The sequence below is a fragment of the Pleurodeles waltl genome, chromosome 4_1 (assembly GCF_031143425.1).
Source record: "Pleurodeles waltl isolate 20211129_DDA chromosome 4_1, aPleWal1.hap1.20221129, whole genome shotgun sequence".
Lineage (NCBI taxonomy): Eukaryota > Metazoa > Chordata > Amphibia > Caudata > Salamandridae > Pleurodeles > Pleurodeles waltl.
In genome coordinates this window covers 712,495,020-712,639,198 of record NC_090442.1, presented here as the reverse complement: position 1 = coordinate 712,639,198, position 144,179 = coordinate 712,495,020, and the positions used below count along the sequence as shown (strand labels likewise).

At 46.1% G+C, this 144,179-nt stretch overlaps 1 long non-coding RNA gene across 1 annotated transcript; it reads left to right on the top strand.

Annotated features, from left to right (window-relative positions):
• Nucleotides 1-48,455: 48,455 nt before the first annotated feature.
• LOC138288567 (uncharacterized) lies at nt 48,456-123,723 on the top strand. The gene is made up of 3 exons (XR_011202462.1): nt 48,456-48,509; nt 53,259-53,359; nt 123,618-123,723. It is a non-coding gene; the product is annotated as an uncharacterized lncRNA (long non-coding RNA).
• The last annotated feature ends 20,456 nt before the right edge of the window (nt 123,724-144,179 follow it).

Genomic DNA, 144,179 nt, shown 5'->3' with positions numbered 1-144,179 from the left:
GGTGACATTCAGGGGAGTCTTATTTCCTGGCGGCGGTCTTGGCAATGTTCTCTGGCTTCTGCCTGGATCGCAGGGACCTTTTGCATGGTGGTTCGCCTTCTCCAGGGGGAGGGGTGCTGGTCGCCTGTTGTTCCTGTGGTGGGGCCTCCTGTCCACTAGCGCCTGCTGAGGTAGAGGGCTGTTCATTGGTGTGGCTAGTGTCAGGGGCCCGTTGGTGTGCCACTGCCTGCCTCATGGTGTTGGCCATCTCTGCCAGCACCCCTGCAATGGTGATCAGGGTGGTGTGGATGTCCCTCAGGTCCTCCCTGATCCCCAGGTACTGTCCCTCCTGCAGCTGCTGGGTCTCCTGCAACTTGGCCAGTATCTGGCCCATTGTCTCCTGGGAATGGTAGTATGCTCCCAGAATGTTGGTGAGTGCCTTGTGGAGATTCGGTTCCCTGGGCCTGTCCTCCCCCTGTTGCACAGCAGTCCTCCCAGCTTCCCTGTTATCCTGTGCCTCTGTCCCCTGAACCGTGTGCCCACTGCCACTGACCCCAGGTCCCTGATCGTCCTGTGTTTGTGGGGTTGCCTAGGGTCCCTGTAGTGGTGGACACACTGCTGGTTGACGTGTCCTGGGGACGGAGGGATGGGCCTGCTGGGTGGGTGCTGTGGTGGTGTTTCCTGAGGGGGGAGGCTCTGTGGTGGTATGGGACTGTGCCTGGGTCACCGACTGTCCAGAGGTCCCTGATGGACCAGGTTGGTCATCCAGATCCAGGCGTGCAGAGCTGCTGTCATCACTGTGGGCCTCTTCTGGGGGGGACTGGATGTTGCTGGCACCCCCTCTCCGGTGACGTTGTGTGGGGGTCCTGTGGGTATGCGAAAGCAGTGTTATAGTTACTGCATGTGACATCTTGTGCATCTGTATGTTTCCCCTTATGGTTGTTATTACCAAGGCAACTTTGGCTTGTGTGAGTTGTTATTTGGTTGACTAAGTGATTGTCACTAGTGTGCATGAGGTGGTGATGGGTGTCCATCCAGGGCTGTGAGTGGTGTCCATGCATTGGTGGTGCATGCAGTGCTGGTTACTGGGATGGATGGGTTGTGATGGTGGGGTATATGTGAGGTGGTAGGGTTATGGGGGTGAGGGTAGGGGTGAGGGTAAGGGATGGCATGCAGGTAGGGGGGTGAAAGTAGTAAAGATTTGACTTACAAGAGTCCAGTCCTCCTGCTACTCCTGCGAGGCCCTCAGGATGCATGATTTACAAGACTTGCTCCTCCCATGTTGTTAGTTGTGTGGGAGGTGGTGAGGGTCCACCGCCAGTCCTCTGTACAGCTATCTGGTGTCTTGCAACCATGGAACGCACCTTCCCCCATAAGTCGTTCCACCTCTTCCTCTTCCTGATGTCATCCCTTGTTCTGGGGTGCTGTCCCACGGTGTTGACCCTGTCCACAACTCTCCGCCATAGCTCCATCTTCCTAGCAATGGATGTCAGCTGCACCTGTGATCCAAACAGCTGTGGCTCTACCCGGATTATTTCCTCCACCATGACCCTTAGCTCCTCCTCTGAGAACCTGGGGTGTCATTGTGGTGCCATGAGTGGTGTGTGTGAAGGTGTGTGGGATGATGTGTTGGGGTGTGTGCTGTGAGGTGCGTGGATAGTGTATGGGTGATGGTGTTCTGTGGCTCTGGTTCTATGGGTGCTCCTGGCATGTCTCTCTCTCTGTTGTAAATTGTTTGTAGTGGTAAAGGGTTGTGGGTAATGTGGGTGTGTGTTTTATAGTGGTTTGTGGGTGTGGTATGTGTGTGTGTGTGTCAGGTGTGTGTAGTTTTAATTGTCCCATGTGGTGTTGTTTTGTTAGTGTGTGTGTATTTTGAGCGTGGCGGTATGTACCACCAATGGTTTACCGCGGTTGAAAGTCCGCCGTGGTGATTCATGGGTCATAATGCTGTGGGCGTATTTATGTTCCCATAACGGTGTGGGTTTTAGTACCGCCAGTTTATCACTGACCTTTGGGCTGGCGGACTGGTGTGTGTGTCTGTATAGTGGCAGATTTCTATGTGTGGGTCATAATAACCGTAGCGGTATACCGCCGCGGTTGCGGTATGTGGGTGGCAGTCAACATGGCGGCAAGCGGCACATACCGCCAATATCATAATGGGGGGCTATATGTTAATCCAAGCACCGCCGCACACGTCCTTCAGCCCTGATTAGGGGGGTGGGCCACAGGGCCTGGCCTGTGGCCGGCCCTGCAGCCAACCCTCACACCACCCAACTCCATGCTGCACACAGGCGGGAACTGGTTGCAGGGCCTATATCTCTGGGTGTAAGAGTAGGTGTGAGAGGGTGTCTCTTGGTGTGAGAGTGGCTGTGAAATTGTCTGGGTGTGAGAGGGTCTATGTGGGTGTGAGAGAGGGTGTGAAAGTGTCTGATTGCACTCCAATAGATGAAAGATGCGTTCACCTTCACAAAGGATTTCAGATCATTTTTCAATATGGAATAGCAGAGTAAACACACTTGCTTTGCCAAGCCCAGGAGTTAGGATCATTTGTCCTTTCAAGAAGTGGAGCTTCAACTGTGGCACCTGCTACGTTTATATTTGTAAGTGCTTCCTGTTTAGGTTTAATTTCTGGGAAATAAGCATCATAGCCAGAACGGAAGCTCACCTGCTTCTTTATCCAACAGGAGTCCACAGTCTGCTCAAAATATCTATCCAACTGGAGCACTTTCTACTGGTTAGTTAGTAAGTGCTACCTCGTTGGGTTAATGGCCCGTGTATGGGAGGGGGGCAGCACAGTCCCCCTCCCCCAGCCAATTTTGACACAGTGGGCCCCATCCCCTAAAGCCCACTACAATTCAATGGGTGGCCGCACGTTCCCCCTCCCCTGGGCGAATTCGACATGGGGACCACATCCCCAGGGCCCAATACAGTTCAATCGTGGGAGCTGTGTGGCCTCCTACCCGGGCAGATCTCGGCACTGGGGAACCCATCTCCTGAATCCCCGCCACCTGTTTTGGGTGCCTTGCAGGGCACGCAGTGTGCAATGGGATCACGAGAGGAGCCCGAAGGCCCATGCGATCCCAGACAGCTCCCTGCCTCCTGCTGGCATTGCTGTCACAGGCGGTTTTATGATAAACATCCAAATCCCTGTCTGTGAGAGAAAATTCTTTCCTCTGTTTCCCTGCCTGCATCTCTGCAGCAGGGAAACAGAGGAAGCCTCCGCTCCTAGCAAACGAGAGGTGTTTCATAGCTCTCGCTTGTTGGAGCCGGAGTGTTTGCTCTGACTTGGCGGGAGCTGTAAAGCTCATGCCAAGTCCGAGCAAACAGCTTTGACCTGGGGTGGGCACCCCAAGACATAGCAGGAGCCCACTCTGGGGGTTGGTGGCCCCCAGAGCAATTATTGGCTCCACAAGGGGGACCACCTGGTCCCCATCCAATGTTTAAACAGTTCCAGGGAGGTGGAGGTCCCTGGGACGGGGATCTGCAACGCACCCCCTTCATTTTTTCAGCTCAGCCCAAGGAGGTGGGGGTCTCTGGGGCTGCGGAGAGGCTGCACGGCCCCTCTTATTTTAAATGAATAGCCCTGGGGGGAGGAGGTTCCTGGGGCTGTTGTGGGGCCGCATTGTTCCCCCCACATTAATTGATTGTTTAGCTGTGGGGAGGTGGCAGTCCCCAGGTCTCCAAGCAGCCCACTGCCGCTTTATTTGATTGTGTGGCCCCAGGGAGGTCGCGGTCCCCTAGGCTGCAGGGAGGGCGCGCATATAACAGAATTACACCCGGGGAAGCACCATCCCCAGGTCATAAATAAGTCCAGGAGGGTGGCTCCCTGTGTCCCCCTCCTTTATTTTTTATAGGCCCCCAGGACCTGGCCCACCCTGGGGGGGCGCATTATGAAAACAAGTGTGGAAGACCTTGCTTGTGTTTTTTAAAAACATTTTTGTCACAGACCCGGTAGCAAATTTGTAGCAACCTTTTTTTTTACGTGTTTTTTTTTACCTGGGGAGGGGCCCTCTGGGACCCCAGCACCAGAGCTAAGTGGTCATGGTGTCCCTACCCTGGCCCCTTTTCTTATTTTTATCTTTTTTTGTGGGACTCAGCTGGAGATGAGTCCAAAATGGCTGCAAACACTTCCTTGTTGAAGTGTTGGCATCCAATCCGAGCCTTTGCTTCTCTATATATACAAATTTGATTTTTTTATATATCTCAACAACTAATTAACAGATTTACACCAATTAACAAAAAGGGCACTTTCTGGAATAAGAGCTATCTTTCTGCCAAATTCAGTCCAGTAGTTCGGGTTGTAGGCCTGTTTAAAAACCTTATGAGAATTAACATGGGAAAAACATGTTTTGGGCCCCCCTCCTTTTTCTCAGAGCCCGCTTGATGGATCACCCTGAAACTTTTCAGATAGCAGCTGACGTGACTGTCAATTTTTTGGGGAAAATTTCCTGAAGATTTATTTACCCGCGCCAAAGATATAGGCTACTAAAAAAAATGGTTTCTATAGAAACTAGGTCCTAACTTTTACTATCTAGAGGTGACTGCCACTAGGTAATGTATATATATATATATATATATATATATATATCCAGGCCACACCCCTAGTCCCCAGTCCATGCCCCTACCCCATTCCTCCTGCCCATGTGATCCAATGTACCATACTTGCCAACACTGTGGACTTGGTAAGAGGGAGAATTTGGAGAAAAAAACCTGGGGAGTTGATTTTCCCCATTGTCTTACATTGTAAAAGAGAAGATATTAGGCAGGAGACAGATAAAATAAACCCCTTTGGGGCTCAAAACATTGGGAGTCTCCTGCTTGAATCGGGTCTGTTGACATGTATGGTTGTATTGCCATTGCCTCTTCCTTTTGCCCTCAATTGTCTGTTATATTGCCAAAGCCTCTCTTGCCTGTCCTGCACGATTGGTTTTGTTGCCCCTGCTTCCATGGTCTGTGGTGCTGCCACTGCCCCTTCCGCCTGCCCAACATGGTCAACTTGTTCCCTCTGCACCTCCTCCCTGCCCTCAGTTTATAAAGTCTTTGCCCATAGGTCTGCCTCCCCACAGTATTCTAATGATTAACTAGATTGCTAACATTCTATATTGATTACAAAACTGTGGCACGACTGGCATCATCTTGATGTAATCAAAGATGTAAAACCTAAAGCATTTCTTTTAGAAATTATAAAAATTAGAGGCTTTATTCCCATAGAAATTATAAAAATTATAAAAAACTAAAATGGGGACATATTTTCTGACTTCTCAAATAGTGACAAAGCTATATAAAACATTTTTTGCTATCTTTATGTTTTTTATCCACTTTTCTATATGTTACACTTAGAAGAGAGGATGTAGCTTTAAGGCCAGAGCTGCAGACTTTGCAACTGTGGAACTAGGTTTGAGTTTTGCTCAATATGCTATGATTCTGGGAAAATCACTTAGGGAGACATGTACTATCGCTACATTTTGTGAGTTCCTAACTGCAACTTTTTGCAACTCGCATTTCGGAACTTGCAAAATACGATGTACAAAAATGTCTCAGACACTGTTTGCGATTCCCTAGGGGGTCATGTTGGAGCTTAAAATTTAATAATGCTTTTAGGGACCCAGACACCAGCAGAAGGTGACAATTTATGTCTCATGTTTAACAGCCTAACAAAGAAAAGCTGCATTGACACAAATTTTAAAAGTGCTTGTGTTTTCATGTTTGGTGGCCACAATAGTGCTTACTGGATTTAGCAATGTGCTAATGAGATTAAATAATGCCTAAGTATATTTTAGACTTCAGACTAATTGCTAGTAGTAAAGTGAATTTGGTTTTCTAATGTTTAATGTGTGATTTATGAGTTTAAAGTTAAGTGCGCATGAGAGTCATGCACTTCTCTGTTATACCTAAGTTGATGCCTTAAAAAAGTTTTACAATTTTTAATGAAATGTTTTACTTATCCTGATGGTATGTTATTAATGTGGAATTTACAAGTTTGCATATTATGTGCGTTTATTAACAAGTATAACAATGCATTTCTATTTCTTCTGTTAGCAAAACTAGGCATGCAGAGCTTGTATTTGCAGTCATATAAAGTGATAAATCGTTTTCTTTCTAATGTGAAATTTTTCTCTAGTTTCTGTTCTCATGAGCAGCAAGAGGTTCTTTGTTCAATTGCACAGAGACTTTTAGTTTAGTAACCTTGAAAAAGGAAGATCCAGGCCTTTGGACATAATGTGAAATAATTTGTTTCAACTGACATACGGATTCACATGGAACTGAGGCAGGCACACAATGGGGGTCATCACAACATTGGCGGTAAAAGTCGCTTACCGCTGTGCAGAAGACCGCCAACACACAGCTGCGGCCGCGGAATTCCGCCACGGTCATTATGACCCACAGCTCGGAATCCGCAAAAATCCAGACACCAACACAAGTCCGCCACACCAAAGGTCAGTGATAAACTGGCGATAACAAAACCGACACCATCACGCCAACAGGAATACGCCCACACTATCACGACCCACGAATCCATGGGGCGGTCTTTCAACCGCGGTATTCCATAGGTGGTACACACTGCCGAGCTCAAAATACACACACACTTACAAAACACTACCACATTGGACAATTTCAAATACACACACCTGATACACATACACACACCACTCCCACACACCCAATACAATATAAAACACACACCCACATCACCCACAAACCCTTACATCAACAATTGCGCCTGAAGGCCAGAGAGAGACACCACCATCTACAAACTAGCATCCACAGGCACTCAACACCATCACTCACACAACATCCAAGCACCTTACACAACACACCTCTAAATATCATCCCACACATCACAACACACACCACCCCACACATCACCCACACCACCCCGTGGCCCCGCAAAGACACCCCAGGTTCTCTGAGGAGGAGCTCAGGGTCATGGTGGAGGAAATCAACCGGGTAGAGCCACAGCTATTCGGATCACAGGTGCAGCACACCACCATAGCTAGGAAGATGGAGCTATGGTGAAGAATCGTGGACAGGGTCAACGCAGTGGGACAGCACCCAAGGACTAGAGATGACATCAGGAAGAGGTGGAACGACCTACGGGGGAAGGTGCGTTCTGTGGTCTCAAGACACCACCTTGCGGTTCAGAGGACTGGCGGCGGACCCCCACCTCCTCCCCCAGAACTCACTACATGGGAGGAGCAGGTCTTGGCTATACTGCATCCTGAGGGCCTCGCAGGAGTAGCTGGAGGAATGGACTCTGGTAAGTCAAATCTTTAACTACTTCATCCCCCACCCTACCTGCATGCTATCACATACCCCCACCCTCGCCCCACCCCCATCACTCCAACTCCTCACAAAGGTCCCAAAATCACAAACCACACATCCTAACACCAAGCCCTGCATGCAACAACAAAGCATGGACACCCATCACCAAAGCATGGCCACTGCACATACCCATACACCCCCCTAAATCACCATCACACAAGGACCCACACAGGAATGCAAGCACTGGGGTACACGGTCACCCACCCATTGCACACCATGGCACACACAGATGTAACAAACATCCTTTTATACCCCTGCAGGACCCCTACCCAACGTCACCAGACAGGAGGGTTCACACATGTCCACACCACCAACAGAAGAGGCCCACAGTGATGACAGCACCTCTGTCCAACTGGATCTAGATGACCAGCCCGGCCCATCGGGGACCTCTGGACAGTCGGTTCTCCTCACACAGTCACAGGCCACCACAGAGCTTCCCCCCTCTGGAAACACCAGCACAGCACCCACCCAGCGGGCCCATACCTCCGTCCCCAGGACACATCAATCAGCAGTGTGTCCACCACTACAGGGAACCCAGGCTAACCCACCACCCCAACAACAACAGGGACCTGGGGGCAGTGGCAGTGGGAACACGGTCCAGGGGACGGAGGCCCAGGAACACAGGGGAACTGGGAGGGCTGCTGTGTGACGGGGGAGGAAAGGCCAAGGGAACCCACTCTCCATGAGGCCCTCTCCAACATCATGGGAGCATACCACCATTCCCAGGAGACGATGGCAACGGTACTGGCCAAGTTTCAGGAGACCCAGCGGCTGCAGGAGGAACAGTATTTGGGCTTCAGGGAGGAACTCAGATCCATCAATTCCACCCTGGGCACCATCGTAGGGGTGCTGACGGAAGTCCTCAACACCAGGAGGGACACTGTGGCACAACAAGGGGCCCGACACTAGCCTGGACGATGAACTGCCCACCACCTCCGCCGGCGCTAGTGGACAGGAGGCACAGCCACAGGACCACCACACCAGCACCCCACCCCCCTGCAGCGGGAGAACCACCCCACAAACGGTCCCTGAGATCCAGGACAAAGACAGAGAACGATGCCAAGACCCCCGCCAAGAAATGAGACCACCCTGAATGTCATCCTTCTGTCCCACTTTCTCACCCTGTCCATCCTGAAACTGCCCCAGCTCCACTTCCTATGCCCATTTGGGCAATGCACCTGTGAGACTAATAGACTGGACTCTGCCATGGACATTCCTCCACCATCACCCCTCACCATTTTACAACCCCCTCCAATATTGAGCACTTAAATAAACACCCTTGAAACACAAAACAATCTGGAGTCAGTCTGTTATTTCGAAATAGTGTATTAGCAATTACAGCGTCAAAATGCTCTTTCAAATGTAATGTCAACATACCTATGTCACACAGCTCTAGTCCACGAGGAAACAAAGCAGATGTCACACAGTGGGACCCACATGTGTGAAATCGTAAGGGAAAGTGACAACTCAGTGACCATACACTGGGTGAAAACAACAGACAGTTGAGAGGTAGTAGTGTTAAAGTACATGTAGTAAGCAGGTTTGTATTCTTACCTGTGTCTCACTGGAAATATTGCAGGATCACCGAGTTCCTGTTGTCGATGTCCTCTTCTTCTGCTTCCTCGTCTTCACTGTCCACAGGCTCCACAGCTGCAACAACACCGCCATCTGGACCATCCTCCTGCAGAAAAGGCACCTGTCGTCGCAAAGCTCAGTTGTGAAGCATACAGCAGGCCACGATGATCTGGCACACCTTCTTTAGTGAGTAGAATTGGGATCCACCTGTCATATGGAGGCACCTGAACCTGGCCTTCAGGAGGCCGAAGGTCCGCTCTATAATCCGCCGAGTTCGCCCATGGGCTTCATTGTAGCGTTCCTCTGCCCTTGTCCTGGGATTTCTCACAGGGGTCAGTAGCCATGACAAGTTAGGGTAACCAGAGTCACCTGCAAATGGCGAGGGACAACTGTTAGACATACACTAACCTGTAGGGATATCCCCAGACCCAGACAACCATTCCCACTGACTTGCTTCCAGGTGCTCACCTAATAGCCACTGCCTCTGGAGTTGACCCATCATATAAGGGATGCTGCTATTCCGCAGGATGTAAGCGTCATGCACTGAGCCAGGGAATTTGGCATTAACATGGGAGATGTACTGGTCTGCCAAACACACCATCTGCACATTCATGGAATGATAACTCTTCCGGTTTCTGTACACCTGTTCACTCCTGGGGGAGGGGGTACCAAAGCCACATGTGTCCCATCAATGGCACCTATGATGTTGGGGATATGTTCCAGGGCATAGAAGTCACCTTTCACTGTAGGCAAATCCTCCACCTGAGGGAAAACGATGTAGCTCTCCATGTGTTTCAGCAGGGCAGACAACACTCTGGACAACACGTTGGAAAACATAGGCTGGGACATCCCTGTTGCTATAGCCACTGTTGTTTGAAATTACCCACTTGCAAGGAAATGGAGTGCTGACAGCACCTGCACTTGAGGGGGGATTCCTGTGGGATGGCGGATAGCTGACATCAGGTCTGGCTCCAGCTGGGCACACAGTTCCAGGATTGTGGCACGATCAAGCCTGTAGGTGATGATCACATGTCTTTCCTCCATTGTCGACAGGGCCACCAGCGGTCTGTATGCTGGAGGATGCCGCCATCTCCTCACATGTCCCAGCGGACGGTGTCTATGAAGGACAGCAGCGAGCACAGAGTCAACCAACTCAGAGGTACGTACACACAGCTTACACAGAACACAAATCATAATCCGAACTTTGGCCTGTATGAGTGTGTGACGCAGTTAAAAATTAAGCCATGTGGGCCCCTGAAATGGCAGCTGCCTGACCTGTAAAGTGGGACAATGGGATGTGAGGTAACTGCGCTGGCGTTGTACACCGTTGCAGTAGGCGGTCGAAGAACGCGGCGCAATTCTGCATTGGTTAACATTGGACCCTATGGGTCCGAGGAGCCAATGACGATGTACGCCGGCGGTGACGGTACGCACCGCCGCGGACGTGACTGCCATTTTCTATCTCTTCAATCACTCGATACCTGATCTTCGACAGGAGAGGACCTACACTGCAAGTGCTGCTGTGACCTCGGTCTGGAAGAGACAATGGCTTGTGTGTCTGGGGAAAGGGCCCCTGCCTTCACATCGGAGGAGTTGGAGAAACTCGTGGATGGGGTCTTCCCCCAGTACACGCTACTCTACGGTCCTCCAGACAGACAGGTAAGTACACTGAGAGCATGCTGTATGGGCTATGCCTGTGTGGAGTGGCGTGGGTGAAAGATGGGGGGGGAGATTGAGGCGTGCATGAAACAATGGTGAGTGCATGTGCCACATGGCAAGGGTAGGGATGGGGGCCAATGACTGTGACGGTGCAGTTGGTAATAACTTTCTTTTCCCCCTGTACAATTCATGTAGGTCAGCGCCCACCAGAAGAAGGATATTTGGCGTGCCATCGCCAAGGACGTCCGGACCCTGGGGGTCTACCACAGACGGAGCACCCACTGCCGTAAGAGATGGGAGGACATTCGCCGCTGAAGCAAGAAGACGGCAGAGGCCCAGCTGGGGATGGCCTCCCAACTTGGGAGGGGTGCCCATCGCACCATGACCCCCCTGATGTTCAGGATCCCGGTGGTGGCGTACCCAGAGCTGGATGGGCGCTTGAGGGCATCACAGCAGCCGCAAGGGGGTGAGTACACTCTCATTCTGCTGATTTTGCACGCAGTGGAGGACTGGGTGGGGGAGGTGGGCTGTGGGATTCCCTAGGCCAGGGCGAGTTGGGTCCCCTTGTTCTGGCAGACCCTGTGGCACCCCACCCCACCTGTGTACAGTGCCAAGTACACCTAGTCAGGCTCCTGTGTCATCCATGTGTGCAGATGTCGGCCATAGCCTTGTAGGCCATGTCACAGGGATTGAACAGTGGAGCCCAAGTGTGCGGCGTAGTGCAGGGGGCTTCTGTGTTTGTTGTGTCCGCCAACGGTCACAGTAATGCATGCACTCAACATGTCTTTCTTATGTCGTCCCCCCCTTTTTGTGGTCTCCCTGTTATTGTGTGCATTAACAACATGAGGCGGAGGAGCAGTGGCACCGGAGCAGGAGGGAGCTGCATCCCACATGGCCGTGAAGGGCAACACAACTGACTCAGAGTTCACCAGTGGGATGGAGGGCGAGGGAAGCTCCACGGCGGGGACAGGAACTGACAGCAGTGATACGGACTCGTCCTCTGATGGGAGCTCTCTTGAGGTGGCGACAACATCTGTGCCCCCCGCATCTACAGGTACAGCCGCTACCCCCCCTACCAGCACCACCCTCCCAGCAGCCCCTCAGCTTTTGCCCCGTGCCCGCTCACCCAGGAGGGTGGGCATCACCTTCGCCCCGGGCACCTCAGGCCCTGCCCCAGTCTCCCCTGCTGCCCTCAGTGAGGTCCCTCACTGTTGCGCAGTCTACCATTTTGAATGCCAACCAGGGTGTAAAAAGGCAGTTGCAACAAACAAATGCATTCCTGGAGGGCATTCATTCTGGTCAGGCGGCCCTTCAGCGAGCTTTTCAGACTCTGGCCTCAGCACAGATGGCAGCCATTGTCCCTGTCTCTAGCCTGTCTCTAGCCTCCCCCCTCCAACTTCCTCCACCCAGACCCAATCCCCTGTACCTCAGCCTATCCCAAGCACACCTTCAGACCAGCATGCACACACGTCAACACACAAGGGAAGCTCAGTCAAACATAAGCACCAAACATCCCACAGGCACTCACGCAAGCATCACACACATGCAGACACACCAACATCCACTGCCTCCACTGTGTCCCCCTCCTCCTCGTCTCCCTCCTCCCTCCCAGTCTCGTCTCCACTCACACCTGCATGCACTACATCTACAGCCACTACTTCCATCACCAGCACACACACCACCACCCACTGCCATTCACACGTCCCCTGTGTCCTCTCACAGTGTGTCTGTGACGCCACCTCCCAAGATACACAAACGCAGGCACACACCCACCCAACAGCCATCCACCTCACGACAGTCTCCAGCGCAGGCACCTTCACCCAAAGTCACCAAACACCTCCTGCAACCACCATCTCTTCCTCTGCTCCCAAACCCCCTCCAGCTACCCGTCCCAGTGTTCCCAAGAAACTTTTCCTGTCCAACCTTGACCTCTTTCCCTCACCTCCCCCACCCCGTCCGTCTCCGTCTCCTAGGGCCCGACTCTCCAGGTCCCAACCTAGCACCTCAGCCACAACATCTCCGGGACCAGTAGTGCCTGTAGTCACCGGAATCTGGAGTGCACCGGCCACCAGGGAAGCCAGTGTGGCACGGAGCCACAGCACGGACAGTCCCCCACCTGTCAAGTATCCAAAGTTGGCCAGTGCCCGGCGGGAGATGGGGAAGACTCCAGCCACCAAAGCTGCTCCCAGGGGTACAGATGGGAGTGTGGAGTCAGCTTTGACACCTTCCAGGTGGGGAAGGGCCACAAGAAAATCAGCAAGTCTGGGAAGAGCAGCATGGCGGAGAAGACCGCCATCATCCCCGCTGCCCAGGAGGCCACCGCCATCATCCCCGCTGCCCAGGAGGCCACCGCCATCATACCCGCTGCCCAGGAGGCCACCGCCAGCACCAGCCCCGCTGCCCAGAAGGCCACCGCCAGCACCAGCCCTGCTGCCCAGGAGGCCACACCAAGCACCAGCCTCCTGCTGCCCAGGAGGCCACCGCCAGCACCAGCCCAGCTGCCCAGGACAGGACCGCCAGCACCAGCCCCGCTGGGCCATGAAGGACCGCCAGCACCAGCCCCGCTGGGCCAGACAGGACCACCAGCAGCTGAGTCACTGCCGAGGACACCGCCGCCACAATCGCCGCAGCCAAGGACACCTCCCGAAACAAGCACCGCTGCCAAAGACACCACCGCCACAAGCACCGCTGCCAAGGACACCGCCGCCACAAGCACCGCTGAACAGGACACCGCCGCCACAATCACCGCTGCCAAGGACACCGCCGCAACAAGCACCGCTGGCCAATGAGCGCCAAGGGCACTGACAGTACTGAGTCCATCATGAGCAGCATGAAGCACTCTGGGCACAAAGCCCCCTCCAGAACCAGTGGAGAAAGGCATCCACTACCTCAGTCCTTGGCAGGACGAAGCACTCTGGGCACAAAGCCCCCTCCAGAACCAGTGGAGAGGTACATCCACTATCTCAGTCCTTGGCAGGATGAAGCACTCTGGGCACAAAGCCCCCTCCAGAACCGGTAGAGAAAGGCATCCACTACCTCAGTCCTTGGCAGGATGAAGCACTCTGGGCACATAGCCCCCTCCAGAAACAGAGGAGAGATACATCCACTACCTCAGTCCTTGGCAGGATGAAGCACTCTGGGCACAAAGCCCGCTCCAGAACCGGTGGAGAAAGGCATCCACTACCTCAGTCCTTGGCAGGATGAAGCAATCTGGGCACAAAGCCCCCTACAGAACCGGTGGAGAAAGGCTTCCACTACCTCAGTCCTTGTCAGGATGAAGCACTCTGGGCACAAAGCCCCCTCCAGAACCAGTGGAGAGATACATCCACTACCTCAGTCCTTGGCAGGATGAAGCACTCTGGGGTCAAAAAGCCCCCTCCAGAACCAGTGGAGAAAGGCATCCACTACCTCAGTCCTTGGCAGGATGAAGCACTCTGGGCACAAAGCCCCCTCCAGAACCGGTGGAGAAAGGCATCCACTACCTCAGTCCTTGGCAGGATGAAGCACTCTGGGCACAAAGCCCCCTCCAGAACCAGTGGGGAGATACATCCACTACCTCAGTCCTTGGCAGGATGAAGTACTCTGGGCACAAAGCCCCCTCCAGAACCAGTGGAGAAAGGCATCCACTACCTCAGTCCTTGGCAGGATGAAGCACCCTGGGCACAAAGCCCCCTCCAGAACCAGTGGAGACTGTTTTCCACTTGAGAGACTGTGGCTTTGCACTCCCCAGGGGAAAGCAGTGGGCAACCCACCCACTGGAAAGACTTGAGAGACTGTGGCTTTGCACTCCCCAGGATAAAGCAGTGGGCAACCCACCCACTGTAGAGACTTGAGAGACTGTGGCTTTGCACTCCCCAGGATTGAACTGTGGGCAACCCACCCACTGTAGAGACTTGAGAGACTGTGGCTTTGCACTTCCCAGGATTGGACAGTGGGCATGTGGCCCCATCGTGGATTTTGCGTTGTGCACTCAACCGGCTGCGGGCCCCCCCTTTCCCTTCCCCCTGAGGTTCCTGTTTTATTGCTATCTGATGCCCCTGCAGTGTTCTCTCCGTCATGTTCGGGGATTAAGTGTGGGCCTCGCCCATGCCGTGTGGGCCCAGTGTTCCACAGACTTCAATGGAGCACTACCTGGACTACTATTCTTGGTGCATATATCTGTTTATAGTGTATATATATTTTTGCATCCTGGATTTTCATATATTACAATGGTTACACTCATTTGCTTTTGCCTTTGCATTCTTCCGAGGTGGTTTGGGGGGTGTAACTGTAATGTGTCATGTTGTATTAGTGTGTGTGTTGTAATAGGTGAGGGTGGGGGTGGGGGTGTTGCGTGTGTGTGTCCCTGTTTCCCCCCCTCCCCTGTGGCGTAGGTGCAGTACTTACCGTTGTCTTCGCCACCGGCGTTCGTGCTCCAAGTAGAGGAGCAAGAAGATGAGGGCTGGCAGGATCTGGAGCTCGGGTTCAATGGCGTCCGGATTCCTTGTGGGGTGTGTAGATGTGAGCGTTTTCCCTTCGGAGTCCTGTTTCCGCCGTGTTTTTGTCTGCGGTGAATTCGCCCCGGAAAAGGTGGCGGATTGGTAGGTTGTGATACTGTGCGTGGTATATTGTCCTCCGCCTGTCTGTTGGCGGTGACCGCCAAGCTGTTTGTTTGTACCGCCGTGGCGGTCGGAGTCTTAAAGTGTCTGTCTTTGTTGGCGGTTTCCGCCACGGTCGTAATTGCAAATATTTTACCACCGGCCTGTTGGCGGTCTTACCGCTGCTTTAACACCGACCGCCAGGGTTGTAATGACCACCTAAATGTTTTACGTTTTACAAGTTTGATTTAATCAAGATGGCTTTAGATGTGGCACACTAGTGTCATAAGTAAGACTGTTAGCGCTCTAGTTGTTCTCTAGAATACTCTGGGAGGCTGCATTAGAACACAGGGGAATCACCTGACAGGCTGCTCCTGTTGGAAGAATATGTTTTAAGGAGAAGGTCAGACTTCATTCTCATATAACTGGGAAAGATACTGTGATCTTACAGAAAATGTACTCGAAATTATACTCCCAATTTAGCTTCTGGAGCACTTTCCATAACGTCTGTGAGAAAATATTAAGAACACAGTTTTCTCTCAAACATGATTTATGAACTCCCAGCAGTGAGAATCTCTTCAAAAACACCACAATTGCTAAAATTAGTATGGTACCATCAACAAATGATTTATATTGTAACTAACATCTGTTATCACCCATTATACATTCTCCTTTTTGTGAGCCTCAAAACCTGCCGTTCACTACAATGTATTTCAATGGGGTTGTTATCATTTATATTGGTCCCAAAACCAACCTTCCTGGTTGAACTGCTGATAGCCAATCGGATCTCAGCATGAGATCTGTGCTTAGGCTCCACCCAGATATACAATGTTATTTTTCCTTCAATAACTCCAAAACTACTGAATGGATTTACACCAAATAATGAAAAGCACGATCTGCGCACCAAGATGTAACTTCCTGCCAAATTTGGTATAATTCCATACAGCGGTTTGGGTTGTAATCATTTCTAAAGACCCTATGGGAAAATGCATGGGAAAAATGTGGTTGGGATTGCCCATTTTTCTTGGCCCCCGCTTGACAGATCACCCCAAAACTTGCAGACCAGCAGCTGAAGTAAGTGGCATACCAATTTGGAAAATTTCATGAAGATTCATCAAACTATGCTAAAGTTACTAGCAAAAAAAACACTTTTCCTATGGAAACTAGGTCCCAACAATAACTACCTACTGCTGATCGGCAGTAGGTAATATATGTATATATATATATATATATATATATATATATATACATATATATATAAATATATATATATATATATATATATATATATGTATATGTATTTTTTTTTACTGCCAGAACGAGCATTTTCTCAATAAATATATGCCAGCAGAGTGACCTTTGAGTGTGGTTTATCTCTTTTCTGGATAAACAAAGATAAGGAAAAAATCGTTGGTTGACATATGTATATGTGCACCACAACATTTTTAAAAACAAATTAGGTACTTTCACCCTAAAGCTTAGTTGTGTGTATTATTTAATAGTATTGAAAACCCACCATCAATCTATCTATTTGTCTATCTATAGAGAAAGAGAGAATTAGAGATTTAGAAATAATACCAACTAAGCTGCAAAGTATGAGTACCATGAGGTAAAATTGTGGGGGGAGAGTATATTTCATTCCACCCATGGAATTGGCAGAATTTTGGTAACTCTACATTATTCTTTAATGCGAAGTTCCAGCCAAATTCTGTTGATGGCTGTGTGGTGGAATTTTTCTCCTGTGAAGCTCCAGAAATGCGAAATGGTGAGCGAGATTTGGTGTCCCCTGGTGTGATTTTCTAATGCAGGCGGTCACAGGCTGTCATGACCAGAAAGCTGCCACTTGAGTAGATTCTCTGCTGTTCAAGTAGATTTTCTACTCGAGCAGCAGCAAAGTCAACTGAAATGGCCACGCACTCATGCACAACGCCTGGTGCGGTTCACACAGCTTTTTCAGCGCTGTTCACACTACTGGCACAAAATTGCAGCTCAAGTTTCATATTTTGTGTCTATTGGCAGACTATGCAGAGTATCGTGAAGCTTTTCTGTAGCTCCACGAGTTTTGCCCACCCGTAGATACAACATTGCAAGGTAAAGGTAAATCACAATGTAGTTGGCGCAATGCAATTAATACTAACTTAATTACATGCAATGTAATAACTGACATTCACAGAACAGATTGCTTTAAATCAGAAGAGATTAAGAAAACTTTGAAGGACCCTTATGACAATTTGTATGGATCCATCTGCACCCAAATTAGAGAGGTTTTTCAAAACGTTAGCAAGGAAATAGCCTTATCACAGAATTCTGCAGAGAGCAGAACATTCTTGGATAAGCCTGTATCATCATAGGAGGATGTACAAGGAATTCAGTTGTGAACTGGACAGGATGGTCACCATCTAGTATTATACAAACTTTCCAGGAAAAATGCCAACCTAGCCTTTCAAAACATGCTAGGAAATGCTAAAGAGGTCCAAATTAATTGACCTGTAATTTGAAACTGAGAGACTAGCACTCTTCTCACTTATCCTGAATAGAGGGATACACTCTTCAGAATAAGGGACTGTTAAAGCTATCATACAAATTATCTACAGAAGGGAGACCACAAAACGGTACCACAACTGGTGAGAGGTTTACAGAAACTAATCCCAGATATTATTCCTTATGAACCAGGAAGAAAACATGTGAAAACTCATTTTTTTACCTGACTGTGGAATAAAAAAAGAAGCAATAGTGTTAACTCTCAATGCAAATAAAGCTTTTGACACCAAAGGGACTGGTTGTTTGAAACTATGAAACAAGTGGGTAAAGGATTTTTTTTTTCTGACGTGGTCTAGTCTATCTATAACATAACCACTACTAATATTATCACCAATACGTGGGCATCAATGACATTTTGTCTCAAAGAGAAAGAAGCTATTGTGATCCCCTATATTAACCTCTTTTCGACATCTACATGAAACCCCTGGAATTTCCATTAGACAGAGAAATACAATCCCTGGCCGAAAATATAGGCAATTGTTTCCAAGATCTGGGGGCTGAATGTACTGTATATTGCTTGCAAAATATTGATCAAAATGTGTGTCCAGTAAATAATTTTCCAAACCAGATTATGTACAAAAAGGTCAGTTCTGAAAATTCAGATTCAGAGTGGGTCACAACTTGACCTACCTTAATAATATACATGAGCTAGGTTGCAATTTGTGACTTACTCCAATTGGAGCCCATCACAGGATGGTGGCCTATTGGGGTCAGATGACCTCAATATCTGTGATTGTCTTTCAATCAAGTAATTTGTTTTCATTTAAATGCAGTCCATTTTCCCTAAGGGAAACAGGGTTTCATTTCAAAAGAAACGTTTACTTTTTTATTTGTTTGAGAATTGACAGTTATTTCCTTGCTTTTTTTCAAATGGATGACCACCCCAACTTGGGGGTCGTCAACTTTCTCTGTTTTTCGGCCAGATTTCTATTGCAAAATATTGATACATATGATACCAATTCAGTACTTGGAAGGGACATCTAGAACAAGACGCTTCCAAATACTAAATCGATATTCATTCATAATCCGCTTTTAGAAGTTGAAAAACCTTTCCTTGCTCCTAAAATGAGATTAGTACATAGCAAAAAGTAATTTAAATTCCACAAATGCAAAATTTTAGAATTTACTACTGTTAAAATGCTTTGTACACCTGTCCCCTTGTTATATGTGGATAACCTCTTTATGTTGCTCACAGACTCATCCCACTTAAGGGCAAAATAAAGATATCTTGTTACAAATCTAAATTTATGCTAATAATGTCCCTTTACATTATGTACCTGCAAAACAAATGGAATTTAAGATTGTGTAGCCAAATATGAAGTACCTCGGATTCTGAAGTTTATCAGATGTCTCAAGTTACTTGTACATTAACTTCAATAAACATGTAGGTACAATTAATTCCAACCTTCATGGGTGGTCTCTACTACACTTCTTCCTGTGAGGTAGTGAATTCAATCAAAGTCAACATTGGTCCGAGAAGCTATCCTTTAAAACCAATACACCACACATCATTGTAACCAATAAAAATATAAGCAATAAAAAACACCATGTAAGCAATACAATATACAAACAGAATAAGCAATTGCATGTGATGACCACCTACCACAAAACGAAAAGAAAACCTCATCTATGAAAGAGAAAAAGCAAGAGCAACACACAATCGATTAAATGATATTGATCTTCAGTCAAGGGCATGGATATGGGGTAAAGCTGGAAAATGGGGTTTCTGAAGACAAGGCAGTAAAAATCAGTATAAGAGAGTTTTTGCAAAGTGAAGTGAAAATGAATTGTACATGAAAGGATACATTGCTAGCTAGTAGCATCACAAGTATCAACCTTGGTCCAGCAGGAGAAACCTCATCTTTCTTTCTTGATGTTTGCCCACAAGGCCTCCAAAGCGCCTGGCAGCAAAGGACAGCACATCCATTAAAAACAATGAGCAGCTTAGCTTGCAATCTATAAATCAGACTTTTACAGGATGCCATGTGCATCATTTTGACCAGCCAGTTTTTTTTTTGTGGGGAGTCATTTCCTTAAAGCACAAAGCTTGACTACTGCTAAGAAGGTGGTAATCCATATTTTCCAGTGACATGCAGCATTTCATGAGCTGTGTACCATAGCCATCTTTTGAAATATAGATTACTTATAGCTGCCCAGATATAAATCCAGTATTCATTAACTATAGGCAGGGCCACTTGAATTATGTGACAGGGTAGGACCAAATTATGCAGCAGGGTTGCTAAATTAAACTTCAGGTAAACGTAAATTATGTAACATGGCACATTTTGTGACAGTATTACGTCATTATTTTGACACGTCAACACTGTGGACAAAGGTTTTAATTAATTACTACCAATTACACACCCAAAAATAGCAGTAAACACCTTCAACCTTTACTAATTACTTTCCACTTTGCAACAACACGTCATTGCATGTAAGTTACTTTTGAACAGTTTGAGCTAGAAACAAAGGGCCTCATTCTGAGGCCGGCGGGCGGCGGTCGCGGCCCGCCTGGCGGGAACCGCCATATGGCCGCTCCGCGGTCGAAAGACCGCGGAGGCCATTCTGGCTTTCCCGCTGGGCTGGCGGGCGACCGCCAGAAGGCCGCCCGCCAGCCCAGCGGGAAACCCCTTCCCACGAGGAAGCCGGCTCCGAATGGAGCCGGCGGAGTGGGAAGGGTGCGACGGGTGCAGTAGCACCCGTCGCGAATTTCAGTGTCTGCTAAGCAGACACTGAAATTCAAAGTGGGGCCCTCTTATGGGGGCCCCTGCAGTGCCCATGCCATTTGCATGGGCACTGCAGAGGCCCCCAGGGGCCCCACAACACCCCTCACCGCCATCCTGTTCCTGGCGGTCGGAACCGCCAGGAACAGGATGGCGGTGAGGGGGTCGGATTCCTCAGGGCAGCGGAAAACCGGCGGGACACGACCGGTTTTCCTGTTCTGACCGCGGCCATACTGTCGCGGTCAGAATGCCCTGCGGAGCACCGCCAGCCTGTTGGCGGTGCTCCCGCGGACCCCGTCGGAATGACCCCCAAAATGTGTTTTTGTTAAGATCTACAAATTATGCAGCAGTTAATGAATTATGTGCCAACTGCAGTAGGCCCATAATAATGTGGAAAATCCCATGCCCACTAAATCGCATAGTTCCAGCGGCCCTGGCTATAGGTCAGGACCCCGCGGGCTGACAAAAAGCCATTTATGGAGGACCCTATAAAAGTTTAATTTCAGGTTGGTAGTGCTGAGTAGTCCTCCTTGTCATAAGGCTTAGATAGCCGTGACTGCCAAGGGGCTTTAAAAGATGTTTGGCATTGTAAATGTTTCTTATAATAAGGTCCGAGTAAATCCCTGAAATGGTGCCTTTGCATTGCTAACTATTTGCTATCCATGCTTGAGCAAATCAAGTGCATGCTTCAAAAAATTCTGTGAAATGGCAACCCACCACAGCCTGCTTTTTTAAAATGGCAGATTCAATTCTCACAAGTCAAAGTCTTAACACATCTAAGTAGTGGACACAGTCGGGTTGCTGGACTGCCAAATGCAATCCTTTATCCACTCAAAGAAATCCTCTATCCCACAGCTCACCTCTAAACTGGAGTGAAGAAGTGTGGCCATATTGACTTCCCTACTCCTGGAATCCAGAATGTAAGAAAAATGAAAAGCTCAATATTCAGGTCCATATTTATACTTTTTCAGCTCCGTATTTGCGCCATTTTTTATGCAAAAGCGGTGTAATCTTACAGAATATAGGCCCATATTTATAATTTTTTACGCAAATCAGCACCTGGGCAGATTTGCGTCAAAAGGTTTACCGCCTGCTAACGCCATTCCAAAGCACCAGCCGGGTGCCTTAATTATGGAATGACGTTAGCCGGCACTGCAGCCTGGTTTGCGTCAAAACAAATGATGGTAACCGGGCAGCGGAGGCGAAGGAAAGACTGGGGGTTGTGCGCCAAAGAATGGTGCAAGTCAGATTAGAGTAAAAAATATTGGCTCTAACTTGACTAGCGCCATTTTTTGACGCATAACCCCAATGGAAATGACTCCTGTCTTAGCAAAGAGAGGAGTCATGGCCCCCTGACCAATGGCCATGCCCAGGGGACTCATGTCCCCTGGGCATGGCCATTGGGCACAGTGGCATGTAGGGGGGGCCAAGTTAGGCCCCCTATGCCATTTAAAAAAAAAATGTATACTTACCTACACATACCTGCACTCACCATGGATTGGTCCCCCATCCATGGGTGTCCTCCAGGGGTGGGATAGGGTGGCAGGGCGTGTCCCTGGGTGCAGGGAAGGGCACCTGTGGACTGCTTCCATGGTCTCCCACCGTGGAAATGAGCCCACAGGTCCCTTAACGCCTACTCTTACCCAGGCGTTAAAAAACGGCAGAAATCCGGCTGGGTGTCTTGTTTTAAGGCCCGCCTCCTCCTGTGCGTCATTTTGACGCCAGAGGATAAATAAGGCACACATGCCTTAGAGTAATTTTTTGCACGGGTACGCCTACCTTGTATGTCATTTGTGCAAGGTAGGTTTTCACGTACAGAAAATGACTCAAACTCCATAACTTTGGCACTGGACGGGTCTAGCGCCAAAGTATAAATATGGAGTTAAGTTTGCGCCGAATTTGCATTAAAAAAATGACGCCAATCCGGTGCAAACAGAGTATAAATATGGGCCATAATTTTATTTTGAACGTTTACGCTGCTTTTGCGTTAAAAAATCACGCAAATACGGCGCTAAAAATTTATAAATACGGGCCTCAGTGTCAGAGTTCTTATCTTGTATATTCAGATTAGCTGCATATCGATACTGATGCACATTAGCCCATGGGTCTGCTTTCCCAGCTGTACCCGTAGGGCTCACTGATTTTGGGGCCCATTCACAAAGGCATTTCAGAATACGTAAAGTGGTACTCCTGTAGTACTGTGTTCCATATTCTTACATATTTATGTGAATTGGCCCTAAAGCCACTGAACTGGGAATATGATGGGATAATTCAGAGGACATTCCTAAACAAATAGTAACAATAGAATGGACTCTATCTTCTTTGCACTTCTACTAACAGTGAGTTGGGCGTTTCGGTTTTGACGCTCAAAGGAATATAGGAGCACATAAAATAGTACTGCTGTAGTACCCGTGCTCATACAAGCTTTTGTGTAACAACCCCTTGTAGGTGTTTGGAAAACCCTGCTCCACTTTTGGCAACAATCACTGTCCCCGCCAAAGATCAAAGTTGTGCCTGCACAGTGGGGCGTGGATTCATGTGAATTAATATCCACAAAGTCCCACTGCACCTTCTAAATAAAAAAACACTTTAATCGCGCAGGTATGTACACTCGTTAAAATGTCACGCCGAATCCTTTGAAGTATATTGAAAAAACAGATACGAAAGTGCAGCTGAAAAGAAAATCCCTTAATTGAATTCTTTTATCTGCTGTCATGTATAATGGGAGTAGAACAGGGAAACAAGTTTGCCACCCATGAAGACAGGGGGGCGAAGCAGCGGCGCGAAGATGAAGTCAAGACACCCCAGCATTTGTGAGTATTTAAATTAACCCTGTCAATTTATGTAGCAAAACTATGTGGTATGAAGGTTGAGACACCCTGCCACGGTTTGAGTCAGTGAGTGATCTGTGTCTTACCTGTATGTTCCTACCTATCTCAGGAACAGCAATTCAGAACATTTAAAGCCATTATTCAAGGTTTGGCTGATGTGGAACAACCGCCAAAAAGCACTTGAGATCCTGACCGTCATTCTTAGAGTACACAGAATCCCTCTACACTCTCAATAGTGAGGATAAGACATTTTTGGTGGGTATCCCACATATTCTTAAAGTTACTGATTTAGTCCAGTTGAAGATGCTAGTCTTCTTGACACACAAAAATGAGGAGGGAAAAAAAAGTACCGAGTCTGAGAACATCTCCCTCATTCTCAACTTGCTGAATGTTGATGCACGGGCCAACTTTACAATACAGAAGACGTAGGAGGTAATATTACTTTTTGCGGCATGGCATCCTTCAAGAATGTGACTAAAGGGGCATACCGCCTCTGTACTCCTATGCAGCTTAATAATCATAGGCTTATGGCAATACCAATTCTGTGTACCATAACGACTAAACCTGCAAATTATTCTCTTGCTTTTCCTCTACTTCAATCAATCAATCAATTTGTAAAGTGCGCTACATAACCGTGAGGGTTTCAAGGCACTGGGGGGGGGGGGGAGGGTCCTGCTACTGCTCGAAGAGCCAAGTCTTGAGGAGTTTTCTAAAGGAAAGAAAGGCCTGGGTCTGTCGTAGATCCGACGGGAGGGTGTTCCAGGTCTTTGCGGCGAGGTACGAGAATGATCTGCCGCCAGAAGATTTGCGCCTGAAGCGGGGGGATGGAGGCGAGGGCGAGGTTTGTGGAGCGGAGATGCCGGGTGGGGGTGTAGAAGCTGAGTCTGTTGTTCAGGTATGTTGGTCCGGTGTTGTGGAGTGCCTTGTGTGCGTGGGTGAGGAGCTTGAAAGTGATCCTCTTGTTGACGGGGAGGCAGTGAAGGTCTCTTAGGTGGGGGGTGATGTGGCAGTGGCGAGGGATGTTGAGGATGAGTCGGGCGGAGGCGTTTTGGATGCATTGGAGGCGTTGTAGGAGTTTGGATGAGATACCTGTGTAGAGGGCGTTGCCGTAGTCGAGTCTGCTGCTGGCGAGGGCCTGGGTTACTGTTTTTCTTGTTTCTGTTGGGATCCATTTGTAAACTCTGCGAAGCATGCAGAGGGTGTTGTAGCAGGAGGAGGAGATGGCGCTGACCTGCTTTGACATGGAGAGTGAGGAGTCGAGGGTGAAGCCGAGGTTTCGTGCGCTGTCGGTGGGTGTCGGTGGGGGACCCAGCGTGGTAGGCCACCATGAGTTGTCCCAGGCGGAGGGGTTGCACCCAAGGACAAGGACCTCTGTTTTGTCTGAGTTCAGTTTTAGCCGTCTGTCTCTCATCCAGTCAGCGATGGCTTTTAGTCCCTCGTGGAGGTTGGTTTTGGCGGTGTGCGGGTCCTTGGTGGGGGAGAGGATGAGTTGGGTGTCGTCGGCGTAGGAGATGATGTTGAGGTTGTGTTGACGGGCCACTTGTGCGAGGGGGGCCATGTAGATGTTGAACAGCGTCGGGCTGAGGGATGAGCTCTGGGGTACGCCGCAGATGATGTTGAAGGCTTTGGATTGGTACGGGGGAGGCAGACTCTTTGGGTTTTGTCAGCGTGGATGGATGCAGTCCATTCGAGGGCCTGGTCCTGGATTCCTGCTGCGTGGAGGCGGGATTTTAGGGTGTGGTGACAGATGGTGTCTTCACGCACAGACTGCTTGGGAAAGGACTAATACTACTGATTGTTAGCGGTTAACAGTGAGTTTTGATTAAAGCCATAGACCTACAAAAGCTGATACTTATCCAGATGAAATATGTCGATGAGCAGGATGCTTGGGTAAATAAAATCCAGTAGTATCCACTTTTTCCTAATTTTTAACCGTACCTGTGACACTCAAGATAAAGGGATGCCAGGATAGCCTAGAGGTTTTTTAAGCATCTTTAGATCACCCTACAACTAAGCTTTATCAATGAGCTCCCTTGCATATCTAACTTCATTCCTTTAGTGGGTAGGTTTGGGATACCTCAGTGTTATATGATCTTGTAGGAAGGCTATGTTCTCTCATCCCCCATTTGATGAACCTCAAGTGCAAATGTAAAAACTCCCAATCCCACTTAAAGAATCCATAGCACTGACTCTTCCTTCCAAAGGCTGAAATCCCATGGTGCAGTAGACATCTGCGGCCAACCTCACAGGCATTAAAAAATCATATTCCAAAAAGATGGTTTCGTGGTACATTGGAAAACTGGTGAAATTAGTTAAGTAAGCAAGGGAAAGGTGAAGTTAGCCTCCCTCTCCACGCACCAAGGGAAACATACAAATTACTGTCTGAAGCCACTTATTATGTCATGGAGACTTTTTCCATTAATGCTCTTTGTACTTAAAATGATTTTGCTCAGTGCTACGAATATTGGACTGAATGCATACATCACTCCAACGAATTTAATTGGTAGCTACATCTAGCATCATTGTGTGTTCAACCCAGCTCTACGCCATTTAGTTAGCTAAGCGTTTGCCACCTAATGAAAGTAGCGAGAGAATGAAGTCCTTCTTCCACTTTCTGCTATCCTGAATAGTACAACAGTAGCAAACTGAGAGATTCCAACCCTAAGTAAGGGGGTTGGGAGGTTCTCCAATCCCAAGGAAATTTTGAAGAAAAAAAAATGGGTTCAAATGTGAATTTTACAACACTATGGGGGTCATTACAACCCTGGCGGTCTTTGACCGCCAGGGCTGTTTTTTCGGAAGCACCACCAACAGGCTGGCGGTGCTTCCTTGGGAATTACGACCGCGGCAGAAGCACCGCGGTCGCACCGCCGGAACCGGCGGTTTCCCGACACTTTAGTCCCGGTGGTTTAAATCCCTCAGGGCAGCGCTGCTTGCAGCGCTGCCCAGGGGATTACGAGTCCCCCTCCCGCCAGCCTTTTCATGGTGGGTTGAACCGCCATGAAAAGGCTGGCGGAAAGGGGAGTCGCGGGGCCCCTGGGGGCCACTGGCATGGGCAGTGCAGGGGCCCCCTGCCACGGTCCCATGCAGCTTTTCACTGTCTGCACAGCAGACAGTGAAAAGCGCGATGGGCACAACTGCTCCCTTCGCACAGCTGCAACACCGCCGGCTCCTGTGTTGCGGCCGAGATCCGAAGTTTCCGCCCGCCGGCCCAGCAGGGATCTCCAAATAGGCCCCGCAGGAGTGCGGCCGCATTGGCGGCCGCCCAGCGGTTTCAGCTTGGCAGGCCGCAGTTGCCGCCTGCCAAGGTTGAAATGAGGGCCTATATTCGAAGAGTTTGGGAAAAAGGTGCATGTTTAGAGGAATTTTCAAAGCATCTCTCATGAAATAATCCAATAAATCAGACTGTCTAGTAAGGCTCATCTTCTCTAAAGGTGTTTCGTAGTGAGAGTTACCCCATGGCAAGTTCTGAAGAGGCATACATGAAATATGTCAGTATATTCCTGGCGTACCAGGCAAAGGCAATTTTCCGAGGCATTTTCGGGAGGTTCAGCACGAAAGAAAACTTGATAAAATGTAGCCAAACAGACCGTATTACAGACAAATTAATCTAACGGTGAACAAGAATGGTACCAAATGAATCGTATCGCCAGAACATGACTTTTCAAGTCCTGGACTTTTCTTTTACAACTCAGTGCTTATATGTGGCATAGGCCAATTGAAGTAGACGAGACGTCCTATAATGCACCGTGGTGGTAAATTAAAACGCAGCTGGAAACTACGTATCTAGGTGACGTTACGTTACAGGGAAAATTATAGATATGGTATAGATTGTGTTTTAATTGGCGATAACGTCAATGCAATAGAATTGAAGGGCGACCAATGGGAATAATCTGAGCGGTCAGCTGTTTGCCATTTGTTAGAACAGCCTGAGATCAGCAGGGTGTCTCCGGGACCCTTGTGCGAGGAACAGCAGGAGCTTGTTCTTCCCTATCGGCCGCGTGCGCAGTTTCAGGCAGCTGCTTCAGAAAGTGAAAGGTCCCAGAGGAGGAACAGGAAACAGCAGGGAGGAGGTTCAGCTGTGACCATTCAGGCCGGGGCACACTGCTGTGTTATCCCCTCGACAAACACACACTGACTGTTATGGAGAGAAAGACTCCATCTCTTTTTGGGTGAAGTTGACCTCACACTTGGTAAAGGACAGCGGGGTCACCGCACTACACTCTCGCATTCACTGTGGCAGGTTTCCATTCCTTAATACCATTCTGACTGCAATTACTCACTCACTGCGCTTCACAGCACCCCTCATGCAGGGCGTGACCTCCCACCGCGCACCCTGGTTTAAGACCTGTAAACTAACTTGCTGGCTTTTTCTCTTGAGAATTTGCTAGCTTTTCACTGCACAGTGTGAACAGTCGTCAATGACAGTGCTTCATTTGTAAAACAATGTGCGCAGGTGCACAAGGCTCTGCTCAGAAAGCCCGCGGCCGGCGCTATTAAATGTCCACGCGCTAAATGCCAAGGCTAAACAGTTTTATATTCCACCTCAAGCCTCTCTAATCCACTAAAAGACGCTCCCTGCCTCAGTATCACCCATGCCGGTCCCTGCTGTCTTCCGTTGTGACTACCTTCCGTGTTATCCTTCTCTCCTCATTGTTTTTCCCTCTCTTGCTCCTAGTAAATATCCGATGAGCCTAAATATGTCCCAAAAAATGAGCGCGAGGGGGCCCACGGCAGCCACAAATTGGAATCAAGCACTGACCGTAGAGCGGTAGCCGGACCCTAATGATCCTCCACCAGTGGGGCTGGCCACACCGTTCCACATTGACTAACCCGCTCGCATCCACTGTTGCCAAGGTCAAGTGAGTGCTTGAATGTGGTTATTATGACAGCCCTCCTTTTCTCAATCATGACTCCCTACCTCCTGTTCATGCTCTCACATAAGCTCTATTGGGGTCTGGTGTCATGTAACACAAAATAGAAATTGTCTATCAAGCTTGTGTGCTACTGTGGCCTTAGTGGTGTATAAGGTGGTGCTAATTGTTGTCACTGTAACCTCTCTTCAGCACTTCTGAAGATATAGGCCCTCATTATGACATTGGCAGTCAGGTGACCGCCACGCCGGTGATGGCGGTAGTACAGCTGCCAGGCCGGCATTAATGACCACCAAATAATGACCATGGCAGTGATCCCTCCCATAGACAGCCAATGTGCCACCCCAACTGCCAGTGCAGTACGACCACTGAATACGGCCGTAGCTATCTCCAGGCAGGCAAAAGACAAGGATCCGCCCACCATATTATGACATAGCACACCACCAGGATTTCCGGGGTGGTAGCAACGCCACTAAAAGCCTGGTAGAAACACATCATATAAAAGGAGACACTCACCTCCAGCGACACAGAGGAGTCAGCGGCCGCCATGGAACCTGAACTGGAAGTCTTCCCGATGCTGTACCACGCCATGGCTGTCCTGGAGCACCAACGCTGACGAAGATGATGACGTGAGTACAGCCACCTAGCACACGAGGGAGGGAGGGAGGAGAGAGTGACACACACACACGCACAACACACACCATACACACACACCACACACCCAGAACCATCTGCAGACCAAATCGACAGTAACAGGTCCCAGGAGCAAAGAAAGCCAGGACACTTACCCCTGTTCCAACCACTGTAATCCAGTAGGATGAAGAGCCCAAATCCAAAAAACTACTGAAATGCATATTTACATGCATGGCCATTGGCCAGTCCAAAGTCTGACAATGCCCCCCACAGGGCAAAGTCCAAGGCCCAACTTGACTCCTGACAACATCGGGACTCCACTGTACAGGGGCATCATGTTGGGAATAGGCAGACACCTCAGGGGGAATGGTGGGTGGGTGAAATTGGGAGGTCTGGGGGGCCTCCTTTTTGGGAGGGGGTCCATGGGTTTGGGAGAGGGCAGGACCTTACCCTACCGTTTTGGGGGTGGAGGAGTGGGCTTGGAGCGGGGAGCCGGAGTTCCACTAATGTGCCCCTTAGTGGCAGCTGAAGTCTTAGGGGGTGGAACAGGGCTAGATTTGGTGCTGGAGGTACTGGGTTCGGGGGTGGGACTTTTCTCTTACGGGCTGGATGGGGAGGGGATGGGAGGGGTAGGGAAGAGGTCAAGGTGGGAAAGGAAAAGCTTCTTAGGAACAGTGGGGCGGACTGTGGGAGGAGGTATGGGAGTGGAGGCAGAGGGAGTAGTTGTAGGAGGAGGAGGTGTGCTGGACTTGGGTGCAGGTGCATGGACAGTGTGCGTGTGTGAGGTGGATGACTGTTGGGGGTCTGAGTGCGAGCGTTTGTGTTTCTTAGGAACAGGGGCAGACAGGGTGGGGGAGGTCAAACATGAGGTGTGGATGGATGTTGTGGTGGTGTCTGCAAGTGAGGTGGGTGTGCTGCATGAGGTGGTGATGGTGGTGGTGGTGACTGGGCATGTGGTGTGTGGGGTGCATGTCTGTGGGTCTGCTGTTGTGGTGACTGTGGGCAAGGCTGTGCAGGAGGCAGGTTCTGGGAATGTTGATGCAGTGAATGCAGGTGTGAGTGCTGATGTGACTGTGAGGGAGAAGGAGGAGGAGGAGACAGTGGAGGCAGTGGATGAAGTTGTGTGTGCATCTGTGTGTTGGCTGTGTGAGTGCCTGTGGATTGAAGTGTGCTGCCTGTGTTTGTCTGTGCGAGTCTTGTTTGTTGTTTTGGGTGCATGCTTGCCAGAATGTGTGCGTGGAATTTGTTTGGGGAGAGGAGACTGGGACTGGGAAGTGGTAGTTGGAGGGGGGACAGAAAAACCAGGGACACTGGCTGCCGTCAGAGAGGAGGCCTGAGCCTGAAACGATCTATGTATGGCCGCCAAGCCACCGTGAATGCCCTCCAAGAAGGCATTGCAGTGCTGCATCTGAGATGCCAGCCCCTGGAAGGCATTCACTATGGTTGACTGTCCTACAGAGATGGAGCTCAGGAGGTCAATAGCCTCCTCACTGAGGGCAGCAAGGCTGGTTGGGGCAGGGCCTGAGGTGCCTGGGGCGAAGGAGATGCCCACCCTCCATGGGTGAGCGGGCACGGACAACTGGGTGGGGGGCTACTGGAAGGGCAGTGCTGGTATGGGGTGGCAGAAGATCCTGTAGCTGCGGTGGTACCGGAGGGGTCTGCCACCACCATGGAGCTCCCATTGGAGGAGGAATCAGTCAGTTGTATCAGCTCCCGTCCCCACTGTGGTGCTCCCCTCACCCTCCGTCCCACTGATCCCTTCAGAGTCAGTGGACTCTGCCTCCTGGGTCCCGTGGACTGCAGCTCCCTCACTCACTGGTGCCCCTGCCCCTTCGCCAGATGATGCTAATGCACACATGGCCAGGATGACAAAAGGAGAGAGGGTGGGGGAGAAAGAAAGGGAGCACAGGGTCAATTACAGCAACAACAGCACAGATGGCATACACATCACTATCACTCACTGAGGCTAAGAATGGGCAGTATGGACTACACTGGCATACCACTGGCTAGGTACTACAGCAGGTAGGAGCCAAACAGTGCCATCTGCCCACCAACTGGGACCAACTAAGCCCTGTCTGACATGGAAAGCCAGCTATCTAGCTATCTAAAATATGCATTACATCCAAAATACTTAAGCTGGACCACATAGCAATGTCTAACCTGGCATATTGGGGCATCCATTTACTAGAACCCTGCACCGAAATCCCATGCCAGGCAACAAATGATGGTTATCACACACACTCTACTCACCCCCTTGTGTCTGCTGTGATGCCCCCACTCGCCCTTCCAGTTCTGGGTAGGCCACCACCAGTATGTGGGCCATTAGGGGGGTCAGGTTCTGATGGGCACCCCTCCCTGGTTGGGAGGCTGTGCCCAGCTGGGCCTCCGCGGTCTTCCGGGCCCAGCATCTCAGATCCTCCCACTGTTTCCTGCAGAGGGTGCTCCGCGGGCTATGGATCCCCAGCGCCCCCACAATCCCTTCTTCTGATGGGCGCTGACCTGCAGAGGAAACACAGACAGAGGGACACCATGAACCAGACAGTCCAGCCTGTCACACATATGGCATACATACTGCATTTGCCCCTCATCAGGCACACACATGACCCGTACTGCTGCATTAACACTGCCACTCGTCATACCCCCCAAAATGACACACTGCCAGCACACACACACATCTACATGCAGCCATGTCACATGCAACGTACCCATCATGCACTCACCTGTTGGTCTGGAGGCCCATAAACTGCCCAAACAGGGGTAGGACCCCATCCACGAGCCTTTCCAACTCTTCCGACATGAAGGCTGGGGCCCTTTCCCCTGTAGCACGAGCCATGGCAGGTATCAGACACAGATCACAGCAGCACATGCAGTGGAGATGTAGTCCTGTGGAAAGTCAGGAATCAAGTGAAGTAATAGGAAGAAAATGGCAGTCACGTCCGCGGCGGTGAACACCGTCACCACCGGCTTTGATCATCATTGGTTCCTGTACTCCATAGTTAGCCAATGAGGAATTGCACGGCGGTGAAGACCACCTCCTGCCATGACGCCTAACGCCGGCGGAGTGAGGTCACTTCCACCTGTCCCTGCATACACGACAGGTGGTTGCCATATTCTACTGCTAGTACATATGTATTGTTTTTAAAGTGCGTTATTGGTGTCAACTGTACACACCTAGACAATTTCAGTTTCCAACATAGAAGCATGCTCTGTGTACATTGATGTTGTGTGTCCATAGTTCCTGTTGTCACACCCTTCTTACTTTTGGGTCACTTAGGTACCAACCACTGCGGAGGAATAGGAGGAGGAGGCAAGCACCCGTGTACAGATCCCTTGTGGACTTGGCTACACTGGAGGACTGGCACATCATACTCACCAATCATGTGGACAGGGCCAAAGTCACAGAGCTGCGTGCACAATTGGAGTCTGATCTGCTACCCGCTATCCATTGTACACAGTAATACCCCCTCTTGTGCAGATACTATCAGTGCTCCATTTCCTGGCAACAGGCTCTTTCCAGGTGACAGTGGGATTGGCTGAAGGAATGTCACAGCCAATGTTCTCTTTTGGGCTTGCAAGGGTTTTGGCTGCCTTGCTCAAACACATGCTGCATCGCATTCCCCAGGTAGATGAATTGCTCACTGTGAAGGCTGGATTCTATGCAATGGGACACATACCACCTGTGATTGGGACCAATATTGCTTTAGTACCCCCCTGGGCCAATGAAAAGGTGTACAGGAATAGGAAGATTTTCCATTCACTCAATGTCCAGATGATGTGCCTTGCTAACCAGTACATCTCCCAGGTCACTTCCAAGTATCCTGGGTCGTTGCATGATGCTTTTGTCCTGAGGAATAGCAGCATCCCACAGCTGATGGCACAACTACAGAGGCACAGAGTGTGGCTTATAGGTGAGCCTGAGTCCCCACCCAATGTATGTCAGTGTATGCCTTCAGGAGTCATACTCCATGCCATTGTGCAAGGCTAGAGTGTGTCCCTCACTTTTTGCAGGTGACTCCGGGCTACCCAAACCTGTCCTGGCTCTTGTCCCCTGTTAGGAATCCGAGAACAGGGGCTAAGAATAGATACAATTATGCTCATGGGTGTACCAGGAGGATTGTTGAAAGAACCTTCTGTCCCCTGAAGGCCAGGTTCAGGTGATTCCATCTGACAGGTGGATCCCTATGCTACTCCCCTGAGAGGGTCTGCAAAATTGTTGTTGTGTGCTGCATGTTGCACAATTTGGCCCTCAGACGCCATGTGCCCTGTCTGCAGGAAGAGTGAGGTGACAATGCACCTGTGGCAACAGTGGACAGTGAGGACAGTGGGGAGGAGGAAGAGGAGGAGGATGTGAACAACAGGACACATATCATACAGCAGTACTTCCAGTGACACTCAGGTAAGACTATTGAACTAAACATTTCTCCATTTAAGTGATGTGCTGTGTGGCTGCAGCATAATGCCAGTCACCTTTGCATCCCAACTGATTGTCACCTATGCCTTCCCCTATTGCAGATGTTGGTGTGGTTACAACAGTGTAATGCTGTGATGTGTACAGACTGCTGAGACACATATGTATGATGGATCAACATATCACAGGACATTTGCACAGGAGCATGCAGTTCAATACAGTTCAATACATTGTACATCACCTTCAGATAAAGCACTATTACTCAAGTTGTGTCCAAGGGTGTTTATTAATGAATCAGGTATACAATGCAAAGTGCAATAGAGTGGGGTGATGGTTGGGAAACGTCCAGTGTAGTGGGCCAGTGTGTTTGTTGCACAGGTCCAGTGTCCAAGGGGCCATAGGAAGGGGAGCAATGGCAGTTCAAAGTGGACATGGTGACACAGTGGAACATCAGGGTGACATTCTAGAGGGGCTCATTTCCTGGCGGTGGTCTTGGTCTTGGCAACTGTCTCTGGTGTCTGTCTGGGTCGCAGGGAACGTTTGTAGGGTGGTTCACCTTCTGCAGGGGGAGTGGTGCTGGTGGCCTGTGGGTCCTGTGGCAGGTCCTCCTGTCCACTAGCTGCAGCAGATGTTGATGGCTGCTGGGTGAATGGCTAGTGGAAGTTGCCCGCTGGTGTGCTCTGTTTTCCCGCATGGTGTTGGCCATGTCACCCAGCACCCCTACAATGGAGGGCATGTTGGCTTTTAGGCCCTGCAACTGCTGCATGACCTCCTGGTGGTGTACCCCCTGCAGCCGCTAGTTCTCCTGCATAATGTTTATCACCTGTCCCATCCTGTCCTGGGATTGTTGGTATGCCCCCAGGACATTTGTAAGTGCCTCCTGGGTAGTCTGTTCCCTGGGCCTGTCCTCCCCCTGGCGCACAGCTGTCCTCAGCGTGTCCCTGGCACCCTGTGCCTGTGTCCCATGAAGGGTGTGCCCACTCCCACTGACACCAGGACCCTCATTATCTTGCCTGTGTGGTGTGGACTCCGGTCCCTGTACAGGTGGGCACATTACTGATTGATGTTTCCTGGGTACAGAGGTCTGGAGGCGTTGGCTTGCTGCTTTGGTGTTAAATTCTGAGGGGGGGACTCTGTGGTGGACTGGCTGTGGGATGGGGTTGCCGACTGACCAGTGGTCCCAGATGGGCAAAGGAGTTCATGCAAATCTAGAGCTCCTGGGTTGCTGTCATCACTCGGGGCATCTTCTGGTGGGGGACTGGGTAGCCATGGCACCTCCTTGCTGCTGACATTGGCAGGTGTACCTGTGGGGATGTAAGTGATGTATTATGGTACATGTCTGTGGCATATTCTGTATTACTAGTTTTCCCAATGTTATTGCTATTGTTCTCCCACCTTTGGTTGTGTATGGTCATGGATTGTGGGATTGTTAGTTCTCCATGCTGTGCATGCATTGGTGGTGGGTGTGCATGCAGAGATGGAAGGGATGTGCATTCAGTGGGTATGGCATGCAGGGATTGGCATTTAGGCTTGTTAATTGGGGTGGGGCACTGTGTGGGATGGAGTGGGGTGATGGGAGCCACGGTGAGGTGTCTAAATGGCATGCAGGTATGGAGGGGTGACAGGTAGTAAATGTTGACTCACCAGTGTCCAGTCCTCCGGCTACTCCAGTGAGTTCCTCAGGATGCAGTATTGCCAAGACTTGCTCTTCCCATGCTGTCAGCTGGTGGGGAGGAGGTGGGGGTCCACCGCCAGTCCTCCCGATGGCGAGCTTGTGCCTTGCTGCAATAGAATGTACCTTTCCCGTAGGTCATTCCACCTCTTCCGAATGTCATCCCTTGTGCGTGGATGTTGTCCCATGGTGTTCACCCTGTCCATGATTCTCAGTCATAGCTCCATCTTCCTTCAATGGAGATCTGCTGTACCTGTGCTCCAAACAGCTGTGGCTCTACCCTGACTCGCAACTCCTCATCAGTGAAGCAGGGGTGCCTTTGTGGGGACATGGGTGTTTGGAGTGTGTTGTGCAGAAGGGTGGTGTGTGAAGTGGTGGGGTGTGTGGTGAATGGTGCGTGACAGATGAATGGGTAGTTGTGATATGTGTATGCAGTTCTCTCTGGGATAGACGTGCAAATTGTAGCGGTCTTCCCGTGTTTGCAACAGATTTTGGGTGATGTGGGGGTGTGTTTTATAGTGCTGTTGGTGGGTGTGTGGGGTGTGTGTATTTGTGTCAGGTATTTTGTTCTGGCCAATGCTGTCTTGTTTTGTTTTTGGGTGGCCATATCCACCTTAGCGGTGTGCACTGCCAATGGTTTACCGCCGTAGAATGTCCGCTGTTGTGATTCGTGGCTCATTATTTGGAGGGCATTGTTTTGGTGGCATAAAGATATGTGTGGTAGTACTGACAATTTATCGCATTCAGTGGGTCTGGCAGATTTGTGGTTATTGCTGTTTTCTGTCGGTTTTGTGTGTATGTGTCATAATCTGGAGGGCAGATGTTTGCCTCCGCGGCGGTATGTTGTCGGCGGTCACCGCGGCGGTATTCGGAGTTTATCGCCAATGTCATAATGAGGGCCATAGTCTCCTCACAAAAGCACCTCACCAATTGGGGATACTTTGGAATTACAGGAGAGAAGTTGAGACCCAAGAATACAGTAATGGTGTCAACACCCAAACCCACATTGAGAGCAAATGTACTGCATGCATCACTTCCAGAACTAGGGTCCAGTGGTCAGTGGGGCAGTGTGTTACAAGTCCTGGTCCCTAATACACAGGAGGTGCCTGATAATTCCATCAGTGGTAGCTGCTGCCATGAAGGTTTGAAGGGGCAGCGTACGGAGCAGGTGGGGAATAATAATTAAAAAAAACATACCTACCACTGCTGGCCCTCCATGTTCCTCTGCTACCACCACCTCGGTTACTCTCTTCTTGCTCCCCTCCCCACCCAATCTAGACGCTTCACTCATGCTGTTATCCAGGGATTGGCCTGAGGGGGATGAAATGCCGGTCAGTTATGGAGTGAGGGTCTGCCCTGGTTCTCCACCTGACCTTGAAACACAGCTCGTGTGGAGGTTCTAAGTTCACATGTTGGTTTGACCGGCCTAAGGTGGCCAGCCAAACCGACAGGCGCACTTAAAGTGCACCGACTACTCCTCCTCCCCTGCTGACACAGAGGATGCTGACCCCACCCCGCCCTAAACTCAGAAGACTGGCAGTGACTAAACAGGAAAATTAAATGATAGTAAAATATCTCTATTATCATTTTATTTTTTGCTTTCTGCTACCTTTCAGCACTGGGGCGACACTCCTCCGCCATAGCCGAGGGGCCACCCCTGGATTCCATCCATATGACATATCCTTCATTTTCCTTGTCCTATCCCTATGAATTTACTCTATCAGCACTCCCATGTCCCAGAACTTTCCAATGAAAACCAAGATTTGAATTGGAAAGTAAATACCACCACACCACTTTTTGCTGGGTTTGCATTACAAAACTAACACAAACCCAACACAAGGAGTTTGTAAATCTAGGCCTGCATCTGTTGCCACCATTGTGCTCCTTTGCTACTGAGAAGGCATTGGCCAAGAATGAATGGTAACCAAAGGCAGAATTGTGTCATCAGATGAAGATATTTACCAGAAGCAGGAAGCAATGAGGAATGAGGAATGAGGAATGGGCGTTTTTTACATTGCATAAGGCATTGAAGACCACTGCCAAACATTTCTGGAACAAAATGACCTGCACAGGGCCAATGACTATGGCCCATATTACAAGTCTCTCAGAATTTTACGACCCCTGCATAAAACCTTTCTTGCACAGGGTTCGGAATTCTGAGTTGAGTGGTATTCACCACATTCAGTAATTACTGGGTGCATTAAATATCTCACCTTTTGTTACATTTCGGCAGGTGAAATTCGTCAGAATTTAACAGAGGAAAAATGTATGCTATGTTCCATACCAGATCAATGGTGGAGCCACAAAAATGACAGATGGATGCTATGACAGTTCAAAACAGCCAGTGACCTAGGAATCATCTGCAGCTATTAGAAAACTTTATTGAAAGGAGGCTGCAGCCTGCAGCAAGACAAAGTACTCCAATCCCTAAGGCATCTGCACCAAACCGACCTGTTTCAGCTAGTGTACACCCTATTCCCCTCCTGCAGTCATCAGGTGAAGAAGGTGCTTCTGCACCCAGCATAACTCAAGGCTAGCGTGAAGAAACCAGAGGCAGGCAAGCCAGGCGACGAGGACAACAGTCCGCAACACAATGAACACACTTTATAAACAGGTGCACTATCTTTGTATAAGAATACTCCATTCATACGCTGAACAGGTCCTGCACATTTCGTATCCATTCATGTCACACAATGAATCACTGCACCTTTAAAAGTTCTTATAAACACTTTTACACTTTAAAAGAGTGACTGGTTTGTAAATCATCGAGGAGCCAGAGTGAAAAATCAATTATGTTTTGGAGCTATATTATGTCACCTTTAGGGGGTCAGTTGACAACAGGAGCATATGACACATAAGCAGCATTAACAGGAGTATGAAATCACTACAAAGTGCACTTGAAGTCACTCCGCATTCACATAGAGCATTAAATAAAGTGATGGAGCTGACCATTGTATTTTAATTTTAGTAATAGGCTAGCATGAGTGAAGGACTAAGTCACAAATTAAAGATTTCCAGAACCCCTTTCACAGAGCCAATGGGGAAGCAGGGGTTACTGGGCCCAGCTGTGGGGGTTGAGGCATTTTACTCCCGGTGCCCCAAGGACGTAACTTACTATAGATTCTGAGCAACTGGGCCAAGTACCCCTTTTGCATTTGACTCAGTACCAACGTGGTCGAGCAGTCCAAGGCTTCCTCGGGAGGAATGTGTGCATACAGGGGAGTGAACATAGGCTCACACCACTCAAAATGTATAAAGCAGCAATAAATCACTGTCCAATCAAATACTAATATGTATGAAAAAAGAGGTGTATTTTATTTCTTCTGAGACTAACATTAGGGTAAAATATGAAATCCACAAGCAACTACACAATCTGCCTGAAGTCAGCGCTCTATTGTTTACTTAGCGGTTCTCTGTCCCACTTCCTCCTCACTCTAGCGATAGTGGTTATTCCCCATTCACTATTGACCTCATCCAGGGTATGCCCTACTAGAAGTTCGAATCTCAAGAGTTCACTATGATTCTGTTCTAATATCTGAAGTGTTCCAGCTTGGACATGCTATTCTACCCAGTGAGTTCCTCCAGCACTGACTGGTCCTAAGTCAGTCTTACCTGCACCTGCAGGCTCAGAGGGCCCAGAGCTCCTGAGCGTTGGAGCAGTGGTGACTGGGCAGAGTGAGTTCACTGCATGTGGCCGAGGCAGGTTGCACTCACTGATCCCAAATCTCCTTCGCACTCAGTTGCACACCTGCGGGGACCAGAGGTTCCTCATGGCTCTATGATGCAGGTAAGGTTTTTTGGTCTGTCCCACAGCAGGGGTTGCGGGGGGTGGTTATGACAAGAAGCTCCTGTTGCTCGTCCCTTATCTTGGGGTAGATGTATAAAGGTGTTCCCATAGTGACCTCACTCCTCTGACAATGCTCTGGGACAGTACACATTTTTTGCTTCATCTGGTGACTCCCTCTGGCATACGGGGTCACCATGTGCCTACTGTACACAAGCAGGGATCTGCTCAGCCTCTCCTGACATACAAGCAAGCTGATCCTCAGCTGCACACAGTCTCCAGCCTGATCGGCACAGTGCTTAACAAAGTTCAAGTGTGGGAACCCTTCCTGGTATACAGGGTTGCCGGTCCCTTGCTGCATCGTCCCTTGATCCCTCTGGACCGATCATCGTTCATCATGGCTCACTCAATGGCAGCCCTCCCCTGGCATATGAAGGGTCGCCAAATTTATCTTGCACACATGTTACGACTTGATCAGTGCAGCAGCCATTTCATCACACCTCCACTAGACAGGATTCCCTACAGGAGCTTGCTTCCACCAACACTCTCCTCTTCCACACAGGCCACACTGGTCTGGCAAATAGGCAGACAATGGTGCTCCAGGCTCCAGGTCAGGTGGTCTTGGATTCCCTAGGTGATGTCCCCTCACACAGCAGGGAGACTAGCAGGCCTTGGCCTCCAGTCTTGGTCATAGGCAGAAGTCATACAGAGCTTTCCTCCTTACACATGCCATCTGGCCGCTTGGCAGATGGCAATTTGTGGGGTCTCAAACTCACCTTCATATAGTCAATTTCCAGACACCATATATGGTTTAGGTCTGATACTTTTATGTTTATTTTGGGGGACTCCTTCTTTTGAAGTGGCCACTCCTCTGTCCTCTTCTTCGCCTTGAAAGCAGTCTCCCATAGCAGGAGTGTCTCCAAAGCTGATAGCCCTACAACACAGCACATGGGAGTGACCAGAGGTTACACCTGGAAGTCGGCCAAAGTGTTATTTGTATCAAAAGGCTAGCCCAGGGCATCAGACGCCCTACTCTTTGTCATTCTTTTATCAGCCCCATCTCCTTCCTGAGATATGCCAGGCCACTGCCTTGTGACCTCTCACAGAATCAAAGATCACCCTTTGAAGTGTGCAGGTAGAATTTGGCTCTCCACTGTGTGTCCCTCCAAGTATTCAGGAATGCAGTAATACACAAATCTGTCTGAGAGGATTTCTCTACCACCACTCCATGTTTCACCATTCAGACTGGATCTCCCAAAAAGGAACCCTGGTCTGCCATGTACCGTACCATGCACCCAGTGCATATATACAGCATACACAAACTGCACTGCACTAAATCCTTCCTGTAGGGTACCACTCATAGGCCCACATACATCCACCACATGCATTTAATATGCACACACTGCGCAGTACTACATCCTTCATGTATTGTATCACTACCAGCACTTATACACCCAGCACACACATCCACCATGCATGCACTGTGCAGTACTGCACTATCCCTATATTGTGCCACACACAGGTACACATGCACCCCGTGCAAATGTGCAGCGCAGCACTACACCCCAAACCAATGTAGGCCAAGGGTGAGTTCAACGCACAGCAGCGGAACTCTAAAATGAGTGACCCTGTAGGCCTCACTCCAGTAATACAGGGTGAAAAGGACCTGTTCACTCTTACAAATCACAGCCCGTTATGCTGCCACCACTGTGCTACTTAAATCCTGGTAAAGGCAATAGCCTTCCACCTCTATGAGGTTACCACTCCCCAATCTGTGAGGCAGGCCTATGTCATGGCACACAAGCATGTTCCGTGTTTGCCTATGACAAGAAAAATCAGCATTAGGGATCCAGACATTAGTACAGTTGGGCACTCAGGGCAAGGGTGCACGTCCATTACCATGCATAGGACTTTTCTGTCCCAACAAAGCTTAAAAATGAAAAAAACATTAATTTGCAATAGAAAATAACAATCTATAACACAATTACAGGACCCAATCCTAACCACTGTAAATTGCATGAACCTATAGACAAAATGTCCAAAAAAATAGTAAAAAAACAAATTATAAACATCACTATGCTTCACCAAAATAAGGAGACAAGGTCAAAGTCAGTAGCATCTGGGGGTTTGACTGTCCTCAAACTTCTCCTGCTCTTGTTTGCCATCATCACCTCTAATGTCCATAACCACCTTTAAGTTATACGTCACACGTATAACAATAGGTAGGTGAACTTGTGCATCTCTTATGTGGTAGGGTGCGTTAGGTGCGTGATGGAGTTGGTAGGGTTGAAGACACTGACTGAAGAAGCGGGTTAAGGGGGCTTAGGTAAGAAAAGGGCTGCAAACTAGGATAATGACAAGTGTGTAAATTCCCAGTTCTGAGCATAAAGATGCTCACAAAGCCCACCAAGGTCCTTAGTAATTCTTGAAGGAAACTCTGGATTGGGCCTTAGGACTGCTTCCCGTCATGCACGTACTTGGCTGTAGGTCCCGGTCATGATTCAAATAGGGAAATTGCAGTGGAGGGACTGAGTCGAGGGAGACAGGTGGTCACTTTGGAAAATCAGTGGGATGGGCAGATGAGTAGTCCCGAGGAGGGGCTGGAGAATGAGTTGTGTGTGGCACAATGAGGCCTCTGATGTTGCTCCCACGCACAGGATCACAGTGCTCAGTTTTACGAGTTTAAAGAGATACTCCCCAATTTTAACTCATTAGTACCTGTTTTCAAGATAGGATTTGGGAATGGCCATGTCGACCACCTCTTGCTTTGTACTAGAGTCCAGGAGGATTAAAAGCCAATCATACTACCAGCACCATACTATTGTCTCCTGGGACAAAGGTCTTCCTTGGTAGATGTGTTGCCTGTTCCCTTGTTTAAATGAATGAATAGATATCAGTAAACAGAACTGTAATAATATGATCAGTAGAACCAAAAATGTTATTTCTTTGACATTTACACAGAACATGGTGCAAGCCCTTTTCCAGAAAAATGGCATTTGTTTCATTCTTATTTTTTCCATAATTCATAATTTCCAGGGCTAAAGATCAGTACTCCAGAAGAAAAAAATGGATGAAATGTTAAGTATTGTAAATTAGAGGTCATCAAACTAACAGTCATGAAATATTATGTCTGATGATTTTATAGATATTTAACTGAAAAACTATTATGACAGGTAAAACCTGGAAAACAGAAACATATGTTTTCATATGGGATGTACATATATTCATTTACCATGGCGCTCCTCCTTGCTTCTATCCCAAAGACATACCTTTAGAACTGAGAGGCATCTTTCTACTGGTTAAAAAGATTCATCCCAAATATGTTTATTCCCCATCAGACTCATGACGTTTTCATCCAATATGTGGGGCTTCAACGGTCTTAATTTCATTTCAAGACTGGAGGCTACCATTATGCATGCATTAACCTTTTAGTTGCCACTCCTGCAGCACCTTTAAAGAACATCAAAACAATAAAACTTAAATCTAGATCTAGAACACTGTAGTTCATAAACAGCCCCACCTTAGAACACTATTCCTCTTTTAAATGCTGCTCCTGGAGAGATAACTACTCTTTTTTATCAGTACTAGTAAATGAGTGTAAGAATACAGAGAATGTTAGTCTTGACAGAATAGTGCATTTTATGACAAATCTTCTAATTTATGTAAGCAAGTGCCGGGTTTAGAGTTGGTTTGGTGGAGTGCAGGCTTTTTTATTTTTTATATATTTTGAGAATAGTTTATTTTTGATAGAATTCAAAGCATTTTGCCTGTTTGTAAGTGGAGAAAGTTTAATGATTACTTCAGCGTGGATCGACTGTTAAGAAGCCAGGAGCAGCTGTGTGTTCAGTACTCTAAATCGTATGAGAGGGCGAGCGCATAGGTAGAGATCCAGCGCACAGAAGCGTTACCTTGAATTGGTGTCAGCAGTCGCGTGCGGCATTTTGGGCTCGAGCGAATCTCTCCGGTTGGAGACACGAGCTGTGAAGCAGTTGGCTCGTGTCTGTGGCTCAGTACAAAAGTAATAAGAAAAGGAAGATGTGCGAGTGATCTCTCATGTTTTGGGGGCCATCTTACATTGGGCCAGTTTGATTTATTGAAAGCGCTGGTGATCGCAGTGGTGCAACGGCATACATTGTTGAATGAAAACAATCGTTATAATAAGTGCAAGCGAGTAAACGACGAGGAGCGCATCTTTATTATTATAAAGAGATTTGAATAGTTTGATTTTCGCAGGGTTTCAGTGCAGTATTTAGTTGTTTGTGAGGAGGTTGTTTTGAAGTATATTGGTTGCCAATAACTTTTAAGAGTAGTGGGATATTTTAGCTAGAATTATGGATTCAAACCAAGGTAGTAATCTAGAGGTTACTGGAACAATGATTACTGAGGAAGTAGTTAGGAGGATGAATCAACATGAAATGAAAACCCAGGTATAGGAGAGATTAGATAATATTTTGAAAAGTAAAAAGAGAAAGGAATTGGAGTCAGGAGTTTAATTGTATTCCTTATCTAAGGAGGAAGAGAAAAGAGGAGAGAAAGGAGGTAAGAAATTAAAAAGACTAAATATTTGGAAGGCATGTCTATGTCTAAAAGAGGAAAGGATGGCTTGAACTCCATTAAGAGGAAAGGAGTAATTAGCAGCATGCAGAGAAAGGTTGTCCTTAGCGACACGCAGAGAAAGGATGTGTTTAGTGGACGATGACTTCTTTGACTTTGAGTTACATATGGGACAGGTTTCCCAGTCAGAGAATAACAAGCAGTATGATGAATTTGTTTGGCATGCAACAGGACAAGTAATTCAATCCCGAATTCGAGAGTACAGAGAGTGCATGTTTTATAGACGCTTAAAAATTCCTTAGGGGAGGAGATGTTCTCTCCGTACAATGTAAGGCACCCAAGGAGAGGTGAGTGGTGGCCTATGGAGCATGTGGGTAAATTCATTAAGGGATGGATTCAGAAACCTCTAGATAAAGAGGTAATAAGAGTGATGAGAGCAGAGGCTGGTCACTGAGAAAAAGTTGTGTAGTATGCCTAATTTGGACACAGAGATGATTCGTTTTTTTTGTTTTGTTTGGGCAGAGACCTGGGGAAAGGACTGGAACGTACCTTAAAGATGCACCAGGATAAAGTATTCGATGTTCTGGGTCCCTTGGCTAGGATTCTGGATATGGCGGAGGAGGCACTTATTAATGAGACACCAGTGGATCTAGAGTTACTCCGGGGATGGAGTCAGACGGCTATTATTATGTTAGGCAATGCAAATTCAGGATTGATGGCAGAGAGAAGGAGGGCCATCTTGATGAAAATCAGTCCCAATCAGTCCCAAAAAGCAAAAAGTTTGTTATTTGGAGAAGGGCTAGTTAAAATCCTAGGAAAGTGTGTGGACTTATTTACTGCATTAGATAAAGCGCAAGTAAATATAAAGAACGTTTTTGTGGGTAGTATTTTTGGAAAGGCCAGTCAAAGGGGACTTTCAACTGGCCGAGGAATACAGAGGTCCCACTACAGTAATCAATACAGAGGTAGAGGCTATCAAGCTTCTTTAGGTTTCTCTCAAATAGAGGGAGAGTTGGATAATCAGGAAAAGAAAGGTTTGCACGTGGTCAAGGACAAAGTTACACAGAATCACAAGGTGAGTACAGGGATTATTTTTGGATCTCCCCTAGGAAGAGGAGGGGGTCGGTTAAGACATTTTGTAGTAGAATGGGAGAAGATAACACAAGACCCCTGGGTTTTAGAAACTGTGCAGAGTGACATAATAGAATTTGTGGATCTTTCACATCAGACGAAAGAGCCAAGGGAGTTGACGGTCACAGATGAGCAAAAGTCAGTTGTGAATTCAGAGATTGAGTCCATGATTCAAAAATGTGCGATAAAATGCATAGAGGAGAGAGCAAAGTGCACTATCTTTTTAGTGCAGAAAACTATGGAGATCAGTGATTAATCTGAGGGATTTGAACACATTTTTGGTATACAGGCATTTCAAGATAGAAGGGATCCACTGTTTGAGGGACTTGTTGTTGAGAAACAATTGGCTAGTAAACTTGGATCTAAAGGATGCATGCTTCACTATTCCAATGGAGAAGGAAAGTCAGAAGTATTTGCGATTCAGATGGTGGAAGCAACTGTATCAGTTTCAATATCTTCCTTTTGGCCTTTCTTGCGGATCACAGTGCTTAATGAAAGTGATGGTAGTGGTGATGGCCTGTTTGCGAGGGAGAGGTGTATGGATGATAGTATACTTAGATGACAATTTGATCATGAACCACGATTTAGAAGAATTAAAGAAGAAGCTAGCATTGGTGTAAAACATGTTGGAGAGTTTAGGACATTTGATCAACAAGGAGAAATTGGTTTTAACGCCTTCACAGAGGATGGAGTTTTTAGGATTCCAGGTAGATACGGTGGAAGTTATGTTGCAACGTCCAGAGAAAAAGGTGACGTTCATAAGGAAAGAAATTTTGCATGTCTTGAGGAAGGAGACGTTGTCATTAAGAGATCTTGCTCGGATAGTAGCACTGTTGTCATCTTTAATTCAGGCAATATTCCCTGGTCCTCTGCATTCTCATTCTTTGCAGAGGATAAAAGGGGATGCTCTGAGGAAAAAGCTATGGTATGGAGACAGAGTACCACTGAATACAGAGAGGAAGGAGGAATCAAATTGATGGTTAAACAATATGGATGCATGGAATGGCAGTGCTATTTTTGGATGTATTCAAGGTTTTGTTCTAGAGACAGATGCAAGCAAGAAAGGCTGGTGGCATGGTTACGAGAACAGTAGACAGGTGGAGTTTGGACAGAGAAGAAGTTGAATCACATAAATTGTCTGAAATTAACAGATGGGTTATATGCTCTGAAAACCTTCAGAGGGATTTAACGAGGACAGTCAGTGTCGATAAAGATGGACAATGTATTAGGTGTAGCTTATATCAACAAATTAGGAGGGAGCAGGTCTTGCAGATTGTCAGAGTTGGCAAAGGAGTTCTGGTATTTTTGTTTGGAACAAAAGTGTAAGCAGAATATTTGCCAGGAGAGATGAATATGATAACAGATTGTAATTCTCGAAACGTGAGAGACTTCAGTGATTGGAGGTTAAAACGGTGGTGTTTTCGCAGCATAGAAGAGATTTGGGGTCCACTGGAGGTGGATCTTTTTGCAAGCAGGCTGACATTCCAGGTAGAGAAGTATTTCAGCTGGATGCCAGATTCAGGGGTGTCTGCAGTGGAAGCGCTTGAACCGGCCTGGAAGGGGATCAGAGCTTACGCATTTCCCACTTTTGCGATGATCCAGAGATGTCTTTTGAAAGTGAGAGTGGAGAAATCTCACTTAGTGTTGGTGACATAATTATATGTGTCACAAGTTTGGTTCCCAACATTGATGGATTCCAGCAAAAGAAGGTGTGCTGAGGAATGGGGACGGATAACAACATCCTTTAATTCAGGACAGGGTAATGAACCTTCTTGTGTAGAAGGTGTCAGGAGATCTGAATGTTCCAAGGGACTTTTGAGCAGGGCTGCAGAATTACTAAAGGAGACCTGGGCATCGAGAACTAAGAGAAGATATAAAGGAATATAGAGAATTTGGGCATGTTGCTGCATGGAGAGGAGACTGTGTTCCGCGAAAGCTCCTATCATATCGGTGATACATTTCTTACATTGGAGGTAAGCAGCAACGTTTATGGTCCACATGGAGTATATTTTGAGATCTGAAATAGGACAAAGAACATGTCAGAGTCTATCTTTCATCTGAAATGCCCTGAGGAGAGGAAATTATGTGTGGTGGAATGTTTGACTGAGTATGAGACCAGGATGATGGAGTATAGAAGACATTGGGAGAATAAGTTGTTAATTTCAGATGTTAAGCCATATGGTACAGTATATACCGCTACGATTGCCAGGTAGGTTCAAGTCATTATGGAGCAAGCAGGTATTGATATGAATAAACTTAAGGTGCATTCTTTAAGAGGTGCTATGGCTAGTAAAGTGTATATGTCTGGGGGACGGTTGGAGGAGATCTGAAAGCAGCTGATTGGTTGAATGCTAGTTTCTTTGCAAAGCATTACTTTAGGCCAATTAGGCATGAATCAATGTGGTGCTGAAGGGCTTTCAACACGTATAATGGTAGCCTCTGGTCTTGAAATGAAATGGCAATTCTCCGATTGAAATGAATAGAGAATCAAGATTTCATTAAAGACACAGAGGCTGACATTATCCTGCCCTCTACTTCCCTCTTTCATTAAAAAAGGTATACATATATATATATATATGATCCGTGAAAAAGTTTACAGGTCACTACAGTTAGGAAATATAATTTTTTTTAAAACATAGAAATTTACCTTAAAAAACAAAGGTTACAGGAAGGTTACACATAGGCTCACATTTTAAACATACGAAACCATAGAAATTCACAAGTTATAGTTAGAGTTACCTCAAGTAACTAAAATGTATGCCCTGAGGGTACTATAACTCGTGCCCCCCAATGCAGAGTTTTTCATCAAAAATGTTATTGCAAATACTACATTGATATTATCAATGATGTTATCAAGGATGTCATGAGTGCTGTAGTTTGTGAGTTAATTAGCGGCTTCCCATAAATAAATAAAACATTTTCACGGGGATGTGGTCCCAGCATTAAGTATATTTATTGCCCCAAGGAAGTGGTGGTCCCGGGGGCAATGGGGGGAACTTGTGGCCCCACCCACATGTATAAGATTTGCCCTTGGGAGGTGGTGGTCCCCAGGGCAGCGAGGAGATATGCGCCCGCTTATAAATCATGAGCCCCAGGGAGGTGGCGGTTCCCAGGGCAGTGGAGGGGCCAGGAGGCCCCTCTGCTTTCTTATATAAAAGCCCCCGGTACTTGACCCATCCAGGGGCATTATAGCTTCACTCTTTTTTATGCCAGATCCGCAGAACCACCCAGACTCCATCTGCAAAATTGTTTAAAAAAATGCTTTTTAGCCCTGGGGGGGTTCTCTTTGGGACCCCACCACGAGAGCTAAGGGGTGAGGGTGTCCCTACCCTGGCCCCTTTTCATTTTTTTCAATTTTTTTCTGGGACTCGGCTGAAGCTGAGTCCCAAGATGGCTGACAACACTTCCTTGCTTGAAGTGTTATCAGCCAAACATATCTCAGCACAAGGTCGAGGGGGGTTGCGAATCCTTTGCGTTCCTATATATACAAATTTGGATTTCCCTAAATTTCTTTAGAACTACTGAACGGATTTTCACCAAATAACAAAAAGGGATCTTCCTTGACCAGCAGCTACCTTTCTGCCAAATTTGGTGTAATTCTGTCCAGTGGTTTTTGCGCTATCGCTATTCAATTTTTCCTATGGGAATTAACGTTGGAAACTCTCTAAATGTAACCCCCTTTTTTCTCGACCCCTGCTTGACAGATCACCCCAAAAGTTTCTAGGCAGCAACTCACAAGACTGTCAAATTTTTTGGGGAAAATTTCATAAAGATTTGTCAAGCGGCGTCAAAGATATAGGCAAGCAAAGAACAGCTTTTTCTATAGAAAGTAGGTCCTAACTATAACTACCTACTGGCGACCACCAGTAGGTTATATTTTATATGTACATATATATATATACTATATACACACACGTATGTATATATATATATATATATATATACATATATATAGATATATATATATATATATACTATATATAGATACATATATATGTGTGTGTGTATATATATATATATATGTATATATAAATTGCATCAGGTTGTTCAAGTGTAAATAATTGTGAAACAAGGTAAAATTACTATTTTGCACTTTATAATACAGGGTTTGTAGTAAATGTATATGTTGATCATTTGTTTTTAGATGCAGAGTAAAAAGAGTAGAAGAAGAAGAATCGGGTAGTGTTGGATAACAGAGAAGAGGGATCTACATGATGAAGATTGATGGTTTGCCGTATTTAAGGAGTAAGAGTGTTCTAAGATGGGACTATTTATGGTTCACGGTGTTCTAGTTCTAAATTTAAGTTTTATTATTTGGATGTTTCTTAAAGGTGCTGCAGAAGCGTCAATTAAAAGGTTAATGCATGCATAATATTAGCCTCTGCATTTTTAAAGAACTCTTGATTCTCTATCCATTTCGATCTGAAAATTGCCATTCTACATGTAGTTTGTTTCACATTTCCTAGGCTAGCATTGTATCAAAAAAGGCACTGTTAGTCATGAAGACCTTCAGTAAGGATGCTATGGCTCACACAACGGGTTAAATAATATTGTTTTACCCTCACAACATGTGATCAATCTCCTGGATTGGTAGCACACAGTGTTCAATAGTTTGGGTTTTAATAGCTAACATCCCTAATAGATTGCATAATAAAAGTCCTGGTATAATGTTGGTAAAGCTAGGGGTAATGTGGTCAGCCATGGTATAATGGTGCTAAGGCATGAATGTAAATAATTTTAAATACATTAAAGTTCAAGTAGGCGTAGAAAAGAGAGGAAGCAGTGTAAGTGAAGAAACATAACATGTATGCTAGAGTACTTGCTTAGATGACTATTCCTCTAAACCTAAGATACATTACTGTCCATAACCCAGATTTGGGGAAGGGGTTGCACAACCGTATTATGGGGGTTATTCTAACTTTGGAGGAGGTGTTAATCCGTCCCAAAAGTGACGGAAAAGTGACGGATTTACCACCAGCCGTATTACGAGTCCATTATATCCTATGGAACTCTTAATACGGCTGGTGGTATATCCGTCACTTTACCGTCACTTTTGGGACGGATTAACACTCCTCCAAAGTTAGAATAACCCCCTATATTTGTAAATGCTTGTTTTGCCTGTTGTGCTGCAAACTTTGTTGACCTATGTGTGGTGTGTGACTTCCTCCAAAACAGTATAGGAATAGCCTTTATCATCCCTGCATTCGTGTGTCTTTTGTGATTCAGCACTTCCGTTAGCTGATTTAGCTGACTTCCCCACTTGAAAGCGCACTGTGCTTTGCATGGCCCTCCTTTTGATGAGTGATCTGCCTCTTTTGATCACACCCATCTGAAACCCCTAATTTTCCCTCACTGGAAGTAGTTTGCCAACCCTGTGATATTATGCATTCAGGTCACCTTTTAGAAGGTGTGCACTTCCAAACTGGTGTTTGTGAACGGGTAATGATGCTGCCTGCCATACACACAAGATTTATACCATGCATAACCCTTGTGTGTTGTTTTTCAGCCTTTGTGAATAGGCCCTAATACACCTACTTTAACAAAGAGTACATTAGTAGCACCACAGACTAACCTTGCTGAGAAGAAAACAGGGGGGATGAGTGGGTATCTGTACAACCAAGGCCATCAGTAAAACAAATCCTTATCTTCTATAACACCCCAATGTACAGGATGATGCTATTTTATTTATTAGTGTTTTAGTTCCCCCTAAACAAAGTTCTGCATGCTCTAAATATCTACTGGACTAAAAAAAGCCAAATAATTGATTCACTAAGCGTTTGTGCATCCACTGCTTTCAAATACACAATGGTTAATGTGACCAAAGTGGATATTTAAAGAAAATTAAACAAGTAGTGATAAAGTGCAATTTAGCAGGGAGTTGGAGATTCTACTGCCATAGGTGATTGTTACTGATGGTGTCTGGCCAGTGGATTTGGAGGAGTTTTCTCACACAGGTGTTGATAAAAGTCTGGACTTTATTGGTGGTGGTCACTTTTGTCCTCCGAGTTTCTGCTCAATACAGAAGGACCGATTTTGCCTTGGTGTTAAAAAGGCTTACCTTAGTTTGCAGCGTTAGGTCGTTGGAGCTCCACATCTTCTTTAGCTGAATGAAGGCAGCACTTGCTTTGCCAATTCTTGCCTTGACGTTGGCTTCTGTGCTGCCCTGCTTGTCTGTGACACTGCCCAGGTAGGTGAAGATCCTCAAACTCTTCCACTGCATTTCTTGCAAGAGTGACTGCAGATGTGCTGGCCATGTCAGCCTTCAGAATCTTGGTTTTTCCCTTGTGGATGTTGAGGTCAAGTTGTACTGGTGTGGCTGCCACATTGTCAGTCTTCTCTTGCATTCACAAATGGGTGTGGAAGAGTAGGGCCAGGTCATCTGCAAAGTTCAGGTCGTTGAGCTGCGTCCAAGGTGTACACTGGATTCATTTTCTTCTTCTTGCTGTGGATGTCTTCATGAGCCAGTCTATGGCCATCAGGAAGAGAAAAGTCAAGAACAAACTACCCTAGCGGACTCCAGTTCTCACTTGGAAGGCTTCCAGGAGTTGTCCCCATGAACTATCTTGCAGATCATTCCCTTGTAAGGGTACCTGATGATTCTTACATGTTTTTCTGGCACCTTAGTGGCAGAGGAGTTAAGCGTCTCTCTGTCCATGCTGTTGAATGCATTCTCATATCCAATGAAGTTGACATAGAGGGGAGAGTTCCATTCAATAGACTGCTCAATGATGATGTGCAGTGTTGCAATCTGGTATATGCAGGATCTATCTATGCAGCTTGCTGGTCTCGCAACTGAGTGTTGACTTGTTCCTTCATTCTTTTCAGGATGACTCTATTGAACACTTTGCCTGGGGTTGATAGAAGAGTTATCCCTCTGTAGTTTGCACAGTTATTCAGGTCACCTTTATGGGGAATCTTGATGAGATGTCACTCCTTCCGGTCTGGTGGCACATTTTCCTCTTCCCAGAATCTTCTAAACATAGGATAGAGCATATCTACAGATGTTTCAATGTCTGCCTTCAGTGTCTCTACAGAAATGTTGTCAGGTCCTGCTGCCTTCCCATTTCTCAGATGTTTGATGACTTGGTTGGTCTGCTGCAGAAGATTAGCAAATCCTTGGTTGTATGTCTGGTGGAGACTGCAGCACAGGCTAGTACAGCAATTCTTCAAAGTGTTTCACCCACCATCATTGTTGGCCTTCATTACCCATGATTGTCTTCCCAGCTTTGTCTTTAACTAGTCTTTCTGGTTTCTGCATCCACTGGAGTGTTTCCTTGTAAAGTCGTAGAGTTATTTCAAGCTTCCATGGCTTGCTGCGCTTCCTGGGTTTCTGTAGCAGCCTTTACTTGTCAGCTCTAAGGCATTTCTTTGTGTCCTTGTTGGTTTTGATGTAGTCACCTTGAGCTTTCATTTTTTTCTGCTCTTGTTCCACTGGTGTTGACTGCACCTTTCTTTCCCCTTCTCTTTTGGATTTTGTGGAGAGTCTCGGTGGGGATCCATTTTTTATGTTGGTGTTTTTGGGGACCCAGTACTTCCTGGCAGGTGAATGTCACTGTTTCTTTGATCTTCTCCCATTGGCTTTCTACCTGGTCTCTGTCATACTCTAGTTCTTGCAGGTCTTGAAACTTGTGACTGAAGGTGACTGAGTATTCACTTAATTTCTGAAGGGCACCAAGATCCGCAAGCCTTTCACTATTCTTGTTCCTGTTGCCATGGTCATGGTTACCCATGACTTCTTCATAACAAGTGCCCTCGCTTCCAGTATTGGCATTGCGGTCCCCCATCAGTATGTGATGTCTCTCTCAATGCACTTCTCCAGGACAGACTGGAGTCTGTTAAAAAACTGTTCTTTTTCAGTTTCTTTGCTGTCATTTGTAGGTGCATAGCACTGGATAATATTCATATTGATCCTCTTTTTCTTTGTGCGGAAGGTCACTATGATAACTTTGGGACCGTGGGCTTCCCATCCAATCAGAGCTCTGTTGCCTGCCAGCGCTAACATTAGTGATACTCCCTGAGTGTGAGAGGTATTCTCTTTCTTGTGTCCAGAATACAGCAGCATTACTCCTAGAGCAAGTCTTTTTTGTCTGGACTGTGTCCTTCTGGTCTCACTGATACCAAGAAGGGCAAGGTTGTATTTTTTCATCTCCACGTGGCACTTGGGCTGTTTTGCATGTCTCATACATTGTCCTCAGGTCCATTTCCTGATGGTGATGGTCTTGGTGGAAAGCAGGTGGATGGGCTTTGTGGCTTCCAGGGATCTCTGGCTTTCACCACAAGGCATCATAGCTCTCCATGAAGGACATTCCTCTCTCGTCAAATCCAGGATGTCTTTTGGTTGATGTTTCTGCGGATAGGATGTTTTTAAATGGTGGTAGCTTATGCATAACCCTCCTTCTTTCATGGCTGAGCTTGAGACCAGCCATGTCTGTATCCTTGGAACACCCCTCATTCCAGTCATAGAACAAAAGTGCACATAGCGGGATTATCTTGTATCATCAGTACAGACTGTATTGTGCAGGAGGATCTTTCTCATCCCCACGCATGGTGTAAATAACAACAAAAACGCTCAATTAATTCTATCTGCTCTAATATTTCTAGAAGCAAAACAATGAGCTTCTAGTTAGTATAGTTTATCTTGCTCCTGCAACAAAAAGGAAAACATGAAAGCACATTTCAAAATCAACATTATGGTACTGGTGAAAGGATTCTGAACATCTGACGCTTCCTCGCAGTTAACATTAGGAGATAATATTTGGTTAAATGTGAATCTACTATAGGTGAACTGATTATACTTCAATCATACAAAGTGTGGCATTGCAAGGGTACGGAATAAGTAGTAAAGGGTCTATGAGGGAAATTTTTTAATGATACAGCTTTTATTGTCCCTTTCTTTCACTGTCTTTCTCAAACAACACAAAAAGAATAACATGAACATAGGAATTTGGCTTAGGAGCGTCTCTCTTAACACGTCTTTTCTTTTCTCTTTTTCAGCTGTCCAGGCAGAGACCCTTTGAAACTCTCCTGGCTTGGTCCTGTTATCAGCCTTCCTCAGGATGTCCCTCGAACAAAATTACAGAAAAGGACAGTATCAGGTAAGTGTCCCCTTAGGGGTATTATTGGCATATTAGTTCAGGGTACCAGGGAGGTGTGGGAGATAAGTGAGAGTTGAACAATATTCTCTCAAATGTGCACACTGTGCTTTTATACTCAGACACTAGTGATAACTTGTTTTGGTTGCATGCAAGGGAGGTAAAGTCTCCCGTTCGTTATTGGGGTTTATTTCCTGTCTCCCCCCTCTGGTTCTGTTATATGCCATTTTGCTGTTGCCCGACCCTTCTTCCAAAAGTCCCGTACCTCTCCTGGAGCATTGCTGGGCTGCTTTGCAAGGTTTTTTCCTTGGAGAGAAGCCGGGTTCCTCGTCTTCTCCTTCCACAACTCCTCCCCGTTCTCCTCCTGAATCTGGGGTCCTTGAGAGGCTTGTCTCGTCCCGTGTCGTCCTTCCCTCCAAGAGCTGCCTGTTTGTCTTCCTCGATGGTTGGGGCCAGCATCCCATCTCCTCAGATCCTCTTCTCTCCCAGTGAGGTCCGCACCATAAGGTCGCGACCCCTGAAGTGCTTCGCGTCCTGCGAGGCGAAATTTCTCTCTAAAGTGTCCCCTGGGCACTTTACGGGGATTCCTTTGTTTGTGTCACGGTCCCACGTGGGTGTCGGCCCATGACAGGCATCTTTCTATGTGTTTATACACACATTAACACACTGATTAGTAAGGATTATAAAGCATTAATATTCTGCTTCTCCAGTAGATTTTGCAGCAGTCTTGCAGTATTTGGTAATCATTTATTGACAACTACAATGCTCAAAGCTCTTATTCCTACCTTGGTTAGTCATTCACATCTGTGACTTGACCAGCTACCCTTGTGGTCTGTGTAGATCCCCTACATGAAGTGTAATCCCCTTACTCTAATCTTAATAGGTTCCTCTAATGTCTCCAGATAAGAAGAAGGGCCTCTTACAACCAATGCAAGGTGAGCCGTGAGGGCCTTGAAAACATGCTTGTGGGACTAAAAACGACCTGACTTTATTGACCCAGGAAGATTGTCCATATTCAGAACTTAGACAATGGCATTAGGGTCAAGGAGACGAGACCTTAGAGGTCCAGCCCGTACAGACCCAAAGAAGATTGCTTTTCTTTCTTATATTATCCATTTATGACCTGCTATCCCTAAGCAGGCCCCAGTGTCTGTTAGGCTTGTATCTCCAGATTGGAGGGTAAAGGAATATTCATAATTTGGGTGCAATTTACTGCAGCTAGACCACATGCATAAGAAATGAGATCCCTTAAGCACTGATCTATATTAACTTGGAAATGATCAAAATCTCTGACATATTTTTAAAGGATAATATGAAAAGCATACAGGTACAGTGGCCCTGGTCAATAGGACCAGTAGATCACATCACTGTTGCAATACTGTAGAAGTACTTCACAATGGTGCTGTAATACTTTTTAAACACATCTCAGATTGGCAGCAATACTGTATCTGTGTCACAACAAGCTTCTCAGCAGTATGTACTTAAATATGGACTGTGAACCTAGCTATAGAGCAATGGAGCGCTGATGATATAATGCTCATTTATGCTCATTTATAAAGTACTCGTTTGGTTGACCTCAGAAGATTGAAAGGCTAAGTGAATTCACAAAGAATTAAACCTGTGCCTGAAATGGATGCATTAATAGATTGAACCATTAGACCCGGGTTTCTTGCCTGATGGATCATTTGCAGTAAGGCAGGTTCCTATTGATTAGGGTGGTAATGCTCTTTTTAGTGATTACTCTTCTATTTTGTCTGCATTGCAAGAGGGTAGAAACAGTTTTGATGTTGATGGTGGTGCTGTTCCAGAACCTGTGTGTGGGGATGGAAAGGTACTCCCGTCTGGACTGAGGCAGTTCATTTTTTTAGTCAGATATCTGAGCTTTTTGTTTTGGATGGCCTTCAAGGAGATGCAGCTGGTTCTGAAGATGATGCAGGCTTGGACGAGGGCTCAGTGCAGTTCCTTCAACATTGAGGTCATGGTTTAGAATGTTTTCAAATATATGATGACCCGAGCAGCAGCTTGTAGAAAGTCTTATATCGGTGTCACCTTGTTGGTGAGACCATTGACCGGGGCACTGCTTCCTTCTAAGTGGGAGAGGATCAGGGCTTTCACTGTTGTTCTTCAGGGGAGATAGCTGGTACCATGTAGCTTTGGTCGTGCATTCTCTGAAGGAGAGGTCTGAGTCATGGGTGAATGAGAGTGATTTTGCATTAGGTGCCAGCTAGGGGATGACATAGGCGGTCATTACAACATTGGCAGTAAAAGCCGCTTACCGCCGTGCAGAAGACCGCCAACACACCGCCGCGGCCACGGAATTCCGCCACAGCTATTATGACCCACATCTCGGAATCCGTCAAAATTCAGACACCCACACAAGTCCGCCACACCAAAGGTCAGTGAAAAACTGGTGAAAAAAAACCTCCACCGTCACGCCAACAGAAATACGGCCACACTATCACAACCCACGAATCCACGCGGCGATCTTTCATCCGCGGTATTCCATTGGCGGTACACACCGCCGCGCTCAAAATACACACACATATACAAAACACCGCCACATTGGACAATTTGAAATACACACACCTGATACACATACACCCACCACTCCCACACACCCAATACAATATAAAACACACACCCACATCACCCACAAACCCCTACGACCACTATTACAGAGAGAAGGCCAGAGAGAGACACCACCATCCACAAACTAGCATCCACAGGCACACAACACCATCACCCACACAACTTCCACACACAAAACACCACACACCACTACATATCACCACACTTATCACCACACACACCACCCCACACATCACCTACACCACCCCATGGCACGGCAAAGACACCCCAGGTTCTCTGAGGAGGAGCTCAGGGTCATGGTGGAGGAAATCGTCCGGGTAGAGCCACAGCTATTTGGATCACAGGTTTAGCACACCTCAATTGCAAGGAAGATGGAGCTATGGCGAAGAATAGTCGACAGGGTCAATGCAGTGGGACAGCACCCAAGAAATCGGGACGACATCAGGAAGAGGTGGAACGACCTACGGGGGAAGGTGCGTTCCGTGGTCTCAAGACACCACCAGGCGGTTCAGCAGACTGGCGGCGGACCCCCACCTCCTCACCCACAACTAGCAACATGGGAGGAGCAGGTCTTGCCGATTCTGCATCCTGAGGGCCTCGCAGGAGTCGGTGGAGGAATGGACTCTGGTAAGTCAAACCTTTAACTACCATGTCCCCCACCCTACCTGCATGCTATCATATACCCCTAGCCTCGCCCCCACCCCTATCACTCCAACTCCTCACAAATGTACCAATATCACAAACCACCCATCCCAACACCAAGCCCTGCATGCAACACCAACTTATGGACACCCATCACTAAAGCATGCCAACTGCACATACCCATACACCCCCCTAAACCAACATCACACAAGCCCCCACACAGGAATGCCAGCACTGGGGTACACGGTCACCCACCCATTGCACACCATGACACACACAGATGCAATAATCATGCCTTTCCACCCCTGCAGGACCACTACCCAACGTCACCAGACAGGAGGGTCCAAACATCTCCACTCCACCCACAGAAGAGGCCCACAGTGATGACAGCACCTCTGTCCACCTGGGTCTAGATGACCAGCCCGGACCATCGTGGGCCTCGGGACAGTCGGTTCCCCTCACACAGGCACAGGCCACCACAGACTTTCCCCCCTCTGGAAACACCAGCACAGCACCCACCCAGCGGGCCCATACCTCTGTCCCCAGGACACGTCAATCAGCTGTGTGTCCACCACTACAGGGAACCCAGGATAACCCACCACCCCAACAACAACAGGGACCTGGGGGCAGTGGCAGTGGGCACACGGTCCAGGGGACGGAGGCCCAGGAACACAGGGGAACTGGGAGGGCTGCTGTGCGACAGGGGGCGGACAAGCCAAGGGAACCCACTCTCCACAAAGCCCTCTCCTCCATCATGGGAGCATACCACCACTCCCAGGAGACGATGGCAACGGTCCTGGCCAAGTTTCAGGAGACCCAGCGCATGCAGGAGGAACAGTATTTGGGGTTCAGGGAGGAACTCAGAACCATCAGCTCCGCCCTAGGCACCATCGTGGGGGTGCTGAAGGAAGTACTCAACACCAGGAGGGACACTGTGGCACTACAAGGGGCCCCTGACACTAGCATGGACGATGAACTGCCCACCACCTCCGCCGGCGCTAGTGGACAGGAGGCACCGCCACAGGACCACCACACCAGCACCCCACCCCCTGCAGACAGAGAACCACCCCGCAAACGGTCCCTGAGATCCAGGAACAAGACAGAGCACGATGCCAAGACCCCCGCCAAGAAATGAGTCCACCCTGATTGTCATCCCACTGTCCAACTTTGTCACCCTGTCCATATTGAAACTGCCCCAGCTCCACTTCCTATGCCCATATGGGCAATGCCCCTGTGAGACTAATAGACTGGACTCTGCCATGGACATTCCTCCGCCATCACCCCTCACCATTTCACTACCCCCTCCAATATTGAGCATTTAAATAAACACACCTAAAGCACAAAATGATCTGGAGTCTGTCTGTGATTTCGAAATAGTGTATTAGCAATTACAGTGACAAAATGTTCAGGAAATAGTAATGTCAACATACCTATGTCACACAGCTCTAGTCCCTGAGGAATTTAAGCAGATGACACACGTTGGGACCCACACTTGTGAAACCGTAAGGGAAAGTGACAACTCAGTGACCATACACTGGGTAAAATCGACAGACAGGATAGAGGTAGAAGTGTAAAAGTACATGTAGTAGGCAGGAATGTATTCTCACCTGTGTTTCACTGGAAATATTGCTGGATGACTGAGTCCCTGTTGTTCATGTCTTCTTCCTCTGCTTTCTCCTCATCACTGTCCACAGGCTCCACAGCTGCCACAACACCGCCATCTGGACCATCCTCCTGCAGAAAAGGCACCTTTCGTTGCAAAGCCAAGTTATGAAGCATACAGCAGGCCACGATGATCTGGCACACCTTCTTTGGTGAGTAGAATAGGGATCCACCTGTCATATGGAGGTACCTGAACCTAGCCTTCAGGAGGCCGAAGGTCCGCTCGATCACCCTCCTAGTTCGCCCATGGGCCTCATTGTAGCGTTCCTCTGCCCTTGTCCTGGGATTTCTCACTGGGGTCAGTAGCCATGGCAGGTTGGGGTAACCAGAGTCACCTAATAGCCACACACGGTGCCTCTGGAGTTGACCCATCACATAAGGGATGCTGCTATTCCGCATGATGTAGGCGTCATGCACTGAGCCAGGGAACATGGCATTCACATGGGAGATGTACTGGTCTGCCAAACATACCATCTGTACATTCATCGAGTGATAACTCTTCCGGTTCCTGTACACATGTTCACTCCTGTGGGGGGGGACCAAAGCCACATGGGTCCCATCAATGGCACCTATGATGTTGGGGATATGTCCAAGGGCATAGAAGTCACCTTTCACTGTAGGCAAATCCTCCACCTGAGGTAAAACGATGTAGCTCCGCATGTGTTTCAGCAGGACAGACAACACTCTGGACAATATGTTGGAAAACATAGGCTGGGACATCCCTGATGCCATGGCCACAGTTGTTTGAAAAGACCCACTTGCATGGAAATGGAGCACTGATAGCACCTGCACTTGAAGGGGGATTCCTGTGGGATGGCGGATTGCTGACATCAGGTCAGGCTCCAACTGTGTACACAGTTCCTGGATTGTGGCACGGTCAAACCTGTAGGTGATAATCAAATTTCTTTCCTCCATTGTCGACAGGTCCACCAGCGGTCGGTGGTCCCCTGAAATGGCGGCTGCCTGACCTGTAAAGTGGGACAATGGGATGTGAGGTAACTGCGCTGGCGTTGTACACCGTCGCGGTAGGCGGTCAAAGACCGCAGCGCAATGGTGCATTGGTTAACATTGGACCCTATGGGTCCCAGGAGCCAATGACGATGTACGCCGGCGGTGATGGTACGCACCGCCGCAGACGTGACCGCCGCGGACGTGACCGCCATTTTCTATCTGTTGAATCACTCAATACCTGATCTTCGACAGGAGAGGACCTACACTGCAAGTGCTGCTGTGACCTCGGTCTGGAAGAGACAATGGCTCGTGCGTCTGGGGAAAGGGCCCCTGCCTTCACATCGGAGGAGTTGGAGAAGCTCGTCAATGGGGTCCTCCCCCAGTACACGCTACTCTACGGTCCTCCAGACCAACAGGTATGTACACAGGGAGCATGTTGTATGGGCTATGCCTGTGTGGAGAGTGCTGGTTGTAAGAAGGAAGGGGGCAGAGTCCTGTGTGCATGAAAGATGGTGGGTGCATGTGCCACATGGCAAGGGTAGGGATGGGGGCCACTCACTTTGACGGCGCACTTGGTAATGACTTCTCTTCTTCCCCTGTACATTTCATGTAGGTCAGCGCCCACCAGAAGAAGGATATTTGGCGTGCCATCGCCAAGGACGTGCGGACCCTGGGGGTCCACCACAGACGGAGCACCCACTGCCAGAAAAGATGGGAGGACATTCGCCGCTGGAGCAAGAAGACGGCAGAGGCTCAGCTGGGGATGGCCTCCCAACGTGGGAGGGATGCCCGTCGAACCATGACCCCCCTGATGTTCAGGATCCTGGCGGTGGCCTACCCGGAGTTGGATGGGCGCTTGAGGGCATCACAGCAGACACAAGGGGGTGAGTACACTCTCATTCAGCTGACTTTGCGCGCAGTGGAGGGGTCTGGGTGGGGGAGGAGGGCTGTGGGTTTCCTTAGGCCAGGGCGAGTTCCGTAGGCTAGGCCCCTTCGTAAGGCATGGCACTGTGGCCCCCCACCCCACCTCCGTAGAGTGCCAAGTACAGCTATTCATGCACCTGTGTCATCTATGTGTGCATATGTCATCCATAGCCTGGTAGGCCATTTCCCACGAATTGCACTGTAGAGCCCAACAGCGCGACGTAGTGCAGGGGGCTTCTGTGTCTGTCTTGTCCGCCAACGGTAGCGGTAAGCCATGCACTCAACATGTCTTTCTTCTGTTTCCCCCCACCTTTTCTGCGGTCTCCCTGTTCTTGTGTGCATTAGCATCATCAGGCGGAGGAGCAGTGGCACCGGAGCACGAGGGAGCTGCATCCCACATGGCCATGGAGGGACACACTGCGGACTCTGAATACACCAGTGGGACGGAGGGCGAGGGGAGCACCACGGCGGTGACAGGAGCTGAAACCAGCGACACGGACTCATCCTCCGATGGGAGCTCCCTTGTGGTGGCGGCAAAATCTGTGCCCCCACTTCTACAGGTACAGCCGCCACCCCCCTTACCAGCACCACCCTCCCAGCAGCCCCTCAGCCTTCGCCCCGTGCCCGCTCACCCAGGAGGGTGGGCATCTCCTTCGCCCCAGGCAGCTCAGCCCCTGCCCCTGTCACCTCTGCTGCCCATCACTGTTGGGAAGTCTACCATTTTGAATGCCATCCAGGGTGTAGAAAGGGAGTTGCAACAAACCAATGCATTCCTGGAGGGCATTCATTCTGGTCAGGCGGCCCTTCACCGAACCTTTCAAACTCTGGCCTCAGCACTGATGGCAGCCATTGTCCCTGTGTCTAGCCTCCCCCCTCCAACTTCCTCCACCCAGACCCAATCCCCCGTACCTCTGCCTATCCCAAGCACACTATCAGACCAGCCTGTACACACCTCACCACACAAGGGAAGCTCAGGCAAACATAAGCACCACACATCCCACAGGCACTCACACAAGCATCACACACATACAGACACAACAACATCCACTGCCTCCACTGTGTCCCCCGCCTCGTCGTCTCCCTCCTCCCTCCCAGTCTCGTCTACACTCACACCTGCATGCACTACCTCTACAGCCACTACGTACCGTACCAGCACACCAACCACCACACCCCGCTCACGTGCAGTCACCACCCCCCCTACCATTCAGACATCCCCTGTGTCCTCTCCCAGTGTGTCTGTGATCCCCCCTCCGAAGATACACAAACGCAGGCACACACCCACCCAACATACATCCACCTCACAACAGCCTCCAGCGCATGCACCTGCATCCAAAGCCACAAAACTTACACCTCCTACAACCACCACCTCTTCCTCCACTCCCAAACCCCCTCCAGCTACCCGTCCCAGTGTCTCCAAACAACTTTTCCTGTCCACCCTTAACCTATTTCCCAACACCCAACCCCCCCGTCCAACTCATAGGTCCCGAACTAGCACCTCAGCCACAAATTCTCCGGGACCAGTGGTGCCTGTTGTCACAGGTATGTGGAGTGCACCGGCCACAGCACAGCCAGCCCCCCCCCCTCTCCCCCCCTGTGAAGCACCAGAAGTTGGCCAGTGCCCGGCGGGAGAGGGGGAAGACTCCAGCCACCCAAGCCGCTCACAGGGGTCCCGGGGGGAGTGTGGACTCGGCTGTGACTCCTCCCAAGGTGGGCAAGGGCCAGAAGAAACCCGGCAAGTCTGGGAGGAGCAGCACGGCAGAGAAGACCACCATCATCCCCGCTGGCCAGGAGGGTCCAGGAGGACCAGGAGGCCACCGCTAGCCCCATTGTTGCTGCCCAGGAGGACACCGCCAGCCACAGCCCAGCTGCCCAGGAGGGCCCCGCCAGCCACAGCCCAGCTGCCCAGGAGGGCCCCGCCAGCCACAGCCCAGCTGCCCAGGAGGGCCCCACCAGCCACAGCCCAGCTGCCGAGGAGGTCCCCGCCAGCCACAGCCCAGCTGCCCAGGAGGGCCCCGCCAGCCACAGCCCAACTGCCCAGGAGGGCCCCGCCAGCCACAGCCCAGCTGACCAATGAAGGACCGCCAGCCCCAGCCCAGCTGGGCAATGAAGGACCGCCAAGTCAAGTGCCGCTGAACAGGGCAAGCACCGCTGAACAGGGCAAGGACCGCCAACTCAAGCACCGCTGAACAGGGCAAGCACTGATGAACAGGGCAAGGACCGCCAACTCAAGCACCGCTGAACAGGGCAAGGACTGCCAACTCAAGCACCGCTGAACAGGGCAAGGACCGCCAAGTCAAGCACCGCTGAACAGGGCAAGCACCGCCAAGTCAAGCACCGCTGAAAAGGGCAAGCACCGCCAAGTCAAGCACCGCTGAAAAGGGCAAGGACCGCCAACTCAAGCACCGCTGAACAGGGCAAGAACCACCAACTCAAGCACCACTGAACAGGGCAAGGACCGCCAAGTCAAGCACCGCTGAACAGGGCAAGCACCGCCAAGTCAAGCACTGCTGAACAGGGCAAGCACCGCTGAACAGGGCAAGGACTGCCAACTCAAGCACCGCTAGCCCATGAGTGGCAGGGGCACTGACGCAACAGGGACCGTCACGGGGTGTGTGATGCACTCTGGGCACCAGTCCCCCACCAGAACCAGTGGAGACATGCATCCACTACGTCTGTCCTTGGCAGGATGAAGCACTCTGGGCACCAGTCCCCCTCCAGAACCAGTGGAGATATGCATCCACTACATCTGTCCTTGGCAGGATGAAGCACTCTGGGCACCAGTCCCCCTCCAGAACCAGTGGAGACATGCATCCACTACCTCTGTCCTTGGCAGGATGAAGCACTCTGGGCACCAAGCCCCCTCCAGAACCAGTGGAGACATGCATCCACTACGTCTGTCCTTGGCAGGATGAAGCACTCTGGGCACAAGGCCCCCTCCAGAACCAGTGGAAAAAGGCATCCACTTGAGAGACTGTGGCTTTGCACTCCCCAGGATGGCACAGTGGGCAACCCACCCACTGTAGAGACTTGAGAGACTGTGGCTTTGCACTCCCCAGGATACATCAATGGGCATGGAGGCCCCTCGTGGATTGGCGTCGTGCACTCATCCGGCTGAGGTGCCCCCCCCCTTCCCTTCCCCCTGAGGTGCCTGTTGTATTTCTGTCTGATGCCCCAGCAGTGTTCTCTCTGTTTTGATCTGGTATTGTGTGTGGGCCTCGCCCATGCATTTTGGGCCCAGTGGTCCATGGACTATAAATGGTGCAATACCTGGACTACTAATCATGGTGTATATTTTGTTAATAGTGTATATATGTATATTTTTGCTTACTGAATTTTGATATATTACAATGGTTACACTCATTTCCTTTTGTCTTTGCATTCTTCCGGGGGGGTTGGGGGGTGTAACTGTAATGTATAGATATGCATTGGTGTGTGTGTTGTAGTGGGTGTGGGTGGGGGGGTGGGGGTGTTGCGTGCTTGTGTCCCTGTTTTTTGCCTTCCCCCTCCCCTGTGTCGTAGGTACAGTACTCACTGTGGTCTTCGCTGCCGGCATTGGTGCTCCTGGTACAGGAGCAGGAAGACTATCGCAGGAAGAATATGGAGTTCCGGCTCCATGGTGTCCTCCTTCCTCGTGGAGTGTGTAGAGGTGAGCGTTTTTCCTTCGAAATGCCTGTTTCCGCCATGTTTTTATCCGCGGTGAATCCGCCCCGGAAAAGGTGGCGGATTGGCCTGTCATAATAGTGTGGGCAGTACATTGTCCTCCGCCTGTCTGTTGGCGGTGACCGCCGAGCTGTTTGTTTGTTCCGCCGTGGCGGTCGGAGTGTTAAAGTGGCTGTCTTTGTTGGCAGTTTCCACCACAGTCGTAATTGCAAAAGTTTTACCGACGGCCTGTTGGCGGTCTTACCGCCGCTTTAACACCGTCCACCAGGGTTGTAATGACCCCCATAGTCTTGGTTCCCATCAGAGAGCCATGTTGGTTGATCAGTGGTGTTGGCCAGTAGGAAGAAGTTAGCTGTTGGGCAGGTTGAGCTTTAAATAGGTGCTTGACATCCAGTTCAGGATTACTTTGTGGTAGATTGTGAGCCACCGAATCTCATGCACTGAAGAGATTTTGAAATGGAGGTGTGTATCATCATAATGGATCTTGATGATGTTGTGAGTGAATGGGACCGAGGGCTTCCTGGTATAGGCTGAAGATAATGGAGTAGTGGATTGGACCTGCGGAACGCCACTGGCAGAAGGAATTTTCTGTGATCCTAAGGATCCCATCTGTTCAAGCTGGGGGTTAACTAGTGTATGGCTGTGGCTGAGAAATTCATGCTCTTTTGTAGAATGTTGATTAGTGCTACAACTAGAAAACATAGAGGGCCCCTGAAAAAACGATCCTACATAGGCAGCAGCCAGGGAAATCAGAGGAATACTGTAAGCAGCTGCCTATGAATATCAACGAGAGGGAAAAGTCCACAGTATATTTCATAAAAGTGCACTCATTGGAGCATGAAAAATTCAAAAGAGGCAAAAATACAACTACGAATATATTATTTTATTAAAATCAAAATGAATAATAAACTAAATATACAAAAAGAAAACGTTTTTCTCCTATATATTCAATTAAATATTACATCTTACATATGGTTAGGCCACAGGCCAATCTACTTAAAAATACACTCAACATACAAACATTCATACTCCCACTACATGCTTAATAGCACTCTCAATCATACAACTCGCCTACCTTATAAAAATAAACAAACCAAGACGAAAAAATGGTAAGTTCACTTATATAATAATTATCTCAATAGAAGATATCTAATTCAGTACATAAGCGATAAATTTAAATAGACAAAAATTATTCAATTAAAAAGTTTTAACAGTACAACTCCTAACACATCCTTAGATTGATGATCTTCTATCACCATAAATTATGCAAAATCAGTGGCAGCCGGCAGTTTTAGGAGGGAGGGGGGGCGGGCAGGAAGCACACTCACACTTTCACACACACGCACGCACATCCATTAACAACACTTATCAACATTCAAACAGACATGCACGCACCAAACATTCATTAAAAAATATCTCACACACACAGTTACCTTCAGACTCGGGCCTCGGAGGTCCCAGGAGGGTGGGGACTGCTGCCTTCCCTCACTGGCTGATGTTAGGTCAGCCAATGAGGGAAGGCAGCAGTCCCAGCCTCGTCACAGAGTGGGATGGGATCAGTGAGACTGCTGACCCCACCACACTCTGTGACGCAGTGTCACTCATTGACACTTGCCCTGGGCTCTTCAGGGCTTAAACCTGAAGCGCCCCGGTCGAAGTCAATAGGTGACGCTTTCCTTGTCACCCAGGGGAGGGCCTCGAGGCACCTTTGCTGAGCCGAGGAGGTCACGCCCATAGGAGCTGTGACCTCTTCAGCCCAGCAAAGTTCAGCTCAGGCAGCCAGGAGTCTGCACAAATCGCGCATGTCTGCTCCTGGCTGTCTGACCTGAACATGAAGAGTGTCTGTCAGGCTGACCTTTGCTCAGCCTGACAGACACTCTTCAGGAGGGGCAAGAGGTGAGGGGGCGAGGCCCCTCCGCCCTAAAGGACGGGCTGCGCCTGTGCAAAATGATTGCATAGAGAGAAGTCCATTCATCCCTACGTTGCGCCAATGCACGTTTCGTTGGAGCCACACAGCGGGGTCAACCTTCTTCATGATGTGGAATTAAAACGTGCAGTGATATCTGAAAAAAGCTGTCACCCAGCACTGTCTAATATACACAAAATCATCATTAAATAAAAAGACCATTTAATTAACATTTCACTGTTGATTAGTGCACATTGGTCAGCTGTTACAAAGGATGCAGAGAGGTCCAGCTACCTCAGTATGAAGGGATCTGCTTCATGGTTGATGATGAGTGAAGCCTCGACGATTTGACAAGTGGCTGTCACTATACTGCCTTGTTTTCTGAAGACAGACTGGTAGTGCAGTAGAACGTTAAAATTGTTGATCTGAACCTATAGTTAGGCTATGACTGCTTCCTCAATGGTTGCTCAGATGACAGCCAGGCGGGTCATAGGGATGTTTTTTCGACAAGGTCATCTGGAAGCAGAGTGTATTTCTTCAGCAGTTTCAGCATCTGACTATTTTGTGAAAATCTGGGATGGTTCCTTGACTGTCTAAGGCAAAGACAATGTTGATGGGTGTTGTGAGGGCTTCATTCTGTACAGATTTCAATACAGATGAAGTTAAAATGATGTTCACATAGAAGATGGCCTCGATTGTGTTGACAATGTTACTGAGCTTAGTGCGCAATAGGAGATTGAAAGATGCGTATTTATGGTTATTTAGTATAGTGTCTGTTTTGTAATGTTGGTGTGGAACCCCATACTTTGTTTATCTTCTCATTGAAGAAATAATTTAAGGCATTGGACGAGTTGACAGATTGAAGTGTTGCAATCCTTGTGACTGGAGTGATGCAGTGATAGGTTTCTGATCATTACTTCATTGATGGTGGTCTTGAAGAAAGCTATAGTTGTGCGGATCAGGAATCTAAGCCAAGTGGAGTACTTTGAGTTGAGTGAGGTTTTGAGGGCACTGGACCGCCTCCACTTTTTTTCTTGCCTGCATATGGCAAGTTTATACTCTTAAGGGTCTAATTATTAAGATTTGACTCCTCCTTTGAGTCTTAAAAGTGACACACAATCTTTTTTTACCTATTTACTTTGTAGCACAAAATTTGTTTTGCGCTGGAAAGTGCCTTAAAAATAACACAAAGCAGCACGAAGCACTGCTTTGCGTTGCTTAGCGCCTTGGGGGGGGAGAAACATGGATGGTACATGGGCATTCCCATGCAACTACCCATGCTTTTTGACACTAAACCCTATTTATTAACATTAGTAGACAGTGTTTAGTGCCAAAAATGACACCACTGAAAAGCATGCGTTAAAAGAAGAAATGTTTTCATTTCTCCTTTCTTTTCTGACTTTGCATGTGTGCAGCACACATACAACATAGGAAAGGTATTAAGGTTTGGCTACACACAGTATTTTGCACTGGAAGGGTCCCCTTCCAGTACAAAACCTATGCTAGACTCACACACACCCTGGCGCTAAAGTGTGTGCGTTGCGCTCAGCAGCTAAAATCAGCACCTGCGCTAGGGAGAGGGGGAGAGAGAGACGTATTTCTGTAGATATGGCTCGCTCCTGCTCCCTCCTTCTCACGCAGTGCAGCACAGTTTTTTGGCTGCTGCAATGCGCTGCATGGTAATCATGTAAATCTGGGCCTTAGGGTTCTTGGATGTACCAGAGCACTGTCCGTATTGACATGCAGGAACTCAAATTCAAATGTGTGTTTTTTTTTCCCATTATTTTTCAAGGCAAAGTTGTGTACATCCAGAAGTTTATTCATTTGCTATGTGGGCTGGTGGGAGTCTGAGAGATTGATGACTTCACCTTGGAGGGTATCCAAGGGGACACCTTTAAAGGAGAGTTTTCTTTTCTTTTTTTTTGTTGACCCTGACATATAGTTGTGCACTAAAGGAAGGCAAACTAGATGGTTTAATGGTCTATCCGGGCACGCATTATTAAGGGCCTGATTATGACTTAGGCGGTCTTACTGCCAGCCCACCACAGTTCAGAAAATGCCACCAAGTGGGCAGCATACTGCCAGCCGTATAAGGAGTGTCCCTCGGGGCTGGCGGTGTGTGGGCAGCGTAGTCATGGCGGAGGCACTCTTCGCCTCTGGAAATGAGCCAGACCCTATGCCGGCAATGCTACATTGCCTCCAGCCAGTCAGATGCATTGCTTCCTCGCATTACGTTGTGCAAGAGAAACCATGTGCGCACCCAACCTGAAGGCATTGGAGGGCAAAACATTAGCACCAGTTACATTACACAAGGGCACAATCACCCTCAAGCCTTTAGTTAGGCTTATTACCTGCCTTTCTGCCAACTCTTGCATGGCTTAGTCCCCGCCAGGAACAGGTCGACTGGAAGCCAGGTCCTGACTGGGCCAGTGGTGAGCTGCACAAGACCCTGTCCATGGGCCGCCTCTGCTGCCGCGGGAGCAGAAATATTGGCAGAGGGGGGCGGTCCTGAGGCAGTGTTCCCACTCACTTCCTGATTGGGCGTTCAGATCGCTAGGGAAGAGGGTAGGAGGTCCACCGAAAATGCTACTTCCAGACTCTTGCTGCCATCATCGTAAGGAGGCCCTAAGTCTTTGCAGTCAATAAGCAGTGAAGCTGTCATAATGAGACCAAGGGTGTTGCCTTTGGCCTGGTTTGTTGCCATGATGAACTGGTTGATTTCCCAAGTATTGAGGAATTTTAGGAGGGATTTTTTCATTGTCGAACTGTTTGAGTCACGGGGGAGGTTGAAGTCATTGAGGAATGGCTGGTAGCGGTGCAGAACGGAGGAAGGGCTGATATCTGCGGTTCCATCAGTGAAGTTATTATTGGGTCTTTTCAGTCTGTAGATCTGATTGAAGAAGGTTGTCTGAAGTGGTGCTAGTGTGAAGTGGCAGGTGAGGAGCTAGAACGATGCAGGTACCTCTGGGTCACTCAAAGTGCAAGGCAAGATAGATTTGTGGATGCTGACAAGCCCTCCTCTGACGTCTGTCTGAAGTCTGTGCATCAGATGATGTATTCCTCAGGGCTGAGGATGTAAATGGTGTGTGGGGGTGGGCATGAGCAATGTTTCTCCGATGACTCTTTCAGAATATTGGGGGAAAAAACCTCTCCCCTGGAATGCACGCAATCAGATGCTACATAAAACCTACATATTGATATTCGTGAATAATTATCTTCACTGCCTCTGAACTGAGCAATTGCTCACTTCCCTACTTCTATGCAAATACAGAAAGTGGACTGGTCGGTGCTCATAATTGTGCAGGTCTCTGCTTTGCCAGTTAACAAATATAAATATTCATGTCTACGACCATGCAGCATGTGGGACATCCCAGCAAGAATCCTATTTCGAAAATTCTTACCTGTGTTTTGTTTACATGTTCAAGCTGGGGCTTCAGGACAAACCTGTTCTGATCGGCTGGCTTCCCACACAAATTCAATGGGTGAGAAGCGTCGCCATGTTTCAAATTACAGCAGCAGCGAAGAAAGGGCAAAGGTGTAAATATTGTGGGTTTCGTTTTTTGTGATAAAGAGGAGAACGAGACATGCCTCGTTAAGTCTTGGGATACAATATCCGCCTTTGAGCAAAGTGTGTTTTTTGTGCACAATGCTGACAAGTAAAACAGAGAAACTCGACATTAAGAGGTTACTGAGTCCGCAGCAAATGCAGTGTAACCAGCCTGGCTCAGGGCAAGACCTTTAAAAGAAAAGCGTCGTGCTTGTTGCCGGTGAAAGGGATATTTGGGATAGGATTAGGCCTCATGACAAGGGAAATGAGGCCTGCAGAAGTGCATGTTGGGTCCTGCGAGGATTCCTTTCTTTTACTCCGCTGTCTACTCATGAAACCCTATATGCAGCGTGCCTGCAGACAATGTTTATGCAGAATAAACATATTTACTAAACTAATTCCATTCCTTGGGGCACATGTTCTTTCAATTTCTGAACAAGAATTATTTTTCCAGAATCAGGTGAGAGGGCAGAGCTGTACTGTATTAACGTTTTCTTACATTGTGCTATCTTAAGTTTATATCTTAAACAGTGTTTTTTTCCACTCTAAACCGTGGCTTGCTGCTCGGCATCTGGTTTCAGCAGGGATGCCCGATGACTGCGTGTCAGCACTGTGGGCACCAGGCTTCCTGTCCTTGGCTTTTCTTTTCACAAACCCTTGCTTTCAGGACTGGTTCCCCTTAGTTCAGGTGAAGTAAACCAGGACTGCACCAATCAAATGAAAGCTCGGAACCGGAAACGGAGTTGCAACCAAAGTCTTGACTTCTGAGCAAGATGTGGTTCCTGTTCAAGGCCTGTTTCTTTCCCAAGAGCTCATTACCGAGTGCTGTCTACTTCCTACTCGAGGTCTGGTTCTTGTTCAACGTCTACGTGCTGCTCAAGACCTGGCTTCATCTGGAGGACTTTGTTCTTTGCTCAAAATCGTTTTTATGCTTGTGGTTTGACTCCAGCACAGGCCTCGTCCCACCTATACATCTGGGTCCTGCACAAGGCTGTTCTTGCTTAAGTTATTGTCGTCCTCCAGGTGTGGCTCTTGCTCAACGTCTGTTTCCATTTTGTTTTTCTATCTGCTCACGTTCTGATACTTTTTTGTATGATGTCTGGTTATTGCCTGAGGTAGGATATCTGTTCTTTTAATAATTGAAGTCTCATTTGTTCGTGCTATTTTGTGCTCAATTTATTGCTTAATGCTTGACTCAGTTTTGAAGTTTGATACCCACTTCAGGAATGGTTCATACTCACGGTGAGGTTCACATGAGGGCTGGAACCAGCATGCATCATAATTTCTTCTTGCATTAAGTTATCTGGCTTCACTACTAGTTGCTTTTCCTACTCAAATTTTGATAACTGTCTGAGGAGTGATTGTCTTGGCCCTACTCAATGTCAAGTTCCTGTTTGCTTTGCATCCTACTTGAGGCCTGGCTCCATCTTGCCTCTTGGCTTTGCATGTATATCTAGTTATGATGAACTCCTCCCTTAATTTTGAGGTATGGTACGTCATTGAGATGTGGTTCTAGACTGACGCTAAGGGCCTTATTTGGATTTCAGCGGAGGGGTTACTCCATCACAACAATGGCGGACATCCCATCTGCCAAAACCTAAATCACATAGGAAACAATGGGATTTAGATGTTGGTGGACTCCATCACTGATGTGACGGAGTAACCTCTAGGCCGCGATCTAAATCAGGCCCTAAGTCTTTTTTTTCTCACTGTGCGTACATCTAGCCCGGAGAAAGCCACAGCAACGATTGATGTGGTCCCAAGGACATTTAGACAGTACACCAGATGTTGACCTAGAGAATGTTTGAACCAACACGCCTGTCATGACCATATGTGCGCTCTATAACTTGTTAAATGGGCTTCTGAATTCGACTGAAATGACTTAGAAGGTTCCACTAGAAATTGCAGCTTTCAGTTATGTCCACCTGAATAAAACATCAGTGTTACAAAACATTGTGCAGGTTACATTATACACGACTAACACTGCCGTATTGACTAAAACTGTGCATCATTCAACTGCATGAGGTTTGGTGTAGTAGGTGCTACCTTATCAGGTATGATGGGAGCACATTCACAATTAGAAGGTTTTTGGAACAGCGTCTGTCAACAGTAGAGGTGCATTATAGTTATTAATATGAAATCTATTGCTTTTACCATACTCTGAAAAAGTAATGGTGGTGATAAATTGACATATAGCTCAATACCCACAGTTGGATTTACCATTGCAAGAATACTAATCACAAAGAGGCTGATTGGACAGCTTCCAAAAATGTGCAACTCACCGATCTATCATTCTCGCATTCTCTGCCGCATTTAGGGTGCAGTGGATGGTCCTTTTTCTGAACAGAGAACGGTTTGTCTGACCTACTGGTCAGGTAAGCCCTCTCAGTGGCCAATCCACCACACTATAAATGATCCTGCAAAGTGTTTAGAGACACATAAACCAACATTTGAGATTTTGTATCGAACAAAGAATCCCTATGAAATATGGAGACCGTAATTTTTTTTAGAGAATCTGGAAAGTACCAAATTAACGACTTGGAAAATGATGTTATTGGCCTATCCTATTATGTAATTTGGTGGTATTTTCGTTTATGTCATCTTTTCTTTTTCCTTTCTTTTATTTCTCACTGTGACGCACATGTATGATTTTATAGTCACAATTAATTATTTATTGTTTGGATATTTCTTTATTTAAACTTTGTTTCATTGTAGCCACGAGTTGCCGTAACCTCACGGAATAAAAGCAGTGTCTCTTATTAAACCCTGTGACCTTTGTTCTGTAATTAGGACGAAACCAAGACCTATGCCAGGCTGAAAATGGATCTGGGAACAACATCAACAGAAACGTCAAGAGGGAAATGGTTAGCAATGGATGCTCAGAAACCTAAACATTTGTGTTTGTGGCCCAAGTACTTTAGAGCCTTTTTCAATGAAAGATCAACCAATGCCCAACCTGGTTGTACTAGTTACATTGGCCTCCCATTTAGTCTGTAAGTCATTGTAATCCAAAGAATAAATAAATATATATATGTATATATATATATATACATATATATATATATACATATATATATATTTATATATATAATTCACTAAAAAAGCAAAGGTTACAGGGACATTATAGTTCGGTTCAGATTTTACACACACAAAACCAAAGAAATTCAGCAGTTATAGTTATTTTAATAATCTGTAACTCATGTCCTAAGGTAACTATAACTCTCCCCCCGCCATGCAGTTTTCTAATCAATAATTTTATTGCATATGTTGCAGTGATGTTATCACTGACGTCATAAAAGGTGTCATGACTGATGTAATATGTGGGGTAACTAGCAGTGTATGGCGAGGGTGCAAGTTATAGTACCTTAAGACATGAGTTATAGTTTCTTTAGCTAAGTATATCTATAACTTCTGAATTTCTATGGTTGTGTGTGTGTAAAATCTGAACCTAATTATAACAGCCTTGTCACCTTTTGTTTTTAAGTGACTTTCTAAGGTTTTATACTTCTATCTCCTAACTATAACATCTCTGTAACCTTTGTGTTTTTTCAGTAAATTTCTAATATTTAAATACCATATGTTAATCCAGCCGCTGCCATGCATGGCCTGACCCTCTACCCCCGCATGCAGCCAACCCCACGCTGTGGGTGTGTGAGTGGCTGTTTTTATGTTTGACTTAGTGTGTATGGGAGTGTGGGTGTTTAAGTAGGTGTGTGAGTGTATGAGTGCCTGTGTGAGAGGCTGGGTGGGTTTATGACTGGGTATGGTAGTGGTTTTGTGAGTCTGTGAGTGGGGGTGCGAGTGTATGAATGGGTCTGTGAGTGAGTCTTTGAGCGGGTATATTTGTTTAATTGGGATCTGGATCCGCTGATCTGTTGTGGATTCACATGAGGGACCGCGCTGAGCACCACAGAGGACACGCGGATCCTGGCGCGCCCCCCAAAAAAACATTTGTGGACAATTTCTTCTATTAAATTTATTCCCCACCACCCGGGACCAAGTCTGAATACACAAAAGGCTGCTGCAACTTTTCTCCTAGGTTGCTGCTGGCCAATCATAGCATTGGTGTTGTTGCGTGCATCCACAAATCCGCTGTAGTGGATCTACGTCTCTAGATATACATAAATCATTTTACTTTTATAATTCCTAAACTGCTGAACAGATTTACAGCAAATTTCAAAAAGCACTCTTTCTTGTTTGTTTGTGCGTGAATCCATCTGTGTGTTTGTGAGGCTCTTATTTTTTTATACCCTCAAGTGCAGATATGAATCCACTATTTACCATACATACATTCAAATTTTGTTATTGTACGTTCTGTAAAAGAATCATGGTTTACATTAGAAAAGGTGTAGTGAATGAAGTGTTGGTTTTATATGGAGTTTGATGGATATATGGCACCTGCCAAAAAATGGCGAAAGTCCTGTCATCATTATTAAGAGTGTGTTGATGTCAATGGCACCCTAAATACGGCGGACTGGACATCTGCCTCTTGCTGGTGGGTGTGCTGTGAAGTTAGCGTTTCTGTACCTGAGGTATGTGAAGTGACGTTACATCTCGTTATGTTAGTTCCCTTATAGAGTACACGTAATGAATTGAATCGCACTTTTTGTGTGGACACCATATTATAGATTTATTCCTTTGTGTGTGGCGATTTTTATTTATTTTACTTTATTGATAACGATTATGGAGTGGTGGACATCATTATCACATTGTTATATTAACATTTTGCGTAGCAGTGCGGGGATCCAGCATAAACATGTCCAGAGACTTTATCACACCCATCCAGCCACATCGGAAAGAACTCATGTCACTAAAAGCTGCGGTTCAAACTATTAGTAGAAATTCCTCTCTACCAGTTCCACCTTTGATTGACAGTTTCTGTTTACCTGGGACCATTGCCACAGACTGGAGAAGGTGGGCTCCTCCAAGACATTACTTATATAACCTCTGAATAAAAGAGGCCAGTGAAGGGTGCGGTGACAGTGAACCTACAACCTGTGCCCGCTAGTGTACCCTGCACGGAATGTTCAGGTCATTTGCACGGGAATGCTAAGATCACGAAATGGTATTAGCAGACACATGTTAACTCATATCCAATAACTGCACCAGCAACCTTTGACCTCCTATAGGCTGGCCAGTGAGTGTCGTCATATGAGTTGAGGTAATCATTTCCCAGGGCTCCAAGCTCTGCCGCCAGGGTGGGCGCTACCAGTCAGAAATAACTGAATGCTGAATAAGCACTCTAAAGTAGAAGCTAAGATGTGAGGCGTTGTCCAAAAATAGTTGGCTGTTTAATGAATGGATAGAGTTCAACCATGTGTGCAGAGGACGCCCGAGTAATAGTCCTCCAAACTACTGCACTCATGCTCACATGTGCAACAATGGTGCCTAATTACATTACAATTTTTTTCACTCGCCAGAACATTACGTGCCCCAGTTTAACTGTTTTAATACATGCCTCATAGCTACCAATACCTAATTTAATTCCAATTTTACACATGTGACCATCTAACTTTGCACTGTTATCCTGTCCTCAGTTTTTATTGTTGTTGTTTTTTTTTAAAATTTGGCTGTAATTAGACAATACACAAAATTAGGCGAGGAGTTAGAATGCATCTTGCTTGGCTGTGAGTTCCAAAGACCAGCAGTATTGCACACAAGAGACGCACACTGTTTAGCCTAGTAGATGTTCACAAATGCACCTCCCGTGCATTGACACCAGGGGCCAGAGATGGTTTCTCGCGCAGGCTGGCAGTAACACTAACTCTAGGGGGTAAGACCACTTGCAGAGCTTCACTTGTAGCTGTCACTCTTTCCTTGCATTATCTTTCGTTCCATTGGCCACAGTGTTCAACAAAGCATGCTTCAGGCACTACCCAGAGGAATCAGAGGTACAAGAAATAATTAAATAAACAGGCATTGGGAAAGTCTGTAGATCTCGTCTATGTGAGAGCTATTGGCTTTGACAATGTCCTTTAGTCATGTAGTACTGTAGCTTGGCTGCTGCTCAGCATGCATGGCTAAAGGTCAGTAGCATGGCATAGAAGAGTCAGTAGCGTGGCACAGAAGAGAGTGGCGTAGAGTAGCATAGAGTGGAGTGCCATAAAGTAGCCTGGAGTAGAGTGGAGTGAGGTAGAGCGGAGTTGTCTAGAATAGAGTGGTGTGGAGTAGAGTGGAGTGGTATACAGTAGAGTAGCATACAAAAGAGTGCATAGAGTACAGCGGCGCAGAGTAGAGTGGCACAGAGTGGAATGGAGTGGCATAGAGTGGTGTAGAGTAGAGTGAAGTGGCGCAGAGAGGCTTAGAGTGCCACAGAGGGGTATAGGCTGGTGTGGAGTGGCGTAGAGTTGCATAGGGGAGAGTGGCATAACGTAGAGTGGCAGAGAGTGGAGTGGCATATAGTGGCATAGAATGGTGTAGAGCATGGGTATTCACAAACATTTTCTCTGGTTGAACAAAGTATGCTCTAAAGTGTGCGCGAGGGCCGCATTGATGTCAGCAGCACAGTGGGAGTGGGGTTTTGTTGGTTTGGGGATGGAAGGAGTTTAGGTGGTTATAGGAGAAGCAAATCATATTATGGTCAATGAGTGTTAGACCTGGAAACTTTAGGATGGTCTTAGCCCAGGCGTTTTGCCTTTACCTCCTGTTTTCTTGCTGTAACTTTTTGTTGGCCTTAGGTTTCTGAGCACTTGACCACTGCTAACCAGTGCTAAAGTGCATGTGCTTCTCCTCTAAAACATGGTAACATGGTATCCACAACTGGCATATTTAATTTACATGTAAATCCCTTGTAAAGTGGGATATCACATACCCAGAGCTTGTAAACTAAATGCTACTAGTGGGCCTGCAGCACCGGTTGTGCCACCCACTTAGGTAGCCCTGTTAACATGTTTCAGGCCTGCAACTGCAGAGCCTGTTTTTGCAGTCTCACTGCCACCCTGAAGTGCCATTCAAAATCTCTCACCAGGCCGTACACTCCCATTTTCTTGCATATAAGTCACCCCTAAGGTTGGCCCCTTAGGACAAGGAGCCATGTAAGTAAAAGGCAGGACATGTACTTTTACAAAGTCGTTTTCATTACTGTGAGGCCTGCCCCTCTCATAGACCAGGATTGGAAATGCCTTATAATACTTTTAAGTTGTATTTACTGATGTGAGAGGAGTAGCTGCATTATGTTTAGTATCATTGGTATGGTCATGATAAATCCTCTTTACTGGTAAAGTCGGGTTTATCATTACTATTATTGAAATGTCACTTTTAAAAAGTGGGCATTTCTCTGCTCTCACTGCCCTGTATGTCTTCAGCCTATCTCCAATATACGCCTGGCCTGGGTTAAGGTGACAGCTACACATGTACATTCCCTTCAGACACCTACAGCACAGGATACTCAACTGCATCTGTTTACTGATGGGTCTTCCTGGGGAGGAGATTGGGAAGGGCTCCCACTTACGTCTCAAAGGTAGTGTCGAGAACCCTCACAATTGGGCTGATTACCCCCCATTGAAATTCTGGAGCTGGGGCTGAGCTGAAATAATGTGCACTTCACAGAAACATTTTGAAGTCACCTCCACATCAAAGGCACTTTTTAGTATAAGAACTGGGCCTCTGATCCACTTAATCACTACACTTCCGGACTCAATGAAACATTGGTAGAGTAAAGACTGCTGTGCCGGAGGATTGCCACTTTGCTGTGTCTGACAGTTTCCAGGTACTGATGTCCTGCCTTGCTAAGCTGCCCTGCTGCCTGCTGATCTCTGCCCTATAACCCAAGATTTCACCATCACCCCCAGAGTGACTCCAAGGTCTTGTCGACTTGCCCTCAGTTCTACGCAGGTCTCCGGGACATCAAATACCCCAACAGTGGCTTCCTTGCAGCTTACCGCTCATCTAACCAAGATTTCTGTGCACCTTCGGTGCAGCCCTATGCTCAGCTAACCAAGTTTTCAGCTCTGCTTCATTGCCTCCCCTTCCGCTCAGCATTGTTCTTGCTGTCCTGTTGTTGTTGCCCAGTCATTGCTGCCCAGTTGTTTTTGCCCCACTGTTTCTTACCCCGTTGTTATTGTTCCATTGTTGTTGCTTTCCCATCTTTTTTACTCGTTGTTGCCCCATGGTTGTTTGCCCCATCGTTGCTTGTGCTGTCGTTACTTGCCCTGTTGTTGCTTGCCCCGTTGTTTACCACGCAGTAAACACTTTTAAAAGCGTAAGTGTTAACCTTTTTTATCTGAGTCAGCTATAGTTTACAGGTTCTAACGCTGGCATGGCTTTCATTCTCCTGATGTCGATATATTCCGCACCACTGTGCAGTACAAAAATGGGCTATGTTGTGGATCTGACACTGTGGTGGTAAACTCTGCACATCGCCTGGGCAGCCACACAAGGGATGATATCTTTTGTTTTATGCTGTTGGTGTCCTCCCTATAGAAATAAGTATATTTCTCCTCAATATGCCTCCCCTGGGGAGGTGTAGCATTCTGACGCATTGACAGGTCCACCACTAATGGTAAATCTGGGAATGCGCCACAATCCATTGGTGGATGCGTGGAAACACCCATGCTCCACCCATGGAATGCCTCCTTGGGGTAGAATAACGCAAGACAGCAACTTGCGCTGCCTTGCGTTCAGTCGTGGCTCACAACACCAGGAAGGGGCAGGGCAGCACGCGGGGGTGGGGGTTGTAAATAAAAATTAAAGAAAAAATAAAAATAAAAACACTTACCTCCTCTGCCGCGCGCCATGCACTGCTCCTTTGTCCCTCGTCACTGCTCCAGGCACAGTCTCCGAGTCAGGGCACTCCCAGGCAGACTGTGAGGGCCCACTGCACATGTGTGTTTGGCCGGCCCAAGACGGCCAGCCAAACATACATGCTCAGTGACGGGGAGCACTGTGGCCCGCCCCCTTAAAAGAAAAGGATATTATCCTTTTCTCTTAAAGGTTTTGCAGCTGTCACTGCTGGCGGGAGGGCAACGCTCCTCTGCCCTAATGGAGGAGCCGGCCTTGCTTGCGTTACTCTACATCTACCAAGCCAGCCATGGCCACCCTGCATGGCTTGATAAATGTCATTCTAGGTCACCATGGCGCAAGGGGAATGCAAATCCATGATAAATATGCCCCCAGAAGTCTTTGTCAAGTAGCTAGAACTCAATTATTTTGAGCATGCTTAACTTAAATTACACTTGTAATTTAAATATTTGTACACATTTTTTCAATCAACAGCTTATTCTGTAAGAAAAGGCTCTTGCTCCAAACTCTGCAGTAAACAAGCACTGGCAAAGTCAATAGGTATATTTTAGCCATCAGCCATAGTGGAGTGCGACTCAGATACAGCAGCAGGCTGTCACCTCAAACTACAACCAGAACTCGTTCATCAGTGGCTCCATTGAGGTTTGGAGTTACCTTTATACAGAAATATGTCTTAGTCACTACTGGGGTCCTTATGACCCCGGCGGTCGGTGATAATGTGGCAGTACTACTGCCAACAGGCTGGCAGTACATACCGCTACATTATGACATTGGCGAGTTGGCTGCAGCCAACCCGCCAATTTACCATACCGACCGCCACGGCGGTAGCAGCCGCCAGGCTGGAGATAAGAATCTCCAGCCCGGTGGCCGCTATTGTTCCGCTGGCGGCATCATGACCCCACCTACCGCAATGGTTTTTGTGGCATTCACAACTCTATGAAAACCATGGTGGTAGGCCTCCTTCCCTGTCACTGGTAGGAGGACCACCCACCCCCCAAACACTCCCCAGATGCTCCCAAACCCCCCTCCATCCATGCCCCCATTCAATCCCCACACTTTCAGACGCACACCACGCATACACACACTCACACAGGCATACATGCATTCATTCACGCATGCATCCGTTCATTCCCGCATACATCCATACACACATTCACACTGACACACAGACACGCATTCACATGTCCATTCATACACGCATTCTCACACATGCATACACACTCACAAATAACACTACACACACATTTGCATTCACACACACACTCACACATTCATGCATACACACCCACACACACAAACAACACCCCCATCCCTCCTCCCCTGTTGGAAACCCAACTTACCTGCATACAGGGGGTCTTCTGGCAGGGAATGGGACTGGGCGCTGCTACCGCCAGCAGCACCCCCCAGCAGAACACCACCAGGCGGTATTATTTTTCATAATGCGGCTGGCGGCAGTCTGCTGGCATGGCGCTGCTGGTGGTAGCAGCGCCACCTTAACACCATCCACCAGTATGGCCACAGCCGGATTTCCGCCCTCCTTGTGGCAGAAATCTGGCTGTGGTCATAATTTGGCAGACGGCTGTTAGCCGTGGTGACGGGCTTTTGGCGGCCGTCGCCACAGCGGTAGGTGGCATTTACCGCCATTGTCTTGATTAGGGCCTATGTAAGTTTGGTCTGAATAGTTTTGTTTTGGGTTTATGTGTTTGGATCAGAGGGAGCAAAGGCACCATAGCATCCAGTGTTGAGTTTGAGTCTAGAAAAGTCCCTGTTTCAATCAGATAAATAATTTCTCTTATCTCAACCTTTCAAGTCTGGGGGTCTGGATGAAGCCCACTATAACATTCTTCAGGCATGACTTCAACACAGAGGGCCAGATTTACAAGGCCATTGCACCTCCTTGTGCCACACTAGCGTCATTTTTTTTTAATGCTAATGTGACTCAAGGAGACAATTTTCGCTACACCAATGCATGCATTGCACCACTTTGGGACCACATGTGCACATCATGCATAATGCATGCAAGGGGGCATTCCAGTGTTAGGAGGCCTGGAAAAATGGCACAGTGAAATCTGCAAGATTTCACTGTGCCATTTGTTACAGCAAAGTGACACACCCATTTAATCAATAAGCCTCCTTGCACTTTGCTGCACTAGCGTCAAACTTTTTTATGCTATTGGCCTAACGTGTGCAAGGGCGTGCCTAATTATAAATACGGCGCACTTATGGTGTCGCTAGATGGAGCAGGGCCGACGCAAGTAAAAAAACTGGCGCATCAGCACTGATGCACCAGTTTCTTGTACATATGCCCCAGAGTGTTAAAACAAGGTGGCGACTTTATCCAGTATTCATGGAAGGAATATTACTACATGCCCTAAAGAGGAAAGGAACTTAAAATGGGAGAGCATAATGGACCATCAAGCTAGAGTTTGGTCAGATCTTAGGGCAGTAGACTAGGAAGACGAAGTCAGAGTGTGGGTGCAGCTTCCCCCTACGGGTATGAGAAAAGAACCTGACCTAAGGGGATAACATGCCCTTTATTGTGGGGAAGGCTCACATAATGAGCATGGTGAACATTTAAGGACAGGTTGCTAGAGATACAGAGGACCATTGCTTGAAAGGAACTCTGACATAAATGGAAGAAGATGTCAGCATACTCAAAGGAGCTTAATATACATAGGAGATATTAACAGGGGTGAAACCTTCTGGCATAAAGTTAAAAGAGTCCTCTCATATGGCAGGTAGTCTGATATCATGGGGATGGTGTGTGGTAAATCCTGCTCCATGGGGCAGCAGATCTTCACATTATAACAGACTCTGATATAAAGATCAGAGGTGTCAAGTTTACACACAGAGCCTGGTCTAGATGGAAGAAGGTGCCACCAACAAGTTAAACCTGACAAAAGGGTAAGAGGCTCCTAAGATATGCCCAATATAAGAGGAAACATGCCCTTCCATGTAAACAGCTATGTCATGTGAGAAGTAGAGGGCATTGACTTCAGAGACTAAGAGAATTCAAGGGACAGAAAGATGTAACATGAGGACAGAGACCCTTTATATATGGGGCAGGTGCCTCTAATCTGGGGGTGAACCATAGTCTTAGAGGGAGAAGTTCATAACCCAAAGGTAGATAATGATCTTAGAGGAAGAAGTTCATTACATGGAGATATACCCAGCTCTAAGGGACAGCAGATTCTTACACAACAAGAGAGCCTCTTCTGAAGTATAAATACATCGAACCTATGGACAGAGATTTTAATTTAAAAGGCAAGCCATGCACTTTAGTATGCATGCCCTGTAAACAACTTTGTTTAATGAAATACAAGGGCCTGATATTTTTGTTAAAACAACAACCACTGCTGATCAATGAATCATTGTCCAGCCATCCTTGTTTCCGACTGGAATGTCTGACTTTTTTGTTTATACAGTGTCTGCTCACATATTATACGCTGCTGAGCTCTTAAAAACCTCGTTCCATGCTACCCTAATTTGAAGCAAGAGGACCTGGTATTTTGTTTTTGTGTGTAAAATGACTGCTGACTAACTAAAGTACGTTGTTTCCTGTCCCCATTTCCTGCGAGAGACTGTGTTCTGATTGCAGACAGCACTCTCCACATACATGATGGGCTACAAATACCATGTTCAAAGTGTGACTGCCTGCTTGGGTTTGTCAATCCATCTATCCGCCTTTAACAAGAGCAACCCAGACAATGCAGCCTGGAAGCTGGGGGCTTGCAACTTATCTTGGAATCCCGTCTCTTCGAGACATCTTTCTACAACCGCGAACCCTGGAACCTGGTTGTTCAGCCGGCACAACCGTACTTCCCTTGCCTTGACTACGACTATCATTCTCTCTCTTCTGCTGAATGCTCTAGCCACTTCAGCCTATTACATGGACTTCAGATGAGTGCACTAGCCTGGTGATTTTCGTTTTTCTTCAATGACATACTTACAAGTTGAATTTAAATGAGGAAGGTTTAGCAGAAGAAACAGAAAAAGGACCCCAAAGTGGACTCAGATATCTTCCTATAATTTTTGTTAGATATTTTTCCCAGGACTTGCGTCCAAAAAACTCTCTAAATGAACCTATTTTGAAAACAAGAAAATATTCACCTAAACCCAATTTTATCTCAAAGAGAGTAGAAGGATAAACTTGATGGTGGTCTCTGCAGGTGGAGTCAGGAATTGTGGAGGTAAACTAAAAAAAACTGAACAGGGAAAGAACAAGAAAAGCATGTTCAAGCTGATTGGAAACCATTCATGTATGGTTGCCGAAAGTGATTGTGTTCTTTTGTCACTGAGTACTTCTCCTGGCAGAAGAAGTGTGCCTTACCACTAGAACTTGAAGAGTCCTCCTCAAAGGGATCAACACACATCACAACAGCCGTTCTTACCACTGGACACCAGAACTATCACTCTCTCGCTTTCTCACTCCACCTTCCCCCCTCAAGGTCAGTCACTGGTGTCAGTTGCCTCTTCGGGTACTAACGATTAACCGCAAGAGGAAGTCATGGAAGATTTTCACCTCCACAGAAATCTGGGGAATTCAAATGAGTGACCCTTGGTGTGACACCGTAATGTCTGTAGTAAAAAATTGAAATTTTCCAAAATGTTTGAAATTCTAACAAAGGCACAGGATGAAAGGACTAGAAGGTAAATTGTTATGGGGACTGGAGCGCCTTCTCTTGCTGTTCTCCATACTGTGAATTCTTCATGGTCCCTAACATGGTTATATGTCAGAATATTGCAAAAATATTGTCTGGAAGAAATATTGTGTGCTAAATGCCATTTGAAAAAATATCTCCATTGAGTGTAGATTTTCAATAACTAAATCCAATGATGTAATATTTTTGTAAGCGATAAATGGTACAAAATATGACTGTCAGATGGTATTTTAGTTACAAAATTCTGGTTCTGTACCCTATCCCATACCTGTGGCTCTTCTCGCTGCAAAGTTCAAATCTGACATTCATGCATATTTATTTGTACAGTGCTCTGTTAGGCCTGGGTTATGTTCGCACTGTAGAAAACACTCTAAATAAAATAAAACTAATACCATGATTTGCTTACTTAACTTGATTCATTGGCTGAGTTGTTGAAACCAAAACCAGATGAATAGAGTTTGAATCCTGGCTTCCCAATCTTGACCACACCCTGTGATTCCAGCATAACCATTATGGGGTTCCAGCATAAAATCAATCTGATGGACAAACGTGACTTCGGGAATCACCATAGTGCTTCATTTTCTCATTGGCCTGCTGGTCTCTCCTGGGTATCTGCACTTAAACTGACTCCAAAGTAGCGACTTCCAAAATTTTAATGTCACTTCGGTCACCATGGAATGGTTCATTCTGAAGAAGGTCTTCAGCGGTTCTTCATTTATTCAGCAAATTCCAAATTCCAGGTTCTGACTGGTGTATCTTGAGCCTGGATCTGTCTTTTTTGCAGTAACCAAACACCCTCCTTTATGTCTGAGGGGCAAACATGACTTCGGGAATCACGATAGTGCTTCATTTTCTCATTGGCCTGCTGGTCTCTCCTGGGTATCTCCAGTTCTTCAGCAGATCTCAGTCTTTGGTACATCCAGGGGCTCTACCTCGGTATTCTCATCCAGACTTCATGACAAAGAATGAATCTGGCGAAACTTTGGCAAGCGGGGCTGTTCAGTATATTTCAATATGTGAGTAGAATCATTTCCAATACTTGTTATACTTGTTTGTGTTCCAGCTCTTTTTGAGTGTGTACCTGAATCGGTCAATCATGCCATATAACTGAGGCCATAGCAGCGTGATCTTTCAATGTTTGAAGTTTAGATGTGTGGCAAACTCAGGAAACTCATGAATGTTGGAATGGGGGATGATTGATTACTAGTTTTCATGAGATCCAGGATTCCCCATTCTGCAAAGACGTTTTCAAATACTGGAATTACTGATTTCGCACTGATTGAAGAGAGCTGCTTTGCTAATGGAAATTCCGGGTATTTGTCCAGCATTACCAAGATATATTTTCCTGACTTGTGCATTCCAAAGAAGTCAATGGCGATGTTGTGCCTTGCTCCTACTAGAAGAGCAGCCATCTGCAGAGGCGGGGCTTTGTCTTCTTGTCTGACAATCTGGTAATAATGGCATGTTCCAAGCATGTCTTTCAGTCTGTGAAACCATATTCAGGCTTTCAGGGCTCTCTTGATCACTATAATTCATCTGGGCTCTTTACGTGCCAGTACGGTGGTTTGTCATTTGAGTGTTGTAGGGATGACAAGTCTTGTATCTTGAAGCAGAATGCCACACATAGTTCTTACTAGCTTGTCTTTTATGCGTTGGCAGGTGGATAGTTCTTTGGGGTCTACCCTGACTCGGAGAGATTTATTGTCAATGTGTTGTTATCTACCATTGCTTATCTTTTACTTCACTTCACTCATGGTTCAGTCAGTTTGAGTGGCTTCATTATTGATTTGGAGGGGTGGGCAGGGATTGTGGAGCTACATGAGCCATGATGAAATTGGTGTATTCCTCAGTAACCACATTTGTCACCCTCTTTGACACCAGTGGGTGTGGGGATACTTGTGTATTCTTGTAGGCAAATCCCCAGTTGTTCAATCTGATGTGTCATCTTGGGCCTCAGGTTTCCAAATCTTGCAAGATGTGCTTGATGATGCATGACAGTGGTGAGCTGCTTTCCATAGATGAACATGTATAGTGTTCACACACCCATACTATGGCAACGCTCTGCTTTTTAAGTTGGAAACAGGCAAGCAAGCCATAAAATTTGTAGGCAGTGATGACCTTTGTGATGCTGCACCAACCTGGCTCGCAGGATTGCTGGACTGTGATTTCAGTGCATAGTGATGGGTTGAAATATGCCATGTTGGTGGCACTATGGGGTAGTAAATACAGTTATTATCAGGCTTCAGTGGGCCCCTCAGGGCTCTGGTCCCAGGTGTATCTACGCCTGCTTCACCAATGGTAGCTACACCCCTGGCATGTTGACTTTCCTCTTGCTCTCTTGAAAGGCATGCTCACACTTCCTAATCCACCCTACTGCACACCCTTGCTTGATCAGTTCTCCAAGGGCTCTACAGATTGTGGCACCTACTTCAGGTATTTGAGCAGAGCTTACCATTCCTGAGAAGGACCATTTGTCAGGAATGTCACTGGGGTCTAATGTTTTGTTCAGATCCTTAACTTTGTCTGGATGAATTCCTTAGTCTGAAATATGTCTGTACATTTTTAGATGGTCTTTGTGGGACTCACACCCCACAGAGTTCAGCACATAGATCTTCATTGTGTTATTCCCTGCTGGGTCCAAATACTAGAATATCAGTTTAGTACATTAACATTGGGCTTGATCACTCTTCTGATAGATGCTTGGGATATCTCTAATGAGAAATCATGCAATGATATCATGAGATGGCATGCCAAAGCTCGGTGTTTTGAATCTGATTAGTCCAAAATGCATTGAGAATGCTGTGATATGCCTAGAGACTTTAAGTAGCTAAAGTTGATGATAAACTTTGTTGAGGTCTAATTTAGACAATATCTTGGACCCATTATGCAGTCTGATTATGTTGTTTATATGAGGCCCTCTGTTGTTCTCATTCTGTGATAGTTCTGGGTGTCCTCATGTCGACACACAGGCATGTTTTGCCTCCGTTTTGTGCTCTGGCACCACCATTAGTGGGCACACCCAAGAGGTTGGCCCTTGTGATTTTGTAGTGGTGCTAGTTGCCAGCAGCTCATGCAATTCCCCATCAGTGCTTTATGCAAGTGAAAGGGAACTTTTATGCTGTGCTGAGCCACCAGTTTACTCGCCTACTTTATGTGCCACTCTACCTCAACGACTTCCATTTTCCTAGTCCAGTGAATTGATCTGTGTATTGTTATGTAAAGGATGGGTCACCATCCATCATTTAGAGAATGTCAGCTAACTAGAGTTGTTCAGCCATGGGTAGGAAGATATTCAAATCAGATGGGTGCATCCACTAAGTGTATGTCAGATTCTACTATCTGATTTTTGTAGGAAAGTGTCAGTATGAATTTGCCCAAGTATGACAGGTGTTCTTTGGTCATCAATGTGTACACTCACACATCTGCCTATTTCAGTTTTGGTTTGTGGGTTCATTATCTTGTATTCTTTACATTAAATAAAACAAACAAGATGAGGGATGTTACTTTTTTGTGTTCTGTTCAACAGGCACAATAAATCAATATGTATGACTTCCTTGAGAGTAGAACGATAGTCAACTTCCCTGTGAGTCTCATGGTTGTGAACTCTTCGATTGTGACATCATGCATGATACCATGCACAATGTGCTACTGCTTTTGCTTATCACTGTGCTGGCATCACAACAATTGTTCTGCTGGATCCTCTGCGAATATTCTCAAAATGATTGTCCTTGCCATATGCACAAATTTCCTGTCCGATGACTGGACATGTGCCATCATGAAGGTATGGTCGTCCTTACTGATAGCACTTTTTCTTCTTGTCTTGAACGTTGTTCTTTCTTTTGTTTACGTGGTGGCCTGTTTATGTGGACCACTGGGCCTGGAATTTCTGATATTACATGGTTGTTCGATTTTATAACCAAAATGCTCGTTTTTGTTGTCTGCTTTGGCAGATTTGGGCCCATATTTATACTTTTTGACGCAAAACTGCGCCAACGCAGTTTTGCGTAAAAAAATTACCACCAGCTAACGCCATTTCTTTGCACTGTGCGGGCGTCAAATTTGTACTTTGACGCACGGCGGCGCAAACCACAGGTGTGAGTCTTTTTTTTTTTTTTTTACGCATACCACTGCGTCACGTCGTAAAGGAAAACAACGTTAATGCGGAGGAAATGACTGTGAGCCGGTTTACGACACCACAAACTGGATATGCGGCTTTTTCTGATGCAATTGCGTAAAAAATCGCCACAAACACAGCAAATTGTGCAGAGGAGAGCCAAAACGGATCCCAGATGCTTGGACAGACCCCAGGAAGATGACAACGGATCAGGAACAAGCCAGGAGGACCCGCACAAGACTCAGGACAGGGAGAAGAAGAAAAGACAGTGTCGCTTCAGTGCAGAGGAGCAGGACATTCTGGTGAAAGAGGTGACAGAACACCAGCACCAACTGTTTGTCACCTCAAAGTTGCCAATCAGTAGGAGATAGGAAATATGGCAACAAACTGTTGACAAGATCAACAGTGTGGCAGAAGTACACAGAACAGTCATCGAGTGCAAGAAACACTGGCATGACTGCAAGCGCACAAATTAGAGGGTTCAGGATGACAACATTATCAATCCCCTGAAATCAAGACAAATGTTCCAATCCTGCCAAATGTGATTGCCAAAAGTTGCCCCAAACTTCACCCATTGTCATTGACATTAGGAGGTACACAGCACTAATGTCATACCCATGCTGCATATGTGAGGGTCCACCCTGTGCCTGGGTCACTATAGCTCCTATGACACCATGCAACATCCCAAATGTCATACTGCTCAGAAAACAGCATTGAGGGGGAGGACACATGTAACTGGTCACAGAAATACACCTGCACAGTCAGAGGAGGAAATAGGACACTGCTATGACTATCAGTGCAATCCAATGTACCACACATTCCCCAACATCAGCAGAACACATTACCAATGCTGACATCCATATCGTGCCATAACAATGCTATACATAGTATATGCTACATCTCAACTACATATAGGTGGATGTGAAAGATCTGAGACTGGGGCAGGTCCAGATTGTTAAGTGTGGTGCTAGAGCCATCAGAGCACCCACAGCCAGTGAAAGGCCTCACCATGAGAATGGAAGTAGACGGAGGGTTGAGTAGGACAAGAAGGTGGCAATTCACAATTTGGCCAGAACCAACACCTAGAGGATATGATGCTGACAAGTCCACAAACTGACCACAATACATGTGACATGCAGGTGGGGCATAGGCCTGGGAGAATGCCAATCTGAAAGACAAGAACAATGAACAGGACCCAAGATCACAATGTGAAAATAATCGGAAGGCAGGCATGTCACATTACAAAGCCCACAACACAGACACACTAATTGTACCGTATTTCATTGCAGAGGACGATGGATCTCCTGCGGATATGCCTGTCCAGGACTACCCTGATGACATGGATGACGAGCTGACAAACATCAGCCAGCAGACCCTCCAAGAGGTCCTTGGAACCCTCCAGACCCCACCTTCAGTCACAAGGAGGAGCACAGAACTAGCAGCCATCACAGAGGACCCACACACAACACCAATTGTAGGACCTGCCAGCTCCAACACAGCTGAGGACTCTGACGACAATGGCACCAGCTTTGAGCGAACTGTAGTTGGAGTACAGCGGAGGCTGGCCAAGGAGGTGCGGGTGGGGATGGAAAATATGGCAGCCAGCCTAGAGGGGGTGCATTTGTGCATGATGTCAACTGAAGAAAAGGCAGCAGCTATGCAAGGGTGAACAACTATCTTGCAGGAAGTCGAAAAAAGGTTGAAGGAAATCAGCACAGCCGTAATACAGTTGACCCAACACCTACAACAGCAATCCTGTCAACGCATGCACGAATGCAACATTGAACCCCTCAGGGCTGACCTGGCTGCCTACCACCGTGATGTGGCTGCTATTCTTAAGAACCAACAGATCTTCCTTGCTGCAGTACTGCCCTTAAGACCCCCACAGTTAGCAGCTACTGGGATGTCTGACTCCACGTCTTCAAACACTGAGGTGTGTGTTGCCCCTTCACAACCACCATCACCAAGGGCAGAGGAGACTACACACACATCAGAAGATGAAGACATGGAACAGATCACCTTCACACATAAGAGTACCCGGTAGCACTAGTCCAGCCACATGGCCACCTATTACCAAGGTCCTGAGCTTTGTAACATGCCAGTCTTGCAACAACTGTACTCAAGCACACTGTTCTGCAACCCACTGTTTATCTTGTCAGCCTGCCCTGTGATTGTCTCTCACTAACTCATTAGCAAATCCTGTCCCTCTGCACTGTCTGACACTTCACCCCAGCATGTCCAATGGCATGTTCTTTTGCACTTGTGTAGGATCACAATGGAAGATGTCACACTAATGGACTTACAATCATGGACCATGTACATATAGCACTACAGCACTTTTAAAATAAATAGCACTTACACAACCACTTTGTCTCTGTGTAATGTGACACATCAACTGTGCGGTAGATCAGTGATGTTTGCCTCCTGTCAATGATTATAGATTGTCAATACAACTGCCCTAAAATAATGTGGGCTGATAACTATGCACAGTGGCCTGGATTGTACCATCATCTGCCCTTCCCGAAGGTTAATTCTGAGGGAAATAGAAACTATACAGTATAATGCTGTGTTGGACAGAATAACACTTCCTCAAGGAATGTCTAAGCCAGAAAATACTGCCTTCAATTGTTGCTGAAAGTGAAAACTTTCATATTTGACATTTGCCCTAAATTTAACCTAACACACACCAAACTGCATGAAGGGATGTGTATGAGTTTCCATACAAATAAGTAACCATGCTGAACATTGTAACAAATTTATATGTGTGAGTTATGTACACTATACTACAAGAGAGCATACTACCACTCACCTTATAAGGATTTGCTTGGACATCAGGCAGCAGGCAGAATTAACACAGTGTCCCCAATACCAAATCTGGTAGCACAGTATTTGACATTGAAAACATATATCACAAAATAACCACACTTTGGGATCCATAGTAACCGTGAGTGGTGGGTGCAATGAATGGCCGAATCTTAGCTAAGTAGCTTTGGGGTAGCTGCCAATGTAATAGCTCAGTTGGGATATGGTTGCAGCATGGGACACAAAAGATAATACAAAAGAGACACTGTTCACTCATGGCAAGGCCCTGATCTACAAGCATTTGACACATACTGTAAAGGGTTACCTAGATATTTATTAAACAGTAAAAACAGAAGTTAAAACTAGGGGAAACACCTTACCTAAGCTAATCTACTCTAACTACACATTACTCACAACTGTCCCTAACTAACCTAAGCTAAACTTACTTATCACATTTAACAAAACTATCTAAACATCAATCCCCCATCCCCCTTATAAGACGGGACACATGGAGGACAACAGATACTAACCTAAACACATACTATCCTATACTAAACAAATATATATTTCTTTGTAAATTTTCTTTTGTATTTTGTTTTTTTAAACACCAAAACCCCAACATTGCCACCCACCCACACACATAATATAAAACTGTAGAAATATTCTGAAACCCCCACCCTCCACCCACTACTACTAACTAAACTAACAGCCTATACTAACCTAACACTAAGCCCCCTAAAACCACAAAGTTTAAGAACCAGAAAAGAGGAGGGAGGGAATCATGTCCGCGTTGATGCCTACAGGTTGGCCCTCCTCAGGGTCTTTTTAATGGCACGCACCGACCGGTTGACCTGTGCTACCTCCTGCTGCAGTCTGGTCATCTTTCGTAGGATACGGTCCAAGTTCCTTTGCATCTCTGCAAAAGCTGCAGGGTCTATGGCTGCAGCAGGGGTGGTCTGGGTGCCAGCCGAGGAAGTATGGGCCCTTTTCGGTGCAATGTCTGTAGGGTGCGGGGCAGCTGGTGCTGTGACTGCTCCGGGAGCTGTTGCAGTTGATGGTCCCGCAAAGTTCCCAGCTGCTGTTGGTGCCACCTGGGTGGTAGTGGTGGTGCTGGTGGTGGTGGCTGTGGTAGACACGGAAGGGCAGCCTTGTGCAAAGCCCTCCACTCTCCGGAGACTCTTTAATGACGATATCTTCTTGCCATGTTGCTGTACCCAGACTCAACATCAAGAATGTGGCGGTATCGCATTGCCCGGTGTTGAAACTCCCGAATCTGGATGGGAGTCATATTTGCAGCTGTGAAGACAAATAGAAAACCAAACATTAGGTACTGCATTGTGTGAAATGGCTCAAGAAGTAAATCAGACATTACATCTAATGTATCTGTAACAGCCCATATCATCATACAGATCACTGATAGTCCCTGAGGAAGTACATGGCAAGCCAGCCTACAAATGTCATATCATCAAATAGCACAGCCAAACCCTACAAGATGGGTAACAACTGGAAAGAGTTTGGCATCATAGTTCTGCCAGTTGTCAGGTAAAAATCATTCTGCATATCCTCCACCACTGCCAGGTCAACAGATTTCTATGTACTGGATGGCAATCTAGGGCCACAAGATCTGCGAGTTGTAAATGGACTTGCCAGTATAGAAAGCATGTGCTAATCATGAGTGGGTATCCTAGGTCTGGACAAGCGATTTACTGATTTACATGTCTGTGTACCAAACTTGGATCATCAGTCCTAGGTACACTATTAACAACCCTATGCCTGTGTCTGAAGGGGGGGTGGACAATCAACTAATAATTTCTAACAACAAGGACACCCAGGAAGCTTTGGAAAGCTGGACATGGGTTTGGCCAGCACACCACAGGTATGGAGGAACTCCACATAGGATACACCCAAACCTTGGACAATCCCATCAACACTTATCTTTGGAAATGCAGACCTTTGTCCACATCATTTACTACCAGTAAGCCATGACTTACAACAAACAGATAGATGCAAGCACACCTCTGGCCATGAGCTGCATGCACACCTAGGCCATTGTACTCAAGTGCCTCATACTCGTAGCACTACATGTGGAGTTACATGCTACTAGGAAGTTTAACATACAGTCAAACATGTTCATTAGTAAATAGGGAAGCTGAAGTCTGTGGGTAAGACTTTGGCATCCCTGTTCTGGGAGAATCAGGGTCTGTCTGGCTGACTAATTCACTAATATGGTCCACTGCTACTTTTTCAGATTCAAGTTTTATCCACATGACTCATCCCTATTCACATTGCTGTGCCTACAGGACTGACCTAGAATCGAAAAATATCACAATACGATAAGGATTGGCCAACTCAAAGATAGTGATAAAATGAAATTCCACTCATGGAACAAAACAAATGATTGACCAGCGCATCACACCTTGCTATGTGTCCAATACACAGGAGTCAATCACACATCATCAGCAAACACAACACATAACAGAAATATCAAAACTTACTGGAGATGTCTGGGTCCACAAATCGAGCCACCTCTCCAATAGTGTAGGGTGCCGGTCCACCTGTAAGGCATGGAAGGGAGAATTGTGCTCAATGTCTGTGCACTGTACAACAATTCAAAATACAAATACTATGTGTAATATGAACTCAGAAAGTAAAGCCTCTCAGACATGATGATACTGCATCCTACATACCACTGCAAACATGTACAGACCCAGGGACTCCAGTGAGTGATACACACATATCTGCACACATGCAGTGGCCCTAACTACCATGTGGTGGCAAACATGTTCCTTCATTAGTGAGCAGACAAAATCAGAGTGTATTCCTCTCATTGTGTGTATCCATGAGAGACATCCAAAGCCACTTTCCGTGAGGACTGCAATACCAGGCACCCAGACATTGTGACTAAGACCAATTTTAGACACACAGGTACAATGTACAGAGGGCCAGATACAGTTGTTAGCCCTCAATTTGTATAATTTTCTTCATTTTATGTGCCACAGCTATGGTGAGTTGCACCAACCATAGAGATATGAACCCATGTGCATACCTTTTGCCAGCCATCCCTAATGAAATGTGGCACTACAAACTCCAAATATCAGCCTAAGATGCTAGCTGAGCGCAGCTATAACTTGTTACGTATGTGTCCAAATCCAGTTTAGACATGTATCCGAAAACAATGGAGGGACACAATATTTCTGAAAATGTTCGGGATTTCCGTGATCTGTTTCCTGACACACTCACCGACCACACATGAAACATATGTTTGCGCCACATTGCCATCATCAATTGACGTGAAGCCTGCACTAATTTTCAGGCTCCTGTTGTGTTTATAAAGTTAGTCTAGCTGTTGCGTCAACAAATGACGGTAATGTGTTGGAAATTTCTACACCTCACAGGCAACTGTGGCCCATATCTAAACATATTTTGCACCACATTTGTGTTGCTGTTTGACACAAAGGCGGCATAAACGTACTAAATACAATTGTATTTTGTAAGTTTGCACCGCTCTTGCTTCAAAACAGGTCGCAATTGCGGTGCTAACAAAGTAGAAATATGGCCCTGTATGTTTCACTAGCATTCCACATGTTCAAAAACATTGCCGGCAGATTATGAAAAAATCAGCTACTGTCACTACAGAGCATTTAAACGTGCACATTACCCTGATTTGTACTCACCAACAGGGCCACCAATCACAATCGCCAGGTGGTCCAGCAGATCTTGCTCCCTGGATACAAGGTCAGGCGAGCAGTGCTTCAGCTGGTGGTCATTTCGTGGTGTGTTGTATATCCTCTGCAGATGGTGCAACACCTTTGCCCATCGGAGCATCTGTGCCTCTGTGTGATAACCTTGGATCACACAACCACCTGCCTCAATCATCAGGGGTAGGAAATGGCACACCAGCCATACGAACCAACCCAGCTCCTCCTCTCCCATCCTGCCAAGACAAGGCCTACCCAACATTATCTCAGAAAAACTAAAGAGGGGATAAAGGGGAACAAAGGAGAATAGAGAGAAAGTAGGACAGGAAAAATGCAAAAAAACTACAAACACAGCCCAACTATACCCAAACTACCACTACCCACAACCAACACAACAAAGACAAATGTTGACAACACAAATGACCACAAAAACACTCAGACAGGATACCACAGACAGTTATGAAACACAAAAAGACAATTTAAAGACCACACTGGAGACAAAATCACAAAATGCACAGAGAGACAATTCTAGACACAGCCACACAGTCAGGAAATATCACAGACTGCAAAGTGTACGTGAAAGTACACCCACTGTACCAATTCTGTAAACAGGATATCCTATTACATCACTTCCTGCCTCAAATGCGGTGCGTTTTTATTGTTATGCATCAAAATATTATGACGCTTACAGTCTGCGTGTCATTTGTTTTGGACGCACATGGGTAGAATTAACCCTGCATCCATATGGTTAAAAAATGTTTCAAACTTAACCAATTTCCGGGGGTACAGTGTGGGAAATACCGCTCAGGGCCAATGGATGTTTCAGGGCATTGTGCGTCAATTTTCAAAGCATAAGCGTCATTTTTAGACGCATGTGCGTCATTTTTTGATGCACATGCGTCAACATTTCTGCCATTAACAGGGTTTGGGTAATTTTTCCATTTTAATGGTACATGACAGTTGTGACAATACAGAGATAGGCTGATTGCACCCACTTTGGGCATTACGGTGTATGGGCACATGTGACTGATCATACTACTGCGGACCATGATCCGCTACTTGGTGTACAGGATTTTCACTCTTCACTGACGCAATAGATGGCCAAACGTGTGGGCTACAAATATGTATTAGCCAATTTGGGCATGTTTGGCGTCAAGAGAGGATAGTAAGGCGACCCACATAAGTACAATAACTCAATGCCTATGGGTCAATTTTGTGATTTGGCTACTACTATTGTTGTTGACCCACTGTGTGACCATCACAAGATGCATTTTAGCAAATATGCTTGTATGCATGTGGAGTCAATGTGTCCAACCCTCAGATGCAAGTCAGTGTGGAAATGAGAGAGGACATGTGTTAGTCATACATGTAGCAACAACTGCTGTGTGCACTTTTTAGTTTTTTTGTAACATAAACACCACAAATGATAAAGCATGCACTGGATAGATAGCAGACAGTTGTTCATGTCAATGGTACAAAACTTGGCCCTCACATGTCCTGGAATGTTGGATACTCCTTCCTAGGCACTTGTTTGTTAACCCACCATGAGTCAGGCACGGATACATACTATGTGGGTACTGTGTTTGCGACATGAAGACCCATATATAAACCACATTTGTAATGTTACGCCACAGTTTAGGTCATACAACTGAGCCATGTCTCTCCTGTGGCAGTGGGGGACCAGCAGACCAAGCAGCACGTGTTCACATATTTCCAGTGGTCAAATGCACAAAGGTGTCTGGTTCATGTGTGTGGGCCAATGTTTAGCCTGTATAATTATTGGGGTCTATGTTGTCACAGTTACGTGCAGGTCTAGTCATGAGTCTGTGGTGCCATTTCCTGTATCTACGCAGATCAATAGAAGTCAACCTTGGTGTGCAGAGAAAGTTAATATCTCAGGATTCTTGTACCGGCAGGTGCCATCCCAACATTTGTACACAGGTTGGCCTCTAAAATTCCCACTGCATCTGGGAACATCATTGCATCTGTGCTGATTAATCTCACAGCTATTCACCACGCACACCCCATCAATATGTTGGGAGCAATGTGAATCAGCGTGTGGACTGTCACGGTCCTAACATGTGTCGACATTTCATGCACATTATCTGACGTTGTTGGTTCTGCTGGAGGCACCATACCCAATCCCTGCATACAGCCATGGTACACTGTCACAATTTGTCACTCATGCATACATGAGAACCAGACAAGGGATGGGCCATGATTCGGGTATTTGGAGACAAGTTCCCACCCATGATACGATAAATAAACTGATTATGCTATACAATGTATTTGAGTGTGCATTGTAGACCCACCTGACACAATACCCCAGGAGGAATATGAGGGTTGGGAAAGCAACTATGAAACAAATGCAGCCACAAGGAACCTTTAGAGGTAACACAAAGACAGGAGCCAGTCAGGCTATCAGGATGCAGGGTCAATCAGGATCCAGACATTTCACAAGGTAAATACACAGTGGTCAGACTGAGACTGGTCAAAGGAGGAACAAGACAGTTGAAATGGAAAACTGTGTTTGTCCTGTGTTTTGGAAGGTAACACATTAACCCAAGGGCTGTGTTACTCAGCTGAGTTGAACAGCAAGGCATAACAGTGTTATAGATAAAATGGCAGCTTCTATGCTGTTCCAAGCATCTGCACGGGCAGTGCATGTTCAATTGGCTGGTCTCCATGGAGGTGCTCACAGGTGTGTGCAGCATCAGTCTCTCACAAGTCCTCTATGTGAGATTCAAGTTCAAAGGGCCAACAGTACCTTTCACATGGGAATCACTGTACAGGTGATAACAGGTCTTAGAAACTACAAGCCAGTGCATTATTTAACGTGACGTCCATGCAGACAGAAGTACAATGACTATGGCATACCATACTAAAGGGGGAAGCACACTGGATTTACATTGTGAGTCTGGGAGTGTTTAGAGGAGGGATTATCTGGGTACACATATTCCCATTCCAGAGACCTATGAAGACTGGTAATGTGAGACCGGGGACATGGGTGTGTCAGGACTTAGGACATGGGCTGACATGTGCAGGGGATGTCATGTGAGCAATGCTGGTCATACCTGGGGCACTTGTGCTATGACTTTGCTGCTTATATGGAAATCTAGTCACACATAGTCCTTGCAAGGATAGGTGATGTAACAGTTACTGCTGTCAAGGGTCTGGTCATACATTCCTGTTACTAATGCAATAGCACATCCACTGCCTCATGTATGATGCATTTTTTTCCATTATTGACTGATGGTGTCTTAGTTGTGTGCCATATGCTGCAATGAACCATGTTGCCAATATGTATGTGTGAAATAGGTGTGGTCCTCTGCTATTGCCCTTCAAATGTGACATGTACAGGATATATCTCATTTACAGGGTGAGTGAATGTGGCTGTACATTCATACGCATCTAACTAGTTTAGCAATGTTCTGTGTCCTAATCGGCATTTCAGAAATGCTCCATGAGGCTACACTCTGAAACTGATAGTTAGAGATAATGTTATGCAAAAATGATTATCCAGACCATGATATGGTGATTAGTATAGGTGTTTATTTACATATGGTAAGACAGTGGTGATGGGTGAGTAGGGTTAAAAGAAATTTTGGGCAATATGTTGTCTCCGACGCAATCCTGCAGCTGTGTTTGGATGGTCCCCTCATGTTGATGGCCAGCATCCTCCTCTTCCTCATCTTCAGGCATGTGTGGGTCAGGTTCACATAGGGGAATGTTACTTCTTACACATATGTTGTGCAGGATGGCACAGATCAAAATTATTTTGCACACCATTTCTGGTGAGTATAGGAGGCTGCCTCTGGTGATGTCTAGGCACCTGAATCTTGACTTCAGGATGCCAAAGGTCCTCTCAACTATGGTGCGTGTCCTCCTATGTGCCTCATTATAGGCACACTCTGCTGCAGTGCTTGGGTTGGCAAATGGGGCCATAATCCATGGCTGGATCCCATACCCCTGATCAGCTGAAAGAGAAAATGAGTGAGGACATGTTGATGTAGTTTGCCCCATAAATAGCACCTTGCATGGCAGTAGTTCTCTTGTGTTGTCTGTGACTCATTGGTGTTTGTGCTATTGTGTGGATTCCTAGGCTTCTAGGATGTACCATCAGCATTGGGTTGTTTCCTTATCTTAACGGGTGTTTGGCTGTTGACCGGATGTCAGCAGTATTTTTGGAGAGTTGCAGTACAGTGTGTACTCCCTTGCATTGTGACTTGTGATACAGGTGTCCCTGTGTCTTAACTGGGGGTGAGATGATAGTTCCATACACAGAATCAATTCGACAGTGGTGGTAACACGGTTGCATCTATGTACCCTGGACATCCCATACAATTTGACATATGCAATAGATTAATTTAACCGAGTCAGACCCTTAGATTTTGCAAGGTGACAATGTGCAAAACATCTCCATACGTTGTGAGCACTGACGTGTTAACAATTGACTATACACTAGTTCCACATGTGTGACAAGTTCACTGCAGACCTGTTTCTCTGCCCTTGCCAAGTCGACTCAGATTGTTACTTGTTCCTATACTACTGAACATGTTCAGGTTCCGATGGCTAACTTGGTTGTGAGGTTGTCATTTAGAGTTTCAGAAGGTCCGTATGGCAGTACATCTGTTGTGTGTGTGTTAATTTGTTGCAATGTGTATGTGTAGGAATGTGCACTTTCAATGTTGTCCCATCAAGATGTGTTCTTCGCACAGTCCACTTCCTTCTTGCTAGTGGGCAATGTGAGAGCAGGAGTGATGTGAGATATTGGAACAGCCTCAGTGATTGCACGTGACCTTCATTGTAGTCATCATCATGCTATGTGTGTTGTGGTGTTTGACCTGCAGCAAAAAACATTACACACCCCTTACACAGTACGTATTGGTTTGAAGGGTGTTGGATTGAGTGTTATTGATGTGATATTGAAAGTTTAATCATCCAAGATGTGCTGCCAGTTGGGGCCATGTGTTTGTCATTGTATTGTTTTACATTTTTCCCTTGTGTCTGTGGAGTGGCATCAGTTGTTATTTGGAACAGTCTTTTGTCCCTAGGTGTGTCTCCCATTGGGTGAAGATATCAAACATGCCTAGCGGTGCCACAACCTCAGTGTGTTCCTGTCCACGTGTCGATGTCGTGGTGTATGTGTTGTGTGTCCTAGAGGGTTGCTGTGCTGTGTGTACATAAGTAGGTTTTTGTACTTACCAACAAGTAGTCCATTTCCATATCGTCCATCCTGGAAGTGTTGATTGATGGTGCAGTGACGGAAGATGAATGAATCATGTACACTCCCAGGATACTTTGCCACAATGTTGGTGATCAATCTCCGGTGATCGACAATGGCTTGCCCATTGTTGGAGTGTGTGTGCTTCCTGTTGCAGTATAGATGTTCGGTTGCAGCAGGTGGCACAATGCGTACATGTGTGCAGTCAATGGCACCAAGGACGTGTGGGAAGCCATTCATTTGGTAAAACCCCTGTTTTGTCTCCTGCTGCTTCTGCTGTGTGTTGGGGAAGCTGATGTGGCGGGGTGTGAGTGAGATGATGGCATCCAGTACCTTGGGTAGGAAGGTGGAGGATGATGGCTGTGAGATCCCAGCAACCAGGGCGCCAGTGGTTTGAAAGGAGCCACTTGCCAACATGTGTAGTACAGCTAGCAGCTTGGTTTCTGGTGGAATGGTGCAGGGTCTCTGCAAGCTCGGTGCCAACTGTGGCTCAATGTTGTGCAGCAGCTGCTGAATGACTTGCCAGTTCAGCCTGTACCTCTGAATGATGTCTTGTTGGCGGAGTCCCAAAAGGGTTGTCCTGGTGCGGAATATGCTCTCCTGCCTTCTGCGTTGCCTTGGGGGTCTCTGAGGGTGTTGTGGAAGCTGCTGTTGTTGGTCCTGTGCTCTGCGTCTTCGTGCATGCTGGATGAAAAGCACCTCCATGTCTTTATTTTGGAGTTCTGCTGTTGCTTCTGTGTGTTTTCATTAAATAAAGGTGTGTTTGCCCCATTTTAACGCCTGCCCTGACCCAGGCATTATTTTTTTATGCAAATCGGGTTGTGTGTCATTTACCGCCTCCGCCTCCCGGCCGTGCGTCATTTTTGCGCGGTAGCATAAATATGGCGCACAGGTGTTTAAGCCGTTTTTTGGAAGGGAACGCCTCCGTGCATGTCATTAACGCAAGGCAGTTTCCCGCATCCAGAAAATGACTCAAACAAAGGAAATTTGTCGCCCGCTGGCTCGGGCGTCAAAGTTTAAATATGGTGCACGGTTTGCGCCGAATGTGCGTCAAAAGTTTTGACCCACATTCGGCACAAACAGAGTATAAATATGCCCCTTGGTTCTTTCACTTGAATTTCCACTTGATTGTTAGTGAGTGTCGTTTCTTTCATTTCTTCGAGTGTGTCATTTTTAGAGCAATTTGACCCAGCAGCATGACATCCGATTTTCTTGCTCTCGAGTTTGCGGCATAAACCACTTTTGTGCTTACCGCTGTTCAGTTTTTTTATTTGACTATTTGGGAGCACTAATAATTGAGATACACATAGGTTTCAAACATTATATAAAAAATTTGGAAATAAACCTTTATATTCATATTTTCGAGGGCAAAAAGAACAAGGGTGTATAGACATGTAGTATCATATCTGCTTAGTCCAGCACTCCTCAAGTACTTCTTCATTTACTTGCAGGTTCTGACAAATGAACCTGAGGCATGCTTGTTCACCCTGGATCATGGCCAAAGAGTGCATGGGCAAATAGCAATTGCCACCAAATGGACAATTAGTGACAAGCAAAGAATGTAAAATATGAGATGGCAAATGTTTGTTTCAATCTAAGCTGTCGCTATTGACGTGAGGTTTCATTGTGCCATGTTATTTGGGGGAGATCACATTCCCATTAGTTATTTTGAGGTTGATAAGAGTAATGTGATGGAATGGGCCCCACCTGCCAATGTGCTGAAATGTGGAATTTTAAGCAGGCGTGCTTAAGGAGACTGTAGCCAACACATACGTTTTTGGCCATTGCTCTGTTTCCTATTGGCTAAGAATAAGTCCATGTGTTTCTACAACGTACTTGACAGAGGTTTCAATTTAGTAGTTTTGGAAGAGAGGGATCCCAGGCAGGACTTTCTGTGTCCATAGCAAATGTCAACATATGCCCACTTGGCTTTCTGTAACTCATGGAAGCACGTGGCTACCTGTGTGTGTGTGGCTTGTGTGTAAGGCCATCAGTAATTCCTGTAGATCCCTCAGCCAATATAAACTATAAAGAATTTCGATGTTTCTGTGTCATATTACAGTGTTTCCAAGTTTATTGGAGGAAAGGCTCCACCTGAAATGCACACCTCTCATTTTTAGGGACGAGCCCACAAGCACTCTGACCTGTTGTAATCTTTCTGTGGGCTTTTAACCACAACGCATTCTTGCTATCCATTCTTTCTTGTGGTTGTCTTAAATGCTTCATTTTTACTGGTGCATTTTGTGAAATGTCCCTCCTTTGTGTGCTGAGTTTTCTCCCAGGCAATTTCACTAAGTGAACAATTTTGTTGGCCATCACAGTACGTCACGCTTACTCCTGTTTTAGCTTGTGATGGTCCCTCCTCCAGTTTTAGTTTGCCGTTCATCCCAGCCGGGATCCTTTCTAGACATTCACGCAGGGAGCCAATAGCACTTTGAATTGACTTGCTTCTGTCAACTGGTTTACTTTTCATGTTCATGTTATGTGGTAAGCAAAGTCCAGTTAGGAATTTACAATGCTAATAGCTCTAACTCAAGCAAACGTGAGACCCATTGCATTGCAAATGCTTGTTTATCTCTGTTTACTATGGTGCTATGGTAAGTTCCTCACAAGCTTGACGTGATGATCAAGGAATATTTCTCTGCACTATGAATCAGAAAAAAGTTTGACTGCCTTGTGTGGAGCCATGTAAACTTTTTGGATGCTCTAAGTAAATTATTGTCTGCATAATTTGCACTGCAGCAATTTGGACAAAACTCTCAATTATAAATACGTACATAAATGCATGCAAAAGAATTAGGTGGTGCCCTGCATGAGGTATTTCGAGGTCAGAAACGGAAGTTTTCCCAATATCCCAATTCAAAAGGAAGGAGTGAAGAAATCAATCTTGGCAATGTTCTCTATTGTTGCCATTCGGATCCGGCGATTAAAAGTTGCAGCTTCCGTGACAGGTTTCCACTGGCATCAGCTGCCCTGTAGACACTTGCTGGATCTTTAATGAGCTGCTGAAGAGAAAACTTTCATATTTTAAAAACAATTTTTTTTGCCCTTCCTGCCCATTTAGAAAAAGTTTACTTGATTATTTGTCATAAGCTGCTTGGAAACTGACATTAATATGCAATGTTGAACTTTCAAGTTTCCGAAGACCATGCACAAAGTGCTCATACTTTCCAGTTTTGTTTTCCTTACATTATAGGACCTGTATTACTGAATTCATAATAGGACAAACAGGACTAGAAACTCTAAAACTGATATGTAAGAAAAAGGGCCTTTAGGTGTGTGTCCTGCCAAGTAATGGGTCCAGGTTTGCCCTCCATTTGGAACCAAACAACCCCTTTGTGGCGCAGGACTCTCTCAGGGTAGGGGAGCAGATAAGTCCAAGGCCTGTTCAAGGGAGGTGGTATGGGCTAGTAATCCCCATTTGCTGGCACGCAATAATAACACTCAGATTTTCCAGTCCTCGGTTTTTCTTGTATAAAAAGGAAAAGTACATTTATTACCCACACACTACTCAATACTACGCAGTAATTTACAAATACACATAAAGCAGATGAAAATACCTCGTGATGACAATGCATAGTTGTTTGACCACCTAACAGGGTGCAGACCAACAAACCACAAGTCAAAATATCATAATTTTAGGAGAAAATGCAATAATAAAAAATAATCATGTGTAAATGCACTTATTAATGTTAATAAAGCATATACCTTTTGATCAATGATTGCTGTCAACATTATTCTTTCAATAAAGCATTTAAAAATAATAACAAAGCATATACCTTTTGATCAGTAATCACTGTTATCATTATTCTTGCACTGAAGCATTTAAAAATGATCATCACATGTGCCTGTGTGTTTTTTTTAATACTTTCATCATGGAAAATGCAATTTTGGGGCATCACATTTTGATCACAAATAACATGTAACCATCAACCCATACAACATGTGCTTTTTTAGAAACCTTCAGGCCACAGTAGGTGCGGCCATAAACCTTTCCCCTAGAGAGCACTGCATTCCAATTTGAATAGCACATGCTACAGCCGTGAAAGTGCTTGAAAATTCAGTGAAAATCCTGGGTTGGTCATCCTTTTTGAATCCCACCAAACTTAGTGTTAGTATTTTGTTAAGCATCTCCTTGGGCCCATCAGGGGAGCTGTGACGCCTCTGCAGCTCCCCTGCGCTCTTTTTTGTTTTGTTGTGGTGGCTCTTCCATCGTGAGACCACCACAAAGGGACAAATGTGCTGAATTGCAGAGCTTCACAGGGCATTATGGGACGCTCCCACAGGAGCAGTTAATAATCAATAAGCGTCTCTCCTGCTGCTTTGGGAACAGCTGCTGCCTTGTTTCTTTTGATTTCTTTTTTTTTCCTTTTGTCCTCCATGTGGCCTCTTTTCTTTTGGGATGTCTGGTCCTACCTGGGCACCTTGTGCATTGTTTGTGATTGGGGCCTGCACACGGAGCCCACCTCTGGCTGTCTCTGCTGGCTCCCCGCGTGCAGCATGCCTTCGTGCTGCCGCGGGAGCCAACAGGTTTCTTCTGCCCTGCCCACTCCTGCAGGCAAAGTGCTGACGCATTCCACTCCCCCAGACATGGGCACAGGAAGTGGAATGGGCCAGCACCTTCATCCCAGGGCCCATGAATGGTGTATTGGGCCTCTCCTTCTCTCTTCTCCCTCAGGGGACGTGAGACAGCACTTCTCCATCATGGCTGCCATTGGGTACCTGGATTTAGGGATCGGGCACCTCAATGAATAAACCAGACGAGGGAGCTGGGGTCCCCACTGGATGTTGGGGAGGGGGCCCACATGCCCCCTCCTGACATAAAAGTCAGGAATTCTCAGTGCCGGGACCCCCAGGCCTGGCACACCATGGGGGATAGAAAGGCTCGGGCAGGAGCACGCCATGCACTCTGGGCCTTGCAGTGGGGGCAAAGTTCAAATTCCTTGCTTGTTTATATCACGGGCCCCTTTGGGCTATTTTGCGTGTTCTTAGGCTTGTTTTGCTCCTGGTGGCAAGCCCTAGCCATCTGGAGCACTCTCCATATGCCTCCAGGCATAGAAGGTAGTGAACTTTATAGGGAGCTGGCTCCACTGGCTTCCTGCGCCAGCCTGTTTCCTTGGTTTCTTCAGAGCCTCTGTCCTCCTTGGTGCAGGAGCCCTGTTGTTCTCTCATCTAGTCTTCAGGGGGTGGAAGAGGACCAACTTCCCAGGTTGTGGGGAAAGCCCCACTGGACCTGGGGTCCTCTTCCTTACTCCAGATGGCCATCCTGGGGGTACTTCCTTCCAATTGGCCATGGCTGATGCCTCCAGTCCAAGTGTCCAGCAGAAAGTCACAACCAAGGGAGAGTTCTTCCCCTTGCACAAGACCTTTTAAGTGGGGCCGGAAGGTTTCAGAAGCAAAGCACTTCTGGTCTATCCTGGGGTGCCACATCACCTTTCCTTCCCTGTCCCAGCCTTCCTGCCCAGCCTGCTGGGACATTTCAAAATGGTGTCACCCAGGAGTCACTGTAATATGTGACTACTTTGTATCTATTGCTTAACTGTGTACTTGGTTGTGTGAAACGCATTCTGTGTATGGCTCCTTATTGTTTTCTGCTTTAGAGCTTTAGTATTTATGTATTCTAAGTTCCATGTGACATCGGTGCCCTCGGGTTCTGGAGCCTAGTGTGAAGGCAGTTGGAGGTTGGCTCTGGACTTGTGAGGGTGTTGATGTCTGTCGAGGATCCAACAATTAAACTTCAACTATTTAACTTACACAGGAGTGTGAGTGGAATCTCTTCCTACCATTACTGCCCCGTAATACCACATTTTGGTACCAGGAGTGGGGTGAGCTTTGGTTGGATCCACCGACCTACCGGATGCGTACACATCGGCGATTTCCTGTGTTCCTGATTCTGGGCAGAAAATTTCGACATCGACGCGGTCTTACTCGTCTCTTCCGTCTCACTCGTCTCTTCCGTTCCATGTTTTCATAAGGTGAGCCTTTTTTTAGGAAGAGAAAACAGCAATAGCGCTCGAGCGTTGTTCAAATCTCGGCGCATGTGACATTCCATGCGCGAGTCTAACTTCAAAGGAGATCAAAAGAGGAAGTGCGCAAGCGCGATTAAGCTGCGTTGCTCAGTAACGACGGCGTGCACTCGTGCGCACATTTCCATAAGAAAACAAACTCTCAGTTTGAGATTCGTGCGAGCTGTGTGAGCGTGCCACGCCCATTTGACGCCGCTCACGCTGCCCAGCAACCAGATTTTGCAGTCACGCTATCCGGAGACGCTTTTGTTTCTTAGCAACTTCCTGTGTTCAAGCGTCTGTTTTGCCGACAGTTCTGTGCTTACAGATTTTTACAAATTGGGTGCAGCTTACACAACCTAACGCTAAGGAGTGCCACTGACATTAAGAATGGAACATTTATAACGAATGGAACATTTATAACGATATAAAAGTATTTAATTTTTTTTTATATATATGTATATTTTCTAATGTGAAGGAAATATATTCGAAGATTCGTACATTTTATTATTTTATTCTGCAAATTAAGCGTCCTTATTTCCAAGAGCATGTCAACGAGCCAACTGGTAGTGCAACCGCCTCCCTTCCTGCAAAAAGCTGGGAAGCCAGAAATAAAGTGGAATGAATGGCTTAGAATTTTTGAAAATTATTTATCGGCGATAGATGCCATGAGATATCCACCAACTAGAAAACTGGCTCTTCTTTTTAACCATCTTGGAACTGCTGGTCAACGCGTGTTTGACAACTTACCTACTATTCCACCACCTGTGGGCGAGGACATAGTTTGGGACGTCTACAATGAAGGAAAGGAGAGACTCAAAAAACAATACTTAGATGACTCAAATGTCCTGCTTGAGAGGTTTAATTTTGCTATGTGCAGTCAGTCTGCTGATGAGTCGGTTGATGAATACTTGGCTATTGAATGGCCATTGCCATTCAAAAAAGATACAAGAACGTCTTTTGGCTTGTCACAACCCATCTTTAGATGAAGTTGTGGATTTAGCAAAGGCCATCGAGAGATCAATTCTTACTTCTAGAGTAGTCAGTGGACAGGGAGCATTGTGTGTGCCAAATGAACAAATTAATGTTGGACAGATAAGTGAAGAACTAGGAGTAAATTATGTTAAAGAAAGATTGTTTGAACAAAATAAATATCTCTCTCAAACAGTTAAGTTTTGTTACCGTTGTGGTTCCCATAATCACATTGGTAACAACCCTACCTGTCCTGCAACAGGAAAAAAGTGTTTGAAGTGTCAAAAAATAGGCCACTTTCAGGCAGTCTGTAGACAGGCGAGCCCTAATGTTAATTCTGGAAACAAGGTGAGAATCAGTAATGTGTACACGCCTGACTCTGATGAATTATCCCATTGTTCAGGCAGACTATCCAACATGATTCTCACAGTCAATTGTCCAAGTGATAATATTATAAATTGTGACATGGGACATGTCAAGGGTCCATTTTGTGAAGCAGTAATAGACTCTAAGGCAGTACTGGTTATGGCTGATTCTGGAGCACCAGTTTCTATTTTAGGTGATAAAACTTTCTTCCATTTGTGGGAAGGTAAACAAACGTTGGAAACTGCGGATATTGCACCTAAAGCATTTGGGGATCAAGACATAGATTTGTTAGGATTTTTCAATGCTTCCTTAGAGATTTTAGGAAGAATGGTGTATACAAAAATGTATGTAGCTGTAAAAGGGAGAAACATTGTGGGGTGGAAAGACCTAGGACTGTTGGGAATTATATTATGCCCTGGTCAAGAGGATCCCATTATTTTAAGTCAGAGGCCTCATCACAGTGATGGTAATTCGGTATTAAATATCACACCCGACAAAGGAGTTCCTGAACACTTTACTCTGAAGTTCCCAGATATCTTTGCTAATAAAGTGGGTACAGTTAAGGGGTTTGAACACACCATTAGACTCAAAGATGGAGCTATCCCAGTTTCAGTTCCTTTATCTATCAGAGATCAACTTAAAGCATTGCTTGATAAATTAGTTTCAGACAATGTAATTGCCCCTACAAATGCCTAAGAGTGGGTTTCTCCTATTGTTGTTACGAAGAAAAAAAAATGGTGACCTTAGGCTATGTGTTGATTTGAGATCACTTAATAAGAACATTCTGGTAGATTGCCATCCTCTACCCCACATACAGGAACTTATAACTACTTTGGGAAATTCTAAATTATTTTCTACTATAGACTTGCATTCAGCTTACCATCAAATTCCCTTTAGTGAAGAATCTCAGGAATTGACTACGTTCATTACCCCTTATGGAGCTTTTAAATTCCTCAGATTACCTTTTGGCCTAGCTTCGGCTGCTAGTGTATTTCAGAAAATGATGGATACATTGCTTGGTCAAATAAAAGATGTTTGTGCATTTCAGGACGATATTTTAGTACACACTGAAACCATTGAAAAGCACGAAGAAGTATTAGATAAAGTGTTTAGCATCCTTCAAAATTGTGGCCTGACTATCAAAACTGAGAAATGTTAATTCTTGGTTTACAGTGTGGACTATCTAGGTCATTCTATTTCAGCCGAGGGCGTTAAACCCAAAATGTGTAATTTGAAAGCCATAAAGAAGGCTCCTCCTCCGTCCAACAAAGATGAACTACGTTCCTTTCTTGGACTCTGTGAGTATTATTCGAGTTTCGTGTCTGGTTTTGCTTTATTAGTACAACCCCTTAGATCACTGTTAAAGAAGGGTGGTAAATTTGTTTGGGACAAACAGTTAGATGATTCCTTTGAGCACATCAAACAAGTGGTGTTGTCTGCACCCACACTGAAATCTTTCATCCCCACTGCCACGTCATTCATCACAGTGGATGCTTAAAGGACTTGGAGCGGTGTTTGGACAATGGCTTCACGGCCATGAACATACAGTTGCATTCGCTGCCAGGACACTTTCTCATGCTGAAAGAAACTACAGCACTATTGAGAGGGAAGCCCTGGCTTGTGTATGGGCTGTCCAAAAGTTTAGAACATACATATGGGGAACCCATTTTGCGATTTACACCGATCACGACCACTAGTGTATTTAATGAGTGGTAATGGTCTCGGCAAAGCTTCTGCCCGACTTGTAAGATTGCCATCCAAATTACAAGAGTATAACCTTGAGGTGAAGTATGTACAAGGTGGAAAAAATATTAGAGCAGATTGTCTATCCAGACTACCCCTACCACACTCTACTGATTCAAATGACGACCAGGACACAGAATGTGTAGTGGGCGCTTTAGATCTTGTCTCCGCATCTGATGGTTTGTTTACACAGGAAGAATGGAAATTAGCCATTTCAAATGACAACTTACTATCTCAGGTTTTACATTACATTAGACATGGTTGGCCTAATAATACAAAATACTGTGGTGAAATGAACACATACAAACAGATAGCCATGGAATTATCTTGTGAAAATGGTTTCTGTATGAGAGGTTCTGTCTGTGTTCCACCTAGTATATTGAGATCGAAATTGATTAAAATTGCACATGAGGGTCACCTGGGTGTTTCTGCCACTTGTAAGACTTTAAAAGAAAAATATTGGTGGCCCAACATTGATAAACAAGTGGCAGACTTTATTGATACATGCCCAACGTGTGTAGTGTCAGATAAACACTGGAAAAGCAATGTCAAACCCTTATACAGTGTTCCTTTGCCATGTAAACCATGGTAAAAAATTGCCATGGATTTTTCTGGACCTTTCAACATGCTGACAAGAAATATGAGGTATCTTATTGTTGTAATTGACTACTTCTCAAAGTGGATTTATTTTGCCTTTGTTGAAAATACTGATACTGACACTGCAATACAATTCTTGTCAAATTTTTTTATGCTGGAGGGAGCTCCGTCGGTAATTGTCACCGATAATGGAGTACATTTCACTTCAAAGAAAATGAGAAGTTTCACTGAGAAATTCAATGTTCATAACTTACAGGTAGCCCTATATAGTCCAGCTTCTAATGGCCTAGTAGAAAGGGCCAATAGAATTTTAAAAGAAGGCATTCAAACAGCTTTAGCCAATAATTACAATGTTCATGATTTTCTCAAAGAGAAGGTTTGGGCTTACTCCAATACGCCTCACTCCACCACAGGGGTTTCCCCTTTTAGTCTTCTTAGAGGGAGGGAGTCAAGGTCTAAACTTGTGCCAGCATGGTTGACCGACTCCTTAACTAACAAATTGGGTAAATCGGATGTAACATTGAATGATTTGAGAACCCAAGTATTAAGGAAACAACTTAAGCAAAAGGAGAATTATGATTCCAGGAACAAGGTTAAGGAAACTGAATTAAATATTCATGATTGGGTGTTAATTAAAAAACCTCAGAGAGTCTCTAAAGGAGAATCAAAATACTCTCTACCTGTCAAAATTCTGAAAGTAACTAAGGCTTCGGTTTTATTGGATGGCAGAGGGTGGTGGAATAGAAACAGTGTCATTCCTATTTCTGCCAGACAGGCAGACATTTTCAATGAGGTGTATGCGAACAGGGAGGTAGACATCTCTAATCATGCCTTGTTTCATGAGGTTCCATATACAAATTTGACCAAGTCAAGTAATGAAGGCAGATCACATGCTAATGCTCCAAATGTCACTGGTGAGAGTGAAGTGTTTCCTCAACTTATCCACGATGATAGCAGCAGGGATGTCCTTAGCTCTTCAGGTTTGGAAAGTACACGGAGTAAAAGAATTATTAGGATGCCTTCCAAATTTGACGATTTTGTTTTGGAATAGTTTTGCATTTTTATTTAATTTCTTTACTATGTTACTGTTGTGAAGGGGGAAGATGATGTAAAATGTGACCATTTTGTATCGATTGCTTAACTATGTACTTAGTTGTGTTAACCGCATTCTCTGTATGGCTCCTTATTGTTTTCTGCTTTAGAGCTTTAGTATTTATGTATTCTAAGTTCCATGTGACATCGGTGCCCTCGGGTTCTGGAGCCTAGTGTGAAGGCAGTTGGAGGTTGGCTCTGGACCTGTGAGGGTGTCGATGTCTGTCGTGGATCCAACAATTAAACTTCAACTATTTAACTTACACAGGACTGTGAGTGGAATCTCTTCCTACCATTACTGCCCCGTAATACCACAGTCACTAATCACATCTGCTCTGGGGTCCTCAGCTCCACCCCTCGCTGACATCACTGCCAGGGCCTTTACCATCAGAGCCCTCTCCTGTGTTAGCCCCAGAGATCTGGGCTCCATCCTTTGACAAGTGGGCTTGGGCAGACCCATCCCTGGTACAGAGTGACAGCTGATGGATTGATGAAGAGCATTGCGCGCTACCCCTTTCCTCTTCAGGAGCTGAGTCAAGCACTCTTAATTGCTCCCTTTGTGCGGGGAGGCCTTTGTTCCTGTAATTAACTTAGCACAGCAGTATGACAAAAGGTCTAGGCTCTGATCCTGAGCTGAGCCACAGAAACATGACATTTCTGGATGATCCTTAAGATGTACAGATATCTTTTTGGAACTTGCAGTATTGATTTTCCCATGCAGGTTACACCCCGAATTCAATATGTCACTGAAATCGGTAGACCAAAGGGAAATGAAGCAGTACTTTAAGGCAGCCTTCCCCGTATGTGTATAATAGAGTGTCACTGCAGACAAGACAATCATCCAGACTGACTTTCCCTATCAGTATACACTAACATTATGAGGCCTACCCCAGGTCAATATCCAATCCTGCAGAGTCCCCTCTATGCCAGTCCATCTGTGCAGAGTCACTAGGCTGCGCACAACAGGCGTCTCCCACACTCAGCCTTTCACAAGCGCACACGCATGTGCACACATGTTTACGTGTAACCAGCCAAGTACCAATTACCCTTTCTACGTCACAGAAGCCTTGTCTTAAAAGGCGGACACTGGTGGTAAACATGTGCAGTCCATTTACCATGAGTTTACCAGAGGTAAATCACAGGTATGAGGCTCCCCCACAGTAACAAATCTCAAAAACCAAGTGGTCAAAAAACAAAAAACCTAGGCGGATTTGCTGAGCAGAACCCATTTCCTCACAGAATAGACTCTAATATCTGCTCCAACAATGGCCTAGGAAATGCAATCTTGGGATCGCTGATAATGTTAGAATATCATTGATGTACTGAGAGTTGGGATATCTCTATAAATACCAATGTTTCACTATTGGGCACCACCTCATGCTGTTTTGGAAACAGGCAGGATGGAAGAACAATAAACTCGAACATTATCAGAGCCAATAGGTCTGGCCTTGGCAAGTTGGTACAATGAAAAAATATCTGAAGTGCCACAAAAATTAAAAAGAAAAACATTCTAAACATGGAGGCCTCATGTTTGCAATACCATTTTAAATAAATGACATTTAATAGAACAATGCAGATGCTTGTAGCATGCAGATGTGTTTAGAACAGGTATAAAAACCCTCTTTAGTTTGAATGCACATTGCAGGAAAATATGATTATTGTTGGTGCCAGAAAAAGGTACTATTGGCTTTAAATTACTGCATCCTGAAGACATAGGAACCTATTCACAAACTGCATTTTGTAGTACCTTACTTGTACAAGCATAGTACTTCTAAAGTACTGCAAAACTCTATTCACTAACCCACAACTGTAAATCTATCTTGCCTATGGGAGGATCCTCACACATGTAAGTTTACTACTTAGTAGTAAATGTGGGAGGGACCAGGAGGAGTGGCTGGGAAAAAGTGGCACACTTAGGGGCATATTTATTTTCTGTTTGCGCCGGATTGCGTTATTATTTTTTACACAAATCCGGCGCAAACTTAACTCCATATTTATATTTTGGCGCTAGACATGTCTAGCGCCAAAATATTGGAGTTAAAGTCATTTTTTGCCTGCAGAAAACTACCTTGCGTCAATGAGATTTTACTTTGGGGAGAATTTATTTTTCAAGTTAAACTTCAAAAAAAAATATTTAATTTTAATACACTTAAATTAATTGAAGATTTAATTCTAAATAAACGTAATAGTGTAGTAGCATTGTTTTATTTTGTTCTACATTTACAATAAGTACAATCAATATTTATCATGCACATGTTTACTTTTATGTAGTTTCAAATACTTTTTAAAAAAAAATTCACTATACTTTACCACAGTGAGACTACACAGTGGGGGGTGAGGGGTGGTGCCTTATGGTAAAGTATAGGGAAAAGTAAAAAAGTTTATTCAGCTTTATACTTAATTAGTAAAAATAGATCCTCATTTGACTTCACCAAAAAAATTTGTCATTGTAAGGAAATTGCTGGGAATCGCTGCCCTTAAAGTGTAAATGGGTATTGTAGAAATAGGTAATGTGAAACTAATTCTAAATGTGTCTAGAAGTTCAAATGCTTGTTGGCTAATCCAACATCCTCATCACGTTCCAGTTATTTTGCTTTATTTCAGCCAGACTAAATGCATGCAACAGGCGTCACCATGCAACAGACATCACCTGAAACTTGAGATGCTTCTGCTGACATTATCATGTTCTCTACAAACGGCTCATCTGATTCTTGGAATTAGGCTCACACTATATCATATACTTAACATAGGTGTGTAGTAATTTAGCAAACTATTTCACTACTTTAGAATCTGTCACCTATGAGTTAAATAAAGACCTAAACAAGACATTTAAACACCTGAGCTATTGTATTGGAATTGGAACCTGTAACTGACTGGTGGTACACAGCTGCTGAAAAAATGACTGTTTTTATTTCAGCGTCACTCCAACCCCTTTCTAGCATGGTACCCATGGCTCCTAATAGAATTAAGGAAAATAAATTGGCTTGAAGTGGAAACCTCCTACACCTGAACCCCAGTGCCACTGTACCTGCTGCACTAATCACAGTTATACTCATACCCCTTGTCACAAAGCACTCCAACTCGCTTGTTGCACCATCATTTTCAATTGGGTAGAACCCGGTTAGTGTTGGGAAGTCTCAGATTCGCATAACACCCTCCACCGCTCCCCCGGCCACATCTCAGTGATCAAGCTAAGTCCCTGGCTCTGGGGCTGGTCCTTCTGATGATAGGGAAGATGTGTAATCTAGAGATGTGCAACAATTCACTAGCAGGGAGCAGGTGTTGCTTACAACTCTAAAAGCAGCTACAGGATATGAGAATATCAAGCTTGTAATTGAAGAAATTGAAATTAAACTGAAGAATGTAGCTGGTAGAGTAGTGGGGATGGAGCACACTCGGAAAGCTGGACTGCAGACTGGTAGTCTCCGAGGAGCCCAGGGAGACTATGGTTACTCCATATTGCAACTGCGAGGCTTTGCACGATGCATGAAGGGAGGTATCCTGATGATGAAGACAAGAACACAGGCACAGGACACTGCCCGTTTTGGGGTCCCTTCCTCAGTTCCAGATGGAGACACGTATGCTGCAATGGAGAAGGCTCCCTGTGATCTAAAAGAAAGCCTGTGTTTGGATGAGCAAGATTCAGTGGTGTAAACATATCAAATGCAATCAAAAGCTGGACAGTGGGAATGGCAGATGGGAGCCCTCAGACTTTACAGTGAAGAAGTTGCTGTTAGAGATTAACAAGTTTTAGCGCGTCTGATCTTAATAAGTAAACTTACAAGGGGACTCGAATAGGTCGATGAACAGTTTCAATCGCAATTAAGATGTTCTTACCATAGCTCCAGTACATAATCAATAATCAAAACAAAATAGTCAATAATCAGCAACAATCAATAACATCATTAATCAATGGAGGCAGTAATTGTCACGCACCATGACCTTTCAGTCATGAATAGCCACACCTTTTAGTAAAAGTTCTAATATTTATTTCCCTATATTAACAATGCTAAAGTCATGTAGATTAATCTCAAAATCAAATGAAACACACACAGAAACATTACTGGCTGTCCAAAGCGGTGGAAGAAACGTAATCTAATCAAAGCTTGAACTACAACAGATTCTAAAGTTATGGTGCAAATCAGTAACAAAGTCAACTGCGTCAAAGTAATTACACAAATTGTTTTGCAGAGAAATTCATCAAGTATTAATCCCCATTAGCACAATTTCATTATTCTTAACTAACACCAGATTAGCATCAGCATGTTGGACTTCATGCAAAAAGATTTAGTAACACACATTTTGAAAAACATCTAACTATGGCTCTATCAAAACAATACAGTTGGTACCTAGAAAGAAAAAGCAAATATGCATAATAATCAACAGTCTAGGTCATAATACCTATCCTCAGTGTGGATCAGAAAGCAGAGTCAGTCTTTGTCCTCAGGACATCAGTCGAGCAGTAGGGCATCAGGATTCAGCATCAAAGTTCAGAAAATGCAAAGTCTCTAATCATTGAAGTTAAGCACGTCTCTTGTCAAGATGCACAAGGAATATTGAACTTACGGCCAGCAAGAAAATGGGCAATGGCGGTGTCTTCTCTCAGTGTAGTATTGTTATATTAAAACTATTAAAACTGCTTCCCAAATTCCTATTGATTAGTTAAATGCATGTTCACACTTTGTCCAATAAAACTAAAACTCCAAATCTATGAATTCTACTATTACTCCGTTCACATGTAGTTGGTTGGTTTGTCTTGCAATGTCCTCATCATCCGGCTTGTCAGGTAACAATATTGTTGCAGCTTCCACTCCAGTCAGTATCTCCATTGTTCTTCTCCTGAGAAAGTCAGTTTCCCACACATTACACACAAAATGTTACATTCACAGGAACATCATTTTCTAGCAATCGGTTCTCATGAGAAAGCTTCCGTTATGAGCACATTTAAGCAATGCAATAGAAACTCTCTAGAATAGCCATTTTATTAAACGTTAAGAAATACAGCTTTGACATGATGCCTGGCAAATAGGCCATTACAATCACTAAGTTAAGGCTTACAATTAATAAAGCTAGAGCATAATGCATAACCCTTAATATGATATATTACTACATTAGTCAAACATATATTCAATATTTCACAATATTAATTTCACTAGTAAGTACACTTTGTGAACATTGGCGCCCACTCATCGTAATGACATTTTCAAATGTGTGCATTATTTTTCTACGTTATTATATTTTCTACATAAATCCATTATTGAGAATATATCAATACTCTGCACTAGCAGTCCCTCCTCTGATGACTAAATGTGTCATCACAGTAACTATTATCTAGAAATTTTACATCAGCTAAAACTCTGTCAGTTCAATCCCTTCATAATTTTGTTTCCCCTTTGAATTTTCTCTATACATTTTTTTCCCTTTTCTTTTCTTCCCTTCTCTGATTACTCTTTGACCTTTTCAATTTAATCCTTTTGCATAATTTACACAATCCCCATATTTCAATTAGACAAACCACAACAATTAATATTCCCTGTGATATTTTCAATAGAATCCCATTCCAAATGTTGCTGAGCCAATTTCCCACTGAAGCAAAACCTTTGCCAATCTTTTCCCAAACACCTGGTTCTTTCAAATCAGCACTTTCATTAGTCAGATTAGTAAGTAAGGGCCAGATGTACGAAAGATTTGCGAGTCGTAAATCGGTCGCAGCGCTAATTGCGACCTCGCAAAAAGCGAAATGGTATATTCCAATGCCATTTCGGAGTTCCAAATAGCGATGCGACCCATTACCGACTCGCAAAAATTGAGACTTTAAATTGCAACTCACAATTAAGAAGTTGCAAATTGCGAGTCGCAAACCAAATGCACAACGCAGTCGCAAATTATGACAAGTCGCAAAAAGCCCGTTTTCAACACCCAAATTTGCACTGATTCCAAACAGGTGGTAACCAGAATCAAATTATAAAAGGAGACCCAGAAGGCATCTGGGTTTCTCAAAATGGCTGCATTCTATGTGATTGCATGGAGGAGGAGAGTTCAGGCTGCCCAGCAGAGGAGGTGGACGCAGAAACAAGAGAGGATATACCGAACCAGGCAGACACTATTTCAACAAACTGAGGACGAGATTTATGATAAATACAGACTGAGCAGCGCAGTTATCCTAGAGGTCATTGAACTGCTGAAACCTCGACTTGAACATCAGACAATGCGCGGCTGCTCCATCCCCACACGTGCAAATTCTCTGCTCACTGCACCTCTTGGCCTCAGGTAGCTATCAGGGGGTGATTGCTGTTGCAGGTGGGGTGTCCCAAAGTGCCCTCTCACGATTCTTCAGACGGTTCCTAGATGCCATACTCGCACACATGTCCAGATGAGGTATGTCCTCATACCTTCCCAGGAATGAGGCGGAAATTAACAGCATCAAGTTGGACTTCTACAGAATTGCCAACTTCCCCCATGTAATAAGGTGTGTGGACGGGACACATATACCAATTTGCCCACCAGCAAATCTGGAATATGTGTTCCGCAATAGGAAATGTACCCACTCACTAAACATCCAGGTGGTATGTGATGCCCATAATGTCATTACTGACATAGTGGCAAAATATCCAGGGAGTACACATGATGCATACATATTCAGGCACAGTGGGATACACCAACGCCTAGAACGTGTGGAGTTTGGCAAAGGATATTTATTAGGTACTGTCTAGTACACTCTGATGTCTTAAATACATGTCACTGCGTAACCCTGTGATGCCCTGCTAATTTTAGCTCTTTTGTCACACAGGTGACAGTGCATATGCTCTGAGACCATGGATACTCACCACATACCTAACACCTGGCAATCAGAATGAGAGGTGATACAACATAGGACATCGGCGGACCAGAGATGTCATTGAGAGGACCTTTGGCTTGTTGAAGTCACGTTTCCGATGCCTGCACAAAAGTGGAGGGGCACTCCAGTATGCCCCTGAAACTGCATGCAAGATCGTTGCAACATGTGCCATCCTCCACAACATTGCCACCAGACATGGGCTATATTTCCCACTCGACGACACAGATTCAGAGGATGAGGACCACACCGACAGCCTGGGGATGGTAGCATCGCATTGGAGTGCGGGACCACATTGCAACTCACTACTTTGGCAGGTTCGTGGCAACCGTGACAACACTCACAAATGTAAGACACACATAGCCAGGTTGTGTAGTACAACAAATAATCCCTTTAATGTCAGGAATGTAATGATGAACTTTTGACATCTCAACTTCACGAAAAAAGCAAAATGTAATGTCTGACACATTAACATCATGTGCCTCAGTCAAAACACAGAATAGGTAGCTCACACCCTCCTGCGACCACGGCCACCATGGGCCAATCCTGGTTGGTCCCCTGATCCTTGGCGGGCACTGCTACTCCGCAGGATGCATGCATCTTAGGCAGATACACTGCTGACGCTGAAGATGTCCTCACTATTCTGAGGGGTATCGCCAATGCCTCTTGCTGCCTGAGTGGTCTCTATTAGGTCCACTGCATGGCTGATGTGCCCTAGTCCCCTTGCCACATCACCAGCAAAATGGCCATGTTCTACCTGCAACTTTACGGTGCACCTTGACATGCAGGTAGTTGTGGTTGCAAGGCGCACTCAATTGATTGACTCAGTCGGTCCAAACGGGCAGCATTGTTGTGCTCTCTGCGCCTTGCATGGGCCCTATCTGCCACCATTTCCCTGACCAAGTCATTGATGGAGCTGGTGAAGTTTGCCTTGTTGTTGTTCATGGCAGTGAATTGGTTGTCCACATTGGCAAAACCCTGGGAGAGGGTTCCTGTTCATAACCTGCATGTGTTTATTTTGCAGCCAGTGACTTCTCTGTAAGGATGCCTCCAGACCTAGGAATTGTTCACCGGTGACATCCTCCTCACTGGCTGACTGTTTTGGATGTTGCCATCTCCACCCAGACCCAGCTGACCTATGTGGCTGACTTCCACTCATCAGTGGCCCCAGTGTCATGTTGCCTGCCTCAAGATCAATATCTGTCTCGTTGGTGGTCTCTCGTGGACGAGTGGTGTAGTGCCTGCACTCCCCTGCAGTTACACTGGCTGCCTCGTCTGCTGTGCTGGTGGCAGATTCTTCTCCCTGCACAGTAGGGTTGTTGGTGGGTCCTTGTGGGAGACCTGTGGGACACAGGGGTACACTGTCAGTTCCTCACATATGCTTGGTGAATCAGAATAAATATTTCTCTAAAGTTGGACTACTGTACTACATTGCCCATAATGCATTGTTCTGTAGGTTGCAATATGTGAATGGAGCATATCTGGAGGATGAATGCTTTTGTGTACTGTGGTTGTGTGCATGGTGCATTGAGTCGTGTAAATAAGTGATTTTTGGTACTTACTTTTGGATGTTCCTGGTGCAGAACTGTCCAGGTTTCCGATTCCTACCACAGCCTCTGGCTCCAGATTGGTCTCCACCATGCTCTCTATGGCTGTAGGGGGTGGTACTGTTGATGGACCGCCTCCAGTTCCGTGCATCTCCCTCATCCACTCTGCCACCCTTTCCTTGGTCCTGGACCTGAGGTCGTACCACCTTTTGCGAACCTCATCAATGGTGCGATGGCTGACTCCGATCGCATTGATCCTACTAAGGATGTCCTGCCAGATCTTCTTCTTTTGGGTGTCAGGGACACTCATTGATGCCTTGCTAAACAAGACACCATGGTGCAGGTAGCACTCCTCGGTCAGGACCTTCAGCTCCTTTTCAGAAAACTTCAGTTTCCTCTTCCTCCCAGCAGTGGGTGTCTCCTTGTCCTGAGCTGACATGGCTGTTGTTGCTCTTCTCAGCTGGGTGTGCCTCTGCTGTCTGTGCTGGATAGGCTCCTCCCTGTTCCATGGGGGTACTTCCTGGTTCTGATGTCATCACTCAGACCCAGGAAGTGTGTTTTCACCTATTTTATTTGCACCTGCGTGCAGTTTGCGAGCCAGTCTCAATTTGTGACTCCAGACCACACCCTTGTGCAATTTGCATCATCTCAAATTGCGACCTCGCAAATAGCGATTTCGCAAATTGCGAGATTGAAATTGCGGTGCGACTCAGCTGCGAATCGCAATTTGGTATTGCGATTTTTGCCTGCATCCCGTTTTGCGAGTCAGAAATAGTGATTTGCAAGGAGTCGCTATTTCCGAATTGCAGTTCGTTTGCTTCCTACATGTGGCCCTAAGTCTCTTATCTCTTTACTGTTATCAGGAATATACGAACAACAATGCCTAGAATTAATCACTCTACAGACTCCACCATCTTTCGCTAAAAGAATGTCTAAAGCAAGACAAATTTGAAGAGTCATAGCTCTATCAGCAGCTAACTCAGTATATGTCAGGATTATGGCCCCTGAAAAATTTGTCAGCATGTTATCCACAATAGTAGACAACTTTCAAATCTTTATCAAATTCAGAATGACTCCCATTGAAGGAATCACTGCTCTAAATATATCTCCCACTATAGCAGAAGAGGACTCCCTCCTCTGTCTCTTCTGATGTAATTCAGCAATAACAGAAAAAACTTTCAGTCACTTTTGGAAACTTTTTCAAATTCTCCATTTGCTAAATCTTTGGGAAAACTATCCCCAAATAACATGTCCCATACCATCCTCTCGGAAGATGGTTATACGCATTAAGACCACAGATGTAATAAATCCCAGGAATAGCAGGGTCCTGCCCATTCAACATAAACGTCAATTTACTCTGAAACATAAACACATGCCTCCATTCACTCGTTCCCAAAATTAAAGTGTCAGTGCGCGATTTAGGCCTATATATACTAAGTTTCCCTACGTGTTGTGCATCTAAAGCTAATTTCCCTTGCGTTTTAATTGCACTATAAGCATAATCATTCTTGTAAGTCCTTTTTTCTAAGCCTTTTTATAATTTCTGCTTTAGTGCCTTTCTCCTGTCATCTGTGTGATCTGAGAAGCTTTTCTCTAAAGGTGTAAGCAAGCATGTCAAATTATTGCGGTGTGCATAAGCTGTGCCAAATGTCAATGTAGGTTCAAAGAAACCTATAACTATTACTATGTCATTATCCTTAGCTACTCTACTCCAATACCTAATTATAAGAATTAATTTGAGTAAAAGTTATAGAATCTTGTAAGTATCAGACTACAACTTATCCCGTAGGTTAAAGGCAAACTATGATAGGTGACTCCTTCCTCGACTGATGAAGGAATCTGCGTACACACATAACAATTCTTCGCATCCATTGTCTCAACATACTCACTCAACAAGCGATGGAAAACATTAGAAGAAAGTTCTCCTTGCGCATTAGTTTCATTATGCAAATATTTCTCATCTAACCTAAACTTCTCTATTGCTGTTAGTGTAATAGTCATCTCAATAGCAGAAGTATGGTTGGCTTCACTCAAGAACAGACATACCCACAATCAACACCACAAACGATATCCCACACATAATCGCCAAACCAATACTCATATATTTACAACGCCGAGCATTCCTACCTTGTTGACTAATGTTACTCATGATCTGTAAAGAATCAGAAAGCAGAAGGAAATTTAGAAAAACTTGCAGCAAAAATAAAAAATAGGCAACTCTTCTTTCAGCTGTTATTTACAGCTCTCAGTCTCACTTCCAGGATCCCTCTGTCAAAATCGGTTAGCAGCTTTGCCAAAATCAGGTTTCAAAACTCAAATCAGTTTAGCAATGTCACTTCTGGTTACTTTCAGCAGTCTCTTTCTCAAAAATGTATTCTCAGATTGTTTCAACAGTTCAGTTCACCAGCTTCCTTCAAGTGCCAAAATACTGACCCAGAATCTCTCCATCAAAACAAAAAGACAAAAACTCTTGTTGCCATTCATTCGTAGTTGCATACGCTCATTCAGGACCTGCATATCTTTGACTTGCTATTCTCTTTCTTTTCAATTTTCGATCACCATTCAGTTCTCCTTCACTTAGATCTTCTCTCTTTGTGGTATCTACTTCCTCTTCTATTGTTGGTTCAACAACCACTTATTTTCCTTTTTAAACTTGCGACTCCGGCCATTTATTTCCTTTCAGTGGACCCTTTGTCAGTGTTCTCTTCAGAGTCGAACTTGAGTCTTCTTGGTCTGCAGTGTTTTCTCTTAACAGACCTGCAGTCAGTTCAGGAGTAGTCAGATCACCATGACTTTGATCCACCTCAACTCCTTTCCCCTCTGGGTCTGGCAATTGCTCTGTTTGTCTCTCAGGATCGTCTGCTTCTGGGAAAGCCCTCCTCTGACTAGGCTCTCTTGTTGCCTCAATTGAGAAATGCTCTCCGTCACCCTCCTAGAAGTCTTCTCCTTCGTCTCTCACAGGAGTGACTGAACCGTCCTCAACCGGCTCAGATCCGGTCTCAGTTCCCCTTTGTTCTCTTTTCAACTCTGAGACTTTTCTCACTGTTGTTGATACTCTCAAAAACGCTTCTTCATGATCTAGTGGACATGCCACTTTCTTAGTGTGACTTGCGTGAATCCAGGTAGGAATTCCACCACACTTCAAAGCTGTGGTAGTTGTCAGGACTACCTGATAAGGTCCCTTCCAACGAGGCTCCAAACATGTTTTTCTCACATGTTTCCAGACCACAACCCGGTCTCCAACTCTCAGATTGTGTCCTTGGTCACGGATCGGTGGCAGTGTGGTGGCTTCCACCTGCTGATAGAAAGAGCGAACCACATAAGCCAGACCTTTGCAGTAATCCAACACCATATAATCTGTAATGTTGACAAGTGCATGTGCAGGCACCGCTGGCAACCTCTTCGCTCTGCCCATGAGCATTTCATGCGGTGACAATCCTGCCTTCCTGTCAGGTGTGTTTCTCATTGACATCAACACTAATGGCAATGTGTCAGGCCATTTCAAATTCATAGTTGCACACATCTTTGCAACTATTATTTTCAAGGTACCATTCATCTGTTCCACTAGCCCTGATGCTTCTGGGCAGTAACTACAATGCAACTTCTGCTCAATGTTCAATGCTGCACACAGTAATTTAATTACTTCGTTGTTGAAGTGACTTTCCCTATCTGATTCTAAAGAGATCGGAAATCCAAAACGCGGTATCAGTTCCCTAAGCAGTAGTTTCACTACTGTGAGACTATCATTTATTCGTGTGGGGTAAGCTTCAATCCAGTGACTAAAGATGCAAAAAATCACCATCTGCATTCTGCTGAATGGACCTCCCGCTCTTCCAATTGGCTCAAATTAACCACTGTCCCTTTCCCTGCGTTTAGTTGTTGGCAAATGACACATCAATGGCAAACTGCTTCAGCAACTTGTCTAAACTTTGGGTTGAAGCAATCATGTTTGAGCAAACAAATCATTACATCCCTCCCAAATGTGCTTGACCATGATAGTACCTTGCCATTTGAGACAACAGGCTATTTGGCAAAACCAAGTGACCCACTTCGGAAACCCACAATTCATCTTGTCTTTGCACACATTTCATTTTGCTCCATAATCATTTTTCCTCCCTGTCAACATTATTCTGCAAAGTTTTAAATTCTTCCAAAGTGTCATTTATTTTCAATGCATAGCTTGTACAAGTTTCATCTTCTTCCAGTAACAATTCCCACTTGTCTTTGAACGATATACAGTTCAGTGCGCAAAACCTTGCGACTTGATCCGCATATCCATTTCCCAATGACACAAAGTCTTGCGACTTCAGATGTGCACTACATTTCACCACAGCAATCTTTTCAGGCATTTAAATAGCGTGTAACAATTCCTTAATCCTCTCACCATTTCTCACTGGTGCACCAAAAGAGGTAAAGAAACCTCTGTGTGACCACAACTGGCCAAAATCATGGACTGTTCCAAATCCATACTGGCTATCCGTATAGATTGTAACTTTCATCTGAGCAGAGACATGGCACGCTCTAGTAAAGGCTACCAGTTACGCTACTTGGGCAGAATACACTCCTCGAAGCCAAGAAGCTTCCAAGGTACCAGTAATTGTGCACACAGCATATCCTGCTCTCAGTGTCCCTGTATTGTCTCTCAGACAAGAACCATTGACAAAGATAATTTGGTCATTTTCTTCCAATTGGGTATCTCTAATGTCAGGTCTCGGTTTTGTGCACAAGTCGGTTACTTCAAGACAATCATGCTCAACATCTTCCACTTGCTCAATTTCGACATTGTCACTTGGAAGTAAGGTTGCCGGGTGCAGCACTGTACACCTTTTCAAATACACATTTGGTGACCCAAGAATACTTGTTTCATATCTGGTCAAACTCGCACCAGTCAAATATTGGGTTTTCGTCCTTGTAAGTAGAATCTCAATAGAGTGAGGGACCAATACAGTCAAGGGATGTCCCATCACAATGCCTTTCCACTGTGTAAGGCTTTGACCAACTGCTGCAACTGCACGCAAACAACCTGGTAAGGCTGCTGCAAATGGGTCCAAAGTAGCTGAAAAATATGCTACTGGGCGGTTTACACCTCCATGGACCTGTGTCAAGACAGACAAAGCCTTAATAAGACATATTTCTACATTAGTCAAACATATATTCAATATTTCACAATATTAATTTCACTAGTAAGTACACTTTGTGAACATTGGCGGCCACTCATTGTAATCACATTTTCAAATGTGTGCATTATTTTTCTACGTCATTATGTTTTCTACATAAATTTATTATTCAGAATACATCAATACTCATTAATAATTTTTATTAACACACCTGCTCTAGCACAGGTATGTCACATGCCAGCAGATGAAAGTAGGAAAATGTACAGTAGTCACTGAGTCACATAGGTAGATCAGGAGGACCAGTCAATAGAATGCAGTTGGACTTCATTGAGCTACCAGCATGCAATTGACCGAGATATATTTGGTCATTGTGGTCAGTTTTTCTTAATGGGCTGAAGCTTACCCGACTAGGAGGAATGATAGCCTCAAAGAAGCAAAGCTGTTACTTAGGGAGTTGATACCGGCTTTTAGATGCCCAGCTTATCTAGAGTCAGATGGAGGGACACACTTCAAGAGTGAGGTCCTGAAACTATTATATGCCGCAACGGAAGTTGAGCAAAGACTACATTGCAGTTATAGACCTGAGGATTCTGGATTGGTGCAGCAAGTTAACTGAACTCTGAAGTCCAGACTTGCAAACGTATGTGCATCCACCACTTTGAAATGGACAGATGCATTGCCTCTTGTTTTTATGTTTTTGTGCAGTACTCCTGACAGAAAGACTGGTTTATACTCTCATGAAATGATCATGGGGAGAGCCATGAGATTGCCAGATGTACCTGAAAATGTACTTGTAAATATTACAGATGGCTTGGTACTGGATTATTGCAAAGGACTCACTGATGTGGCTTGTTCTGTGCCTCATCAGGTTGGAGAAGCTACTGCACAGCCGCAGCAGGATCTGTGCCATGAGCTGTGTCCTGGAGACTGCGTCATTACTAAGAAGCACGTGCTTGGAACCACTTTGGAATGGACCCAACCAGGTAGTGTTGGTCACTACGACAGCTGTAAAGTGTGATGGTCTCTCTAACTGGATACACTTGTAAAGTTCCAGGTCCCGTTGATAATACAGCACTTGTCCCTTAAGGGTCAGTTACGGTGAGTCAGAAAGATAAGGTTAGTCAAGCTGCTGGGGATGGACAAGTGGATGATACAGCACACTTGTGGTCTGAGGGGGTCTGAGCGAGTTAACAGCAGTGGTTGGTACAGAAAAGTCGAGTCAGAATCAGTTGACTCCTGGAAGTTCAGATGCTGATGAAGGACCAGATTGTGTATTAAAGAGAGTTGTGCCCAGAAAATATTGGCCAAGTGAGCAGACTGTGCCAGTTGCACAAGTGCCCCTGATGACAGCTGAAGAAACTGAGAGTCAAGTCAAAGTGACAGTGATGCTGAGGGCTGAGTAGCTCTATTATAAAAAAGAAAGAGAGTACTCAGTCAAAAATACTCAGCAGCTGCATGGAATTTTTTTGCAGCAAATGAATGGGAGAAGAAATGTACAACATTTTGCTTTAACAGTTTAACATTCTTGAGTTTGTGATTGCAATGGAGCTGATCTTTGAGATCTCATTACCGCTTGATGAGCAAAGACATTATAACCTGCAAGTGATTATTAGTGACTACGCGTTATGCTTTTGTCAGAGACATTTGTACTTTTATTAGAAGCTTTTTAACATTTTGTAGAAAAACAATGACATTTCTAGAAGATCAAAGAATCTTTTTTTGTAAAATAATTTGGTACTGGATTATTAAAAAGGACTCGCTGATGTGGTTCGTTCTGTGTCTCATCAATTTGTAGAAGCTCCAGCTTGAAGTTAGAAGAAGAGCGATGAAAGCTAAAATAGAAAAATGATTCGTCCTACAAAGTTGGGTAAAAGAAGAAACTCATTTGATTGCAAGGAGTCAAGGATTCCTTGACTTAAATTGGCAAAATGAGGGGAATTATGTGTATATAGACCTAATTCGAAAACTGACACAATTTATCGTATAGGAGCTAGTGAATGCAGACTTGTGTTTTTAAAAATGTTTGGAATTTTATGTTAGCTGGACAAGAGCCCGTCATACCAGTTGTTTATTTCATTTGTAGGAAAAACACCTATTACAAGCTGCCAAAACGCTAGTATGCAACTTGTTATCTAGAAGTAGTCTTTCCAAAGATTTATCACATGGAGCATTTCAATGATCTTGTTGTGGATGAGAAGTCAAACACCAGAATTAAAAGAGGTGCTAGTGCTTCAGAGATAGTGGAAGATATTTTTGGTGCCATAAATCCGTCTGAGGATATGATCCTGAATGATCACAACATAAGGAAATTGTCAAACAGCATAGATAAGTTATCTACAGATACAGCAGGTACCATCTTGTTAGTAGACACACACATGGTTGCCGTGAGATCAATGGTTTTATAAAATCATCTTGTGTTAGACACCCTTCTCACAAGAAAGGGCAGAATTTGCAAAATGTTACAAGATCTTTAGAGGTGCACCTATATTTCTGAAAATAGTAAAGAGCTGAGGAAGTATACTTCAAGTATGACAGATCTGAGAAAGGACCTGAAGGAGTTAGAAGTGACAGGTGCCTTGGAAGCAATAGGTAGTGGTTTTGCAGCAGTTGGAAGGAGGTTTGGAGCCTAGGAATATAATTTGTTAGTACTATCCTAAGACCTATAATGATAATAGCTTTATGTGCTTTAGTTGCAGTTGGTCTCTATAAGTTGTTCAAGAAGCTGAAAGATATGAGAACAAGCAGAGGAGAAAGAGAAGAGGAATTTGAGATGGAGGCTAGATGATGCTTATATTACAGTGACATTAAGCAGTTATAGGAGTACAGAAGATCTTACCTGGAACGACCTCTGAAATTGTGAGCTGTCTCATTGGAAATGAGAGATTGAAATTGATGTGATGGCTTGATTTGCCATAAGAAGGGAGACTGATGTAACAGAAATTTTAATACTGTCCCTGGCATCACAGTTATCAGCTATATGTGACAATTTATGCATTTTGTTAATCAAAGTACTAATAGTTTAGTTGCAGAAATGGTGCACTGCAAGTCATATTAATGTATATTTACCGTAGAATAGGTTACTGAAAAGCATGTGGTATAGTATTTAACCTTCATGTATAACCAATTAATTTGTTTCTATGTTATAATGCGTGGTGTTAATTAATAGTGTGCACTAAAACAATAGGATAATTCAAGAGAGAAATGTTAAAGATGTTACATGCAAAAGTTGAAGATTGTAGTTCAGCACCAGATTCAATTCAATGTATTAACAAAGGTATTTCATTTTAAATCTATTGTGACATGAACACTGACAAAGCTTATTAATGTTGGATGTGCCTTATTTGCATAAATGATTGTGCTGTTTTAATTCATTTTGCTTAGCCTAAGTGAGGCCTGCAAGGCCCTGTTTCCTTACTGTGAAGAAAACGTTTAGTCATTCTTACTAACATGATCTTTTTTTTTAAGACTTCGTTCCCATGAGAATCGTAGTTTGGTGATAGATGGTCCATTGTCTTACACATAGTGAGCATTAGAAACCAACCTTGAGCCCAGTACATTCAGTAACTGTAAAATGGACTATGTATACACGGGGTGGCTCCTTCGCAATGGCAAAGGAGCGTCGCCGCCGTCGCTAAGCCAGGAGATGAAAGATAAAAAAGATATTTAATTATCGTTTTATCTTTCATCTACTGGCTCAGCCAGCAGTGTGCTCAGGGTGGGCCTGGGCTGTGGGAGGTGGGAGGGGGGAGGAGGGGAGCGTGCACTAAGTGTGCATGTGTGTTTGGCCGGCCGTCTCAGGCCGGCCAAACACACATGCGCATTTAGAATTCTCCAGCCCAGCTGTATGCATACAGCTGACTGGAGAAACAGCACAGACCCCAGGATTCTGTCTGAGCGGCACTCCGAGCTACTCAGAACAATCCTGATGCTGCTTACATGCTATGTTTAGCATGTAAGCAGTGCCAGGATTGCTGGGAAGCCTGTGCTGGTGTCCCATGCCAGGATTGCTGGGAAGCCTGTGCTGGTGTCCCAGCATGCTGGGACACCACAAGAAGACCAGAGGAGCAATGCGGCCGGAGGCGCCGACGACGGGAAAAAGGTTAAAAAAAATGTAGGTACTTTTTTTTTATTCATGCCCCTGTCCCCCTCACCCTTATTCCGCAACCACCCCTCCCCTTGAGAATTGCGGTGGCAGCCGCTGTGTATACAAATGTTTCTCTGATGAGCCAAGTTGGATGTTGGTAATGGAAACTTTGGTCCATGTTGCAATTGTGTGTCGCATGACTGTCTTCCTTTGGATAGTTAAACATTCTGCGTCATGTGGAGTGATGGATGGATGGATGAATCATCTTGCACTATGTACTTTAATATATAATTCCCCAGCTGGATTTGCAGCAGTCGTCTTGCCCTTCACTTTCAGGAGCAGACCCCTTGGACCTTGAAAGGTACAGTGCTCTTTACCCTTGCCTCTTTGAAATCCTTTGCTGAGACTTAGAGAATCTTCCCCTGACCCAGAGAAGAAGACTCTTGATCAAGCTTCTGACATGCTGATGCCTTTCCTTTTTACATACTTTTTGCCAACCTTAGTTAGTCACCTGTTACCCTAGATTAATTTTTCCAAATTCTCTTTGTTATTTTATGCTTTTTGCCCGCATGTGTTTAACTTACCACATATTATCATGGACTTGCTCATTTGTAGGGCTACCCCTTGCCCAGGTTATTAAGTGTAGACTTTAAACTGCTAAATGATTAACAGAATTAGATAGGGTTTGTTTCCTCCTTTTTATATTTTCTAATTGCTGTTATGTGTAGCACTGATTGGGTTCTTTGTCTTTTTGTTGTTAGTTAGTTTGAACTTCTTTAGGAGGTTTGGACAGCAAATCATCATACTGTATCTCTACAGTCTTGTTTTGAGAAATATCTATATCAGTCTGAGCCTTAATCTGTAATAACAACCCTTGGATTTATGACTTATGAAAGTCATATCAGCTACTCATATAGCAGGCCATCTGTTAGACGGGATAGTCACCCATCCAGAGGATTAGATGATGCTGACAAATACCCCACTTGATTGGACAGACCATCATCTCCTAACCTTTAAGCTTATGAAGGTCTGTTCATCTCAGAATTTTTGTGCTAATGGGAAAACTATTAGACAATGGAATCGTATTAATAAGCAACAACTAGGGCAGCCACCAAATATCTTTCTCTGTCAGCTACGGATAGTTTTAATCATGGAATAAATATTGCAATTAACCAACTTGCCCCACTTAAGACCTCTGTCTCTTTAGGAATGAAAAAAAAAACAGTTGCCCTTGGTTCACTAAGGACCTTAAGCAACTTCAAAGGAAATATTGCCAACATGAATGGCAATGGAAGTTAGACTCCAACTCGGCTGAGAAAGATAAGTTAAGAGCCATCCTGACAGTTTACAAAGAGGTGCGTACTAAAGCTAAATCTGACTACTTTACCCAAAAGATTAAGGAGGCACTAAACGACCCCAGAGAACTTTTCAAAGTTGTACGCTCCCTGACGGAGACCCCAACCTCTTCGGAGTTGGAAAATTCACAAGAATTCTGCAATAAGGTGGCAACTTTCTTTAAAAATAAAGTTCTACAAATTCACTAGAGCTTTAGTTATTCTGAAGGGATGGATTGCTCACTTGATACTACGAATAGCACTTTAGATATAGATTGTCCTTTGTTAACCAATTTTCATTCATTACTTCCACAAAGGATTAAAGAGCTGATTTTAGGAATCAAATTAGGTTCCCCTAATGATCCTTGTTCTCCACATATCTTACAGCAGGTTCCTGATCTTGTCTCGACAGCCCTTGCCCTGTTTTTTTTGGAAGTTCTAACAACGGGGGTTTTTCCTCCTTCTTGGAGGGAAGCAACAGTGGTTCCTTTGAAAAAGAAACCTGATGGAGCAGGACATGATTTGAGCAATCTACGGCCTATCTCTCTACTTCCTTTTCAGGCCAAGATTTTTGAAAATCACATTAATAATAAATTAGCCAACTTTCTTCAAAATTCAGGTGGCTGTAGGAAGGCCCATAGTACTGAATTAGCGCTTATTACCACTTCTGACATGATTCGTGGAGTGATGGATGAGGGGCAGGGAGCCTTATTAATCCTATTGGACCTATCTGCTGCGTTTGACACTATCTCGCCTCAGATCTTGGTATCCCGTCTCCATCAAGCAGGAATTAGAGATACTGCATTGAAGATTTTGGAATCTTTTCTAAGAGACAGATCTATTACGGTGAGCTGCGAAGACTTCAGGGCACCAGCATATTGTTTGCCATGTGGTGTCCCACAAGGCTCTTCACTTAGCCCCACCCTATTCAATTTGTATGTTGCTCCTTTGGCCAGATTAATCCGTTCATTTGCTTTTATGCCCACCTCCTATGCTGATGATTCTCAACTGATCGTTCCAGTCTCAAAACATTGGGAGAAAGTGGCTGACCATTTCAATAGTTGTATGCGAGAAGTTAACAGGTGGATGGGCCTGAACTGGCTAAAACTGAATGGTGACAAAACCGAAATTTTGTGCTTCGGCTCCGGCAAGGAGTTGTGGAACTCACGCTGGTGGTCTCTAGAGTGTGTTGCGAGCCTCTCACCCCTATTACTGCCACCAGAAACTTGGGCGTCATTTTTGACAATTCTCTTTCCTTTAAGTCTCATGTAAATTCCATCACGAAATCCAGTTTTTGGACTTTGAAAATGTTGAAAAAGGTTTTTCCTTACTTACAGAGGGAGTGGAGAGTCATAGTCATCTTGGCACTGGTAATATCTAAATTGGATTACTGTAATGCCTTGCTGCTCAATCTGGACAATTCTTCTCTTAAGAAGCTTCAGTTGATCCAAAACATGGGTGCTCGTTTCATATTCAATCTCCCTTGCTCAGCTTCTGCCAGTGGTAGTCTGAAACAATGACATCGGCTACCAGTTGCAAAGCGCATCAAATTAAAAACCCTACGCCTAATCTATAAGTCTGTGCATGGAGGTGGATCTGAATATTTATTCTTGAGACTACACTGGTATCGAACTAGGCGGCAACTTAGATCTACAGGAGCCTTCATGATCCAGGTCCCTCGTACTCATAGGGCAAGATGGGGTGACAAGGCTTTTACGGTAGCTGCTGCCAAGTACTGGAACTCACTCCCAGTGTCCATAGGGAAGGAACAACATTTTTTGACCTTCAGAGGGTTGGTAAAAATCTGGCTCTTCCCTCGCTAAGTTTCTTTTGTTTGAGTTTTTCTGGCCCCCAGTTACTTACTCTTCTCATACTTAGCGCTTTGATGCCACGGCTGGAATGCGGTTTATAAATACCAAATACAAATGCAAATTTCAAACAGGAGTTTTCCTTGTGTGGCCACATTGGTCATACTGTCATTCTAAACTGATTTGCTGCAATTAATTGATGCCTATGTCTCCACACCCTTATGCTGGGTCAAAAGATTTATTGACCTTGTTTAAAGCCTATCCTGAGAAGGAATACCATCCAGCATATCCCTGGAAAGTATTGTGGCTTGCCAGGCAGGTGCACATATAGGAGTCATCGATTATAGGCAGGCAGAAAGGCTAATAAAAGTGCTAGCTGTGGCTTACTTGTCTTATTCTCTTTTGGCTATGTTTTTTTTATTTTCAATTCGACCATTTACCTTTCCCTCTTCTCTAAAGAGAACTCAACCTTGAATTCAGATAAATCTTAAGCCACAAAACTATGAACCAGTTGAAAGTGATTAAAGTCACAGGAATGATGTGAAAGCAAACACAGTGCCCAGTTGAGGTACAATCATGGTTTTTCAAGCTCGTGACAAATAACAGTAAAATAAAGCAAGTGTGACAGAAACCCACGAAAACACAGAGAGACATTTCTTCGATGAGATAGAGTAGAAGAGATCCACACAGTCACTATGTGTCGGATGTAAAACCAGCCCTGCACAGTGCCATTCATCCTTATGTACCAAGCGGTGTGGCACTGTCTGGCAAAGTGAGCCTGTGGAACATGGTCCTCTATTGCATATTCTCTGGCTACCCCACTGTTGTCTGAGGACCACCTTCCTCAACAAGGGAAGGGATTTTTTCAGGAACTATAACACCTGCCTTTATATTTCAGGATTTGAGAACAGGAACCTGCTGGACAGCTGTCTGTCTGTCTCTTCCTGTAATCAAACAAACCTGGCTTTCATGAGCTCTCAAACTAAGCAGGTGAGGGTAATGTCAGCAAAAGTATTGCATTCCCGGGGTTAAAATTACCAAAATGACTTGCACGCGAACCTGTCAACTCCAGGCTGTGGCATGGCGTGCCCTAATCCAGGCTGCTACACAATGGGAGAACTGACAAGCCTGCAGCCAGGGCTCAGGAGGAGGAAATTAATGTACTGCTAATGAGCCCGCCTGTTCTGCACATCAATGTTTAGGAGATTAATTTTCAGAAATGCTTGTAGGCTATTAGCCAGGAATGAAACCAAACCTGCAGCGAACTAACTGTGTCATTGAAAAGAAGTACACACAGATAAACACACTCACAATCAGTACTCCAGTGAAAGACCTTATCACACACAAAACCCAGCATGATTATATATTTGTAGCTGGTTATGCACAAGTTAGTGGAGACAGGCAGGTAAAGCCAACTTTGTGCTGCCCATATGAATGCTGTAAGGGTAGGGGCCCTGGTATGAACCACTGTGTAAAAGGAAAGTGAGCAGATTTGTACTGTGAAAGATGTTTATGGGTTTATATTTTGTGCATCATTAACAACGTGCAGAATGCATTTTCGCACTCAACTTCATATGATATCCTGATGTTGCTTTTAGGTCACAATTTCTATGATATGTAGAAGTGTGGTTTCTTGATATGTGTTAAATAGCCTAGGCTCTGGAAGTAGGAGTTGCAGCACCCTCAAAATAACCATGCTGAAATCCAGAAGATGAATAAACAATAACATGCCTTTAAATTTTGGTTTTTTTTTGTCACATTTCATGTGCTTTCAAAGGCAGAGGTCAAATGTCAAGCTACGTCTTCTGAAACATTGCTGCTTATATTTTTTAACATAAAGATTGGATTTTACTTTTCTTTCTCTGACAGCAAGTTTAGAGAATTTTGTAAAGTCAACTACCTGACAAAATAGCTGGGGTGTGGGGAGTGTGAAAGGAAAGACTGTAGGATGGCAATTTTTTGTAACACAACAACATTTAAATGCCTTTAAAATAACAGTACAAATATTTCAACATATATAAGAAGTTAAGAAAGCAAAAATGAAGCACATATTCCATAATTCTAAAGTGTGATAGCAACAAAGATTTTAAAAGGATCAAAGCAAATCAAGACACTCCACTTGGTGATGTGCAATAGGTAAATATTTGCAGAAAGTAGATTTTCACATGGTATCATTTGTGCGCTATACAGTTTTATCAGTAAAATTGCGTGTCATGCAAACTTTGTGGCCATTTCAATGGAAAATGTGCCCAATATCTAAACTATTAACAACCACGCTATGCTTTAGTGATATGTTTTCTTTAGTAAGCTCCAAAATGCACCACCGGCTACACCCTCCTGCTGAATGGGCTAAATGGGTGTGATTCATTTGTAATTCTTGTTTTTTGTGTGGTGCTTGGAATTTTCACAATTCTTAAGGTCTCATTAATGTAACATTGATGGCACTATCCCACTCCTAAAATTGTTCCAGCACCAATGTTAAATAGGCCACATTCTTATAGCAAATGCCATCTTCAATATGGAAGTCATCTCTGTCACTCATGCTTTTCCTCCTTGTCCAGCTTCACTCTTCGCGAACTCCACAGCACACAGTCGAGCTGAGTGCTGGTGTATTTCCGCTGTTATTGTTATTCTGCCCTTGATGAATCTGCCCAAGCTCAGCAACAACTTAAAACATTTATAATATATTTCCGTTAGTTCACTGCGCCCTATTTATTCACATAACATGTCATTGTTAATGTATCTTGTTTTGTTCGGCATCTTCGGACGGCATTAGCACAGAAGGTGGTAAAGGTACTGACTAATTATTAATGGGGTGGATTAGTGCTTAGGTGTTAAGGAATGTGACGTTTTATTTTTCATGTGCTCTAATTTGCTGATGAAAGGCTACATTTGTTCACACCATAATGATTCTGCAGATCCTGTAATTACGTATGCAAGAATAATATATAAAAAATGCTTGTTTTGGGAGGTGACACAGAACAAGACATTTCTGATTATCTAGATGCTGCTAGGAATGCTGTCAGTTTTCTCCTGATTTTGCTGCCCATTTGAGACTTATAATGATCCAGATTTTAGCATTGGTTATATAACTCTGCACTAAGGCCCTCATTATGACATTAACGATAAGTGCTGCTTACCGCCATGCTGACTGCCTCCAACATACTGCGACCTCAGCGGTATACCGCTATGCGTATTGTGACCCACACATAGAAATCCACCTCTATACAGACACACACACAAGTCCTCCAGCCCAAAGGTCAGTGATAAACTGGCGGTATCCAAACCCACACCATTACGCCAACAGGAATATACCCACAACATTATGACCCACGAATCACCACAGCGGACATTCAACCGCGGTAAACTATTGCGGTACATACCGCTGCGCTCAAAATACACACACACATACAAAACAACACAACATTGGACAATTCAAACTACACACACCTGACACACATACACACACCACACCCACACCACTATAAAACACACACCCACATTACCCACAACCCTTTACCACTACAAACAATTTACAACAGAGAGAGAGGCACGCCATTGAACCAGAGCCACAGAACGCCATCACCCATACACCATCCACGCACCTCACAACAAACACCCCAACACATCATCCCACACACCCTCACACACACCACTCACACTACACCCATGGCGCCACAAAGACACTCCAGTTTCTCAGAGGAGGAGGTAAGGGCCATGGTGGAGGAAATCATCCGGGGAGAGCAACAGCTGTTCAGATCACAGGTGCAGCAGACGTCCATTGCTAGAAAGATGGAGCTATGCCGGAGAGTTGTGGACGGGGTCAACGCCGTGGGACAGTACCCCAGAACAAGGGATGACATCAGGAAGAGGTGGAACGACTTACGGGGGAAGGTGCGTTCCGTGGTTACAAGACACCAGAAAGCTGTACAGAGGACTGGTGGTGAACCCCCACCTACTCCCCCACAACTAACAACATGGGAGGAGCAAGTATTGGCAATCATACATCCTGAGGGCCTGGCAGGGGTAGCAGGAGGACTGGATTTTGGTAAGTCAAAAATCTATCACTATCACCCCTCCTACCTGCATGCCAGAACATACCCCAACCCCTACCCTCACCCCCATCACCCCACCACCTCACATATACCCCACCATCACAACCCACCCTTCCCAGTAACCAGCACTACATGCACCACCAATGCATGGACACCACTCACAGCCCTGCATGGACACCCATCACCACAGCATGCACACTAGTGACAATCACTTAGCCAACCAAATTACAACTCACAAGCCAAAGCTGCCTTGGTAATATCAACTATAGGGGGAAACATACCCATGCACAAGATGTCACACGCAGTAACAATAACACTGCTTTCACATACCCAGAGGACCCCCACACAACGTCACCGGAGAGGAGGTGCCAGTAACATCCAGTCCCCCCGAAGAGGCCCACATTGATGACAGCAGCTCTGCACGCCTGGATCAGGATGACCAACCTGGCCCATCAGGGACCTCTGGACAGTCGATTACCCAGGCACAGTCCCATACCATCACAGAGCCTCCCCCCTCAGGAAACAACACCACAGCACCCACCCAGCGTGTCCATACCACTGTCCCCAGGACACGTCAATCAGCAGTGTGTCCATCACTACAGGGACCCCAGGCAGCGACACAAACACAGGACAATCAGGGACCTGGGGTCAGTGGCAGTGGGCACACGGTTCAGGGGACAGAGGCACATGACAACAGGGAAGCTGAGAGGACTGCTGTGCGACAGGGTGAGGACAGGCCCAGGGAACTGACTCTCCATGAGGCACTCACCAACATCCTGGGAGCCTACCACCATTCCCAGGAGACCATGGGCCAGATACTGGTCAAGTTTCAGAAGCCCCAGCGGCTGCAGGAGGGACAATACCTGGGCACCAGGGAGAACCTGAAGGACATCCACACCACCCTGGTCACCATTTCAAGGGTGCTGGCAGAGATGGCCAACACCATGAGGGAGGCAGTGACACACCAACGGCCCCTGACACTAGCCACACCGATGAATAGCCTTCCAGCTCCGCTGACGCAAGTGGACAGGAGGCCCCACCACAGGAACAACAGGCCACCAGCACCCCTTCCCCTGCAGAAGGAGAACCACCACGCAAAAGGTCCCTGCGATCCAGGCAGAAGCCAGAGAACATTGCCAAGACCCCCACCAGGAAATAAGACTCTCCTGATTGTCACCCATGTGTCCCATTCTGTCACCCTGTCCACCTTGAACTGCTATTGCTCCCCTTCCCAGGCCCCCTTGGATAATGCACCTGTGATACCAATAGACTGGACTCTATCCTGGACTTTCCTCCATCAGCAACCCAGCCCATTGCAATACCCCCTCCACTTATTAGCACCAAAATAAACACCCTTGAACAATTACAAGTATGGAGTCTGTCAATTGTTTGAAATATGTATTTGTTTAACAAGCTGTAAACATTGCAGTTTAACTGTACAGTTATGTATACTTAGGTATGACCTGTAGTGGGCATCAGTAAACACACCAGGAGCCAGAGTGGGGCACAGATATCTGAAAATAGAGATGCCAAAGGGTACAGTAAGTGGCCATAGAATTGGGAAAATCAGCCTGCCATGTACAATGTCTAACACAAAACTGCAATGGAAGGTGAAGTTACAGTGCCTTACCTCTGTGTCACTGGAAGTACTGTTGAATTATAGCTATTCTGTTGTTCTCATCCTCTTCCTCTGCCTCCTCTTCGTCACTGCCCACAGGCTCCACCACTGCCACACGACCATCTCCAGCCTCATCCTCCTGCAGAAAAGACACCTGGCGTCTCAAGGCCAGGTTGTGCAACATGCAACGATGATTTGGCATTCCTTCCTCGGTGAGTAGCACAGGGATCCACCTGTCAGATGGAGGCACAGGAATCTGGCCTTCAGGAGGCCAAAGGTGTACTCAATGATTCTCCTTGTTCGCCCATGTGCCTCATTGTAACGTTCCTCTGCCCTTGTCCTGGCATTCCTCACTGGGGTCAGTAGCCATGAGAGGTTGGGGTAACCAGAGTCACCTGTAAATATCGAATGATACCTGTTAGCCAGACACTCACCCTTAGGGCCAAACCCACACCCAATTGCCAACAGACACTGGGTGGGGATGATGGGCTCACCTATTAGCCACAGCCTGTGCCTCTGGAGTTGAGCCATCACATATGGGATGCTGCTATTCCTCAAGAAAAAGGCATCATGCACAGACCCAGGATACTTTGCATTCACATGGGAAATGTACTGGTACACCAGCCACACTATCTGCACATTCAGAGAGTGAAAGCTCTTTCGATTTCTGAACACCTGTTCATTTCTCTGGGGGTGGGGGACAAAGGCAATATGTGTACCATCAATGGCACCAGTGATGTTGGGGATATGTCCCAGTGCATAGAAGTCAGCCTTCACTGTGGCCAAATCCGCTACCTGGGGGAATACGATGTAGCTGCGCATGTGTTTCATCAGGGCTGACAACACTCTTGTCAGCACGTTGAAGAACATAGGCTGTGACATCCCTGCTGCCATGTCTACTGTCGCTTGGAAGGACCCACTTGCCAAGAAATGGAGCACTGACGGGACTTGCACAAGAGGGGGGATCCCAGTGGGGTGGCAGATAGCTGAGATCAGGTCTGGCTCCAATTGGGCACACAGCTCTTGGATTGTGGCCCTATCAAGTCTGTAGGTTAGGATAACGTGCCTGTCCTCCATTGTCGCCAGGTCCACCAGGGGTCTGTACGTGGAGGTATGTCACCATCTCCTATTCATCCTCAGCGGTTGTACTCTAGGGTGAAAAACAGTGAGCAGATGGTCATATTCAAAGCTATCCTCAGAGTAACATGCCTTGCATTTTGTGACAGAAACAGTATGTGAACGTCCAGGTCCGTTGATGTGCCTATGTCTGCTGTGACGCAGTTAGGCGCCATGGCCTGTTCCCCCCTGAAATGGCGGCCGCCTGACCTGTGAGGAGGGACAAGTGGAAATGAGGTAATTCCGCTGACGTTGTGCGCTGTTGTGGGAGGCGGTCGATGACCGCCGTGCAACACCGCATTGGTTATCATTGGGGCCTATGGGTTCCATGAGCCAATGGTGATGTATGCCAGCGGTGACGGTACCCACCGCCGCAGACGTGACCGCCATTTTCTCTCTGTTCACTCACTTGCTACCTGACCTTTCACAGGAGAGGACCTACACTGCAAGTGCTGCTGTGACCTGTGTCTGAAAGCGACCATGGCTCGAGAGTCTGGGGAAAGGGCCCCTGCCTTCACTTTGGAGGAGTTGGAGAGACTAGTGGATGGGGTCCTACCCCAGTACCATTTACTTTATGGACCTCCAGACAAACAGGTGAGTACACTGTGTGCACAATGCTTGGGGCATGAATGTACGGAGTGCTGTGTGTGTAAGCCCCGGGGGGCTGGCTGAGGGCTCCTGGGCATGTATGGTGGGCAATGTCTGTGTGTAAGGGGATGGGAGGGATAAGGTGGGCCATGAGTGTAACAGGCCAGACGGTATGACTAATACCTTTTCCTATGTATCTTTTTCTGCAGGTCAGCGTCCATCAGAAGGGTATTTGGCGTGCCACCGTCACGGATGTGCGTACCCTGTGGGTCTTTGACAGGCGGAGCATCCACTATCGCAAATGGTGGGAGGACCTGCGCCGCTGGGCAAGGAAGACAGCGGAGGTCCAGCTGGGGATGGCCTCCCAACGAGGAAGGGGTGCGCGTTGTACCCTGACCCCCCTGATGTTTCGCATCCTGGCAGTGGCCTATCTGGAGTTGGATGGGTGCTTGAAGGCATCACAGCAGCCAGAAGGGGGTGAGTACAGTTTCAGAATCATGAAATTGCACCTGTTGAGGTGTTATCTAGGTGGGGGATGTGGGTCTGTGGGTGTCCCTAGGCCAGGACGAACATGGCAGGGTAGGTTCCATGATGGGCAGGCTCAGATGCACTCCAAACCCAAATATGCTAGTGGGCATCTACTACTGGCCAGGGTCCTGTGGGTTTCAGGTGTGTTGCTATTGGCGTTAGGCATTGTACCCCATGGCCTGTTGACTAGCATTGTAACTGGTAGTGCATGGCCTAGTGCATAGGGCTGTTCCCTGTGTGTTGTGTACGTCAACGGTGGTGTTGTTGCTGGCATTGACCAAGTGTATCCTTTGTCTCTTCCCCCCTTTTTTTTGTCACCCTGTCCTTGTGTGCATTAGCATCATCTGGCAGGGGATCAGAGGCACCGGCGACGGAGAAAGCTGCATCCCACATGGCCCATGAGGCTGAATCCACCAACGATGAGCACACCAGTGGGACGGAGGGCGAGGGGAGCACCATGGCGGAGACTGGAGGGGACAGTTCGGACAGCGACACCTCCACCGATGGAAGCTCCCTGGCAGTGGCGGACACCTGTTTGGCCACCCCAACTACAGGTACAGCCGCCACCCCCATACCAGCACTGCCCTCACAGCAGCCCCTCAGCGTGTTTCCCGTGCCCGCTCACCCAGGAGGGTGGGCATCTCCTTCACCCCAGGCACCTCAGGCTGGCGGGAAGGGGGTCAGAATACCCATGGCGGCGCTGCAAGCAGCGCCGCCATGGAGGATTCTCCCAGCCGGGGGTAATCTGGCGGGAAACCGCCGGACCCGGCTAGGCGACAGCAGCTTCACAGCCGCGGTCGGAATACAAAAGGAAGCACCGCCAGCCTGTTGGCGGTGCTTCCGTGGTCGTCGACCCTGACGGTCGATGACCGCTAGGGTCAGAATGACCCCTTAGTCTTTTACTCTTAACCCTGTATGTAATCCTCTTAGCCTTTAACCCCCAAATGTAACCCCATGCCCTTAACTTTGTGCTAACACTGAACCCAATTCCCATAACACCTGTACCCTAACCCGCAAACTCATAACCTTTAACTCAATGCCTTCACCCCAGGACCCTATACCCTTAGCCTCTAACCCCTACATGCTCTACCCTGAGTCCTATATTTTTAACTCTAGATGCCAAACCCTTAACCTTATACCCAACCTTTAACCCTTGACACTGTATCCTATAAGGACCATCTCTAACCTTTATCAATCAATCAATCAATCAATCAGTATTTGTAGAGCACAGCACTGTCACCCTAGTGGTTTCTGGGCACTGGGGTGTGATGTCTTCGTCAAAAGGGCAGGTCTTGAGTTTCTTTCTGAAGTCCACAAGGGAGGGGGCTATTCGAAGGTGGAGGGGAAGATTGTTCCATGTCTTGGTGGCGATGTAGGAGAAGTCATGGCCACCGCTGTGGCTGCGACGGATGTGGGAGGGTGCACGAGGGCTAGTGAAGAGAAGGGCAGGTGTCTGGTGGGATGATGGAAGTTCAGTCAGTGGTTGTTGTAAGCCCGTCCTTGGTAGTGTAAGGCCTTGTAGGCGTGAGTGAAGATCTTGAACTGGAATTTCTTCTGGATGAAGCGTTGTGTATGGTCTGGAGACTTTTGAGGAGGAGGGTGAAACTGCTGAAGTAGAGTGTGTTGCCGTAATCGCGGCAGCTAGTGGTTGGGGCATGAGTGACAGTCTGTCTGGTGCTGACTGGGATCCATAGGAAGATTCTGTGGAGCAAAAGCAGGAGGAGGCGACTGTGTTGATCTGTCACTTCATGGTCAGTTCACAGTCGAGGATGATGCTGAAGTTGCGTACATAGTCTTTGAGTGCGGTGTGAGTCCGAGTTTGGCTGGGCACCAGCTGCAGTCTATATGGATGTGTTTCTCCCGAAGATCAGTACTTCCTCCTTGTCTGTGTTCAGTTTAAGGCAACTGGCTCTCATCCAGTTGACTACATTGATCTAGTGGTAGGGAGTTCTTCGGTGAGTAAGAGGATGACTTGTGTGTCGTCTGCTTAGGATATGATGTTGATACCATGGGATCTGATGATGACCGTGAAGGGGGGCGGTCATGTAAGTATTGAACAGCATGGGGCAGATGGCTGATCTTTGGGGTATGCTGCAGATGACTTTCTTGTGTTCAGAGGAGAAAGGAGGCAGATGGATGCATCCGGTGAGGAAGGAGGTGATCCACTTGAGGGTGTTCTCCTATATGCCAATGCTGTGGAATCTGTTAATGAGTGTGTATGCTGGTATATGGTGTTGAAGCAGCTGAGAGGTCGGAGAGGGTCAGGTCTGCAGTCTCCTTCAGTCCACGAAGGTTCTAATGTCATCTGTGGCTGCGATCAGAGCGGTTTCTATGCTGTGGTTGGCTCGGAATCCTGCATGGGAGACGCAGGTTGTTTTGTCCCAGGTAGTCGGTGAGCAGTTGGTTGATGGCCTTCTTGAGTACTTTGTCAGGGTAGGGGAGCAGAGCGATCAGCGATAATTTCTGAGTTCGCTGGGATTGGAGGAGGGTTTCTTTAGGAGGGGTCTGATCTCTACGTGTTTCCAACTGTCCAGGAAGGATGTTCTGGGGAGGGAGGCGTTGATGATGCTAGTGAGCTTTCAACTAATTTGACTGGCTTTGAGGTTGAAGAAATGGTGGGGTCTTGGGTCGGTGGGTGGTCCGGAGTGGATGGACAACATGATGGCTAAGGTGGCCTGTGTGGTGAGCGGAGTCCATTCAGTGATCGTACGGCTGGTGGGCGTGGTTGGCTGAGGTTGTCAAGGTTGAGAACTGGGGAATGGGGATCAACGTTGTTGTAGATGGTGACAACCTTGCTGTCAAGAGTTCTTGGGAAGGTTGGATTGTTTTCTATGTGGCTGCCGGGTTGGAGTATTCCTTGACTATTTTGAATAGCTGTTTAGTGTGGTTGGCTGCTGTGTTGATGCAGGCTGGGGTGGCTGTTCACTTGGCTTCCTTGGTGAGCTTGTGATTGTTGCTGAGGGCTGCTTTGTGAGCAGCTCTGTTGGAGGGTTTCTGGTGGAGAGCCATTGTTTCTTGAGTCAGTAGCAGTTGCACTTGGTGGTTCTGAGCTCTGGGGTGTACAAGCTGACGTATCTTGAGGTTTTGTTGGATCTCTCTTTCTTTCTTAGGGTGACACTCTTGGCGCATTCGATGATCCAGGTGGAGAAGTTCTGTATGGCCTTTTCTAGGTCTGTGGAGGCTTTGGGTTGGGTGGAACTGAGGGCCTGGGTCCACTGTGTCTCAGTTACCTTGGTCCAGGTGCAGTGGAAGGAGCTGTAGTGCTGAGTGTTGGTATGCTGTGAGTTGGAAATGGTAAAGTGAACAATAGTGTTTTCGGACCAGGTGAGTTCTGTGACGTGGCAGAATTTGACTCTGTTGCTGGAGGTGAAGATGAGGTTGAGTGTGTGTCCAGCTTTGTGCATGGATTCGGTGACCAGTTGAGGGAGGTCGATGTTGTTCATGTTCGCCAGGAAAGTGGTAGAGTTGTCATCGTTGTGGTCATCGAAGTGGAAATTGAGGTCACCAAGTAGGATGTAGTGATTGGAGTCAATGGCTAGAGGGGCAATGAGGTTGGTGATGGCATTGCAAGAGGCTGGTTGAAATCTCAGGGGTCTGTATAAGATTGTGCATCTTAGTGTTCTCTTGGTTTGAGTCTGCAGTTGGAAGTTGAGGTGCTCCATGAGGGGTGTGGGGTCGTCATCAGTGGCGAAGCATTAGATAGGGGAAATGGCCTTATCTACATGGCCGGAGCCACGCAAGCTATAACCACGCAAGCATTACCACACATGCCTGAACCACACATGTCCCTGAACCATGCAAATGTGTGATTAAGGCACCATGCATTAGCACGGTTCAGGCACACAGCTGGAACAGCTGGGAGAGGAACGCGGCAACTGGATAAGTGAGGCTGGGGCAGGTTGGGGGGTTAGGACAGGGTGGGGTAGGTTCTAAGTTCAGGGCAGGGGTGGTCAGTAGCCTTTAGGACAGGGGGTAGTAGGTTTTAGGGTGCATGGTGGGGGTGGGGGGTCGGGAAGTTTTTAGAACAGGGCAGGGTACCTTTTGGGGTTTAGGGTAGGACGGGGCCAGGGTAGTTTTAGGACAGGGAGGTGTAGTTTTTAGAGTTTAGGGTTGGGGCTGGGGGTCAGGGTAGTTTTTAAGATAAGGCAAGGTAGCTTTTAGTTTTTAGGGCAGAGTTAGGGTAGAGGCTGCGTGTAAGTAGGGCTGCGGCGGGTGGGATTTCGGACAGGGCAGAGTAATTTTTAGGGTTCATGGTGGGGGTCTGGGTAGTTTTTAGAACAGAGCAGAGTAGCTTTTAGGGTTTAGGGCAGGGGGTCGGGTTAGTTTTTAGGATTGGGCGGGGTAGCTTTTAGGGTTCAGGGTGGTTGCAGTTTATAGGACAGGGCAGGGTAGTTTTTAGGGTTCAGGGTGGGGCTGAGGGCAGGGTAGTTTTTAGGACAGGAAGGGGTAGTTTTTAGGGTTCAGGGTGGGGGGATGGGGTGGTTTTTAGGACAGGGTTGGATAGGTTTTAGGGTTCATGGTGGGGGTATCAGGGTGATTTTTAAGTCAGGGCAGGGTAGGTTTTACGGTTCAGGTCAGGGGTGGGGTAGTTTTTAGGACAGGGGAGCTTTTAGGGATTAGGGCAGGGGGTCCGATAGTTTTTAGGCTTCAGGGTGGGGCGGGAGGTCAGGGTAGTTTTTAGGACAGGAGAGGGTAGTTTTTTGGGAACGTGTGAGGTAGGTTTTAGGGTTCAGAGCGCGATCGGGAGTGTCAGGGGTGGTTGTATCACACAACCACGCATGTTATTACCACATATACCTTTACTAAGCGTGCTTTTACAATGAACTTCATTGCAAAGGCATGAGTGGTAAAGACGCAGTTGTGGTTCCAACTGTGTTGTTAAGCCACCAGTGGTTCTGCAATGCGTGGTTCTGTCATACAACCATAAGATGGTCTCCTTGAAGACAATGGCGATGCCTCCACCTAGTTTGTTAGTGTGGTCTTATTGTAGCTGACGTGTGGTGCTGTGGCAATGTCGGGTTTGAGATGGGGCTGAGCCAGGTTTCAGTGATGAAGGCTACATCGCGGCGAGGGTGGTGATGGTGTCCCATATTTCCGTGACGTGTTTGCAAATTGAATGAAAGTTGATCAGGATGCACTAGAGCAGTTCCACGTATTTTTAGGTCTTCCGGGCAGGGTTGGCATGGGGGTCCTGTGGGGACTTGCTAGCTGTATTGCAGGAGAAGCGGCAGTGTAGGCAGGTGAACGGTTGTTTGGTTGCTCAAGGGGAGGAGGTGCAGCAGTTGCTGTTGAGGCGTCCGGGATCCAGGGCCAGGAGATGCCTGGCGATGTAGCAGTGGTTCCTGGGGCTAGATGCGGTCTAGACATGGACGAGTGCAGACAGGTTTGCCATTGGCGCGCCTGTGGCACTCACACTGCGCGCGGCTTCACAGTGCCTGTGCTGCGGCCTCCATTATGTAGATCTTAGGGGAGAGAGGGGCTCTGGGTGGTGGGAGGTTGTAGCGAGAAAAAGGTGGGAAGCGGGCAGGAAGCTGGCGGGAAGCATGCGGCAAAGCAAACAGCAAAATGGATGAGCAAAGGAAAGAAAACACAAGCAAAACAGATAAGGGAAGAAGAGAAAAGACAAACAAAATGGATGAGCAAAGGAGAGAAGAGATTAGCAGAGGTCAGTAGCAATTAGGCAAACAGGGAGCAATTAGCAAAACAGAGAAGTAACTGAGAGAAAACAGCAAAGGAGAGAGAAGACAAGAAGAGGTCAATAGTAGATAGGGCAGACAAGGGGCAAAGCAGTAAAACAAATGAGTAATCAGAGAGGAAAGAGCAGCGGAGAAAAAAGACAAGCAGAGATCAATGAACCTCCCCCACCAGGAACACATCTCCCAGCAGCCGAGGACCCTTCACTGGCTCTTGGTGGAGAAACAAATCATCTTCAAGCTACTCACCTACAAAGCCATTTACAACATCGGACCAGCCTACCTAAATCACTGCATCTCCTTCCACAACCTTGCTAGACCCCTCCGCTCTGCCCAGCAGGCACTGGCCACTATCCCACGCATACGGAAAACCACCACCAGAGGAAAGTCCTTCACAGTGCTTAATTTGTAAATGAAGACGTGCCGGTGCCCAAAGCCCTCCTCGTAAACATGCGGCTGCTGCAATGAATTGTGAGATCAGGGAATACTGAGGTGGCATAATCCTGAAGACACCTTGGGCCTCTTCAATCCATTTAAAGCCACTCCCTGCCCCTTCAGCTTACTCTAGTAGTTTTCTACTTTCTCCCTTTGTGATGCTTTTTCGTT